General features: G+C 41.7%; 6 protein-coding genes across 6 annotated transcripts; 4 read left to right on the forward strand and 2 right to left on the reverse strand.

Moving 5' to 3' along the window:
* Positions 1-4,191: 4,191 nt before the first annotated feature.
* LOC118782273 (semaphorin-7A-like) lies at positions 4,192-12,733 on the reverse strand. The gene is made up of 12 exons (XM_036535582.1): positions 12,701-12,733; positions 12,301-12,384; positions 12,083-12,173; positions 11,759-11,866; positions 11,342-11,484; positions 10,863-11,041; positions 10,419-10,527; positions 9,801-9,996; positions 7,975-8,090; positions 7,296-7,441; positions 6,665-6,717; positions 4,192-4,752 (listed from the first exon to the last, which is right to left on the reverse strand). The coding sequence occupies exons 1-12, from the start codon at positions 12,731-12,733 to the stop codon at positions 4,367-4,369; spliced, it is 1,644 nt and encodes a 547-aa protein (XP_036391475.1). The 3' UTR covers positions 4,192-4,366.
* Positions 12,734-25,537: 12,804 nt separating this feature from the next.
* Positions 25,538-31,102, forward strand: LOC118782274 (synaptotagmin-5-like). The gene is made up of 5 exons (XM_036535583.1): positions 25,538-25,682; positions 27,151-28,196; positions 29,437-29,605; positions 30,585-30,751; positions 30,962-31,102. Exons 1-5 carry the CDS (start codon positions 25,538-25,540, stop codon positions 31,100-31,102), a joined length of 1,668 nt encoding a protein of 555 aa, XP_036391476.1.
* Positions 31,103-32,935: 1,833 nt separating this feature from the next.
* LOC118782276 (trichohyalin-like) lies at positions 32,936-48,352 on the reverse strand. Its single transcript, XM_036535585.1, has 24 exons — positions 48,182-48,352; positions 47,970-48,034; positions 47,300-47,588; positions 47,043-47,140; positions 46,469-46,622; positions 46,250-46,375; positions 44,724-44,849; positions 44,486-44,590; positions 43,856-44,044; positions 43,278-43,507; positions 42,701-42,965; positions 42,528-42,601; positions 42,267-42,330; positions 41,930-42,037; positions 37,609-37,728; positions 37,424-37,497; positions 36,876-36,960; positions 36,522-36,639; positions 36,170-36,243; positions 35,944-36,036; positions 35,530-35,646; positions 35,191-35,379; positions 33,891-33,951; positions 32,936-33,477 (listed from the first exon to the last, which is right to left on the reverse strand). The coding sequence occupies exons 1-24, from the start codon at positions 48,350-48,352 to the stop codon at positions 32,936-32,938; spliced, it is 3,537 nt and encodes a 1,178-aa protein (XP_036391478.1).
* A 4,628-nt stretch (positions 48,353-52,980) lies between these two features.
* On the forward strand, positions 52,981-66,774 carry LOC118782277 (collagen and calcium-binding EGF domain-containing protein 1-like). The gene is made up of 11 exons (XM_036535586.1): positions 52,981-52,994; positions 54,386-54,466; positions 62,863-62,915; positions 63,835-63,969; positions 64,575-64,712; positions 64,817-64,938; positions 65,278-65,398; positions 65,542-65,663; positions 66,153-66,188; positions 66,434-66,469; positions 66,565-66,774. Exons 1-11 carry the CDS (start codon positions 52,981-52,983, stop codon positions 66,772-66,774), a joined length of 1,068 nt encoding a protein of 355 aa, XP_036391479.1.
* A 22,297-nt stretch (positions 66,775-89,071) lies between these two features.
* Positions 89,072-92,799, forward strand: LOC118781722 (cytochrome P450 1A1-like). The gene is made up of 7 exons (XM_036534733.1): positions 89,072-89,208; positions 89,815-90,722; positions 90,836-90,962; positions 91,126-91,215; positions 91,452-91,575; positions 91,789-91,875; positions 92,126-92,799. The coding sequence occupies exons 2-7, from the start codon at positions 89,883-89,885 to the stop codon at positions 92,412-92,414; spliced, it is 1,557 nt and encodes a 518-aa protein (XP_036390626.1). The 5' UTR covers positions 89,072-89,208; positions 89,815-89,882; the 3' UTR covers positions 92,415-92,799.
* Positions 92,800-95,208: 2,409 nt separating this feature from the next.
* Positions 95,209-109,460, forward strand: edc3 (enhancer of mRNA decapping 3 homolog (S. cerevisiae)). The gene is made up of 7 exons (XM_036535395.1): positions 95,209-95,312; positions 96,369-96,543; positions 97,385-97,668; positions 102,714-103,061; positions 105,880-106,033; positions 107,375-107,592; positions 108,532-109,460. The coding sequence occupies exons 2-7, from the start codon at positions 96,380-96,382 to the stop codon at positions 108,864-108,866; spliced, it is 1,503 nt and encodes a 500-aa protein (XP_036391288.1). The 5' UTR covers positions 95,209-95,312; positions 96,369-96,379; the 3' UTR covers positions 108,867-109,460.
* The last annotated feature ends 3,100 nt before the right edge of the window (positions 109,461-112,560 follow it).

The raw sequence follows: 112,560 nt of genomic DNA on the forward strand, positions 1-112,560 counted from the left end.
ATGGAGAACAACGCTACATACCTCATGTATACACCTGGCAAGACTTCACCTCAACAATTGAAACTGTCCTTGTCAGCCATCTGCAGAGTGGTGCGGAATCAGGAATTGTGGACTGCAGACTGGATTTGACTTCAAAGGACTCACTGCTGGATTGCTAACAAATACCATGTTGACCTGGGAATGGCATGCTCCCCTTCCCAGCATATGTTTTTATCTTGAGATATGTGAAGTGTCCTGCTTGGGTACAATCAGGTGGCCAGTATTTAACACTCTAATTCTGACCGTTTGCCTCACATTACTGCATAGCTGAATACCAAAGACCAGCCCCAGTGTCTCCCAGTCCTTACATCCACTTTCACTCTTGTGTGGGCATGGTAGGTCATTCAGGATGGAGCTGATGCACTGTCATTAAAGGGTGATGTGAAGCAGAAGATAAGTCAGTCGCCCTGCATCATGTTTCTTTTTCAGTGCCATTATCCTGTTGTCTGTTTCTTTGTGCTATGTTTGCTGTGTGTTGGCTCATGGTGGTTTGCCTCTTGGGTTTTGTCAGGCAACTCTTTTCATATCCAGCGTTATTATATTTGTATCTTCAGAGCTAGGCTCAGGTGGGTAGGCCTTGGGCTCAGTTGCCCAGCCCTTCCGAACACACTCTTCCAAGACATTGTGTTTTCCACATTGACAGTGATTCTCTGATCTTTTTAGCTAGCAAGGCCAAGCAGTTCATGCTGCAACACTTATGCCATTTCTCTGGTTTCTTGTATTTTCAGCTGTAGACATGAACTAGTTTTTCTGCTTTTAATACAGTATGAATTTAAAATGAACTGAAAATGTTCCTGATGCAGTCACAAGTGTATACTTCTCTATTTCCAGTTTATTAATAATTGAAGGTGTAGTTTAAAACCAGGTACATTTAAAACTAGAAATCGCCAGTTTCATCAGTTTCAAAAGCAAGTTTGAATATTTATTCATGTTGTCGATTAGAGCATCCCCAGTACACAATACATGAGAGGATGTTGAAGGAACTCCACCTTTTGGTACCCATTTTACACAATCTGAGAAGGTAAGCAATGACAGACATCACAGTCTGCTCTAGGTCATTGGCTGCCATTGCTTTTAACCTGTAGTTTCTTTGTATGTATGAGAGACAGACCTTAAGGAACAGAGGCGGAACTCCTGTAATGAGTGTAAAGCTATCAGTTGACTGTACGTGGCTATGTTTTTCAGTACGTTTTGGCATGCTTGCTTGAGTAGCAAATGTCAGTGTTTCAGTTATGCTGTGTTCCATTGGTCATGCTTGGAGCGTGTGTGTGTGAGCGTGGGATATTTTATTTCACTTCGGCTTTTCATTTTTCATATATGGTATGTCAACATCACTATGAAGCCAAACAACAGTTTGTGCAGCTGAGAGATTGAATCACATTGCATGACATTGCTGTTGTCAGTGATAGATTTCTGAAAGCCTGAGAGGTTGTGTGTGATGCACAGATGAACAGTACAAGCAAATTCACAGTATCAAGATAACACTGCATAGGTAGCCAATGCATAGTTTGTATGCGTGTGTGAGTGAGAGAGAGACAGAGAGAGAGAGAGAGAGATGCATGGCGAGAGCAGGGGAGAATGGATAAATTCTTGAGGCATGTTTTCCAAATGAAGCCTGGTGCTGTGTCTGCCTGTGAACTGGGTGGATATGCCTCTGGTACATTGTACAGGACACATGCGCATACCTCAGAAATCTATAATTGCTCTTCATGTCAATGCTGGTGGACTGTTATTTTTTTAAGATAGCGGTGCAGTGGAGATATAGCATGCCCTTGCTCACAGCAGAGGGAAAATGGATGCTAGGCTTTAGGCTTTAGTTGTAGACAGTTTGGGGAGTTTGTTTTGATTTAGTTGCTTTGCTTTTTGTTGTCTTAGTTCTCAGGAAACTTGGAGATGGATGTTCTGCAGAACGTTCTCTTTGTGATGGCTTGGATTTGTTTTAAAGTGAAATATAACCTGATCTTTCTATCCCAGGTTCAGATGCAAGTGGTTATTGATTACCTCATTTATTAACTTTTTTTTTTTTGCTTTTAAAGTTGTACAGTGCTCCATTATAAATTCAATCTGTGGGGTGTGTGCATATTTTTGTATTAATATTGTTATTGTTATTGATATTATAATATCCTCTTTAATTAAAACAAAACATGTGAATGCTTGTAAAACTGGTTTGTGCTGATTGTAAGGTGTATTTAAAAGTGGAGCACTTTTCCCAAAGGTCATTTTGACACATTCAGTTTTGCTCAGATAAGTAATATAAGGATGTGGTTCTCAGGGCTTTAAACCTGTCATGATAAAGTTTCACTTTATATCTTCCTCTTCTGTGGTGTGTTGTTTTGGCCTCCAAACCAGTTTCACAGACGCATATCGAACCAGATAGTTTTCTCATTCCTCCTCAGGTCATTGGTGCTTTGTTCAAGTCTGTATTTGAATGAGAAGTAAAATCCTCCGTTTCATGTGAGACATGTCATTTGCTATTTGGAGTGAATCCAGTCAACCCTGCCAGACCGCCGGTGGCCCCTCTAGGATGTGAGTTTGCTGGTTACACCAGGCCCTCAGCGTTTACAAGAAGACTGAGAAACATAAGTGGGAACACTGTATCAAAGAATACTGACTGAACCTGTAACACTCCCCCTTTCTATTTTTACCTTTTGTAAACCATGATGTCATCCTCGTGATCCAGATCAAATACCACTGTTAAAACAGGAAAATAACAATTGCTAGTTCCACAGAACCACAAGCTGTGTAGTTTTCTTTCATTTATATAACCTGTATGTGGCTGAGGGTGCAAGTATTTTCTATAGTAATACATGCACCACTTTGTTGAGTTTAGCCCCCACATTTTGCTTCATTGCAATAGGCTGCCCTTCTTTCTGTTATCACTTCTGTTTTCTTTAGCATCCCATGTAGGTCCCTTGATCGTCTTTTCTTTTTTTATTTAATGACTTAATATAGCAGAACATAAAACCAGAAAAACACACACACTGCTCCTTATTTACATCCTGTTATTGTGATAAGAATACAGGGCCCACAGTGAGCTTGGTAGGTAGAAGTCCCAGTCATAATGTGCTATGAGTCTTGGGCACTGTCCAGCACTTCTCTCTAAAACATGCCAATATGGTGCATGAATTTCTTTTTCGTACAACCATTTTAGAGGAACAACAAGTTGTACATAGCTCTGAAGTGCTTACAAAGCCTGGGTGGAAGAACCACGTTTCACGCTTCCAGTCCAGTGTCATATCTCAACCCCTCTGAGAACCTGAAAAGATATCTAGAGTAATACTGAAAATAAATCAAGTGCTATACCAATCAATGCAATCAATGTTATGATACCCTGAAACTGTTACACAAACCAAGGTTTAAATGCTACAACAATTAGGAGGAGCCAAGACAAAGGCCAGTCTTCAGTCTACAGAATCCACCAGCTCTGCTGTCCTGGCCACTGTGGGAAGCCTGTTCCGTCTCATGGGAGTCAGGAAGACATGGAACATGCCCACGATGTGTAATGCCAGGGCCTTCTGAAGTTGCTGAACAAAGAGGTCTGGCAAGTGTGTACCCTCTGCTGGTAAGCACAAAAGATCATACCTCTGGTCATTCCTCTTGTGCTCACCAGTACAGCTCCCTTTGAGTATTACAAGTGAAAGTAATCCAGGTAAGCCTTTGAGAGTACACCTAGTACACCAGCTTGGGCACACCCAAGTAAAACCCCAAAAATTACATACAGTAATTATTTAATTTAAGCCTGTCAGGGTCTAGAGAACAATTCATTAACCACCATGATTAGCTCCTGATTGCAGGAGAAATTCAGCTACCACTTTATTCTTGCTTCCTCCACGTGTATGTGTGTGTGTATGTGTGTTTATGCTCAGACTTGGCAGTACTTCTGAGTAAATATTTTTAAAGTGCTAGTGTTCATAGAAGAGTGGCAGGACTGATTATCACAGTAATAATGACAACTTGCATTTATACAGTGTATTTTATGAATCCCACAAGCACTTGCCTCACCGCATCCTGTGTGTTTCACCTGTCTAGGAGATGAGTGCTAGCCATTTTGAATCAGCATGCTTACCACAGAGGAAAGGGTTGAATAGAAGGATGATTTGGTGGCCAATTAATGCAGCCATCCTGTCATTGCAAAAGGAAACACCCGTATTCTTCAAGCTTCTCTCCATAGTAAGCAAGGAGCTCAGCTAGATGCACTTTCTTTATCCTCAGCCCAGAGACACCACCACTTCCACCAGGAAGCTGGTTTTCCAAAGTGCTTTCCTGTCCTAGTGCTAGTGTATTATTTGGGGATAGTATGCTAGAGTACAATATAGCTACTCACTGACTAGTTGATCAGGGTTAAGAGTACTAGAAAAAGTAGGGCTATGGAAAATGAGGCCAGCTGTCCACTCTTACTCTCTGTCTTCAGCTCATACTGGGATGAAGGACCTAGCTGCCCAGTGTCCATCTCTGTCTGCAGCTCATATTGGATTAATGTCCACACATAGCCCCTCTCTGAGGCCACACAGCTGTAATTGCCTTCCAGTTCTGGTGACATTTCCTCTATAAGCAGCAGGCATTGGCCCTCGGCAGGGAGGCATTCCCTCTGGTGTTCTTGATGGTGCCACCTGTACTGGGCGTGGCTGGACAGCATGGGGCACTGCAGGAAGAATCTGGCTGACAATGGCACTCTGTGGACCTCATGGGATACCACAATTTTGGCAGTTTTACCTGAAGAACAAAAAAAGCAAAGGGAATGACATATATGACACAACGTATTTATGTCAGCGCTTCCATTTTAAAGTGAAAAAATAGAAGAAGAATGGAACGACAGGGAGAAATCTGATCTTTGAGGGACATGGAGAATTCAGACAGCTAAATTAGTAAAATACATAAATACATATGTTAGTAAATGTCCCGAACACCAAAACGTGTTTCGTTCCAACAAAGAAGCAGATTTGATGTTTGTAGAAAAAGACAGAAAGGTTTATTTGCACAGCTGGCTGTGGGAACATCAGCACTGAGCAGAAGTTCAACAAGTATAGCATTTCGTTCTTTTTTTATACAGTTACATTTACATGTGAGTTATGATGACCAGCGGGGGTGCTGTTTCTGATTGGTCTTGCGGAGCTGTGCATAGCTAAACAGCTCCCTCTCTAATTGGGTATTTCCTGAGCCCTGTAACCTAATTGGCTCCATAGGGTTCACAAGAGGTGCCGTTTGGCTCCGGTCGGATGTAGCGACATCGCTTTGTATTCGAATACACATCGCTTTTCTCCAGCATTTGTATTCGAATACACATCGCGTGTCTCCGGATCAAATGCCATGCCGTTCCACAAAACTGTCTCCTAACACATAATATATAATGTAAAATATAATTTTATATATAACATAATATTATATTTTAAAACCATTCACCTTTGTTCTGAGTTGTGGTTCATGCATGTGATGAAAATGTAATGTTATGGCAGTTTTTTGTATTTCTTCTCTGCACCCATTTATTATTTTGTCACTTTTGGTATTTGTTATGTAGCTTTTTTCTGCTACCATGGTAGTTTTTCTGTTTTGTCTTGCCTGCTTGGAAGATTATTCTTGCCATCCTGTTTTATTAGCACTGATGTTTGCATACTTTTGAATGCAATCAGCACAGTTACCAAGAATGGCCATCAGTCCATGACAGGGCAGATTGTTCCCAGAATCATGATGTATAAAGCATTCAATATAATTTTAATGCAAATAATATTTCACACACAAATGTATCTCTCTCACTGAAATGAACACTGTGGTTTTCATTTGATTATTGAGCTTGCTATATCCTACTACTCTGGCTTGCTCCACCTGAATGTGAGTGAACTTCAGTATTGCAATTTCATAAGTTGTTTTGTTATATTGTGCACATGTACATTTTTTATGTGACACAATATAGACTAATACAACACTGCAACAACACTGTAAGTTGCACTCGATGAGAGGATCTGATAAAATAACGGATTCATTCATCAATGCCTTAAATAATTGACTAACTCCAAATTGTATGATGAATAGTCATCAATACCTCAGGGAGAAAACACCATGACATAATCACGTTATTGTTTCCCCAACATACCAATAACTGGGATTCATTTCTCCAGCTTATGTGGACAATCCTCAACAGAATATGAACTCGGCATTCAATTAAACTGGTCATCACCTGATGCACAAGTGGCACATCAAACTGACTGTGACCATGGAAGCCCTGAGCACTTAATAACTTGCCTTCAGCAGATGTTTGATACTGACATCAGGGAGTTATATTGCTCTCTTCATGGACTTTGAAATTAAAACTGGCAGCAGCTGCTCTCATAGCCAGTCAAAACCACACTATCAGAACAAAATGTGCAATGAGATGTAGATGACAAGTAAGCTAAGAAATTCTACCTTCCATTACATTCATTTAGTAGAGTATCCAGAGTAACTTACATTTTTATTAATTTAAATAGCTGTATATTTACTGAGGCAATTATGTGTTAAGTATCTTGTCCAAGTGTACCACAGCAGTGCCCAGAGAGGAATCAAACCAGTAACCTTTTGGTTATGAGATCTGCTTCTTACCACTACTCCACATCCCTGCCTAATGTCTTAACCTTCCTGATTAATGTCTTACCTGCTTCTTGACACGCCAGATAATTCCCGTGTTCCACATCTTGAATTGTATGCCTGTTTGGAGAGATCATAAAGAATAAACAGGGCATTTGTGGATCTTGTGACATTTATGAGGATTTCCACCCTATTAACAAGCAGAGACAGCTGCCAGTGAAAACACTGGAACATGAAAAGCTGGCCTTGTACTTAAAGGACAACAGGAATAATTGCCTTTCCCACTAATGTGCACAGCACTGTTTCTTGTCTGATTGGATTTCAGTTTTGTTTGCACTGTTTCTGTCATGAAGGAGAGACAACCTGTTTACTTGAATAGGGCTGGGAGCTGTCATGACAAGTTTGTTTGACTTTGCTCCATTGATATTTGCCTATCTGAGGTCATACTGTAGCTGAGCAGTGGTTACCAGCAGCACTTTTACATTTAAAATACAGTATTTGCATGTTACAATGAGTACATGAACATACAACATAAAAGCTGTCTTTTTCTCTATTCAGTGTTGTCCATAAACTGCTACCACCAAAAGAGCTCATTTTTTTCCAACAACTTGACCTTTCATGAAAGAACAATGTATATTTACATTACACAAAGAGTGGCAAACATGTGGGTACAGACCAGGTGATTCACTGAGTCTTACCCGGAGGCTGCAGTGCATTGGCTCCCGTCCCAGCCACAGTAGGGGTCTCTGGCCAGGACACAGTCCTCACACTGTTGGCCGTATCCCTGGCAGCTTTGCAGGTCCAGCTCCACCACCTCACTGTTGGTGCTCACATACAGCCTCTTCTGATTGGCCATGAGGAGGACATGAAATCATTACTGATAATGACAGTAAGAGCCTCTGCCACTGCAACTACTACTCAGCCATTACCTAGTATACATTTCAAGCATAAAATATAGCTATAAGTAAAATATAACTATAAGTTTCTCCACACCCTTTGTTAGCTCTATTAAACTCTGACAGCTCTGTGTTATCTGTGTAACATAGTTGTGTCAGAAAGCCCTGCACTGAATATACACAAACGCTGCAGGAGAGCATCATTTATGGTTTGACTGCTAGGGGTCATCATATTTTCCAGCTCTTTTAAGAAACTATCAGCCTCAGGATTGCTGAATTATTGTAGCTGAAGTGTTGAATCTTCAGCAGTCAAATCAAGCAGCCAGCTGGGAGCTGGAAAGGAATTGGAACGGAATGAACTGGGGACGTCTGGAAACTTCAGGCGTAGTAACGGGCATGCCTGGTAAATACACCGCACATACGTTGACAGTTTCCATGGCCGGTGTTGCATAGCTGTGCCCAGCGGCATTCTGGGACGCACCGTGGATGGCTGCAGCAGCATGTTCTGGATGTGGGTCCTGTGGCTGAATGGATGCAGCTCAGCAATGATGAAAGCCTGGCCATTCTGTTCCATCACCTTGTGTACTGCACCACTTTCTGAGCGGAGATACACACATACATGCACGCTACCACTGTATCCATTTATTTATCCAACACATATACCCAAAAAGGTGTATTTTTTGTTTACTGTTCCCTATATTATTTTAACCCATGTATATGCCACCCAAGACTTGGATCTGCAATATTCTAGTTACAAGACCTTTTCCCATAAATAATACTAAATACTGCAGCAGGAGAGACAAATGATTTCTATGGAACAGGTCTTATCACACGAAGGTTATAATACATAGGAAAATGTGGCACATATGCTGATGTGAGGTTGTAATTATTAGGGCAGGGCAGGGCAGGACACACACCCATATGGAGCCAAAAAAACTCAAAAGCAGTTCCACACCCTTCCCACTGCTGGCTTGAGAAAGCCAAGTCATGTAATTCTCACATGATCAATAACAGGTTGTGGATTCACACCGTAAAGGGTATAACATCACATAAGTTCAATGGAAGACAATTTACATAACTGCAAATAATGACAAAATTCTGATGACAAACTGATGAAAACACATTTAAAACGGCCAGTCTCACACAAGTCATTACTTCTTGATGCACTGAAATATTTTATTTCAGATGTGAGAAGCTAATGAAATGTCCTTAATGTGTCTGATATTTGCTTTGAAATGAATGGTGAGGGAAAAGACTGGATACTCCCTCCTCAGTATGTAGCTGCTAAAAACCACTAAATCAGACCAAATGATCTTGACCCTACAGCCTGTATTTATGGACTGTATTTATAAAAATATGATAGTACACACCTTCCAGAGGGAATGCTGACAACTAATTGGCTGTTTTTTTTTAATACCATGTTCTACAAGTACCTGTTCTACAAGTATAACTGCTTTAATCAAATATCCAATACAAATACATGGCTTTAAATGTACATATTGAATCTTTTCCATAAAACAATATTATAAAACCATACTACATAATTATAACATGCTGGGCCAGCATAGCCAGCTGTTGGCACCCTGGTTAGGCACTTTGGCTGTCATCTCTCCATTGCCCTATCTCCCTAAAGGTACAGTGTACAAATTGCCATGAGTCATCAATAATTCAAACTGACAAAAACATGACTACCCAGCAAGCTTCACAGATGTCGGATAAAATGATGAACAGAACTGGTTTGTCATCACATCTAAATAGCTTACGAAGCTTACAAAGACGCAAGCTACTTTAGCGGAGGAGAACATGCACCTTTGTGATCTTTCCGCACTGTAACAATGCCAAAGAACACACTAGACTCTAAGTTTCATTTGTATTTGCAAATTAATAAGATTAGCTGCCTGTCCAATAGAAACAATGCAAACTGCAGAAATGATAGGAATATGACTGCACAATGTAAACAACTGAGGTAAACTCTCACTAAAATAAACTAGATAACACAGCCCAGTCAAGCAAGTACAGACAATGTAGACAAATGAGGATTGCCTTTTGAAATTTCCAAATATGCTAGTGTAACTAACCTGAAAAAATATCTTGATGACTCTACTGATAAAACGAGAGAAAAGAAATCATCTGAATGAATCAACTGAATGAATCAACTAAATTAATCAACTTTTAGACTAATTGACAGTTCAAATATATACATGTACAAGCACAGAATATAAACAAGGGAGAAAAAAAGGAAGGCTGTCTATCTGACTGCAGTGAACATCGAATAATTGTTGAATAGCCTTCTTAACAGTGACTCACCCAGAGATAACAGCAGGACAGTGTGTTGTCTGAGGCCCTTGCCGCTCACTCTGTCAGCTCGGATGTGTCTGTAGTGGTGGTGACTGACCATGAAGGGGTCACTGCCATTCACTGGTCTGACCCAATCCTTGGTCTCCTGGTAGTCCTTCCTCTGCCTCAGCACTTCCGGTGGCAGCTTCCTGCTGTCTTCAACACACTGTGAGAGCCATGGTGAATGAACACAGATTCAGTCCAGAGAAAAGGCCTACTGATCTGAAAAAGGAGATACTTACCCTGTCCTACTCACTTACTGTCTATACTGTATCTATGAGGAATATTAAATGGCACAAAGCCATTGTGCACAGCAACTGGTTTCAACCAATCAGGTCATATTCAAGCATCATGTAGCTGACCTGTAGATCTGTACATTTCTGTCTGCTTTGTGACAACAACCAACAGAAATGAGTGATCATTCATCAAGTTTGCTTACCTCTTTGTTTGCTGTTTATGAAACATTTCAATCTACACAAATACCGTATAGCACATAACACCATGCCACAGTCATCATGGCAAAACTCACACACTCTATTAATCTAAACAAAAGATGGCCTTTGAAAATAGCCAGTTATGTTTCTGTACCTTTATAGGGTGTGAGTTACGAACAGGCTTTGTATTTCCTTTGATGCTGGACTTGGTGAAGACGTCATCAATGTCACCCATGGTGTAGATACACACTGCACTCATGCCCCTGCAGGTACACACACAGCTCTGAGCTCACTGCTCAGGCTACAAGATGGTACCCACCAGTTATTTCATACTGTTTCAGTCCCTGGAGATGGTACATTTGCAATGCTTGAGTAAATCCAGAAGAAGTAAATTCAGCTGTTTGATGACCACACTTCCACAGTTTCAGCTACAGAGGTGGATGACCTTGTAATACTATCACTGCTCTTAGCAGCAAAATACCATAATTATTATCCACTAACACTGAGATTGTCACACCCTTTATGATTAAAGTATCACTACTAAAACCATGATATGGAATAAATTTCACTTTGTAAAAATGGTTCAGTGATGTCATACCAGCCATTGGTGAAGAGTGCATACACTCTGCTGTCTCTCCAGCTGTCTGCCTGCAAGATGGACACATCCAACAGATGTTTAAAGCCAAGTTTTCTTTCAGGGAATCCACAGGACAGCTGGGCACTCAGCAGCGAGGTCCACTGATTCTGCAGAATCGCTTTGGGTCCACCGCGGTCCACCTGGAGCAGAGAACCAGACACGGGTCAGTCCAGCATGGTGGTCATGACTCTCTGATCCATTTCCACCAATTGCTACACTTAGAACAAACTGCAGAGGCATCAAACTGCCCAAAAGCGCCCCTCATTTAGCAATGCACACACCCTCAAGGTCCATCTTACACTCCTCAGCCTTTGAACAGAATATTTTACTGTATGCTTGATGTAGTTCCTGCACACATGGCCTTTGTCTGATATTTGGGATTTTCAGGTCTGGTTAGGCTTTGTCTTGTCCATGTCTTGAGACATACATACAGTATTTACCTTGCAAACCTGGGTGACCCGGGACACCCAAAGGTCAGCGTCTGGATACTGATCCAAATTCCTCTCCACCAAGAAGGTGTAGATTCTGTCCTGCAACCGGTCAGCCCTGGGTCCACTCAATGTCATGCCCACATATATCTGCTCTGAGGGATAGAATGAGAGGAGACCTTTACTCTTAAAATAAGTGTTTTTTTCAGTTGTGTAGAATGTATTAATGTGTGGCTCCCACGCTGATAATTGGAATCCATGCCAAAAACCCATAAAGCAAAAGCACAGAAAGCTACTCATATAAGATGAATGGCTGCGCAGCTGCCTCCACATTTTACAACTACCATTTGATCGGCTATACAATCTATATAATACAACTATATTTGTGATCCATGAAACGGCAGATGCAGTCAAGTTCCTCTTGCTGACCTGTCTTGTTGGCATCTGACCAAATTGGGCCTCTTGCACTATAGTGCCTACGGATGCCTACCCCATCACCATGGGCATAAAGATTTGCAGTGGAGTACAGCTCCCTCTCTGATGGGAGAAAGTGCAGGTGTTAAATCACAAGACACAGCCAGACACACAAACTCACCTATCCTCATTGGGGAAAGAAGAATCACCATCAATGCATTTACCCAAAAGTATAATGTTTAGAAAGCTAAGCATTTCACTGAACAGAGGAAAAGATAGTTGATAGCATGTGTATGTGTGTGTGTGTTTCGGGGGGTGGTGGCTTGAGGGGTAACTCACCAATGTACAGTGATGGTGCTCTCTCATTCAGAGAGAAAGGGGCAATTCCTTCAGCTGGTGATGTTTCACAGGAGCATAATGTCTCTCTGGGCTATGAAAAAACACTGTCCTTAAGGACTATTAGTCCTTGACATTATTGGTCAGGGCAGCAAAACCCTAAAATTCATTAATAATTGATATGATAAAAGTTTGCAACATCATACCATACGACAGCATACTGGACAAATGCCATCAGTTCCACACACAAACAGCTTTCCCTCTTCGTCTTCATGAAGGATGGTAATGTCATATTCACAAACTCCCTAAACGTAAAAGAACACACACATGCACACAAATAGCCAAGGGCATAATGATACTATCACCAAAAAAATGTCCTGGGCAACCTTCACATATGCTTCTATTTTAGTGTTCTTCTAAATCAACTGAAGTCAAATTTTGAGTTCAGTGGGAAAATCAAGATTTAGTTAACGATGCACTGGAAAACTTCATAAAGGTACATATTCCCTTAGGTAAGATATGAGTTTTGTTTGCTAAATATTTACCAACATCAGTAAGGAGGAAGGCAAATCTGAAATCATTTCCTGTACCCATTTTCTATATATAGTGGTTGAACCTTACAGTCACTGGATCAATATTCCAACCATACCTCATGACATGACTCTCTGTATGGGTTATAACATTCGATGTGTCACTTCAATTAAAACATGTGTAGACAAGTATTTGAAGCTCTCACCCAAGTTTCGCATACCGATTACCTTCAGATGCCTAGGTGGATGGAAACAGGCACAAAATCATTACATTGGCCTACCTCTGTAGACTGACTGGGTGTCTGGAAGTCAATCAGAAACATCTTTCTGTGGCCCCCAACATAAATGCTGTAGTCTTTTGGCCCCTGAAGAAGCTCTGTGCGGTTGTGTTTGCCACTCAGACTGTGCCTCCTAAAGGAGACATCTGAGAGCACACAGAGCAGAGGATATTAATGCCAAATCTATTAACAGTACAGAAATCCACAATGGCAGTTTTGCAAACAAAAAATCAGAAATTAAAAACAAGAATTAGAGCATTATTTTCTTTGGGTTTGTTCTTAACAGAACTGTTTTTTGTTGCTGTTCCTTGTGTTCCAGGCACCTTCCGCAGTTTGTAACAGATTAAAACAAAATGAAATTATGGTTAATACTGTTTTTATGTATGTTTCCATGTATATTTTTCTGTAAACACTGGTTATCTCACACCTGCATGGAACATCCACAAAACATGGAGTGGAATACAATCCACGTTATTTACATTGTTACAACTTCTAAACTTCTAAACTATCTGTATCAGTGTATCTGGCCAAGAATGGGGACTGAAAAAATATAACTGTACCTCAGACAATGTAAAGGTAGCAACTTTGTCATCTGAACAATTGTCTCCTAAAGCGGGACCTATCTCCCCCCTCTCCTCTTCCATCTCTCCACAGTCTGCAGCAGAAAGAGCTCAGTACCCAGTACAGAAAACCACAACAGCAGAGTTTTGCAGGCAAAATGCGGCATTTCAAACTTTTCAAAAATAAGAATTACAGAATTATTTTTATTAGAGAATTATTTTTCTCTAATTCTGAACAGATTCTGAACAGAATCACTTATTTTTTGTTCCTGTTCTTTATGTGCCAGACACCAATTGCAGTTTGTAACAGATTAGAACAAAATGAAATAATGGTTAATACTGTTTATATGTATCTTTCCATGTATATTTTTCTGTAAACACTGCTTATCTCACATCTACATGGAATCTACTTGGAATATCCACAAAAGAAGGACCTAGAGCGGAACCTATCTCCCCCCTCCCCTCTTCCATCTCTCCACTATCTGCAGCAGGAGAAGGAGCACCTCTGTACTCTGCTGTGGGTGCCCCTCCTGGTCCAGACTGTACTCTTCCACCAGCTCGACCATATATCAGAGTTTCTGTGTTTTCTCTTGTTTTTTGCTCATGGTTAAATTTCAATTCTACTGTCAACTGTTCAATTCCACTATTCAATTCTTCTTTACCTTTGAGAGAAGGTTTAAATCATCTCTAATATTTCTAATTATAATTAATATAAGCAAAGAAAGGATATTAAGGATTACTATTATGTTGTGTTTCAGACTAACTTAAAACATAAGTCAAACATAGATCTAAATCAGTATCTAACAGCCTCCTCATAATGTTGTAATGCTGTCAATTGTTGTAATGCTGTCAATTTTTTTGTTGGCTTCCTACAGTAGGGTATGTTGCTATCACCAACTAGATAGGAGAACTGAAGGGCAAAAGGCTACTGATTCTCTAGTTAAGTACTTGAAAAGGTGTCCAAATTAAAGGATGCCCATTATGTTGGCCATGACCTATGGCTATTTATTATTCACTTTGTTACAGTGAACCTTCCATGGAACTAAAAAATAATAAAAACAGAATTATCTTGAAAGCAAAGTTTTAAACAGTGTTTTTGTTCCAGCTTTCAGTAATGCATTCACCACTGGTTTCAACAAATGTTGATAAAAATAATGATGAATAATAGGCATAGTGCAATTCTGAAGAGCTACCAGCTTTCAACTCACTTTCTCACAATAGTGCAAGTGATAGATGTCCATGTACGGGCAAACGTGCTGACAAAATATTCTTATTATGAACAATAACACATTGTGTGGGCATTGAAATGTGAATGAGTTGGCGGAAAAGTGTTGAAATATGCTCTGAAGTAAAACAACGGAGGTCTGTTGGAAATGGAAGAAACGCACCCTTTCAGAGTAGAGTTCCCAATCATTTCATTGTTCTGTACATGGTGTTGACAGCAGAATTCAGCCATTTAAGCAACAATCAGGCAATGAGAGGATAAAATGAAGCAACTGAGAAAGCTACAGAAATGGATTTCTGTGCTGAGAATTAAGTTTAGTAATGACAACATTGGACAACAGACAGATGGATTGCACTGCATTTCATCCAAATGATGGGCCAATAAAACCCCAATGTAGATAACTTATGATACCAGTGAGCAGAATTTTGTTTGTGGAGACTGTTTGAGGAACATTGCATTACACTATATCGCTACAGTAACAATATTATGTTTGAAGTAAAATACATTTTTAAAGCAGGCATATTTTCCCTATGCATAACTGAAACCTTACAATCTTTCAAAATGAAAAAAAAGTATGTTTTCAGGTCAGGCTTACGAAGTATTCCTCATGTCTCAATCTGTAGTGTAGTGATAAAGATGGTCAGAGTAAATGTTCATGACATGGCAAAGGACAAAATGACCAGTCACTCGACGTAATTAGACCTTTGCAGTCCACCTTACCATCCGAAACTCACTAGCTACGTGTTAAGCGCCTTATAGTGTACAATGTTGCTAGTATATCCCAGTATTGCGTTAAAAACCCATACTGGAATATAGGAGACTGGGAAACAGGGTTGCGAGTCCAGTTAGTTCAGACATCAGTGATTTACACTATTATTCACACGAGGAAGAGTGTTGGTCTCAGCATATTTAAGTAGAAATATTACTTCAGATATTGATATCATCTTTTGAAATTGGCTACATCAGGATCTTTTTCCAGAAATATGCTACATGTAAAACAATAATAAAAAAAATGTGACGGTGATCATTCAGGCTGCATCCCAAATCTAAACTGCAAATGTTGTTGGTTTCTGCGTCAAAGTATACAGTAGCCTGCTTCTTATTTTCTCATAAATTTCTGATTAATGTGTACATTTTTACGAAGTAGACAGAAAACAAGAAACTTCTCATCCAAACTGCGTAATTCCAGTCAATGAAGAATCAACTACAAAATTCATGCTTATTCTGCCAATGAATTTGTTGGTGTGATGGAAATTGTAGTAAACTTTCAAATTCGTCAGACAAACCCAATATCTAGTATATTGTCATTCATGATATAATGTAATATAAACGGATTACTTACCCTTTTCAGTCAGCGTTACCCTTGGATTATGGTGATAGCTCGTCGCTTTTGCAGCGTTCAAAAGACTATATATTGAGAGCACAGTCCATATAAGTTGCATTATCTGTCCGTCCTTCTGTTAGCTCGTAGAAAAGTGAAGAACTGTTAACTGGAGTGTTATAAGGGAGGGAATGTTAAATGGAAGTAATGTTTTTAAATCTTTCAGTCTTTGAAAACGTTCACCGCTGAAACTTCTGTCATCAGAACGCAAAGGCAGAGATCAGCTGTACGAAAGCACACAACTGCTTTCTCTTTACTACGCGGGCGTGCAGAATTCACGTCGTGTCAAGTGCTTCATGCAAATCATTATGTAAATTGAGTCTGTTACATTATCTCTTCATTGTTGTATATTTTTACGAACACCCCAAAGCGAAGGCTCTTACTTTTCTGTCATTTCATCCCATTCAAAACCCATTCCATGTCATTTTTAATAATCAGAGATCTATAACATAAGGAAATAAGTCATTGAATTTCTGGACTGAAGAATACCAGTCTGATTTGAAACCTCTCAGAAAGCTGGAGGGGATGCAATACCTTTTGAGTCAGTTACTCTCCTGGAGAGTAATAGCCAATGCAGTTCGTAACACGATCAATTTAAGTATAGTGTGTGGGAAAATGCAACATGAGCCAATGGCACCTTCATCCCAGGATATTCCAATAAATATGCCTGCCACGATTCAGCACGTGGAATTCAGAAACATTTGTCTGAATAACTGTATATAAATCTACATATCTCATACCATTCCAAACTTTTTTTCTTCGTAGTAAGATCTACAAGTACTTACAGTTCAAACATGTTTCTCTCCCTACTCCATGACTATTTGTTACTTTCGAAGCATTAGCACATATAACAGGATCAATATTGATGTGGTTGTTTCACTAGATTGCCTTGGCTATTTTGGAATTCTGGAATTCTTTTATTTGTCTCTCTTTGGTTGCCTATCCTCTCGTACATCGGTTTGTCTTGATAAATTCCCTGTAATATGACATTTTGTGACTGGATTGTCCATGGCAGGTTGTTTGGAGAAGGGGTGTGTCCGGTCGCTATCGCTCGCCTCCAAAGGTAATATATAGCAGATACACTCCTCTCGCCATTAACTTTGATGGGAAGCGATCGTTGGGTCCTGTGTTCTCTGTTCCATTTAAGTTTGTAGTAATGATGCATAAGTGACATAATTTCCTGTAGAAACTGTGGTTCCCATAATATCTTTGTGTTGACTTTTGTTAAAATATTTTGCTCGTTGTTACTTATATGTTTAGTTTATGTAGTTGTTTTTATTTATATTTCGTTAAAACAATCATGTTTTCAGATAAACCATAGCCTGGAAAATCTATTTGAATCAAAACTACGTTAACACAGAGAGGCACGTTAACAGGCAGACTCGGTAACAACCAGAAACAGAGCAGGTTTACAAACAAACCGCGGGAACAACACAGCTAAAATACTGAGACAATCTGGCAAAGAACAAAGGAAAAGGCAGGGTATAAGTAGGCAGGGAGATTATAAGGGGACGAGGCACAGGTGTGTGGAACAGGCTTCAGGTGATGGGCTTGGCCGAGTAACAGGAGGGCGGGGGGCAGGTGGGACAAGGAAACACAAGGACCTGTAAACAAGAACAAAAGACACATCACACAGACTGGGAGCGACCGTGCAGCTCAGGCTGAAGTGCTGACACAGGGTAGTAATAGTTCAACACATGTATGACAACATTCCAAGATGGACTGAAGATGTACAGAAGGCAATTGACAGCCCAGTTCATTAATAGTTCATAAATATTAAAGTGTTGTTTAGTATTTCCATTATTTTCCCATTGAGGTATTCTGTGCTTTCTGCATTTTGTATTTGTCTTCTTTGAGCTGCAAATGGGTGTATGTAACCTGGCATATAAATAAAGTTTGATTTGATACTCTTGTGTGAACTCTGCATGTGAAAGTTGTGTCTATTTACTGGCCTCGATTAATTCTTGTTATGCGATCCATTAGTACAGTAACCTTGGCCCTACTTTATATTTCATCTTGTGCTGTCATGGTTTCTGGACGCACAATGGGGGGGAATGTTCCCAAACTATCATTCAGCGGAGCACCACTTTTCTACAGGGTTGCGCTCCTGAAAGAAGCATATGTGGAGCCTTCTATAATCGCCAACTACCATGGATTAATACATAGGCATATGCGTATAAGATTATAACAAGCATCAGGAATTGTGGGAACCAATAGCATCCTGTTAATCAAGATGATGGATATTGAAAACATCATAAGGCACCTGGAAGAGCCATTTTGCTAGTTGCTACAAATTTACAAGGTTTGTGGTGATAAATGCCGCTGCGTTATCTTTGTAGCAAATAATAGCGGTTAGTACTCCCTCTTCTGTTTAGCGCTCCCTCTAGTGGAGTAAGAAAAGAAATGCAACATATAGCTCAGAGGAAACGCGAGCGAGTGGAGGTTATGATTAGTCTTGCAGCAGTACATTGCCGACAAATTTCATAGAACTTTTTATTTTTTCAGATATTTTTTTTTTTTTTTTAAGATGTGGAGTTATTTTGGGTCCAGCTTCCCATTGTGGGGAGGCTGGGTTCCTTCCTTTTTTGTCTTCTTTTATTTGTGCTGACTGATTATTGAATATGTTCAATTTGTACAATCCCTATTTGAGCCTTGGAATCATATGTTAAATCATCTAGTAGCACCCTATCCTTCATTTTTGAACCCCACCCATATTCTTTTTTCCCCTTTCTTCTTCTTTTATGAAATTTTGAATCTCTTATTGAAAACCATTACTAGGTTTTATTATTATTGTGTAATTTGTACATGTGTTTTGTTTAGTTTCTCTCACGTCATGTTTTGTTTTCATGTTTGTGTTTTTATATTGATTTGTTTTGATTTTTGTTTTTTTTTTTTTTTGCTTAACTCAGTTTTGCTTAGCTCAGAAAGTCATATCAATGGCTGTTGTATATCTTTGCTCTATATTGTACACAAACACAAAAGCTCAAAAAAAAAAAAAAAAAAAACCTGAACTAAAAGGCATGGTGGGCTAAAAGGCAACTAAAAACATGTCTAGGCTGTAAAAGCTCTTTGCTCTTCTCTAATGCAGATGGACCATAAATGCCAGAATTTTAAAATGATGAGAGCATTGTTTTTGTATTTCACTTGCTCTCCCTTTCATCTTGAGCCCTTTTTGAGGCTTCAGTTGGATGTTTTTGCACGTTCACATTCCTTACAGTAACATTCTTCTACTGTCCCTGAAGATGTTCCCGGTGAGTCGTGACATTTACCATGTTTTCCACATGTTTGCAGTGATGGTGTCTGCACAGATGTCTGCATGGTCATTTAGATGGCCATGCTGAACTTGATGGAAGTGACACACGTTGTCCCTAAGCATGTGACAATGAGTAAGGGCAAGACGTGGTCCCAGTGTGAGGGTCTCACATGCAATGTACGAGACTTGAGAGCTATGTGTGTTCCACTGCGACCAAATGCAGGGAGTGAATGAAACATGCCAATGGCCAGGCTAAGTGTACACAACTATTCCAACGATGATCAAGATGAGATGAGCACTTGAAGTATATTGTGTATATCATCCAATATATCCAAACAGGTAAAGTTTATTTGGCAAACACAAGTGAGATGTATTACCATTGGTAGTGGTATTTGGGTGCTATACTGTACATTTAGTACATATGCAAATAAATGCAAAGGAAAGGAAACCGGGGAAAGCACGTATTGTAAATAAATCTGCTTGCAGGCAAAATTACCCTGAGGCATTCAGTCACAGCAACAGCCACCCTCTACTTTTATCATTTGGCAAAACAATTACAGCTTTTTATAGCACACTATTCTTTGTAACAAACCCTTTTTGGCAAAAACAAAACAGGCCTTTATCACTCAGTTTTTCATCAGTATCCCCCCTCCCCTGTGTCAGCACAGCTGATATTTTATTTTCAGTGTCATTTCTCTCTTGCTGCTCTGTTTCCCTAAACATTTTTCTGCAGTTTGTGTTCGGGCCATCCTGCATTGTCTCCCATTACGTCCTTGCTGGTTGACAGCCCTGTTAATTGTCACATCAGTTGTTCATGGGATTTGTTTTTCAATTTTTGTGAATGTGCTCCAAAACATCCAAAGTGACCAGGAAGGAAATGTGTAACAGATGGGGGGGAAAAAAACAATAGTCCAATACTTGTGAGGGGGATGAATAGAAATTGCAGAAAAGATGGGAGGGAAGGAAACTGGGAACTGGTGAATTGGGGGAAATTTCCAATGTGCAGTATCTACAAGTATTTTTAGCATTAAGTTGAACAGTGTGCTGTAACTACTGGGTACATAGAGCATTTACTCCTACTGTGTCAAATTGCTGAAGTATAGATGGTTGCTCTTGTTTTTAGCTCAGCTATGTCCTGGGGTAGTCCCAAATAAACCTCATCCATTTTGTAGTATTCCTGTAAGAAAATCATCCTATAAACTTGCATACTTGTCTTTTGTGTTCAAAATTTCAGTCTTGCATTTTTTACCAATACCAGAATGACACTCACTCGAAAAGACACTTGGACAGGGAAGGAAAGCACAGCAAAACAGGTAGGTTTAGGTTTAGAAAAAGACAATTTATACGGAGGGGGAACATTTTGTGGAAGTTTCATATCTGTAAAAGGCATGTTATGTAATGTAAGGCATGTAACAAACAGCATGGAGCTGACTGATGCTGACAGTCTTCAGATCAAGCACCATTACTTGTAAAGTTTAATGATCAGGGTTTAAAGTCAATTCTACAAAATTCAGTTTAATTCTATTCCCTCTCCCTGTAAATTTCATCAATTCAATTCCACTTCCAGACCAGTTCTGTTAATTCAGAGTCAGTTCAATTCCTCTCATTTCCAATTTAATTCAATTCAAAAATGCCATTCCCAATTCAATGTGCTTCCACAAAAATTCCTTGAATTCAGTTCCCCCTCTAGAGCAATTCGGTTCTTCAGTTTAAATTCCTCTGCATCCCTTAACTCAAGCCGATAGTGATATCCCACAAACATTTACTTCACCTTTTACAATTGGAGTCATAATAAAATGGACCAAATTAGCTCATATATAAATGCATATTAGTACTTTGTCACATATCAGCTCTTCATTGCAAAACTTTAAAAAGTGACATACAATAATGTATACATTTAAATTATTTGATCAATGTAGAATTACCATTTTCAGATGTTATATTTGAGAGAAAAATGTAAACACAAAAAAATACATATGAAAAGAGATCAATTTATTTCCTCCTTTCACACCAAACTACAAAGGCACAATAATGATACTAGACAAGTTGCAATACAGACACAATGTTATTCTCCTAAATACTTTCATTTGATTAACATCAGTTCTTCAAACCTAGCATCAAACAAGTTGCGGGGGTCAGGTCTGACAACTTTGCATGCAACACTAAACAGTCCTGTGTAAACAGTACTGGTGTGACCAGATACTTCAGAGCTAGTTTGATCAAGTCTGGAAGCTGAATCCTCTAAAACACAAGGCTGACTTAAATGCTGAAAGTTCAAGAGAGGCATCTTTGGTGGCCACACCCCTGCATTTCCACTGGAGTGGTCAGCCATGTACTGAAATCATTTCACCAGCCTCTTGGGCCACATGTATCAACGGTGCGTATGCACTACTAAACTACTAAAAAACCATGGAAAAATATAAAATATACCTAAGGAACACTAAAGAAATATTAATAGGAAAATAACACTATGCACTATGCATACTGAAGTCATTGTGACATTAGATGGGGGGGGGGGGGGTATTGCTCTATAATGTGCCTCTTAAGCAGTATTCTGAAGCCTTTTTTAGTTGTTACTTTTGGCATTTCTGATGGAAGAGAGCTCCATGTTAGCATGCTCTGTACATGACGCATGTGTTGCATAAGGTTTTGTTCTGGGGACTGTGACGTCTTTTGGCTGCACCAAACCAAATAACAGGGCAGTAGTCTAGATGTGATAAAATTAGTGCTTGAATGTCTTGCACAGTTGACCTATGTGTTACATAGTGCATCTTTTTATAACACACATACCTCTCCCAGTCTTCACAACCATTTTGTTAATATGTTTTTGATGACAATTTATTATTATCTAAAATCACATCAAGAGGCTTAGTTTCATCCTTTTGCTTAATGGACACATCACCTAAACATAATTTCAACTGTGGTACACTTACCAAAATTGGCTTGAACCAAACAATGTTTTTAGTTTTAGATTGATAAGAGTTACCCATCAGATTCAATAACAAAGAGCTGGAAAATAAACTATGGGTGCCTGCAACAGCCTCAGTATTTCAAATTGGATTATCTGAATTGTATGGACCAGGTGTAGCATGGATCCCAGGCATCTCCATGTCCAGCTTGTACTAGATATTTTTTCCCATGCTCTCATGAAAATACAAGAATCTGCATTTCCAACACAGAGGTTGAAGAAGTATGCAGTATGGTAACTGCTGCCTTAAAATGTAATTTGTTAGTAACTATTTATTTTTAAGATCTTTTTTCTTCAAGATTAATAACTGAAGATGCATTGATCTGCTTCAAGTTATAGTGTATTTAAATTAGTTTTAAAACCAAACTTGAATATGTATACTGGTCTGGGGCACTGTGCAGTGCTTCTCTCTAAAGCATGCCAGTTAGGTGCTGCATGGACTACTTTCATGCACAACCACTTTAGAGGAACACAAAGTTATTGTCAGAAATTTAACTGCTGCTTTCCAAGATGATCACCAGATGACCCCATAACTTCCAGTGTTCTCTGTCTCATTCAGTTAATGTCCTCCACCTGTGTTTTCTGTTATTTAAGCTTTGCCTTTGGTCCACATATTCAAGTACACTACAATGCATCAGTCACTCGAACACAGAATCCAAAATACATCACAATACTACACGTAAAATATATATCAACCACTGGAGGTAGCAGGTGTTAGGGGCAGGGACTGAGGTGGAACCGAGATACAGTTGGAAGAGGTGGGCCTTCAGTCTGCATACATACTATAGTATTACTGTCAGTAGGTGGTGCTATTTTTGCATTTGTGAAGTTAGAAGCCTTAGGGCAACGACTGAGACACACAGCTTACTCTCAATGTTATTTATAATGGAGGCATTTAATCAACTTTATTACCCTTGCATTCATGAGACTGATGTTGATACCCAGGTACTGTATTATTGGGTTATTTGTAAGGACCGTTGTGCTGTTTAATATTTAACTGTAATTGTGGAATAATGGAGTCTAAGATCACTTCCCTCAGACCAGTGTTTCTTTAAACATTCTTTAAAGGACCCAGTCAAATCAAAACACTTAGCCCAGTAACTTAGCTACTGAACTTTGCCCTCATTGCTTTGCTTTGAAGACACTGAGTGCTTTGAGAAGACATTTTGAGGACATTTAGTGCTTCTCATTGGCTACCTCTCTTTTAGTGGCACCTGCTTGCATGTGATATAAATGATTCAAAATGAAACAGTCAATGTTTAATATTACTTTTACCTGTCAAGTCATAATTCATATTCATTTAAACTACTTTGCTAATATGCTACCCTACTTGGTGCATTCATATTTACTATATTGCAAAATCATTGTATCACATTACATTACATGCATTCAGCAGACACTCTTATCCAGAGCAACATCCAGCACAACAGAACATGAGTGTATCCATTCAAGTTAGATGAAAAACCATGTTGGACCAGGCTAAGAACACCCCCAGACCAATGAGTGTGAGCATAACACCATTTAAACCCTACCACAAGTTAAGTTGTGCAACCTGACTAGGCAACGGAAGCCAAGTACACTAGAACACAGAATCCAAAATACATCACAATACTACAGGTAAAGTAAACATCAATCCTAGAGGTAGCAGGTACTAGGAGGTGGGGACTGAGATGCAGTCTGAAGAGGGGGGTCTTCAGTCTGTAATGGAAGATGGCCAGGAATTCTCCTGTCCTGACCTCCATGGGGAGCTCATTCTACTACTGAGGGACCAGTCCAGACAGGGATCGTGTTTGAGAGGTACGCCCTGTTGGGACAGAACAGTCAGTTTCTCTACATATGCAGAGCATAGCAGTCTTGACGGAACACAGGGTTTGAACACTGGTCGTAGATATGAGAGACAGGTCGTAGGTGTGATGGTTGATACCATTACTCAGTTTTGAATCTTCACCCTGATTTTGAAAAAACCTGGGTCTGAGCAAAGCTGAGCTCATTTAGTTGTACTTGTTTTTGTCAAACTGGTCAGCAGTTAAATGACCAACTGCTTGTAGAACCAACTGTGAGAGAACAGGAGTTGTTTTCAGTGAGGGGCATAAGGGTCTCGTAACATTGCCATTTGTCACAGACCAAGCCCCTGCTAAGAGAAATGACAGCTTGCAGAAGGGGTGGGGAGGGAGGGGAAGGGGTTGGGAGGGAGGATTGTAATGATGGAGGGAGAGAGAAAGAGATGAGGGTGGGGAGTGTGGGAGTGGGTATTAAGCTGTTGAGTGAGACTGCAGCTATGAGAAATGCATGAAATGACCAGCAGCATGGGATGTGTGCATTGTTGCTCTACACGTATGTATATATATGTTATGCACATGCTGTTTCCACTGAAATAACCTGTGAAAGCTTCGTCCTCTCTGCAAAGAAGGATAGATTTCAATTTGGAAAAGAGATACAAAGGTCATTAGAAGGTTACGTGATGGATGAGTGCAAAGAGATTTGACAAAGGCACGAAAATCCTTTGTTTTGCAGATGCTGGGAGCAGAGGACACCGGAAACCTCACCATGGGAAAACATCTTCAGCAGCATGGTTAAGCAGCAAGCAGTGGCTGGATATAACCATTTTGAAAGCCAGGCTTTTTCTCACATTTTCTACAGGATGGATATCTAGCTGAAAAGCATTTGGATACCTCGTCATCACTGAATGGAATCATATGTTGTTGTCCTTCCTCTGTTCACTCATAAGTGTGGATTTACATTGAGATAAAGAGATACTGTCGTGCTTTGTGGATTGAATTGGAACAAGGAAGAGAAAGTTTGAAAAAAAAAGAAGTGTTCTTCCCACCCTCAATTTATTCTTTCCCTGGGTAAGAAAAAAATAAAGATTCTTGCTTACAAGGAGGAATCCTACCACAGACAAAATAGGGAGAGGAGTGCCAAAGAAGGGGTGTGTAAGGGTTGAAAGAGGAAGGAGATAGAGAAACACCATATGTAAATAAGAGGGGGGCGGGGAGGGATGAGCCCTGGCTGGGGTTCAGACTGTGTACCTAAGTTGTGGATCCATTAACAGCAGGATGAGGGCAATGGTGAGCCTGTGATTGTGGGCCACAGTGAGTAGCAGAGTAAATAGCCAGTAAATAGGCAAACAGAGTAAATAGCCAGCCAGTAATAAAGACCCAGTGAGGGAGCTCTGCAGCAGTGCAACAGGTATAGCTCTGATGCTGTGTGAGTGTTTGCCATAGACGTGCCCACACCGAAACTGTGTTTCCTCAGCTTCCACCATGGCTTACCAGGATGAGGAGTACCCCGAGCAGCCACTGTGGCAGTCCGTGCTGGTCTTCTGCTGTAAGGGGATGATCGAGGGCATCGTTGTCTTGCTCTTCGTCTGGCTGCTGGTGCAGGTCCTGTTCACCAAAGATCTGGAAGGTACTGATTCGTTCTGTTGTGATTCGCCGACACCACGTGCTTTCACCCGCTTTCTCACAATGTTATTGTCCTCGTACATTGTGCAGTGTCCCACATCTGTTTTTATTCTGTTGGTCTGTCCCTCATATACTCTGTCTTTCCATACAAACATTCTCTGCCCATCTTCTATTTTACATTTATGGACTCAATGAATCTTATTTGTATGTCCTTGACTGACTACTGATTTGGCATCTCTTGACACTTACAAACTTTAAGTACTTTCTGAAATAATAGTGTTGGGTGTGTTAGTGCTAAATAATAAAGTATTTCTTTTTAATATTACCATTTATTGAATGTGGATTAGTTTACAGCTGCAGTAAAATGTACTTATTTGCCTATTAAAATGTGCTTATTGAACTAGTAATTTAGAGCCTGGAAAAAAAATCATGCCTATTTAATTGAGACTGTCTCCCTACATGATTTAAAAGACACCAGGAAATAGGAAAAAACACATACACTGTATCATTTTATCACTTCTAAACATCCTATACAATATTTTTTGTTCACTGAAAGCCAAAAGGAGATAATGGGTTAGAGATGGAAAATCTAAATTTGTATTAAATCAACTGTCCAGCAAAGCATAATTATTTGCAATTTATTGAATAAAACCTAATGTACACAGTGGCTCCCAATACCCAGAACTGGAAAACACCATTTTACAGCACTTGTTCATGTGTACCTATCTAGGACCAGTGTATGAGGAAAGAGCCTGTGCCATTTTCTATGTCTACAACCTCCTTAAACGTAATCAAGTCACACCTCTCCTCAGCTCACTTCACTGGCTTCCTGTTATAGCCTCCATCAATCTGAAAACCTTGGTGCTGGCATACAGGACAGTGAATGGGACAGCCCCCTCATACCTACAATCGGTCTTCAAACCATGTGTTCCGCCAAGATCATTATGCTCTGCAATCACGGGGCAACTGACTGTCCCATTCCAGAAGGGTCACTCCTCTCAAACATGATGCCCATCTGTACTGGTTCTTCAGTCCCTTCAGACTGCATTTTGCTTCCACCTCAATCCCCACCCCCTAACACCTGCTACTTGTATTACTACTATTTATTTTATATGTAGTATTGTAATGTGTTTTGGATTCTGTGATCTAGTGGCTATGATTTATGGTAGTGTGTGTATTTGTCTTCCCTTAATTATTAGGCTATCCAGTCAGGTTGCACAAGTTAACTTGCGGTAGTGCTTGAATAGTGTTATGCTCACACTCACCAGTCTGGGAGTATTGTTAGCCTGGTCTGATACTTTTGCCCATTCAGCTTCAATGGATACACTTCTGGTGTTTTGTGGTGGAAGTCTGCTAAATGAATGCACTGTAATGTAATGAGTCTTTCTAATTCTTGATAACCGGTTTTGTTTCATGGTCACAGGTTTCTTGGCGGTGAGTAATTGTGCCCTTTTCTATGCCTTCCTGTGCAGTGCACCTGATTTTCCTGCTGGGGGTAGGCCTGGCTGTCTTCTGCCTCAGCCTGGTCCTGGGCTGCGTCCTGTGCTGGTGCTGCAGGAGGGTCCCACAACCCCAAGACAAAGAGTCTGTGATGTCATTTCCTCTTGAGCCTGGGGATCACGTGAGCCCCTCCCCCACAGCTGAGCCCCTCAGCTTGTCCCCCTCAGTTGATGCCACGTCCATCAAGCAGGAGTATGAGGAGCTGGATGGGGACACCCTGGAGCTCCCCTCCCCCTTCAGTTGCTCCACCCCCTCTGAGACTGACTCCGCCCACTTGCCTTTCATCCCGCGCCCTCGCGCGGCCTCCGAGATGAACGAGCACCCCAAGTCCTTCTTTCCACTGCGCCGCCTCGGCACCTCCACAGCTTCTTCCTCAAAGGTCATGGTCCACAGTCGGTCTTCACTGCCCTCCCTCCCCAGGCTGGGCTTGTTCTCTATGACACGGCGGGCGCTGGAGCGCCACTGCACGGTGACGAGCGACAGCTTTCTACACAGCGAGCGCACCAGACTGACCAGCCCCATCCTGAGTACTCCCTCCACCGACTCTGTGTTCCAGCCCCAGGTCCCACCTCAGGAGCTCTCTCTGCCCCACTACGGCTCCAACTCCAGCTGTCCAAAGGCAGCCTCTCAAATGTCCTTCACCCTCCTCTTCTCTCCAGCCAACGGCACTCTGACAGTCCATATCCTCAGCCTGTCGGGTGTTTCTCAAGGTGGAATGGGTAGGGTTTCAGTGCATGCCAGCCTGCCCCCTCTTTGCCCCGCCCCTCTACAGGTATTAATCCGGCAACCCAGCCTCAGCCCTGACTTCCAGAGCCAGAGCTTTGTTCTGCAGGTGGGTTCGGTGGAGGAGCTTCGCAGGTGCACACTGCATATGGCTGTCTTCATCCAGGACCTTTCAGGCCTGAGGGAAGTGCCGCAGGGGGAGCTGGAGCTGCTGTGTGGGGAAGTAGACTGGGAACTTGACCACACCATCACCTGTACCAAGGAGCTCAGCCCAGCCAAGTACAGACTTAAAAAGGTACCCACCACTGCTGTGTAACTAAGCATCATGTGGTTTCCAACAGTGGCCTTTTCTGTGCTCTTACCTGGATTAGGTTTTATGATCATATGCTAATCCAGGTGAATAAAATACTATTTAACAAATTTTATTTGAGAATGGAGTTTTAAAAGAAACTTGAAATTTAGTCATTTAGCAGGTAGTGGGAAAGCCAGTCATGTAGCTGAATGTGTAAATTGGCATTTTGCAGGATTTTCATTAGATGGGGCTCTTCCTCGTCCGTGGTCTTCTCCTTACCTCAGGATACTCAGGATAGGTGGCCAGCCTGTTGGACAGCCCATTCGTACAAGTTTTTTGGCTGTTGAACTGCAGCTTTGTTGGATTAGCTGCAGGATTAGATTGAAAGAGTTGTGTGACGGGGAGATGCTATGAGGAGAAGGAGAGAGTTGTGTGAATGGGGTAATGCTGAGGGTGTGTTTGAGAAAGGGGGAAGTCTTTAAGTAAAGGGAGAGGATGTAACTGTGCCATGAAAAGAGATGAGAGTAGCTATGGGGTAGAAGGTATAGCGATGTGTTGAAGAGGGGGTGAAACTGATTCAAACTAAGATTGTGTAACGATGTGTTGGAAAGACAGTGCTTTGTCAAAGGGCAATTCTTCAGTTGTGTGGAAGGGTGTAGTGTTTTATGAAAGGAGGTAACAATGTAATTAGCGACAATGTTGGGACTGGAACTTTGACAGCTTTCTTCCTGGCCGTGTCTCAAAGACAAAGTGAGATGTATCATAATCACATAATTAACCTGTGTGAACATTCAGCTGAACTGCTTTATAAAAACATTTTCCTGCTTATGACAAAAGAAGAATTACTGACCAATAATGTCAGTTCTATGGACAGTTTTTTTGCAACAAACTATGATGATCATTTATACAAATTGCACACCCTGTTAAACACACATTTGGTAGGTTCACAATATGTACTACAGATAAAACAAAAAGATGCATTCGCCTTCAAATCTTGTCCATATACCAACCAATTAGGCTTCATCATGATAAATCTTGTGTGTGATTGGCAGAGCCATCATCAACATTGAACAGCATCTGTCCAACAGATTTCTACTTTGGACCAGGCCTTGTGAAAAAGATTTTTAATGTAGTGGTCCAATGTAGGTTGAACAAATAGAATAAGATAAATTGTATGTGACATGGAGGAGAAAAAAATAACCTCAATTTCATGTGCAATGCAGAATTTTCTTTTTTTTTTCAGGCCTGGAGTTCTCTTGATGCAACAAGTCAAAGAGGTTTGGCCAGCACTCCCAGGGTTTCAGGTCAACTCTTTATCCTGTTGCAGTACCAGGCACTGGCGCATCGCATTAAGGTCATGGTCCACAAGGCTGAGAACCTGACCAAGCTGACCCGAATGCCGGGGGCACCAGGTGAACCAGCACATCACTTTCCTATTCATCCCTCAATTTCAGCTTTGTTCCGTTAATTTTTTACACAAATTCATTTAGTTTTCCACAACAGGCTTTAGCATTTGACTGCACCCAGACAGGAGCTCAGGAAAGCACAGAGAGGACCATTTTAGAAAGAAACATTTTATTAAACTATTATGCCATGCATAATTGTTATGGTAAGTTATGGGTTAGTATGGTACATGAAAGGTGTAATTTCAGTTTTTGGAACATCTGATATTCCTTGTATCCTTTTCTGAATTACTGCAGGGGCTTTGAGACTTGTTTCAAATACTTCACATATTTCAAATACTAAGCAATGGTTTACATACGGTATGTAATCCATCCTGAGGCATTTAAATTATACAAACATAGGCAAAAATATGCTAATAAATCTACAAAATATTATACAGATGTATACACTATATATACAAAAATATTATACATAGCATAACATAGACACATAGACAAAAGCAGATTTGTTCTCTGCTTTTTATTGGTAAAGTATGCTTTGATGTTCAATGGAGGGGATTAAACTATTGTTTTACAGGACATGGAGGAGCTATGGAGGATCATGCTGTTGTTGATGACATTGTGTAATCCCTCTCTTACTGTTCATAATCTTGCATCTGATTTCCTGATTTCCCCAGTCTGATCTCATGAGACTCATCCCAGGCAGGTCAGGTTTAAACACACAGTACAAGTCTGCACAGGCCCAGAGTTTTAGGAATTATGTAATAATCTTACAGTATGGGATGAAACATTGCTAGAGAAGGCTTTGTGGTTCATGACTGTCCATCATTTTGTGCGTGCACACACACTCACAAACACACCCGTGTATGCATGTGTTTGTGTCTGGATGTAAACTCTGAGAAAGCAGTAAGTGTAACAGCTTTGGATTGCAAATAATCAGTGGAAAAGCCTGGTGGAACTCATAGATGTTTTCTGTTTGTCTCCACAGATCACTACGTCATAATCAACCTCCGTCATGAGGGCACAGTGATTACCACAAATGAGACCAAAGGAGCTGGTGGATGCAATGCAGTGTGGAACACCCCCTTCCTGTTTGACCTACCACCTGGGGATGTCAGTCAGCTGTCTATTGTCCTGGAGTTCATTGTCATGCAGGTAGGGGATGTTAGTTACAGTTGCAAGATTGCATTAGGCCCTGTCTCATCTGAATGCTGAATCCTTACAATGCACATTTTCCAAAGGTCCTGTATTATTGCAGGTTACAGTCCTCAAGACAGAAACCCCAGTTCTCCAATTTTTCAGAACCCTGATTGGTGTGAGATGAGCATTAATGAAATCGCCTCCTTCCCTCTCCTTCTCTAACAGGGGAGGGTCTATTCAAAGAGAAGCATGTTAGGCCGTGTCCTCATTGGTAGGGAGGCCCCAGAGGTGGGTCAGGCCCACTGGAGGGACATGTGCAGCCAGGAGCAAGTAGAAACAGCACGCTGGCACACCATCCAGCCATAATCACTGCAGAAGACTCAGCCAATGGAGCTTCTCATTCTTCCCATCCCATCACTGGAGCACCAGGCCAAGTGGACAGCAGCAGGGCCAGTGGAGCAGGACATGGCTCGGTTCTGTCTAGCAAATGTGCTGATCTTATGAAGATTACACCATCTGAGTTTGTACAGTAGTTGGGTCCAACTGTGCTTTGAGAAATGCTGGAATGTGGCGTTCTGATGGTACACTGGGAAGAAGGACACTAAGACTGTTTCATTCCAACTCACAGTGAAGCTGACCTGTACCCACATTTACATAGAGGGAGGAAAATCACTGTTTTACTATTCAATCAACATAGCCGCCAACCCAATCCAATAGAGCACCTTTGGGATGTAGTGGAACAGGACATTCGAAGCATGAATGTGCAGCCAACAAATCTGCAGCAACTGCGTGATGCTATCATGTCAGCATGGAGCAGAATTTCTAAGGAATGTTTCCAGCACCTTGTTGAATCCATGCCATGAAGAATTCAGGCTGTTCTGGTGGCAAAGGAGGATCCTACCCAGTATTAGAGAGGTGTACCTAATAAAGTGGTCACTGAGTGTATATATCAGTTATTTAAAAGTGGAAATCCTTTTCCTCCAGCTCTCTGAGAGTGACACACTGCATCAAAATTTTATAAATAGTTATTTGGAACTTTGAAATAATTTACTTTATATAAGAATGAGCCAAAATTCAATTTATTTTGTCAGATTTATCTGTTTGTTCATTGATTGTAATTTTGTGCCACACCCTTGTGTAAATTAACTTCCTGATGTGTTATCTGACTTACCTATACCTTACTTCTTGAAAGCCTTCCTCTACTGTTTTCCTTTTCATCTTTTACCACTGTTTCTTTCTCTAACTGACAAATTGGTCCTCAGCCAAAATATCTTATTTGTTTGTTGAGGTGGCTAAGTATTTATATTTTGTCAAATTATACATGTGGCATACACTATTCAGCCTGAGCTATGTTAATGTATCCAGTGGGCAGATTGATATAATATTGGGAAAATATAGTTTGTGCATTTAATGAAGAACCATTCTTTAGCAAAGCAATAAATTATAACCCATTATCTCTGAGCAGTAAATGCATTTTGTGGATGTGAAATGTCCCATTTCATTAAAACTGGATCTATCCAATACATCTTTTCACTGCTATCAACCTGAGACAACTTGCAGTAGACATTTTTTAAACCATGGGCAATAATTTATCAGTAAATTAAATTGATATTATGCTCCAGTTATTTAAATTGTTAAAATAAATATAATCAAATCTGTCACATATATTGTTTTAAAATATAATTATTATTACAAATATTTCACAGACACACCACAGTATTGTTAAGTAAAATTAAAACATAGAAGAGCAGGAAAACTGATTGCTAAAAATAATCATGTAAACATTCTTGTAAACAAATCTGGTATTTCATCGTTTCTGGGAAGGTACAGGCTCCGGATTAATTCTCATTGTTCAGGGAAATGTATTTGTAGCAAGTTATTTTGTAGGAATAAAATCCCTGAAATGAATCTGTTGTTTGATGTAAAATCATGAAGTGCTTATGGCACACCTTTTGATATTCACAAAAAACCATAGAATTTAGAGTATGAAAGCAATATAATTCACCTCTCATATGCTATCTAAAGTCACCTCAGCAGGGTCCAATAGTTACAACAAAAATGAAAAATGGTAAATATGTCTTAATGGAAAATCACAGATCAGTATGGATATGTTGTAATATAAAAATCAAAAGGCACATGTTTGATGCTGGTGAACACACAATAAAAGGATCACCCACCACTGTGTCTGCACCATCTGCTCTATTTTAGCTCTAAAGAGGGTGTAGAAGCTGCTCTAGGGGAGTTTTCTGCAGAACGAAAGCTTCTGGTGGGCTGTGGTCGGTAGGGCCGTGGTGAAAGCAGGCATTCCTGGGATCCTGCACAGCTGAGGGGAGAGAGTGGATAGGGGTCAGGGCCTCGGCTGGGCAGAAAGAACGGGAGGCTGAGGGTTTCTGTGGAGTGGGACCGAAGGAGGCGTATGGATGGAACATTGGTGCAGGTAGGGGTGGAGGCACCATCCCAGTTCCAGGAGTCTTGCAGGTCATGCCCCCCAGCTTCCCCCAACACTGATACACTCTTCTTCTCTTCCTCCTCCTCTTCTTCCTCTTCATCCTCAGAGCCACGAACCTTTACTTGCCTGGCCAGGTATGTCCCATCTTCACAGTGGAAGAAGGACCCCACAGGGCTATTTCCCTCCACAGGGCTGTCAATCATATCGGGAATGCCTGGCCCTGATTTCCCTTCTCCTCCTGATGGGGCTATCCCTCTCAAATCCTGGATCTGTTGCTGGTCTCTCAGCTTGGCTAAAAAGTGTATAATATCATGTTACATACATAATTCCTTTATATGTATTCTATAAACGTGCACAAATATCAATAATTCAACATATTTTCCTTCATCAAACACAATTTGAAAGGAGCAGAGTTTTTACAAAAAGGAGAAGAACCAAAAGCACCAAAGAATATAAGAAAATTGGCTTGTTGCTTCTCTCTTCACTCACAAGGTGTACCCATACTCAAAGACTGGCCCAAACACATCAGGTGTAACTAATCCAGTCAAAGGGTAGAGCACATTAGAAGCAAGGAGAACCGACACGCCTCTATATTAAAAAGCTGGCACACGTGCAGACTGCAGTCTTAGATGATCATCTGTGATGAGAAGGGAAAGTCATTGTTTATTTTGATGATTTCACTGATTACATTTTTTATGCTTTCACCTTGGAGCAGATTGTCATTTTTCTCTCTCAGATTGTTGATTTCCACACTCATTGCTGACATCTGGGACAAGAGAAAAGATCTTTACATGTGAGGTGTGAGATACCTGATACCTTTACCTGTGAAACCTGGAGATCGTAATTGTAATTCAAAGCATGCACTAGTGTAATTGAACTCTATCTTAAGGTTTCATGGTTACATTGTTGGGCCATTTGACGTCAAAATTTGATTCATGACATCAAATTTGACTACTCTCTGAAAATCATCTGCCATCAGCTGAATTATAGAATATGACCACACCCTTTTGCTCACTTAGCACCAATTGTGGGTATGATGTGCAGAGAAGAAAAACCTAAAACTCATTTGTACAGCAATTTGCTATTATTCAGGGCAGGTTGTAAGGCTCTGTTAATAATGATGAGCTGCGCTGAGCCACCAGGTCACTTGAGAATATACGCTTCTGCCTGAGAGGGTAACCTGGCAAATGTTAGAGGGGCATTGAGAGTTATGGAGATTGTGTTTATCTTTGCCTGTTTCCCTGCATAGGAAAAAAAAGCATCTGATTTTCAGATGTAATTCATCTCTTCTTTCGAGAATGTGCCCTGTTTTTTTTCTCTTTGCTCAAAAGCCGATTTCTCACACAGCATAGTGAAATCTGTCACATCTGCTTACCATTTTCCTCCTTTGTTTTATGACCAGAACCCCGATGACCCATCCTGCAGTAAATGTGGGATTATGGCTGGGTTCAGGATTAACTGTGTATGTGTGAGTGTGTGTGTGTGTGTGTGTGTGTATGTGTGTGTGTGTGTGTGTGTGTGTATGTGTGTGTGTGTGTGTGTGTGTACGTGCATGCATGCATGTGCCACTGATGTGTGTCTGGATAACTCTGAGAGAGTTAAACTGGGTAAACTGATAAACTGGGTTTCTGTATATAATGACATCACTGAACATAACTAATATGTAATAAACTGTGAGGGAAGGGTTTAATCCTTCACTCTTCAAGTTTGAATAAGCAGGGGTCTTTGATTCTTGGTTGTGTCTCTGGGCACACATGAGAGTTAATTAATTGTGGTGTGTTGATATACAAGACTGAATTTTATATAGAGTTCATTATTGTTCCACAATAACTATGAGAGGTTTTAAAGTTGTTGTGGGAGCAGTTCATTATACCTATTATAATTCAGTCACCTGTGGAGTGAACATGGTAAATGACTCTTTTATATCAAAAGTACGTTAAAATGCTGCATATAGGACACAATAGGTATAGGTAGACAATGAAGACAGTTCAGTATATACCCTCACCTTAATAGTCTTGCTGTGAAGCTCCTCTTTAAGATGGACCATTTGCTTTTGTTCCTGAAGCTGTGAATTATCCGATGCGTCCTGCCGTCCTTCAGGTACAGCCCTGTCTGCTGCCCCATGCAGACGTTCCCCCTCCTGCAGGAGCTCCTGTTCTCTCTTCTTCTGGTTGTTCAGTGTGTCTAGAGCATTCTACAGGACAAGTGTGAGGACACAGTTATACTCACAGTGGACTCACAACAGAGCACTCCTGTCTGTCGCCATGTCAGTTCCTCTGTGACCTTATCCATTTCATTGAGTGACAGCAGGTATGTATGTTTGTATGTATAATGAGTGCCTCACCTTGATAACCTTTGATTGTGTGGCCCATTCCTGCGGTGAACGCCCCCGCCTATGGGCCCCTGGTGACTTGTCATATGCCCGTGCCAGCTGTTCCCTCTCCTTGAACAGACTCTTCAGCTGAAAGTACAGTGTTGATCAGGGACCGATAAGATGCAGGATGAAGCCATGTTCTCTCGCACTTGAACTGTGCATTCTGTTGTTGAACCACAGATAGGATAGTGTGGAGGTAATGTTGCTCAGTCATCCATTTACTCTGGATGACACTGCAATATTCACAACATAAATATTTATCACTGTGCGAGTTTGAATTTCTCGTTATAGGCATGTGACGCTGTAGCATCGCATTAGTTCTCGTGATTATTGTTATTACACTGCTGTGTCTTTCATTCAGCGTTAAATTCCTGTTGGCTGTACCTGCTCAGTTACCATCCTCCTCTGTTTGTCCTGGTCAGGGTTTTCTGAGCAAATTTCCTTTTTGCTTTCAGGAGGTGCTCTCTCTGCTTTGCCCTGTGGGGAGGGAAGAGCAGCAAGAATGATGTCTGGTTTAACTGAGGCCTCTCTATACTGCTGCTTGTGGTATGGATGCAGCACAGGATGAAATGACACTGGAGTGAAAGGGCACTGAACCCTAGGCAGTTACCTGTTGCAGCTCCTGCAGAGTCTGCACTGCCTGGTCTCTCTCCACCTGCAGCTGTGCAGTCCTCCTCCTGATCTCTGTGAATGATGACATAAATACTCTACTGTCACTGATGTCACTCCGTTAGAGAGATTAGGACACTCAGGTGCTGCTTCTTCATTATCCCAATGTTAATAAAGTTTGACCACTTTGTGAAGATTATTTAAATCTCTTCATTGAGCGCCGTAGACTTCATAGTGTTTGTACTTTGAATGTTTTAAATGTAACATATCTCAATTGCCATAGCATACACAAGATCTTGAATGAAGTATTTAGGATATACTTATCCTCTGCTCAAAAGCACAGGAACCCTTACCCTCTACCTGAGCCCGCAGTGCATCTGGACGCAGAGCTACAGGGTCAGAGCAGCTGACAGGCCCTGGACCTCCCCTCCTCTGAAGCTCCCCAGCCCTCTCTTCCCTCAGCTCAGCCAGCTGCAGCCAAGAGGAAGAGCTGTTCTCAGGCCAGGACTGAATTATTTGACACTGATCCTCAGATATTGGGTTGCTGACATGTGAAACAGTAAAATAATGGAACTCTGTGTTCCTTCGGGGGGGGGGGGGGGGGGGGGGGGGTGGGGACAGACTCCTTCCTCGGTCTCCCACAGTCTCCATCCCGGTTCTCTAACCTCAGGCAGTGAGTGGCCTTGACTTAGCAGGAGGAGCATTACCTTCATCTCCAGTGAGGAGACGGTGAGCTGCATCTCATTGCGCTCTGTCTCTCTCAGCCTCTGCAGATTGTTCAGCACTCGCTCCCTGTGTCACGGGAACAATCTCCGCGTCAGTGAGGCCGCCATTCGCTAGCTGAAGTCACTGCATCATGGCTATTTAATTATGGACTGTACTCACTACCCACTGCGAAATGTTTTACTCTACACGGTTGATTATGGGAGAAGGTTAATTTTCTGGGTTGGCGCCGAAGTTTGTGAAATCTGAGTATTATGGTGTTATTACAGAATAATTGTATCATTATTTATCACTTGACCACAGAAGAGGAGATCATGACATTTTTTGATTATTTGATTACATTTTTGATGATTACGTGTCTTTCGCACTAGTGAGTGTGCCTGAACATCATCAGACACAATAAGCTTATGCTAATTTTAGCATAGGGGCCTTGGTTTCCTGTAAATTTACAAAGAAAATTATTTTCTGAAACTGGCTGACATTTTTTATTCTTCTCATGGTCAAATGAGAAATGTAAGCTCTTCCTGCTTACTTCTGCTCCAGCTCCTGCTCCCTCATTGTGAGCTGCTCCTCCAGTCTCTGCACCTCACTGCTTTGCTGTGACACCTGACAGCCAGAGAGGAGGCAACATTAAGAGGCGATACAGACGCCTGACACTTCAACACTGGTCAGAGCAGTACCCAGTGAAGGCTCCCGTCCTGGTGAGGTATGGCTCACCTGTCCACGTGCAGACTGCAGCTCCTGCTGCTGCTCCTCCAGCTCACTGTCTCGCACCCGCAGCATGTCCCACACCTTCTGTAACTCTGCCCTCACCTGGCTCAGCTCCCCATCCACTTCCTGCAGAGATACCTTGGATACATGCACAGACACAGACACGCGCACGCACACGCACGCACACGCACAAACACATACACAGGTGTGCACGCATACATACACATATGCATGCATACACACACACACATACACACACAAACATACACATACACATAGACAGGCATGCAGTCATGCACACACATAAAACAGAAGAGGCCTGGCTAGGTGCTGGAAGTTGCAATAGGAGTCACAGTGATCGCTACACTATATTATGCTATAAGAACAATATTACAATTTAAATTCACATCTGCAGAGATTTTATGACATCTAAGAATGCAAAATGTTGGTATTGCTAGTGGATGGAGCAACACTGAGGTGGAGCTCAGGATGCTTGGGATAACCTTTCAACCAGTTAATCACCATTGCTGAAGATGAAACTCAGTGTACTCACATTAATTTCACCTGGCTTACTGAACTTCAGTTCCTGCAACTCCTGTAAAACACAGACATATATGCAGCTTCACATATAGCTTAATTCTCAGTACATCTACTGAACTGCAACAAAAAATATCATACATAATTTAATGTAATTTAATACATGTGGGAAACTATCATCACTTACATCAAAAAGTAGGTTTCACATCAAACATCTACACTAAATTGATTGTGATTTTGATGCTGGGGGCACATAGAATAACTAAATGAATGGGAAACATAGAATAAATAGATGAATAACTAATATATTCATTGGTACAAAAGTATGAACAAGTCTTGATAATTGCTTGAACTGTCCCAGCAGTACAGATCTGCACAATGTCAGCATGCAGACCCTGCATGTGCTGCCCGTCAGATGGGTATTATAATTACTATAATAATAACTGCTCCTTTTTAGTGTTACAAAATATGAATTGTAAAATTTCTTTTGATTTTGAAATAAACTACTGACCATTAATAATAAAAAAAAGAATAGGAAAGGAATCACTTTGTTATGTGCTGTAATGGCAGAGTAGTGATAACAATGATACCAATGACAAAGAATCTTGATTATTCAAGGTAATAAGAATAATAAAAATAAGAATAAGAAATACTTTATTAATCCCGAAAAAAAGAGAGTGTTAATTGTAGTGTTAAAAGTCCGGAAGATGGCACTCACTGCTCTGAGGGCCTGGATGATGCCCTGTTGACTGGAGCTCAGCTCCAGTGATTCAGGCTGCTCCTGTTCTGGAATAAGAACACTGGATAACAGACAGAAATATTGTGAGGAAATTAAAGTAGTCAAATGACTAATATGCATGACTAAACAAGCATATTTGTACCATATACCAAATAATACAAACTGCCATTTGGACAAATCAAAAGCTGGGACTCTTATTACATAGTTCCTCCCAAAAAAATCTAGGAAAAATAAATCTACAATAAATTCTTTGAGGAAAGTTCAGAGTAAGCTTCACCAAAAAGCACACCTAAACATACATTTATACCAAACTGTCCATTTAAGACCTGCAACCAATCAGACCAATCTCTCTGCTGCCTACCTTATTTCTTCACCCACAACGTCTTTCACAGAGCATGAAAACTGTAAGTCAGAGTCTCCATTCCGCTCCAAAACTGAACAGGTTTTAAGTAGAAAACACCCGCAAAACATACACACACTGCACTTACTCTGTCTCTGTGCCTCTGTCCTGAGTCTGAACAGCTACAACATCTAAGGACAGACACCAAACAGACAGGCAAAGTTGTTCATATAAAGTACATGACACTCTTGCAGATTTGAGGTATTAGTTGCAGTAGCATTAATTAAATTAGAAGTTAAGTTTCTATTTCCCTTTATTGCTGCATTGAGGGAAAGGCAACAGTAGGATGGAAAAAACACCAGTTCCTCCTTCTGCTTGCAAAATTTGACTTTGTATGTTATTTGTGACACAATTGGCTAAATGGTTCATAAATGATACTTCAACATGCTCTGATATAACAGTCCCTGGAACATGCTGCCACAGTGTACTTGAGCTTGAAGGATGGTTATTTTTGGCCTGCAGGACGATTTCCTTTCTTAAAGCCTTTCCTTTCAAAAATCACTTTTTGTTGCTTCATCCCGAGTGGCACTGCACTCAGATGCTCTTGTGTAAAGAATGGGTGCATCACATGGCATCACTATGTGGTGATCTCTAAAAAAAAATCTCAGAATGGGAGCTAAATTTAAAGAATACCAGATGAATACAAAACAAAACAACCAAACAAAAAACTGGAAGAGCTGGCATTCTGGATCTAAGATGTCCTGTCAGGAAAAATCAGGGATAAAAATCTAAACATTTTGATCAGCCTGCAATGCCACTCATCGTCATGGGAACCAGCCTACAGCATAGATTGGCTGGATGCTGCAGGGGAAGCCATGCCGTTGCCTAAATCACTCAGTTTGTATTATGTGGATTTACTGTCAACAGCATAAACTCACCTGATCATTACCTCATCAGAATCAGCGCCTTCGATTATTCACTGGTATCATTTCTTGAAGCAATTTCGTGAAGCTTCTGCACTCAGTAGATCCACATAAGCACACCCAGAAACCCAAGCCAGTCAAGATGGCGAATTAAGCAGGGATAGACGGATTTACCTGTGCTTCTCACTCCTCCATCTGCCTCCATTGAACCATAGTCCTTCTCTCTGTAAAAATGATCATACAGAACAAAATGGTGACTTGTGTGCTTTGTTACTGCCCCCCTTGTACCATTATCCACACAAAACATTATACAGTCTTGTGAAATTATATATATCCATAAATACTTGGATCAAAGTTGGATGGGCTACACTGTACCAGTTCTTGTAGGTCCAAATCACACAGCATGTTGGCAATATATTCAATATATCACTTGTAACAATGGGACTAAATCTTGGTTCATGTTCATGTTACAATGTCATGTAAATTTATGAAAGACAAATAGATAGATATATATAGAGAGAGAGAGAGAGAGAGAGACAGACAGACAGAAGGGCAGTGCTTGTTGTCCCCTCACTCACTTAGACTGAACCAGGCTTCCTCTCCTTCCCGCCCTCACCTAGAAAAGCAAAAGGGGCTATGAGTACACAGAGATGCACAGTAATACAAACTTTTGTTTTGTTGAACACTATAGTGTTGCTTGAATGTGAGGAACGTGTAGGCCTGAGAACGGCATATTCATAAGCAGTTGTTTCTAGGCCTGTTTCTCTGGGCGGTCCAGATTCTGCCAATAATGGGGGATGCCAGATCTGAACTGAGCATTCCATCATTTCCTGTTTACCTCCACAGGCCCATAGCCCAGAGCCACCGCACCTCCTCTCTATTCAGAGTTCATTAAAGTTTTCTCAAGTTTAGTCGCTTTTCCTTTCATTTTGGTACTGTGAGTCTGTTAATGGAAATTCCAGTTTTTCTTTTTTTCTCTTCCGTTCTTTCTCTGAAGCCTAATTAACACATCATAAAAAGTGACTAACTAAATTGTGGGCTGTGTGCAAACCATAACTGGAAAACAACAGTAAACAGGTGTTTAGCAGAGGCAAAGTCACTAAATCCGCAACCTATCAGACTGAATCTCTTTTCAATGTCACGTGTGACAGTTACATGTGGAAGTTGAGTTGATATGCCGATGTTTCCAGTAGAGTGGGATATCAGTTAGTTTTCCTGATTGTTGTGGTGTACACAGCCACCATTGTATGGCTATTACCCAAAATCCACTTCCTCTAATATTGAATGTGAGAGAAGGAGAGGGTACAGTTTATTGAAGGCTGGGGATTAAACCCACAACCTTCCAGAATCACTGTGGCCATGTTCCCCACAAGGAAATAGATCATTATAGTTTCCTATAAATATATAATACACCAGTGTTTTCATTCCTATAGCCTCCTACCCATTATTGTTCCTGGTACACCATGGTATGCCTGCACTCTAATCACTAAAATGTTGTTCATTTCCACTGTCAGAGGCACATAAACGTTCTGTAGAACCTTACAGCTGAAGTTGAAAGTAACCCGAATCATCAATCCCTGTAATTCTTTTTTTCCAAACAAGGGACGTGCAGCTACATACAACTTACACTGCATTAGTGGGATGTAGAAACGTACAGAATTATGCATATGGTACATCTGAAATATGTAGCAAGGACATAGAGGTATGCAGCTGCATGCACTGACATAAAGCTGTGAGTTCCATAGAATCGTGCACAGTGTATGGCAGGAGAGTGCAGTCAGGGCGTACAGGGCTGCTGCTGAGTCTTTGCAGTAGAGCCTGGCTCCTGCTCCTCTCCAGCTCCAGCTGCTGTCTGCAGGCATCCAGCTCCACCTTCGCCAGAGCTCCAGCCTCTCTCTGTGGACACACAAAAACATGAGATGTTTGCAGGAGCCATCAGCTCATTCTAGCTATAAATGATTTTTTTATATATATATTTGAAGGTTTCTGGTTTCTTTTCTCGCTACATTTACAACATTGATAGCTTCATTCACATATCTGTCACTGATGTGTAAGACCATCTGCCAAACGAATACAGGTGAAAAGTGATGCGAAGTGGGCAATGGAGAAGACGTCTCAGCCTTGCCTTGACTCTGTTGAGCTCTGCCTCCGTTTCAACCTTCTGCTGCAGCAGATTCTGGGCCTGGTCCCTGGAGGAGTTAGAATGCACGCAAAGAGTGCTTCATCCCAAGTTTATCCGCTGAAGACAACAACGACTTGCAGAAATATAGTCAACCCTGGCAAATGGTTTCAGGCTTGAAGGTACTTGACGTAAGTGTGAATCACATGATAATTGCTAATGCTTTGCTGTGGCAAGCTGTATGTGCCTCTCTCTGCAGGCACTTACTGGCTGCTCTGGAACTCTCTCTGGAGTCTCTCCACCTCCTGGGCCAGTCGTGCTGCCTCCTCTTTAAGCTGGGTCTGAATGGAACACAACCGAGTGCATTAACAACACATAATAGACAATCTAGACAAAAAAATAACCATCTGTACATCGCCCCTCCTCGAAGCGGACCATACAGTTTCTGCAGAATGCCGCCTCCGGATGTCCTCCAGCTCATCCTGAGCCAAGCGCGAAGCCAGCGCCACTTCCTGCCACCTCTCCTTCCAGTGTGACACCACCCTCCGCAACTCCTCCACCTCCTGTGCCATCTCAGCTTCCCTCCGTTCATTCTCCTCTCCTTTCCGCTGAAGCTCTGCCTCTCTCTCAAGAATCCCTGCTTCCAGCGTTTGGCAACGACTCTGCAGCTCCTGGTTCTCCTGAAGGAGGGCATTCTGGGATTCTCTGTTTACATTGAAATGAGAAGCATCAGGTCAAATGAGCTACCAGCTAATCAGATGGCCTTGTGACAATAGTAAAGCTAATTAATGACAAGTAAAGTCCTTTTCTTGTATTAAGATCAGGTTAATTCTAGATTGAATTCGCTGACATATAACATGTTCTCTGATAAATAATAATTTGTGCTGGATTATGTTGTCTGCTAAATTTGTAAAAATAATTGTTATTATTCATAGTCTGCAAATGTCTGTCATTTTACCCAGTAATGTCTCTTCCACCCTCTTGCCCCATTATAGCTCTCTCTGCCCACGTTCTCACCTGAGTTCATGGCAGTTCTCCCTCAGTACTGTCACTTCCTCCTGGTTGCTCTGCTGTGCAGCGCTGAGCAGCTCCTCCCTCTCCCCCAATAGCTGTGAACGTTCTGTCTCCAGTGCTGAAATCTGATTGGTGTGAATCACCTTCTCAGCCTCCAGCTCATGCAGCTGGCTCAAAACAGCCTCCAGCCTTCGTCTTGCCTCCTCTAACTCTGATGTCATCCTTTCGTTTGACTGGAGAGACACACAAACGATGAGAGCTTTGAGCATCTGGAATTGCACAGATCATCAGTGACAGCAGTATGGCATAGGGGTAAGGAGCAGGACTCATAACTGAAAGGTTGCCAGTTCAATTCCCCACTGGGGCACTGCTGCTGCTGTACCCTTGGGCAAGGTAGTTAATCCACAATTGCCACAGTAAATATCCAGCTGTGTGAATGGGTGACATGTAAAAATTACAACTGATTGCTCTGGATAAGAGCATCTGCTACATGCCAATAATGTAATGTCATCCTCTTTATGAACTTCTTGATCTGTTTTTGGTGAAGCCAGGTGTACATCTCTCCCACTTCCCCTGCTCACTTGTTTGATGGTGTGCAGCTCCTCCTTCATCTGGAGTTTCTCCTTGTCCTGCCGGTTGACCTGGGCTTTGGCCTCCACCAGCTCCCCATGCAGCTCACACACTTGGTCTGTGAAGCCCTCCTGGCCGCGCTGAGCTCTCTCCAGCTGAAGCTCCAGGCTCTGAACACGCTGGTGCAGCTCTGCCTTCTCCTGCATATCACAAGGAGACAGACAGACATACCATATGTACAGATAAAGACATTTTCGTATGGACAAACAGACAAAAGCAAATGTGTTTTGTCTGGGAATAAAATTCATATTAGGTGGATGTCTTATCATGACTGCTATATTCAAGACTGAATCTACCCCAGTGTGGTGATTTTTATTGTCAATAGGAAAATTCATACTGAGTTTTTATTCCTCCACTTTGGGGCCTAATGTTGTGTGTACCCTGTATTGACATTCACTGATTCCGTCACTAATCATTACCTTACATATTAAGACTTGCAGTAACTCTGGGTTCTGGGTTTTATTTGTAGACAGGTCTCATTTTTAATCTGGTATAAAATTATTTTGTTTCTCACACCACAGATGGTATCACCACTTTTAAGCCCCTTCACTAGATGACCCTGTTTTGCGAAAAACACGTACCTGCATGAGGCGGTCCTTGTCAGCCATCGCCCCAGTCAGCTTGACTTTCACATCCTCCAGGTTATCCTCCATCCTCAGCAATTTAGAGGACAGTAGATCTCTTTCCTGAGACATGGGCATAGGAACGAGGAGCGCAATCACTGAGATAGGAGGGGAAACCTATCTTTGCTAGTCAAGACTTTAGTGCATCTGTTGTTAAATGTAAAGGGCTCTTGTGTTTTTATGCCTCTTCACTCACCAGGCTCGCCTGCCCTAGCTGACTGCGGGCATCACTCAGCTTGTCCTGAAGCTCACTCTGGGCCTGCATGGAGCTGCTCAGCCTCTGATTGGTCTCCTCTACCTGACTGAGCACTGTCAGGTGACCCTGAGGTACACAGCAGGAAGTTATTCAAAGCTTTCCAGATTTATTACAAGTCTGTTCTGCATTTATCACCACCTGCAGATGAGTTTGAGCACCTGTTTGAGTGAGGGTTGAATGTTTTAAGGCCTAGTAATAAGAAGGACATTAACATCCTTTTATTTGCAATGGGTTAATGACAGGTGTGTGGTGGGAGACCTGGAGTCATTTTTTTTAACAGATTGGTTGTGGCTGTGCTCTGCCTGATTTCTGTTGTCTGAGTTGCATTTTTCTTTAAATGATTTTTTCATGCTTTTTTCTCTTTCTTTGTATTTTATGTGTGGTGCATTGGCCAACACTGTCACACTATCTTAAAAGGAACAGATTATGTTTATTACTTAGCTAAACATTTGGACTCAGTACTTTAATGCATTTAATAGACAAAAACATTTTTTAAAGAATGAGTAATGACAACATAATTTGCAATTGTCATTTGCAAACAATTTACTGCAATCCACAAAGTGAATGATTGGAGCACATGGCAAGCTTTTTGAGGATCAAATATCTTGGAGTTTGGTATAAAAAAATCCCTAAAGGATTTTAAATGATTTTGTAATCTTACTGAAAACATAAACCTTTTAGCTGGTCAGTGTCGGTACCTATTATATTGTAGCAAAGAGAGTGAGCAGCATGCTAAATTTTAAATTTTCGGTGAAATTATGTCCTGAGCATTATCAGATTGGACCAGCTGAATTCAAGGCCCCGCCAGAGATTTTTGTGAGCATATTTCCATGAGATTCTTCAGCAGGGTGGAAATTTGAAGTAATGGAATTACTGCTGTTCAAAAACTCTGACTTGTTTTCCCTCTCTTACCCTCAGCTCTAGGGGGCTGTGACTTCCAGAGAATGGTTTCGATTACCTTCAATTATTTTCAGCCATCTTAAATTATGTAATTTGGTCAGTTAGTAAGACAGGGTCTGGGCTGAGGACAGCCATACCCCTCATTCACTCTTAAAAGTATAAGTCTGAAGCGAAATATCCTTATTACATATGCCTGAATATGCTGAAGAGCTATAATCTACAAAGTATTACAGAAACAAAAACCAAGTGCCAAATAACTAGAAGAGACCTTGTCCCTCCTCTTGGTGCTCATTTATTTACAATACATTTATGTTTCTGCCATGCACATCTCACACAAAGCCTTGCACTCACAACGGGGTAACAGCCAAAATGTGTATTCATGAACAATCCTTTTTTAGAGTGCAGCTCTCTCTGCTTTCTTTACCTTATGCAGTGCAGGAAAAAAGACCAGATGAGCTGTGTGTGTGCATGAGGGGTCTGGTGTGTGTGTGTGTGTGGGGGGGGGGGGGGGGGGGTGCGATTATGACATTGTCACTGGGCTCCAAAGTGCCTAGCATGACACTGACCTCTTTGGCAGAGCGGAGCTGATGGAGGGCCTGCTCTCTCTCAGCCTCCAGAGACTCCAGCCTCTCCTGGCTCTCTCTCAAGGCCTCTCTTGCCTCCCGTAGCTCTCTCTCCACCTGCTGCTTCTCCTGCAGTGCGATGGATCACACAGTGGATGACGGGAAGTTAGCTATAGCTCTGAATTATACCGATCCACAGGTATGAGGTTGTGCCTCTGTCACCTGCTTGCCGAAGTCCTCCTGGGTGGTAGGTAAGGTTCTGCTGAGTGAGGGTTGGTAGGCAGTGCTACCGAGCAGAGGGTGGGCTGGTGGTACAGGGCTCCTTCTCTCCAGCATTGACCTCATCTTCAGCATGTCCAGCTCCAGCTGCAGGACCCTGTATTGAGACACACATTCAAAGACCTGACATAGAACAATCTGTATGACAAAATATGAGATATTACTTTATTAATCCAAAAAGGAAATTGCTTTGCCAACAGTCAAGCATGTGGGAAAGCAGAAGCACCCAGCATAAAACAATAGAAGAATAAAAAAAAATGCAGGTAGCATGTATGCATTCATGTACCATGTACCAGGTACCTAGGTACATAATACACTCAACAAGCACTCAGACATGTACACCTTAGCACTTCTACAAATGCTCATGCACAAACACAAGGTGGAACATGTAAATATATATACATGCTGCAGTGGAAAATCTGCATGAGACTTAACCGGTAATTCCGTTACCGTCGCTTGTGCATGGAAGGGGCTAACCCGGTGTTAATAGTAGTAAATGTTTGGATCTCACACTCACTTGTCCTGCAGCTCACTGCGGCGCCGACTCTCTTCAAACCGGCACAACTCAGCCGTCTCCTTCTCCTGCTCCAGGGCACTCACAGCATCTGCCAGCTGCTACAATGGGGAGGGGGGGGGGAGGGGGGGCAGGGTCAACATCATGGAGAGGGGACAGGACGCTAACCCTATGCTCACTGATGCTGTAGGGAGGCACCTGAGCGTTGCACTGGCACGTATATGTAAGACTACACTGCCACACCCTGGCCCCGCCCTCACCTTGTGCCTCAGCTCCAGCAGCTGTGCAGTCGTCTGGCTGTGGTGCAGCTGCGTGTCTCTGGCTTTCAGTAAGTCCGTCTGGCTGTCGAGCCTCTCCTGGGCCTCCCGGAGCCTTTGGACAAGCTCCGCTCTCCTCGCCCCACTCTCTGCCAGTGCCGCTCGGAGCTCTGCCCCCGGGGAAGGGGACAGGGACCGTGGGGCACCGTCGGGGGCCAGGCGAGATAATGACTGCCACCGTCTCATGCCTGATGAAGCCCTGAGACTCATCTCACAATCACTGCCAGGGGAGCTGGACCACACCAGAAAAGGAGGAGAGGGAACAGATCTGTGGTTATTATGGTGCAGCATAAAACATCAATCCAGAGTTTAATTTACTTTCTTTTTCTTTTTCTTGGCAAGATACGCACTGGCAACTGGTCCCATGTAGAGCAATGTAAAATAATGACTACTTGTACAATTGTGTTTGATCTGACTTGATTGTGTGCTAGTACCAACTGTTCTGACTGCACTGACCTGGCACAGTATTTACAGGGAGGCATTTCTGAACTTAATGGTGTCTGTATATGTGTGTGTGTGCATGTGTGTGTTTGTGCGTGTGTGTGTGTGTGTGTGTGTGTGTGTGTGTGTGTGTGTGTGCGTGTGCGGGTGTGTGTGTGGCTGTAGCACTCACCTGGAGCTATGTGAAGAAAAGAGTCCTGGCCCGGATACACCTCCCTCATTGCTCCATACCGAGGACTAAGGGGACAGATAACCACAAAATTCAACAGCAGAATAAGAACAACTTCAACCATTGTCAAACAGTCTATTGAAACTGACATTTTTTTTTTTTGCTGTGTATGTCCTATTTTGTATGCCCTATTCACAGCTCTCCTTTCCCCTTACGTGAGCTTTGAAGTGTGACCTCTTGTCCCACATATCCAGGTGAGATAGAGAGAGGGGACTAGAGGCTCTGAATGACTTTCTTTGGCTCCTGGAAGACCAGCCCAGCTCAGACCCCCATCCATCTTTGCTGTACTCCTTGGGAGACCGCCTGCCCTCTCCCCCTTTCCGCATCTGGGCTGTGTCCCCTTCTCAGATTTGGCTTTCTGTCACGGAGTTGGATGCTGTGGTTGCCTGGAACAGCATGTGTCATCATTTATGGGTACACTTCAAGGCACAATCTTCATAAATGGACATTAGTTATTATGTCTTTGCTAAAATATTCTTCACACTGCCCTGAGAATTTTCACACCATAGCAATCAAGTGAAGAGAGCAGGAAAATTTTCAATTGAATTGTTCGATGATATTCATAAATCTTCAATGCTCTAACACCTTTGTTATGAATTCTGCAATTATACATTTAGCATGTAGTATCTAGAAACCTTACTCAATGCACTCATCTCTACAGCTTCCTGAAAGCACAGGAATACACCCTTTCCATGACACAAAGGTACAAATCCTTTGTCCCTGGAGTGACTTGGTTCTTCCTTCCCAATTGCACAAGCACAGGACGTGGCCATGAACATGACATGGCCAAGCGTCGCTATACTGTGCAAGTACTAGAGCACAAACAATGTCTCGTGGCCTAGAAAGAAAGCATTTTAATGGCTTCTGCCACACATCGAAGCAGGCAGGCACTTCACAGAAGAAAGTGTTCATTAATGAATAACTCCAAAAATCTGCTGCAACTTCCTATTAATACAGAACATACTTGCAGGTATGGACTGATTAAAGACCAAAACAGGAAACATTTAAAAACAGACAGAACTGTCACTTACCTGACTGTCTATCCTAAGGGAACAATACTACAGTGCTTTCCCCCAGGCTCCACACAGCTGCTCTGATTATTGTGTAAGGCAGCAGTTGAGAACGCAGCCAGGCAGCAAGTGTCCATGGCAACCAGCATACACAGGACGCGCTGAGTGTGTGAAGTCCAGCCCACTGCAGATAATCTCTCGGTCACTTAACCGGAGCGCTCGAGGAAGGCACGGTCACCCTCAGTGGAATTCCTCACACAGCTGATGTTCCACACAGTCAGCACCCGAAGATAGCCTCGCTCTCAGACACACAACCGATTCATCAACATACTCATTCATCAAGCTCCGTCCCAGTCTCATTAAGGGATACCTGTTGCATTTTGTAACTGAAGATCAACAATAGCACAATGTTGTTATTTTTGATTGCTTTGCTTGATTGCAGACAGGTTCAGACTTTTGCATCACTGTAAAACAGATGGATATTGGAATGACTCATGCCTCAGAAATGTCTGAAAACTGTTGTTTCCAAAGTTAGTCAAAGTAGGGAGGAATATTTTCCACTGTGGGTCCTATTAGCAACATTACTTGAGGCCTTATTTGCAGTGCTATGACTATTGGGCTCACTCATTTTTTATTTGTTTGCTGTTATCTTACTGGTGCAGCATCCTATTATTATCAGAGCCAATCCACCTTGGCCACCCCACATACCAGCCAATGTGCTTCAGTTCCTGATTCAGTTGGAGCGCTGTCAAAACCCTTCAGCCTGTTACCTTTCCTCGCTACTGGCTGCTACAAGCTTCTGTGGGAGCCAGGGAATTCTCCCCTCTCATAGCTTATGACATCAAGTAAATCAAAGCAGAGTGCAGGAGGAGGCCAGGGCAGAAGAGGTTGGGGGTGTTGGAGAGTACAGTGGTGTGACCTGAGCAATAAATCGGACTGGACAATCTAAAAAACAAATGGAAATAACGGCTATTTTCAAGCATTCACATGCAAGGATTTATGGAAGAACAATCGCTGAGAGCTTCAGACGTGATAAGGGGTGGAGCATGTGCAAAGTCTTTCATTTCAAGACCTGCAAGGCTAAGCCCCTCCGAACTTGAATTTACAGTACATTATTTGGCAGAGCACCCATGCCCTCCCAGTTACACTCAATGTATTTGCTGATGAAAAATGTCAATGAATAACATTGTATTTCACAGAGGCCCAACTGAATGTTTTAGACTGAACAGCTACATAGCAAGCTAAAAGCCGTGCAAATCAAACATGAAAACCACTTTCACCCTCAGGACATTTTTAAGCCTCTGTACCTTCTGGAGTATATTACTATAACTCTCCTTTTTGAATGCCTGTAAATAACAGAAGAATGAGCCTTTTATTTTACAAGCCCTTCTGGCTTATGAGTCCTGTAGGAGGCCTAGATGCAAACGTATGTCTGATACAGAATTATAGACATTTGCTTCCTCTTCACCAGATTAAGCATGTTTAATGTTGACGATTTAGCAACAGAGAGAAAAGAATACGTTCCATGGGCTATCAGAAGAGGACCTTTTGAAAAGTAGAGTTTCCACTAGTTATTCCACAAGTTATTTTATACTGAACTTGCATTATTGTAAATCACAAACGAAGAGCACTGTTTTGCCACAAAACCTATTTAATGGAGAGAAACGTGCTTTATTTTCCTCTGTCAATTGTGACTATACCTTTACCTTAAAAACCACAGCTCTGGCTTCTGTCCAGGTGTAATGAGATACATACGTGTTTGCTATGGCTTCTTCTTTCTGTCCTGTTCAGTGTGTTTGAACAGTCATGTGATTTACCTCAATTCCACAGTTATGAGGAGGTAGGACTCTCCCCTGGTTACCAAGCAATATCACTACAATACAAATAGAGTAGGATTGTTGCATTTAACACAGGATGAAAAAAATTAAAAGATATTTGAGAGACCCATTTAAAATGTTATATACTAACATCATATTTCGCAGTAGCCATGCAGTTACTGCTCAGTGTGGGAAATTTGATCAAAGGGATTGTGGTTTTGGAGCCCATAAAGTCCTTTATGCAAACTCAGAGGTTCTCAGAGGGGTTGAAATATTGTGTCAGACTTCAATCATCACATGCCATAGCCTGTGGTAGCCTGTGATAATGCACAACACACAATGCAACACATACACAGACACGTGTGTGTGTGTGTGTGTGTGTGTGTGTGTGTGTGTGTGCGTGTGTGCATCATTCTCACACACACCACAGACATGGAGGACAGCACTTCTCCTTCAAAACACTCTGTGGGATTCCATCTGTCTGTGTTTGCAGTCACCCCCCAGAGTCTGACCGTGCCATCTCATCACGCTGCAACACTTCACACAAGATGCCTAAGAGAATTAAAATGAATATTGCTTGAAGTGAGCTGACAGAGCTCAGCAATAATGCTTGGAGGAAGTTTGTCACAAGTTGGAGATGGGTGCCATTTCCATCATAGAGGCATGTCCTCTGGATAACTGCTTGGTGTGTTAAGAATTGAGGAAAAACTATAACAATGTTCAATGTTTTCTCAACTGTTTGTAGAGAAAAAAAACTTTTATAATGAGGAAAGTTAATTTTCATCTTTTCAAGATTGCCAGGGTAAGAGAGGTTCCATTACTATCACATGGTTTTGGTTAGTTAAACTTTCACTCATGATTCAAATATATCACGCATCATTGCCTTTTTTTGTGAATTCTTCAAGGAATTGGCTCATTTGCATGAAAAGTTCATTGGACACATTCTGCCAAAGTTATATTGCTTCATACTTGTCTTTCCAGTATTATCTGAAAAATATATCTGTCATTGTGCTGCTCTTAACTATGGTAGTTGCATATGTGTAATCAAGTTCTGATGACCTGAATTTACTCCTTTTCCATTTTTTATCACTTATCTGGTGCAGATGAAGAGTTTTTTTTTTTTTTTTTAAATGTGGAAATCAGTGCTTGAAGACAGCATGGCGTAGCCAATGTAAAAATTAACCTCCTTGTCTCAATAGCTTTTGTGTATAGTTCATTGGGGGAACAGACTGTAGCCCTAACTGCATCCATCAGTTGCAACTAACATAATCAATATACTGTGGAATGATTTACTCCTTTGGTATACCTGTCAGAAAGAGCAGTACATTTCACGTATATATTTCGTTTAAAACTTCAATGGAGTTAAACATCAACCTATGAAGCTATACAGATGGATATTAAACACAACAGGAGTTTTCTAGTTGAATAATTGGAAAAGGAAAACAAATCATCAAACGGTTTAATAATGTCTACGAATTTTAAGTCAAACTTTAAATACCGAGCTATTAAATAGATCTTTTTGAGAGTTAAATGAAGTATGGGGCCACATTCGGATATACGAGGACGCGGAGCGTGTGGTGAAGTATACCAAAGGGAAAAAAGGAGGAGGCAGAAAAAAATGGCTGCAGATATTCGTCACTAGAGGGCGATAACGAGGTGCCTCTTGTCAAATGAAACTTTTTTTTTTTCTTACTCAAAAATCAGCTCTTGAAAGCTGGAATTCAAAATCGCCTGGGGCTGACTTACACTCCAGGTCTGTCAAAATGTATCTGACTCGATGCAATATAGTTGAAGCAGAGGCAGAGTCCCAGCGCGCGCCCGCTGCAGTCTTTACAGGTTGGAATTTAAAACCGTAATAAAGTATTTGGCCCTCACGTGTTTGAACGTAATATTATAATTAATACCATCGGTGTTTAAACAGTCATCATTAGTGAAAATAAAAATTATTATATTTTCCAAAAGTATTCCAGAGATTCGTTACTTTTGACGCAGATAGAAAAAGGTATTCCTCGGGAGAAAGCAGAGGATATGGATCGGCTTTTTTGTGCAACGTCTGTGCAGTATGCGGCGATGTGTTTTGTTTTCCTTTGGAATGTCACCGGGGGAGCTTCGAAAATAAGTTCTAAAATGGACCGTGTCGGGTAAGTTCAATGCATTAATTGCGTATGTGACTGCATGTGCGCGTGTGTATTAAGATTAAGATCTGTTAAGATAATAGGGATAAAGTTAATTAGGTTAGATTCGGTTCAATCAGTCATAGGGTATTTTTAGATAAAGACATAGCTATAGATATGCCTATATAGATATAGGTAGATAAAGCTGTCCAGGGTTCCTTAATTGGGATTGTAGGGAAGTTGGCTGGGTGCGGACTGTGGTGACCGCCTGGTGCTGTTTGAATACACAGAAGTATGGTAACTTCGACAAGTTGACAACTGCTTAATGACAACTGATTCTTCCGATGTTACAAAGTATCAGACGTTGTTGTATCTTCACGTTTCGGTGCATTATAGCCTACATCGCTATCTTATACATCTAGTGAAAGAAATGATTTTAAGATCAAGAAAATATCGGTGAAACTCTCGTGCAGCCAAAATCGCGAAAGATTTACGAGGTCAGTCCTCCCGAAAACTGCTTTCAGCTATCAAGCGATTTTCCATCTGGTCACGTTTTTGGTGATGCTGCATTGTTGTAAAAAATGACTATTGTAGACACACCGTGCAGTCGGCTTTAAGTGGCACTGCCGTGCGTGTGATGTTATTATCTGAAGAGGGGTGTGGGTGTGTGATGACAGAGAGATGAGGACAGAAAAGCAGAGGTGTCAGTAGGATGTGTCTGTGGTTCAGTGAAAATCCTTGCATGTGGTGAGGATAACAAAACTCAGACATGTGTAGCACAGGTGTCAGTCTTTAGCAGTTTGCTTACCGAACCACAGTGCCCACTTTTTCCCAGCTGTAAACTTTAAACTGTAAACCCAGCTGGCACTGACCTCAAGTAAGTAGTACGATTTTGTATGGTCTGTGCCGAAATCAGTCAGCAGGTTACTTAAGTTCTTCAATATATTAAATTCGTGGCGCAAGCTGAATAAATGTTGTTTTAGCATGTGTTATGAATAATTCAGTTATAGCATGTATACTAAATATATTAAGTAATAAAGCAGACATGCCTAAATAATGCTAAATTCTATATTAACTAAATTTGGAATTTTTGCATCTGACACGCTGCACAGAATGCACTTTTTATAATAATTCAGTTATAACACAATATGATTTTTTATCTTTAACAAGTGTACCTGTCACACTGTACACATCTGCTACATGGAGACCAATCTTACATCATATTGAAGAAGGGACTTAGCAACTTGAAGCACTGAGCCAAGGGTTCCACTATATGCTGTGGTATAACTGAGTGTGAATATTGAAATGTAAATTATTAGACTAATATTAGACTGTAGTGTCTGTTGCCGTGCTCTCTCCATCTGTGACCATTTTTTTCTGCTTCCTTTTGCCACCTTTTTTGTTGGCCAATGGAAAAGAGAGGAGTGTCCAGAGAACAAGATAGTGACAGTTGAGTACCTGTGCACCAAGGCAGGGGGCCAGGACACCACATGTCTCAGGTAAGAGTTTCTGATTTAGCTCCAGTTTCCTACAATAAATGCTTCTCTAAATACGGATGCCATTTCCACTGTTTCCCTCTCCATACCCTGTGTGTATGGAGGACAAAAGTAACTGGCAAAAGTAACTGTGTGACACATACTGGGATTAAGGCAAAAATATATGATCTGCTTACTGTTACGGTTAGCACAAGAATCAATATTCTGCTCTGTGTGATTCTGGAATTCAGACAAGATGCTGTCTGAAGGCCTGGGTCCTCATCATGTGCCAATCTGGGAGGTAGGGGTGGGGGGGTGGGGGGGGGGGGGGATTGCCTCAGTCTGGTGAATCTGATTGCAAGTGGTAATGATGGGCATAAATGAGTGTCATTAGTGATCACTAAACCACAAGATGACTGTATTAGTGGAGTTGTGACAGCGTGCAGACCTTCCCATGTTCCAAACTGGAGTACATCACGCAAGGGCTTTTGTGGAGGAGCGGGAAACCCACAGAGATTTTTCTTCCAGCAAATAAACAATAAACCATCCAATTCTTCCTCAGTGTTGGTTTTCATTCGAATTTTAGAAAATTAACTCAAGCCAGTGTGAGGGGCGCCAACCCAAACACATGGCTGTTTTGTCTCTAGTCTTCTTGTTGTGCTGTTTTGTCTCCTCACCACAGAGCAGCCCCTCCTATCTGAGAGAACACCATGTGATGATGAGAAGCATGAGTTTATTTGAGGGTCTTGAGGCCTCCCAAAGTAAGCGCTCTCAGCTGTGTGTCTGATGGTTCATGCAGTGTGAACGCACTGATAAACGCTCTTATGAGATTCTAGCCTCTTGGCCCCTTGTTAGGCAAGCAGCATGGCTCATTAGTCAGTAAAGAGAAATATTGATGAAACACGCACTGTCCTGTTTGTGTTACAGAGCTCTGCAAGGCCTCAGAGAGCCGCTTGGATTGTAAACTTAAGGGCGAGCTTAGCAATGAAGCAGAAACAAGTGAATGATAAAAGAGTGGTTTGGGGAAAAGATAAGTGGATATGGGAAGAGAGCTGTGCAATCTATCACTGTCATTTCGTATCTCAGGTCAGAGTCACATGATGAAATAGTGAAGCTCCATTGCCATCAGTGGAGTGTAATAGCTCGCCAGCAATAAAGAGGTGATTACCTATTCATTGGTTAATCAAGCTTTGCTTAATAGCGATCCCTTGGTTTGGTTTATATGAAGATATTTAAACTCATTTAGGAAGTAAGGTCCCCAAACACTATGCACTTAACCTGGACGTACATCGGAATCTCTAAGCCTGTCATGTCTTACATACTGTTTCTCTGGAAACTGTCTTTAAGCTCATGTCTTGTGGAAATAACAAGATATAGAGGGACAAAATTAGCAGGAAAAGTCTGTTACAACTTCAGGGATTGTCAAAATTATTTTTTACACGGTACAGTGTCAGGGGAGAATCTTTGGCAAGAGGGAAATATTTAGGATGTGAAAAAGTCACCCCTCCCTGTGTACATGGGCCCAAAAATGTGGTCAGAGTGATGGAGAGCTGAAATCTTGGTTGTTCTGTGATACACAACCAAATAAACTGGGTTTTTTTGTTTGTTTTTCTTTTTGCTTATAATGTTTTCAAGGTGATGTTTTCAATATTTGTTTTGAAGATACCAGGCTTTGCCTACTTTTCACAGAACACCTTTGCTTGCTTGCATTTTTTTCCCTGTAGATTTGTGGATTAAGTTGCAATAAGTTAATACACAGTTCCTAATATTAAGTCATAAAGGTGATTATTTTCATTTCAGATTATTTTCACACTTTTGTATTTATTGACATACGTTACTCTCCCAAAGGCTGGACACAATGTTAATCATAAAAGTAACCTCAAACTATGCTACATATTTCCTTCTAACCAAAAAATAGTCTCATACTATTATATTGCAAGTATGAGTGTCTGTGTGTGTGTGGAAGTGACATTTATGTGTGTATATGTGTGTGTGTGTATGCACATGTATCCATGAGTGGATGCATGCATGTGTGCGCACACACATGTGTGTGTGCATGTGTGTGTCTGTGTGTGTTCAGCTGTTAAATGCTAATATAGAATACAGGTGAATGACCCCATATCTCTCATACAGAGTATTCTCATGTTTGTGAAGCTGATTACTCAGCATTGCAGTCTGAGGGATTGGTGCAGTCTTCCTAGCTTCCCATACACACAATAAAGTTTGGCTGCTGCAGCACTGCAGCTGTCTGTATAGACCAGGCAGATGCCAGCTGAGCCTCCCTGCTCTGAGTCAAGCTCTGAAGCAGAATTTGGAGTGAGCTCCCGGGTCCTCTTTTCCATCTCTTTTGTTTTTTATTTGTGGCTTATTAAGTCATCTTTGGATTCCCCTTCTCCTCTGGACAGTATCTACCCCCCTTCCTTCTAGCCATCCGCGTGCTGACAGCCACTGACAAACAGCATGGTTGTAAACAAGCGAGTGACACGCAACAGAAAATAGGGGGAAGGGGCAGTCAGGGGGTTATTTTATATCCATGTTGAATAAAGTGGCGCTCTAGCTGACAGTGTGCTCATCTCTGCAAGAGGCCAGCTGGTGAACAGTAGAGAGCTCTGTAAAATACTGAGATGAAAAAGGTTTCGGAGGGATTGAATTATATCAGGCTCACCTTTGTGTACATGCATAGATCTCTGTTGAATGTGCCTTTTAAATTTTCTTTGTACAGCTATTGAGGGGTTGAGGTGGGATGCAGAGCTGTAGGCAGGAGTTTGAGGAGAGGGCACATATTCAGTACTACATGGCACTGTGAGGGTTTATCACATTGAGAGATCATCCCCTTTCTACAAGGGTGTCAGGGCTCAGGTAAGGACTCAAGCGCGGACACAAGAGCTTCAGGTTCCAAGAGCTTTAATAAAGATGTCAGGAGAAGTAGCAAAACCGGAATAGGCAGTGTTGGTAACAGGCAGGCAGTCCATGGGCAAAGCAAGGTCAAAACAGGAACAGGCAGGGTCGGTAACCAGGCAGGCAGAAAATCAGGCTAACAGAGCAAGACGGTGAGCAGAATCAAGGTCGAGGTACAGGCAGGATCAACAACAGCAAGACTTACAGGCAAAAACACAGCAGGAACAAAACAGGCAATAAACACTGCAACGATCTGGCGAACAAGACAGAGACAAGCAGGGTAGAAATAGGGCTGGGCTGATGAGATGATGGGAGGCAGGTGCACAGGCAGGCAGGTGGAGATGATCAGGTTGGCGGAGACAGGGCGGAGAGCGGGGCAGGGCCGGAACACAAGGAAAAACAAAAGCACATGGACACAATGACAGATGGGGAGAACAAAAACACAACAGCTAGGGGGCAGGATACTTTATCAGTAAATCATTACTTAAGTACCCTGGATCCTCCCACATTTACCTCTCTGACTCCCCCTCATCTCATATAGGGCCTCATGCAGTGATACTCCAGTGAGTTAAATTGAATGATCAATATGTCTTATTGACCTACCTTTTAACCCCGGTATGTAATCTTCATCCTTCCTGGATTGTGTTACTTGATTATTGCCAGATTCAGCACCAGCACAGCACCTCAGTTAACGTACTGTCCTATCTGTGCGCACTGCACAATATTTAAGACTGCACTCTGCTCCACAAGGAGACCCTCTGATCGGTTAGTCCAAAGCTCTAACACGAGGAACAAAGAGTGAGGTGGTGGAGGAGGGAGACAGGGGAGATGGAGAGGCCTAGAGATGAGTAGGATTCAGACAGAAAGACAGACAGATGGTGACAGAGGAGAAAGAGGGAAAGGTAGAGAAACATGCGGAGGGGAGAAATGGTGGGGGACAGACTTCAGAGTCAGGCAGAAAGAGAGAGGGGGAGAGAGAAGAGCTATAGCACTGAATACATCAACATTCCAGACTCTGCTGCTGGATGTTACCTTTAAAAGCAGTGGCATGTTCTACATGGTTTACTTGCATGCATGTGGTATGGGTTAACATGATATTTGGAATCATATAGACTTTAACTCATATGTACTGCTTTGCACTTACATGTCTATCTAGGCACACATCTGTGATCTCAGCACTGTATATTTGGCACTAACACTGGTTCATGTGTGGTTAGTGGTATCCTGTTTGTGAAACTTTTCATGCCACTTTATTTTGATGCATTGCGTTAGTTGAGCTGGAAAAGAGTGCCTGCTACATGACAGTAATGTAATGTAATACATGAGACATTATGAGGTGGAGGACATTAAGCCCATTAAGCCTAAGCCCATAATCAGTAAGGAATTACAGGCTACCCTCTGATCTTCAGGCCTCATCACCCAGGGTAAGCCATTCATAAAATGCTACAACTTGATCTAAGACCTGCAGCTCACATGGTACATCAGATGTTGATACTTCACAAAAAAGTGTGTCCACTTAGTTCATTGAAGAGATTGGCCCACCTAAAGCAATAAGCAAACTGAAATGAGGTGCTAAAACCACCAATGTCAGGGTCTGGGAAATGCAGGATTAAGAGTGGAAAGCAGAGATTTGATTTATCTGTATCTGCTACAGAACAGTAACAGGGACCAGATGTGCTTAATTCAGTTTTATGATTTAGTGCCTGACAGCGGCCAGGTAGCCACAAGACAGGAATAGAGCGGAATGCATTTTGAGTGGATACTGGCCTTCGCCCTCCACCCTGTTCCAGGGGAGGCTTCCTTTGTGTACTGCAGCCCAGATTACCTTGGATCCAATTACCCAAGACCACACATTAATGCTCAGAGATGCAGCCAGAAAGGCTACATTGATAAGCCTATGGGGTTGTCCTTGTTCTTCTGTTTGCATGAAGTCTTTGTATTTTTCCTGGACAGATAATAGCATGGAAGAAGTGGTGAGCAGCTGTGTAAACATGAGAGACATCATAAAAATGTAGGTTTTTTTTTTCATCTGCTTATGGTAGTTATGTTGTTATACAGGCTTTGAGTGGCTGGTTAGTGATTCACTTCGTTACCAAAGGTAGTGAAATCATACCATTCATGTCACAATTCTTCTGAACTAGCATGAACCTGTATACCTTCCTGCAGATCCTGAGTTGTTGAATTCCATTTCTCACTCCATTTATCAACATTAGTGCTCTTATGCTGTGTCCAATATGGTTCTGGTTTTATAGCCCTCCCATTTTCTCAGCCTGTTACCTTTATTCTCAATGAGAAAAGAGATGAGTGGGATTTAAATGCCAAAAAACGCCATAACACTTGCTCTTTGCCTGGTTTCCTGATCAGCATGAAAGGTGACTAATAGTGTGAGCCATTACAGGTCATCAGCATGAGATCACAGTGTTTTCTTTTTAACTGTCTGGTTATTTTACTTTGGGGTGTTTCCTACGGCTGTGGGCAGCCAGGGTGCAAAGCTTGGTACTCACCAGGGTAGGTCACATGACTGTCAATTAAATTAGGCACAGGCCTAATGAGATACAGAGAGATGGGCACAGGCGCGACAGGGGGGGTGGGGGGGTCGCATGATCTCAGCAGGGTGTCTTGTGCCCTCATTGTTTCCATCCCAGCCTGTCCAGTGTTCTGGGGAGACTATGGGGAGATGAAGACGGCTGTTGATGTTTAGACTACCATTAGGAGCCCAAGGGGATGGAGTGGAGACTGGTGCTGATAGCAGCAATGGGAGATGAAAGAGAGAAGGAGGAATGAGGAGAGCTGTATGAAGAGGAATATCGCTGACATTTTCAGCAGCTCAGCAGTGGGGAATTCCTCAGCTCTTAGTGAAAGCTCTCTCTGTTGGACTTGGGGTGTCCATGGCTTTAATGTGTAACTGGGGATCACAGAGTTGGAAGTGTGCTGACAGTAAATAAGCACCACCGGGCGCACACTCACTCACAATACAGACAGCATCTCCATGTCCTGACAGGGGATACACACTCACTCATAGTACAGATAGGGGTTCCATGCTCACAGTGGACAGGGGACCAATGTGCAGCATTTCAATGAAACTAATGTCTTAGTTCAGTAGAGTTATTTTCTGCCATGCATTACCTTTCTCTGTGCGTAGTTAGACAAACAACATTTTCATTGCCACAATAAAACATTCCTGACAAGACCCATGAAGCTTAAATTCTTATTTTTCCTTCAGGTAGATAACATTTTGGCTTTTATGTCTTTAGTTTTTATGGCTATTTTTGTATTTTGGCAGGTCTTCTTACCTGAGATTTTTCAGCCCTCACACAGCCAGTAATGTACACTCACAGCTTCATATCTAGGAGTCAGTAATGCCTTCTACAGTTTGGTTCTGCTTTAGGAGTCCATGTAATGGCCCCAGACAAGACTATACATTGCATTGTGACAGACCTCCTCCTCATTATCACCATTATACTCTTCATCATCATCATCATCATCCTCTCCCTCTGAAGGACCTCTGCTCTTCCTTTTCCTCTGCCGCCATGAGCTTTTCTGCCTTGCCACAACAGCTCAGTTTCAGTTTCTTTCAGAGATACTGAAGGGGATAAGAATTTAATTAGTCAATAATTAATGATCAATTATTGATTCATAATTGAAAACTTTTCCTTTACACCCTTATTCTTCCTTTGACTTTTTTAGTTATGATGGATATCCCCTTTTTTAGTGCATTCCTGTCTTTGGGGCATAGATAAATCACACTACTGTAAACAGAAATGATTAAGCACAGAGGCTAGGGCTCAATGAAATATAGTCAAATGTACCTCTGTTTATATCTCCCCGAGGCAGTACTGTGCTGATCTTGGAAATGGTACCCTCAGCCGGGCACCATGTGGGCCTCCGTCTTCCTACAGGTTACCTTCGTGTATAGAGATGCAATGGCTGGCTGCACACAGGCGTTCTGGTGCCAAAGAACACAGGCTGTTTGATCCAGGGCTGATTCATTTGTGCTCAGAGCTGGGCAACTCATTGCTCCAGTCAGAGTGCGGAATCATGTGAGACAGGCAAATGGATACTGAAAACTGCCTGCTCTCCTTTCTCATCACAAAAGGCAAATATGGGGGAATCACCCACACATGGAAGGAGCATGAAGAAAAAGAAGCCTCACTAGAACAAGAGCTAGCTTCACTACTTCAGTGGGCCGCTGTCTGTCGGGATCCCCCTCCATCATCTAAGATGGTTTAACAAGTTTGTGCATGTAATCCTCACTAAACACCCTGGATAACAATAAAGAGCAAGACCCAATTACATATAATGTTAGTTGATACAGCTTTTCCCCCTGTTGTGGTCTTTTGACTGTGTGGGAACTCATGCAGTACACCTGTGTCCTGAAGATGGGCTAGGATTAACATCAGCCATCCAATAATACATGCACCAGGTTGCGAAATGAACATGTAAAAGATTTGCCTGATCAGTGTCTGCTGTAACTTCACCTGGAGCCCAGGGAGGTCAGGTCCATCCATCAGTAGCTTCACCAGCAGGCCATCAGACAGAGGAATGTATAAAGCTCTGTGTCTGCTCGCCGACTGGGCTCTCCGCCAGCGCCTGCTCCTGGCTCAGCTCTGAGAACGGTGATCTGGATATCCGAGCCGAGAGGCACACTGCCTCTGTTTGTGCTCTGGATAGAGACTAACAGCAGGGGAACCAAAAGACCCCCCCCCATCTCATCTCCCCAGCAGGGATCAGACAGGACAGAGTCTGTGAAGACTGGGTGCTGGAGGGACTGGGACAGGGGAAACCAGGACCCTTTCACATCTGTTCTCCATTTGTCTGGCTCTGGTCCTTGCCATATAGTTGTGTGCCCCAAAAATCATCAACACACTCCTCCCCTCTCCCTCCATAACACAAGGCAGTGTCAGGCATATTGAATTGACAGGGGAAAGTACATTGTCTTTAATCACCTTTTCATGAAGCAACCTCTTGATTTCTTATTCAGAAAGGGTTCATTTGAGTCTAAAGGTCTTGAGCGAAAACTTTGAGATGAATCACCATGTGGGATTACCTATGACAAAAGGAAAGATTTTTTAAATGCTATTTTTGTTCACTGAGTCTTCCGCTTCCCATTGTGAAGTCCCCACAGTTTCAACTCTAATGCCAGAATAATGTTGTGCAATTTGAAAGCTTGAAATTTGAAAACAAAGAACACATAAGTCTGAAATAACGAAGGATTTTACTGTCGGCGGTGGTTTTCAAACTGTTGATACAGCAGAAATTTGCTGTTGTGCTCTGAAATCACACTCACAGTTGTGAGAAGCGTTGTACATCACTTTAGATGCATAGGAAATGGGGTAATGCGCTGTCATAAGGAGGAAGACAAATTGTCAAGATGGAGAAAACTGCATTTCAAATCAGATGAGCAATAAACTGTATTTTTTACACTGTGTGGTTTTGGATCTCATAGTGTGGGTATAATCAGGCACAGAAATTGGATTGGTTGTGTCTGAATGACCTGCTAATGTTCTTTTTCTTTGTTTCAGGAGAAGATGCTGTAAGGGTTATAGGTTTGTCATGGGCCGCTGCATACCAGAAAGTAGGTAAAAATAGCCCTTTATTTAATACACAAGAGTTCATTCTGATAAATACATGTGTTCTAGAATAGCCATAAAGGGTAGAGGGCCCTTTTCTAATCTGGGAAATTGTAATGGATGAGTGTCTTTTAAGATGCTTTTATTCCAATAATAAGTCATCAGTGATTTTTTTCAGATCTTGGTGATTAGTTGTATGACTGATTTCCAAAGAACTTGACCACAGGAAGTGTAAGATTATTTCAGGTGTAAACAAATGATTTTAACAAGGACATGATTTTGCTCAGATTTTATTCAGAAGTTCCATTCAGCAAGAGTTTTCACACCTGGATAGCAGGGGCTTCAAGTAGTGAAATAAAAACATATGTGAAAGCATAAACTTGAAGGAAAAGTATTAAGAATGAAAAATTAACAGGGTACAAATTAAATTAAGCAAAATCACATCATGGTAAAATAAACCTCAGGAGTTACAGTCTGCCAATGTCACAATGCCCTTTCAGTCAACCAATCAAATCACTTTTAGGCATTTCAAACCTTATGGTGGGCCTTCAAATTTTTGGAACCAAAACAATGCATTGTCTTAACATTCCTACTTGGGGATAGATAGCATTCAGCACTGTCTGACCTAAGGGAGTCAGATAGCCTTTGGGACTGTGTATGACAACAGGGAACACGCACACTGGTGATATGACCCCTAATTCATTCAGAGGGCAATATCACACAAAAACTTAGCAACTTTGTTGACATGTAGACATGAACTGAAGTTTCAGAGATCAAAACCATTGTGCATGCATTAACATGAAAAGAAAGAGCATTGCAAAATTTAAATAAATGCAAAGGCATGAGTTTTTATAACTGAATTAAAAGGTGCATTGACCCTTAGTTTTTCCCTGTTTTACCTCCTGTTAACCAATGGGCCCACAGGTGTGGATGTGTGTGCAGGCTCCCCCTGTGAACAACAGTGTACTGATCATTTTGGGCGAGTCATCTGCACCTGTTATCCTGGGTACCGCTACAACCGAGAGCGTCATCGCAGCCAGCAGCACCCCTACTGCATCGGTCAGTCCAGCATTTTCCCTGTGATGTGTCCATCAGAACTCGAGTGCCTTTGTCACAATTAGCACTGTCAATTGTCCCTCACCCAATCAGCACTGTCCATCTGCTCTCTCATCCAATCAGCACTGTCCATCTGCTCTCTCACTCAATCAGCACGGTGTCTCTCATCCAATCAGCACTGTCCATCTGCTCTCTCACCCAATCAGCACGGTGTCTCTCACCCAGTCAGCACTGTCCATCTGTTCATAATCAGAACCAATCAGAACTATCTGGTTGCTCCTGCTGTCTTTCTCATGACTATGACTTCCAGCACAAGGTCCTCATGAGTGTTATGATCTGGAATTTTTATTTAATTACCAACTTCTTCTATACCATAGCCTTTGTGACATGCATTTGTCAGGTGTATTTCTGAAATTATAATCATGTATTATATCTGTCAACCTGTCATTGTATCATGTATACCTGTATATATTTCATGTATTTACATGTACATGTAAAGCATTCAGTAATTAGTAGTGATTTTGTTCATACATGAAGAAGGCTTTGAAGAAGCCCGTGAAAAAACTGGAAGGCACTGAAAACTTTGTTATTTTGCCTTTTTGGTGCAGATGTGGATGAATGTGAGGAGTCCAATGGCACCGTGTGTGACCATGAGTGTGAGAACACATTGGGCAGCTTCCTGTGTCACTGTAAGAGCGGCTACAGCTTGGGTCCAGACCGGCGCTCCTGCGTGCCTCACCACAAGTGTGAGTCTCACGTGGTACTTCTGCGCTGTACACCTGGCTATAGTATCCTGTGTTTTTCTCTGTATTATCTCATCTATGTATGTGTGTGTGTGTGTGGGACTCAGTGAACTCCTCAGGGAAGTCGGACACACTGATGAGCACAGGGTCCTGCACCTTAACCTGTCAGGACATTGTTTCCATGAGGGACAGCATACTACAGCTCAAACAAAGGCTGGACATCACTCAGGTCAGGTACCAATCACCATACGTAGGTGTAATAAGGTGTAATATAGAGCCCACCTAATACCTATGGCAAACCTGTGTACTGCTAGGGGTTACCTAGGGTAGCCATTACCTATCTTGAATCGATATGATAAAGTTAATTGTGAAAATGTGTGTTATGGTCACTTGTGAACATGTGGTCAAGTATAGTACATAAACAGAGCGGAAGATGGCACAAGACAACTTAGTGTTGCATCACAAGAAATTTTCCATAGTTTGTTACTCTTGACAGAGACATGGAGAACTAGCCATATCATGAGGACCCAATAACTCAAAGTTGTGCCTGTGTGTTTGTGTGGTGTAGATGCTGTCTCCAGACCAGACTGACAGCAGTGACAATGTGCTGCATGGATGGGGGATGAGAGGGCCCGATGGCCCCAACATGTCTGGCCCGCCTGGCTCTCCCGGACCTCCCGGGCCTCCAGGTATATGTCTCTGGTTTTGTGATGCTCATTTACATCTCCAGTTTTTCTGTTTGAAACCTCAGGATGTCAGTTCATTCAGTCTCTACTTCATTTTTTGCTCCTCTTCCCGTGGCTGTGTCTCCTAGGACAGCGGGGAGCAGCAGGAGAGAAAGGGCAATCTGGAAGCAGGGGCCAGCCTGGACCTCAGGGACCAAGAGGGGACATGGGACCCATGGGTCCAGAGCCAGATCTGGAACACATTAAGAGGGGTCGTAGGGGCCCAGTGGTGAGATACTGCATCTGGATTATCACAGGCTGTTCTGTTAGGGTGCGTGTCAGTAGCGCATACATCAGAACAAACCCACTAATATGTACAGATGGCCCCACTTTTTCAGCACAATGCATTTCTGTAAGCATCGCTATAAAGAGACAGATCATCCTGAGCTGAGTCAAATTGTCACAAAGAAGTCATGTTTCTAAACAGAAATCAAATCAGGCTGGAATTTTTAATAAAAAGTAAAACATTCATAGCAAATTAACACTGTGCGAGTATGTGTAGGTTTAAATCTAGTTGCACATGTAAAATAGTAAAACACCATCATTCATTGAAAGAGAAAGGAAGACAGTGCATAAAACACAAATCATAAAATATGTCTTCTTCCAGCTGCCCTCAAGGGGGCACTGAATGAAAAACTGAAGTTCTAACAATAACAAGTCTTAAATGAACGCCTGGTTGGATTCGTTTTTTTGGTAGCAAGTCTTTCTGTTTCAACAGGGGCCCCCAGGTGCACCAGGTAGAGATGGACAGAAGGTAAATTCACTTTTAGACTGTGTCTGTTTGTGTGTGGGCATGAGTGTGAGGCTGAAGGGTTCAATACAGTATGTCCCGATGTCTAGACAGAGGTCTCTGCTATGTGGACACCTTACCACAGCCGATGTTTGAACAGTCTGAGGTTCTCCCATGGATATGAATCCATAGCTCTTAGAAGTATTTTATATCAAAGGACTTTGAGGAGGAGCTGAGTGTGTGTTTTCATCTGTGTTTGTACACCGCAGGGAGACAGGGGTTCTCCTGGTCCCAGAGGCCCAGCGGTGAGTCTTTATGATACATCCCCAATTCACAGTCTGCTGAAGTAAATAACAGCCGTCCTTCCTGCAGTCTGCTAATGTGTTCCATGCGTCCCCAGGGACCCCCCGGCTCCTTCGACTTCCTCCTGCTGATGGTGGCAGACATTCGCAATGACATCATCGAGCTGCAGGAGCAGGTGTTTGGAAGCAGACGTGGAATCTCCCCAGAGCCCCCGCCTCGTTCCAGCAGCGAAATGGGACTCGGTGAACGGGGATCGGGGCAAGAGGAGCTCGCACTCAACACCCAGCCGTGGGAGTCTCAAACATAGTACCCTCCAGAAGAGCACAACTGCCGGGGAGGAAAAAAGAGTCAGCACAAGCTCTGAGATGTCAAACGACAGTTTTCTGCTAATACATCATCTGTAGGATTGGAGTCAATGCCGGCTTTAAAAGACTGGTGCCCTGAAAGATGCACTACTGGCACAGAAATCCTTGATCTGTCTCCCTTTCTTTCTCAGATAACAGAGACAGTCTCTCAATCGGTGAATGCATAACAAATGCTTTCTGCACTGACTGCCACCTTCTGGAACATAAGTGTGTGTGTCCATAAGGAATAGGGGACCATTGTGTCAGCAGCAGTTTAGTGTAGTGGTATGGAGCAGGGCTCATAACCAAGAGGTTTCTGGTTCAGTTCCCCACTGGGGCACTGCAGCTGTACCCTTAGGCAAGGTACAGTAAATGTCCAGCTGTATAAATGGATAAAACTGTGTCCTATATGAGTCACTCTGGATACGAGCATCTGCTAAATGGCAATAATGTAATGTAATTAATGCCCGCTTCCCTACTCATAACTGTGACCACTGTGGTTTACTGGTTGCTGAACCAAAGACTGCAGTGCCTTTTATCCCACACTTTATCTCACACATTTGTTCGAAAAGCATCTTTCCGTCATGTGTTCATTGAAGAGGACGTTTTTTGCTGCCGCTTTGAAAGACACTGAGTGTAAAGACAATGACCCATTGACTTGTGGTCCTTACAGACCAACTGCACAGGACACACCAGGTTCCCATCTGGATACTGTACTGAGCCACACCAGTCCTGTTCACACTGCCTAGACCACCAGAGCATACAGGCACATTGGAGCAGCAGCTGTCTATGGTGTGGTGGAATGGTGTATAAGAGTGCTGGTGAATGTGCTGTCAGTATGATACATTATAACTGACTGCAGTCTTATCTAGAGCGGCAACTTACCTGCGTGTGAAGCATTAATCTGAACCATTTTAGAAAAAGATTTTTAAGACTGCGCCCCAAGATAGCATTTTATTATCAAATATAACGTGCACCATTAAATTTTTAATGCCCAGAATGTAATTAAATATGAATTTTACATGAAAAAGAAGAAATGAGAGAGCTAGCTGTTTGGCCCACTTTGAGAGTGTGACTTATTGTTCAGAAATGTCATGTCCATTCTTGTTTTAAAATGAGCCTGCCCTGTTAGTGATATTGGATGTGTGGAACAGCCTGCTGTTTGCCTTTTCATGTGTGTGTGCCTTCTGCCTAATCCAATACTTTTACCTGGGGTTTTCCCTTGAATCCAGCAGGGGGAGTTCTTTCATATGCAAAGCTCTTAAGGGAAAGAAACGGAAAGTTATATCGTTGTCAGCCTTTAAATGCTTTGGTAATATGTTTTCATCCAGGGTAAAAACAAAAAATTGTTTTGATTAACGTGTCCCATTTTCTTAACCTCAGTGCCTCAACCTGCCTCAGAGGCATAGACAGCAAGTGTTTGCACGTTTTGAAAATTGCTTAAACACATAGTTTGAGCCACTTTGTCATGAGAAAGTTTTATGATATTGGTTGATACAGGTGCCAAGGTTTGAGGCTGAAAGCTTTTTAGTACAAACAATTGTGACGGTGTGTGTTTGTGATCATATTTATGTAAGTAATACATTTAATTTTCATAAATAGCTTTAATAAAATCCCCCTCATTCATAATCTTAACAGCATATAGTGCCCTTATGCCTGTGGCAGTTTGTTAATACACTTACATTTACATTTATTCATTTGGAAGACGCTTTTATCCAAAGTGACTTATAAGTGAGGCAGAGTACAACACAAGGAAAACACCATAAGGAGTCAACAATATTACTTGAATATTGATAAAATTATTGTTTCAAGGGACCCCTGCATAGACCTTTTTGTGCACACTAAAATGTGTGGATGTAATTGTATGATACTAAGTCATTACAGTATTTGTATTTTATTTTATTTTTTAGCTGAAGAACAGACTACTAATCTTGTGTATGTTTATTTTTGGGCAATAAAATAAAGTATCATTATAGACATTAAGATATGCAATATTTTGCTATGCATATTGTGCTGTAACTTTTGCATTGTGATACATGTCCTAATGGAAGGAACATGTTGATATACAGCGCTAGTTTAATTGTGAGCAAAGTGATTGTGGAGCTGTAGTCTCTGCCATTCAAAAACTCTCCGCTTACAGTTACTTACCCTTGCAGGTGGAGGTTTGCGTTTGACAAGCCTGTCATCTGACAGCTCCACCTCCTTTCGTGCAGCCAGGGCTCATTGTTGAGATGTTACTAGGTAACAAGGAATCAGGACACACCCAAAAAGAATTTTAGAACTGTGTCAGCTAGAAAAAGAGAAGCGAAGAGATTAGATCATCTCCTTAGCTCATTCCAATTGGTGTAATTTCATCATTTGGTCTGTTGATGGCAGTGTAGAGGGTCAAGAGAGTTCACATGGGTCTAAGAAACGAGTTAAGGAAACTGTACAATAAAGAGCAAGCATACCAAAGGTATCTGTCAGTTTCCACATGCTGAGAATCTTTTACGTAACGTGAAGTGTGGCTTCTAGTAATATGGTAGTATATGTACTAATGTGTGATATGTAAATTGCAGGCAAATAGTTTAAATCGTGAAATTTATCATGTATTCCTGTTTCTTAAATGCCAGCACTAACATTAAGAAGAGAAACGATCATTGCTGCATCTGATTACAGATGTGTTCTGTGAACAGCAACTAGGAATATGCTAGAATATGCTGGACATTTAATAATGAGAGAATTGTGCTGTTTTTAAACCTCAGATATGGCAAATATTCCTAATCACTGACCCAAAAAGAACTGTCCACCAAGACACACTGCCACCTGCATTTCATGAATCTTCACAGGGTATATAGTCCCATTTTATGAGGCATGTCTTGTGGAGAGCAGAGAGAAGATCACAATGTGTGTGTTGTTCAGGGCAGTGGATCTCCACCAGACCACAGCATGCATGTACACAGAGCTCAGCAGAAGACTTTAGTGTCATGCATTCTGGCTAGCAGAAAGCAGCAGCTCTCCTGTGATGATGCCACTTGAGTCTGACCATTTCACCTGCCCTTCATGTGGCATGGGTGCCTGTAACCTTGTTCTGACCTTTGTCTTTCCCCCTTTGTTATAACCAGACAGAAACTAAATGCAGATTATCTTTGTATTAGATAACATTCCTTGAATGACACAATACAAAGGCCTTTCTTTGCTCTTTTGATGTCGGCAACGGCAGCTAGTGCCATTGTAATTTGTAGAATCAGGTTCCTTCCTGGTTCTCCCTGTGGGCCATATCCCAGGACGACATGGAAGCATTGAAGTGTCTCATCCAAATGAAGTGAAGCCACGACCACTTTTGTATCCTGCTGCTAGCCTACATCCTTTTGAAGTTGTTGAGATTACTGAATATAGCTGTTCTACTACTTCTATTCTACTTTGTTGTAATGTCCCTCGTGAACGGGACTTCCCTTTACACCGCTATAAACCCGGAGAAGCACACAGATACAGTGATTCCCAGTGCACCTGGCTGTCATGTTGACATTTCTGATTCTCAGCAGGAGAGTTTTTGGTATCATGCAGGTCTGCATGAAGTGACTTTCCATTTATTGTATGAGTGAGTGATTTAAGGTAAATGGAAGGAGCCTCCATCTTTGTACTGTTCTCCCTGTGGAACCTTGATTTCTGAAAAAGACCACTTGCCAAAAGGCAGAGAAGCATTTTAAGAAAGACAGATTTTCCATCCCTGCCATACAGATACAAAGTGTATGTGCTCAGATTACCTGTGGGGAGGTGATATTAAATCCTCCAGACTTCCTTCTGAAATGTTTATATAACCAGTCCCATAGCGTGTGTAGGTATGGATGGGAACTCTGATGAGAGGACGGGATGGTACGTGACAACACGATACTGCAAATATGTAGGAATGTCCTGGACTGCCTGGCCGCCATAAACCAATCACAGATGACAATCGATGCCAGGGTATGAGCCTGAACAAAAAGAGGTAAACGAACCAAGAGAGACAGGGAGCACTCACGTACAGAGATGTATACACTTGCACACACGCACACACACATACACATGCTCACACAGATATATTCTCACACATGAGTTCCTGCACAGAACCAACAAGCGTGCCATGGAACACCTGACAGGTGCAGGCGTGGTCTGAAGCTAGGACACCTTGACACGCTAACTCTCCTGGCCCCCGGCCAGCACTCCACTGCTCAGTTTCTGCACCTTACTGCCTCCTCCCACTGTGATGTCATCAGCATCATTGGTTTAGCACAACTGTTCCGATACCAAAGCCATAGATTCAGTAACTCAGGTTTATGGAAAGTCTCTGTTGTCTCTCCATCACCAAACTCAGGGTTGCGGTAGGAGTTGAAACACTTCATGTCACTCTGTGCCCCTGTTTCAGAGGTTTTACTAAAAACGAACGCACATCATCAAAGGGAAACAAACTGAATGTTTTAACAAAGCCAGTTAATTGCTGGAGTAATCAGTGTGTATGGTGCCAAGGCAGCAAAGTGGATGTGATGGTAGGCATGCATGAGCTTCAGAAAAAAAAAATACCATTCCCTGCCTCTGTGATTTAGGGTAAAGTCCCTGCTGTGGTGTCCTGTACAGACGGAGAACTACTGTTTCATTATGTCATAGAGATGAACCCTAGCCCCCTCAGATATTCAAGCTCAGGCAAAGATTTCCTCCACTGTTGTTCAACAGAGGAGAGCACTGTCAACTACATGTACTGTGGTGATGTACCATGGTTTTTTTTCCAGGACTGAAATTTACAGAAGAGTGCAACAGGCTCAGAAATATTGGTCACTGTGTGTTCACAGATACCAGAATCAAGTATGCTTTTATTTATGAATACCATTTAGGACACAAATTCAGGTGAAATACATGTAGCAATATTTAAGTATTTTCACTGACTTGTAAATACCTGAATATAAACACACACACACACACACACACACACCATGTATACACACCACTTTTGTACAGCTATGGTGATTATTTTATTTATTTTAATTATTTTAAATCAAATAAATCTTTTGCTTTACAGCAATAAATATACTGTGAATTTATTCACCATGTGGTTTTGAGCAAAAAAAAAAATCCATTCCATTTGACTGGGAAAAAAAGTTCTTATCGTTTTATTTACCAGATATATATAAGGAAGGCCGAGTCCTGTAAAAAACTTTAATATATTTGTCACTGGAATAGCTGCCGGTTTATTGCTATAATCACTATGTTCTAAAGGACAAACAAATATCTGACAGGAGGATGAACGCTGGAGAGTTGTGTAAACTCCCCTAGCCCCAGGCAGTTTGTCTCTACACCCCGGTTTCCTCTGTCATTTACAAGCTGCTCGCATGCACAGCACGGAACAGCGAATGGAGAACCGGCCAGACGGGCTTGGGGAGTAGTCGGGCTCATTCTTAAGGGAAAGAGTGTGACCTGCGGGCATGTGGCTGCCTGGTTTGCGTGAGGACGAGTCCCTTATCTTTTCATTTCTGTGACTTCTCCATCTGGCCTGTGGCGGGCGGCATTCTCGCCACTCTTTTTTTTTTTTTTCCTTTTCATGCCATTGATAAAATTGGCTCTGTAAATGCTTATTTTAATGAGACGCTGAAGGCACTGCATTAATTGTAAATTGGCATCATATCATTTTCATATGAATGTACGATCAATCACACGATCAATATTTTCATTAGTCATTCTGCATGAACCATTTTGTTGCTTTTTATTTTTTTTTCAAAGTGTGCACTAAATTTTTATCTACTATCATATTTAGACCATTACTAATCACTAGAATTAATAATAGTCATACTTACTGATACAATGACTACATACAGTACATTGATACAATATTAGCATAAAATTCAAGAGTAATGTCAAAGTAATGCACTGTGTAACAGACAGACAACAGAGGGTATCACTGAAGCATAATAAACACATTCTGATTTTTTGAAAATTACAAGCAAGAGCAGCGTGTGGTCACCTGAAACACCTGGAATCAGTGCAGTTGAGGCTCCCATTGTTTGCCATGATAGATGCCTGTGGATGGATCAGATAAACACTCAAATTCTCTCCACAGCTCAATAATCTTCCCATGTTCCATTTCTAGCCAGATGGAGATCTTGTGCTGGCATTTACACATTTTTTCCCCCCCATTGTGTCTTTCACACGCCACAGTTTTCTTGCTGCACTCTTCTTGCGTATGTAAAGGGGGCAGCCTACTGAAAACCAGCCATACTTAATTAGTGTATTATGATATTCCACGGTTGTTTTAAAGTTCAATAACCAATCCATTTTTCTGACGTGACATTCCGCATTGTACAAGCAAGTAGTAACGTGTTGTCAACAACATGCAAACACTTCTATCATGTTCACAATGTAGAAAAACAGCCAAGCCACAGGATGGGAGTGACATGACCCAGAAGCACGATCTAGCAAGTATTACAACCTGATACAGTAAACAAAGAGAGTAGCAGTTAGGGAAGGGTTTGCTACATGCAGGCTGTTATAATTTGGCAGTCTGCATTTCAATTGATCACACACATGCATTACAGAATAAATGTGCTTACTTCCATTTTACTTGCTTGGGCTGTTGTTAGAGCTGCTATTATATCTGAGACTAATTAGCATAATGTCAACCCAAAGCAAAATGTAGTGAAAACACCTCAGGTGTAGTGTATCTGTATGTCTGTATCTTCAATAAGACCTGTCTGGGTATTTAAGGTGAGCTGGTCATTTAATATCCCCTTGGCCCCTGCTGTTAGGTCAGTTTAGCTAATTGTATTATCACCAGTGCTGAATGTACTCAATGTACCCTGACACTTTGTACAAACAGTACAAGAGGTGGGGCAAAAGGGCAGGTCTCACACAGTACACATGCCAAATGGCATCAACCAAAGCGTTCATTTAAGATTCATTTAGGTTTGGGACAGAAGAGAGAGACATCCTTTTAGGGCTGATGCTAACCTGTGATTAGATAGATATTCAAAACGGCACCTGTATGGTACAATTCAGTTGCCTCTTTATCTAAATATGTTCACCATGATATGTTCAACATAAGAACTGCTGTGAAACTTAATTTCTATCCATTAAAGGGCCCTTTCCATCAGGTGGTAATTATTCAAATGTAAATAGCTCTCCTTATACTTCCGTTTGACTTTACCTTACAAAGCAAACTGAACATGAGAATCCCATTATATATAAGTCAGCAGAGTCCATAAGGACTGTAGGTAATGCTAAAAAAGTCACATGAGAGACAGTTTGATCTGGAGGAAAGAAAACAACCATCTCAGAGAACATTGCGTTGACTCAGGGTCATGTCTTTGTTTTTCTCTGGCCAACTGGTGCAGTTTCTTGCGATCACAGGTGTTACACTGGAGATGTGCTCACTGTGTATGAGATTTGTAGCATGAAAGAATATCAAGCACAAATTGAACGCACAAATCAACGCAGGTCTCAACACTCACATAAACCATGTCAGAGACAGGTGAAAGGTCACATGATTTAGGATCCACTACAGAACTATATCAAGACGATTCCTTTTCATGTCATCTTTGTGAAAGCAAAGCAGGGGACCAAGACAGTTCCACAGAATTTCAAATCAATTACTGATGCTATTCCAAAAAGCAGTAGACAATTATTAAAGTTATTTGTCGAGCACTGTCACAACCTGAAATTTTAAAAAAGTTTCACACTGTACATACCATGATATTGGTGTCATTTTGCCATGCAGATTGTTAAATATTGATAAATATATTGAGATTAATAAGAGTAGAAGCAGAGATGTAACAAGATATATAAGGAGGGGGGGAAGAGAGGACACACACACACCAGCCTTAAAACCACACCATCTACTAAAAAAATGTTATAACCATAATGATACCCTCTGTGATCATAAAAGTCAGCGACAGAACACAGAGGATGTAATTAAATGCAGCAATAGCAATCCACATTCTTTTGATCCTTCTCTCACAGCGAATTCAGGTGACATTCCTCATTGTGTACACATAGCTCAGTTACATAACAGGCACACCTGGGATTTAGCTGAATGGGGTTTTGAAAGCCCTGATTTGCTAGTTACACTGAGACAGTATTTTTTTTTTAACAATTAATCTGACAGTGCTGTACTGTTCAGATAGTCAGATATTTGGTAAAAATGGTAAAAATAAAATTACTGGCCTCCCTGATAATTTTGATTATATCATGAATAGTATATACTGTATAATTATGTGTATTAAATTCTTCATTATATAAAGATTACAGTAAGTCAGTAATAAGAGGTGTTCATCCAAAATCCTGATTGCAATGATGATTGTCTTCAGAAATAACCATAATCTTGAACCGTTCCTGAGAACACAGTGTCCTCACGAGGGAAGTAGGTTTGGGTTACATGAGGGCCAAGCATCAAGCAGTTGCATTTCCTGGAAAGTTTATCACTGGGGTGCCTCTGACACACGAGTGATTTGCAGAAACCTATGCACGCATACAGCTTCACGTACCCTCCGTCGCTCTCCTTCTCCCTCCCTCACACTCGCCTCGGTCGGCTGTGATTGACACGTAGCGGGGTGGCGTGAGAAGGAGCTTAAAGAGCCACAGTCACGACAGCCACTTCCTGTGCTGCAGACAGGCAGGAGCAGGCAGTGAGCAATAAGGGTGGGGGAGTTGTGGGTCTCAGGTAACATGAAGTACGATAGCAGCTCCTCTTCCCTTTTAAGAAAATGCATATAAATTCACATAATATACACTGCCACTGGCAAAAGCCCCGCTGACCATTGGCACTGCCCTCAACCTGCAATGCCGCAGCACTAGGCACTGGCAGAGAAAGTGACAGAAGACACAGATGCCTGTTGCCATTCTACCACTTTTTAACCTATGGGAGCCTCCGGAAGCCTTTTTAGCCAGTGTAGAACATATTTCACAAACATGACTAATGCATGTCACAAATGTACTGTGTTCAGGGTAATAACTGAATGTCTTTTCCTGTTTTTTTTTTTTTAATTAATATTACGATAATTGCAATGCCCTAAGTCATCTGTCATGTCATTGCCTCAAAGCATTTTAAAGCCTTTGAAATTGCACAAGAACAACGAGTCTCTGCCCAGGTTATGAGTAAAATTCCCCTTAGCCCCTACAGTTCCTTTTTATTTATCACCTTAAAGATTCTGTTTTGGGAGATCAATCAGATCGCAAGAACACCTGTCCCTACAGTTTGACATCTTGTGCCACTATGTGTTTCCTGAAAAAGTGCCATTATATCCGTAGCCCACTATGCGTGCATTGCTGTTTCATACATTAAAAAAGAAGGTGCTTTATGCAGAAAAAATAATTTATTAGATGTGCCTTTTTAAATGAGAGAGGGCTATTTTTAAGGAGAGGCTAGTAATATTTGTTTCCCTGTGCTGGCAATTTTGCCATACAGCATGTACATTTTGTACATGTAGATGTCTGTGACAAGGCTACACCTTGCAACCAGGGAATAGCCTGAAAACTTGTTCAGACAGGTGGTTTGACTCTTTAAAGCCTGTTGGTTCAGTGTGGTATTATGAAAATTAAGTCACAAGCCAGGCAGGATCTCTGAAATGCATCCATAGCAGGCATTTCAGTTTCATCCTCTTTTATATTTTTTCTAAGCCTTCTTTTCCTTCTCTCATCCTCTTGCCTTAGGTTAGGTTTCGGTGACACTTTTTTTTTTCACAATGATCCCTCCGCATCATGGTTAGCCTGGTCATGAATCACTGTTTCTAAACATTGTTCATGCAAAAGGAATCCACACACCATGTGGCATACCTATCTGGTTACTCACCTCACTCTGTAAGTGCAGGGCACAAAAGAATAATAATTTTATAAACACTACATAAACTTTCACAAGGGGACAAAAGATTTCAATACAAAGCAGCCACATGTCAACACTTGTTTTTTTCATGTGACCTTTAAACATTCTCTTCTCTCTCCTGCTCCTCCAAGGCTAGAGCTGACACACTAATCATAACACACATGTCAATAAACTGTAAAATATTCATTCTACAGTAGAAGGAAAGTGCATCTCTTTCAAAATATATTGCAGAATTATTATGCAGCAGACAATTTTCAATTTTTCTGCTTTTGTTAATGTAGCTTTATGCTTGCATGTTTAAACTGAAATTTTCTCTTGAGCAGGGGTGTCCAAACCTCTCCTGGAGGGCCACTTGTCCTGCATGTTTTAGATCTCTCCCTGTTCCAACACAGCTGATTTAAATGATCAGTTTGTTTATTAAGCAGCTTCAGGAGTTCATAGCGAGTTGATCACTTGAATGAGAGGTTTGGGAAACGCTGCTGTAGAGTTTGTCTTTGCAAGTGTTTTTGAAGAAACATGCAGGCCATGCATAAATTTAATGTAACTGTGTTGCCTGTGGAACTCACACTACACCTCACAATAAAGTAATGAGCTGCATTACTCTTCACTGTCAGATAACCATAGTGTTTTCCTATCATGGTTTGGGTTAGAATTACATTAAAACAAAGCTTATCTCAAATCAGTTGGTGAGAGGCAAAAAGCACTTTCAGTTCTGGTGCAGAAGCCCAGGGAACAGTGCAGGAAGGCCATTTCAAGAAAACAGAAAGGGCACAAAGCAAAAGTGTCCTGCAGCTGAACAGTAGCACACAGGCAATTTTTTTCATGCGTTATAATTACAGCTACTGTTAATTGTCGGTTGACAACTGGATGATAATCAAAGGAGCTTTTGCGTTTTGCACCTGCCAGACAAGGTAATAGGCAGGCTTCTAGATTGATTCGTCTCCTTGGTCGGTTTCCAAGAAAAGTGTTTAACTGGAAGTTGTGGTGAGGTGATGAGAGACCAAGGAACAGGCAGACAGAGAGGTGTTGATAGAGGACTTATACTCCTTTGCCGCAGGCATTCAGAAACTGGAGGCTTGAACAAGCTCCTATAACCAGCTGAGGTTTCCTTGCAGCCACTCATCCCTCTTCTGATAAATAAAATGCAACAGTAACTGCTGCTTTTTAAATTGCATTCTTCCGCAGCACACAAATCATGATTCCACTTTATTTATTTTAAAGTTTGGTAGAAGCTTGAAGGGAGAAGAGCGCATATATAAGGAAGAAAAGAGGAAAAAAAAAGATGCGGCACATGAAAACCAATCACTGCTTCTGACGGTGGTTGTACCTCAGATTTTTTTTTTTTTTTTCCCATCTGTTTTCAATATTGCAGCTGCCCCTGAGCCATGGCTGAAGTGGGCGGAGTGGGAATGCTGCTGCCTCAAGGGGACAGAAGTTTATTTAGGACAGGTACACCCAGGGCTCATGGAGGACGAGGCAGGACAGCAGCAGAGCCAGTGTTCTCACGAACACGCACTAAAGGACATAAGCTGAAACATGCACACGCGCGCACACACACACACACACACGCACGTGCCATGCTTTACAGGACGTTATGGCACTCTGCCCACTGCATCTCACACCTGCAACACTTCCACCTCTCAGCTGTGTTGCTAGGCAGCTCCTAGATCCATTGAAGCACAGAGCAAACCTTTCTTATCACAGAACACCAGCCTGTGAAGCCCTGCCGAAAAGAGCAAGAATGAATCAGAATGAGCTTAATTCTGGGGAAACAAAAGAGACACCTTTGTTTATGTCCTTTTTATCCACGTGTCATGGTTAAAACACTGTACCTTTGTGTCCTACAGTCCTCTAATTATTAACAAAGAGTGAACAGAACTGATGAAGAGATTATATTTGGCACATTCTGATACCAGCACTTCGGTGTACTTGAAAAACCCTGGCCCTTCTCCATGCTCTCCAGGACCTTTGAATGTTTTTTATTTTCTTTAACTTTTACCACATACTAATTCAAGCTCTGACAAATGAAGCCTGTCAGATTTTTATAAAGCATGTTCTGTGCTGGTCCTTGTGCTAGGAGATGATCAGACAGCTTTCAATGTAGCTATAGATGAGTGTATTTAAGTGTTATTTCATATTTGCATGTATGCCTGTGTCTGTGTATCAGCACTCACATAGCAGATACAATGGCAGACACATACTGGCATTGTTGTACTGTTTTAGTTAATGCATATAACCATGTTTTATGTCTGCTGTCTCCTTTTTGGTTTCTTTGACTTCTTTGTTTGCATGTATCTTAGGTGTGCCACAGAGATAAAACATCAACAATGTGTTCAAAAACATCATTGTGTAGTCAAGTGTTTTCTTTTTTTTATTTCAGTGGGAATTCAAAATAATTTAATGCTTCATTTAATACTTAGATTCTTGAACTTCTGCTGTCACACATTGTTTTAAATGGATTTAAAAGTAATGCAGTAAACTGCTCTGAAAAAATCTTGTACTAACCATCACAGTAATTAAAAATGTTGCCATTGTGTCACCACTGTAATCTTAGTTTGTTGCAAAAGTGCATTTCATTGTGCAATATCTTGCTACATAGTCCTCAGATTACTAAGTGATCTATGGTCTGGGTAACAAATGAACTATAATACACATTAACCCAGAAGGTCTTCTTGACAGCTAACCACTGCTCAGTAGGACTGCAAATAAAAATGCTTTGAAACTGCTGGCTTTCATAAGAAGAGAAAAAGACAAAGTTTGTGGATTTGGATTGCAGTATTTGAAAGTGTATACCATGTGTGTTTGCTCTTGAAAAAACTAATTGAAAGGCTCCAGTGTGTCCAAAATATGAAAACAACAAGATGAATGTATGTTTTTAATTAAGAAGATGAATCCCAAACAATACTTCCTACTGTTTGCTCAGACAGTTCTTGTCTACTTGTCTTCAACATGTCATTTCCACTATGCTGTTTTGACACAGAGAAACACTGAATCTCTACACAAAAGGTGTGAAGGATTCTGTTGAAACTGCTGAAGAGACTCAAAATACCACAGCCATTTTAATGAGCTTGGTGATGTCAATTCAGTGCAACAGCTGTATAGAAAACCATCTGCAAGGCCACGTATAGACTGCTACAATAACACACACTGACACATATGCATGCATGGGTGTGTGACCAGCAACACACACATACACACGCATGCACACGCACACACAAACACACACAGACATACTCAGTGGCCAGCCATGTCGGATGTCCTGTCTCACTGGGGTGAAGGAAGAGGTTTGTTATGCTTGAACTGGGATCAGTCAATTACTCAACAGTGCCTAAGGGACTGGACCTGTGTGCTGTCCAAAAAAAACATAGTGTGGTAGATAGATGCCTGACCATTCTCATAGCATGCACTCTCCTTCACCCGGGCCTGGCAATGACAGTCCAGAAGCAGTGCTGTATCTGTCTCCTTATGCTTCTGATTCTCACGCTCTTATTTTCTCTCTCTCTCTCTCTCTCTCTCTCTCTCTCTCTCTCTCTGCACTCACTCACTCACCAGGTTGACATATTTCCCCCCTTTTCTTTCTCTTTACATGCGCGAATGTTTTATTTTGGAAAAGATATTTTTGTCTCACTGTCACGCAAGTGCCCAGCGATGCACGTGTAGCACCGCTATGGGTGAGGGCAGGTGGCTCATATGCTCCCTTGAGCACTCACGCCGGGCCAGTCTGCAACATTTTGCCCAGCAGAAAGCGGGCCAAGCTTCTAAACCAGAAGTCTGAATTAACTGACAAAATAAACTGATGCGTATCTCATTCTAAAATTAAAACCACAAAACTACTACTTTTTCTTGGTTTTTCTTTGTTTGTCTCTGTTTCATATCTTCCCTGAGGCTTTGCTGATGAGAACCTGGCCAGGGCTGATTTTTTTGCTGTTAATTTATAACAGGCAATAATTATGTCATGTGTCATCTAAGTGTTACACTATCCTTTTTCATGTTATTTTTGTTTTGCAACTGAAAAAATGAACTATTGTTGATAGTTCTTCATTAATCATATGTAAAATATAAATATAAAATAGATAGTTCCGACCATGTAATCTGATTGGCCAATTTAGCATTCCAGCCAAATATTATGAATAACAGCTTGGTATTGTAGCAATGTGTTATTGACTGAAGTAATAATACACAAAAGGGTAACTATCATGTTTATTAGCATGGTGGTAATGTGGACATCAGATGCGAGGCAAAGCTGATTACTGCCAGCATTATTGAGGTCCAGTAATCACATTAACTCACACCCTCTCATGTATTATTGCTTCTATAAAACAGGACCGGTTTGATTGCTAATTAAGTGCTAATTTTAAATGGTCATCAAATATTTAAATCCCACATAAGAAGAGAGTTTGAACTTACTACAACCTTATTGATGAAGTAAATTCTCTTCAGTACACCAAAGAAATTGGTCCACTATATTATCAATATATATATATATATATATAAATATATATATATATATATATATATATAAACAGTTTATGTAAATTTACATCAACAACTGGCTACTTAAAATGAGGCCAAAAAATTACCATTGTACATTTAAATGTTGTTTCCAGCATTCTCCATTTTACTGTGACCAATTGGTTAAGACAGAAAAGGCTACCAAAGTAACTAGTCAGCTAACTTTAGCTAACAGTTAACTTGTCAACTCACTTGTGTCTCATTGCTAGGTCACCACAACAAAACTCCAAATTCTTCCATAGCAGCTTCCCAGTGGCACAGTTAATTCAGCTAGTTATTTTGCTTCTCATTTTTATACAAATTGATTAGGGCACTTACATGACTCATTCAGTTTTTTAAATATGATTCTGTGTCCTGGCCATGTTGGCCCAGGATTTTGTTATTGGGAGACAGCTTCCAGTAGCACTGAAGGGAACTCTCTGTCATGTGGCCACTCACTGGCATAATCACCCTGATTTGTAATCCAGCAACAGAGTACTTATGCAGGGTTGTGTAAGTTATATGTGTCCACTCTTCTTTATACACATAGTAGTCTCACCTTAACTGACATTTATAAAACCCTGAAGCAATAACTTACGTACTGTAGCTAGCTAATAGTGACACTGTTAGTAGACGTAGACAAGTAACCTTTAAACCTCTGAATGGGAAACTGGGTAGACTCAGAATCATAGTTGCACACCCACTTCCCTGACAATCCTCAGGTCACTCAAAGTGATTTATTGGTACACACAGGCCCCTGGAGCAAAAGCTAGCCTGAATTTTATTATAAGAATTACACAAAGCCTTTTAAGTTAGTTTCTTCCAAAATCCTGAGTATCAGCATCCCAGCTAAGAGAAACAGCAGTTGCAAACAAATAAAAATCACGGTAAGCCTCCTGACAAAATGCCATCTTCCCATCCAGACTGCATCCATCTAGTCCCAACTACTCCGTCATATTAAAACTTGCCGCTACAGGTTTGTATTTTCTCTCCCTCTATTCAGGTCAGTGGGTCACGTTTATAAGCTTATCTGGAAAGGGAGACTGCCTCTAGCTGCATAATGACATTGCAGCACGTGCCAAATAAAACTCACAACAAAAGTGTGTGTGTTTGTGAGGAGTGTGTGTGGCACCACAACAAGATGCTATGAAGCATGTGGGACTGGCACAACAGGACTGAACACCCTTCTAGCACTGGCCCTAGTAAAGAAGCCAATCTCCTGAAGACACCAGATGAGACCAATGCCACTGAAATGAAAGTGTCAATCTGTCCCGACCAAATTTTTCAAATAATTGTATTTTCCCAGCACATGTCTTGACCAAAATATTTGCTATTAAATAAAACAAAGAGTTAACATAAACCTAATCAATACAATATGTTTTAACATAAATAACTCATTTTATTTTCTCACTTTGGCAATGAAGAACGATGAAATTGGGTTTTGTCTTATTTTATGGTATTTATTGGCTTCCATAAGACAAGATACACAGGTCTCTGTGGCTACCAATCCTGCCTCCTTGCCTTGTGAAAGCATCTTTAATGCATTAAAACAGTGGTAATATTGGAAATACTGTAAGCACATTTTGCAGGGTGTTCATTGTCTGGTATGTGGCTGTGGCTCTCGTAGGACGTTGAAAGATAAGCAACGCCAGAATGCACTATTTCTGTTATCTTGCGAGACGGTTAATTAAGTTCGAGGTTGCTGAGTGTTCTTCAAGTAGGAAAACAGTCGGCTGGAGTTCGAAAAGCAAGAAAGCAATAAAAAGCTCAGTTCTAACCCATTTTCAGAGTTTCATATAACAAGTAAATTATAGAACAATTTCATTTAAAATGCGGATTTTTATCACGGAAGTCATCTACTGCCTAAGTCATCTACTGAAGTCGATTGCTGCCAACTCCTGTATTTACACAACAGTAGCGTGCTTCCAAAAACAGCCGGTGATTGTTATGATAAAGGGGTGACCCCGCGAGGCTGGCCGATGCCCCCCTCTGCTCTCTCTGTACACAACCTCGCGACCCCTGGCACGGCCCGAGTAAACATAGTCTGCACGCAATGCCGAGACTGTGGCACAAATCATTAACCCATAGTGCTTTCCACTCGCACTGGAAATGCTATGAGGGGTGGTCACTGGCGTTTTAATTATTTTTGTCAAGAGCGTTTGCAAGGAAAGGATAGCTCTCTCTCTCCAAGGGTTTTTTTTTTCATGAGTCAGCAACAATGATGCGCCCTGGCTCCGTCGTGTCTGAAAAGACGAGCGGTGACAAAGACGAATAGTCGATAGAGATATGCGCACGCAACCATTCAGGGCAGAGTGCATTTGGTTCGCAGACGTTCTCGAATCAGTGAATGCAAGGTGATGTCATTCCGTCCACCCAACAGGGTCTTTGTGAAATTTTTTTGCTGGCACGCCAATCGCTAATTTGCGTGTTTCATTTTTGTATAATACGGCAGGAGAGCCGTTAACCAAAGTTACTGTTATTATTTTTCTGATCTGATTCTCGTGCTCTCAGGTTTTCTCTCTGACTCTTTACCTTATGCATTAACTATGTTGCCTTGTGCGTATGTATCAATCAATCATCTACAGCTTCACCATTTCTGCCAGTAATTTGACTTCACTGTGGCAACTGAAGACTGGCAAAATTGTTTTACAGTCTCTTTTGTCTTGCTTCGTCTTATTCTCCCTTTGGTGCTTCTGTGCCTGAGAGAGATTCTCATTTTTGAAAAAAAAAAAATCTTCAATATTTCCCCCATCTCTTTAACATTGATACAGCAGATGAAAAGAATTGATTTTCATTCAGGGGACCCCTGCACTGTTTTTTTTTTATCTCTGGTGTCAGCATCTGCCTGGGGGTAGCCTCAGGTAGGGAATGTCAGTGCATATGAGGTGATCGTGGGTCATGGGCATTGTATCCTGACGTGGAGCCCCATATAATCCTATTAAGCCTGGTCTGATCAGAGCACACGCAAGGGTGATAGAATTCAGACAACAACCCTGTTGGTCTCAGTAGGTCCTCTCGCACCCTTTCATTCAGTTCCAGAATGAGAGCAAGGAATGCACCTCACCCCTTTTAAGTCCTGAAGGCCCTCTTCGGAAACTTCTGACATTCGGGGCAGAACACTGGACTACAACAGTTAGCATGTCAGGTGGAAAGCTGCAGTTGAGCTCTTGAAAAGGATGTTTCATTTTGCTACAATAACAATTTCAGGTGTGATGTGGATTCCTGATAGTGTAACAGGTAAAACTGCACAGAGTATTGTAAGCCATCACCACAGACATTACAATATAGCTGGATAGCAAATACATGACACTACTAAAATAAAAATGATATTTTTTTAAGGTAAAAATTATCTTATGAGTTCCTTATGCACATTATCATATCATTTGTGACATCCTTTTCCAGAATGACAAACAATGTAACATTTTCACTTCTGAGTGTGTACAGTGAGTTAAAATGTGGGGCTCACTCTCCTCTCTCCCACTGTATGTTTCTGATCAGATGCAGATGGTTTGTTTCACTAATGTTCAGACATCACTCTTCTGAACCTACTGAATACAGTCACAGGTATGTGTTTGAAAAAAAAAATGAAAACATGAATGATCTAAGTGGTGTAGCCACCCCCACAGTTTAGGAGAAAAAATAAACTCAAACTCTTTGTGTGTGCAAGGCCGACCCTCTAGCCCAACAGATAAACACACACACCTGGTGGGACGGTAAGTGATGTGCACACTAGGCCATTGCATGCTCAAACTTAAGCTGCCTTCACAGTCATTTGACTTCCATTCATCTTGTGCAGGCGACACAAAAGATTCCTTTGGAGACAAGTGCTAAAGGCAAAGCATTTTTTAAGTAGCACAGTTATTGTGTGTGTCCATGTGTGTCCTGTCTGTGGTCTAAGGAAATGCTGATGATAATATGAACCATTCCATATGTGTTTACACGCATAACTTAAATACAATGTTTAAAGTTGCAGCCTAAATTATAAACCCAATTCTTGCAAAAGTTGCAACAGGCATTAGTTAAAAGCAAACTACCCTAAAATCAGTATGAATTAAAAAATGACTATGGAGGGGCTGTCTACTCTACATACAAGACAGTTCAACCTCAAGCCACAAAAAAGACATAGCCTATAGCTCAGGCTTTTCAGACTTTGTTCATCAGCATAAGGAATATCTGCTTGGAATTGTCCCAGCTGTTTTTTTTTTTCCAGGTCCCACAACCGAATGTGGAAAAATACTTATAAAAGTACTCTTTACCAGAAAATGTGCAAGCATTTTACATTATAAAGACAAACATGCAGACGGGTACGCACAGAACAATTCTATAGGGGAGACATGAATGTGTTTTCTCCCTTAATTCTGCATTAGGTACCAGACATGGGTGTCGCTGCACCCAAACAGGGGAGAATCGCCTTGTTGTTAATTTAAACATTGTGCAGCCGCTAGCGAACTTTTGAAGTCTAGGCGACAGATCGCCTGACTCTAAAGCCCAAGAACATGAACATTTACAGTAGCTCCGTGCCCAAGAAAAATCCTCACGTCCCGCTTTGCTCTGCGAACCTAGGACCCTTTTACTCTTTCCAGGGACTGCAGTCGCCTTCGCGTGACTGACCAAGCAGATTTAGGATTGTCTTGAAGAGCTAGCCCACGCCCTCTGGGTAGCAAAAGCTCCGCTTTCTCACGCAATCGCCAAGACCAGAGACACACTGCACGGTGGGGCATGCCGGGTTAGCGATAGAGTAAGAGCTAAATTATGCTCTAATACGACATAGCCACAAGTATTCAGTAATCTAGTTAGGATAGTTTTGTTCGATTTAGAGCCGGAACAAAACGCTTTGGCGTATTTACTGTCTTTATGCGTGTGCAGTGAAACGCACAGAACTTTAAGGAGCGTCTGATACTGATCTTGAGCACAGCATGAAAGCGCACGAAATGATGGAGAAGGTATTTGTATCTCGGAATCAAATTCCTTTGTCCAAAGAGAAGAGAGGGATCCTTTCGGGGTACAATAATAAAAGTAGCAATGAGATACCATTACTATTTTTAAATCTTGCAGACGCCTGTTGCATCTGGCGTGACGTTAGCGTAACTCAACATTTGGTATATCCTTTGAAACAGGTGTGGATTTACTATGGCAATTCAGGTTAAATACCTGAGTGCAGCAGTATCATCTCACCTGCGATCTGAACCCAACACCTTACAGTTACACTTAAAACCCTCGAGCCTAAGGTACATCACATAACCATTCGGTACTTTCCTGCAAGCGATAACTGTATAAATGGAGAAGTACTGGTGTATATAGCCTACATTAGTGATTTATTTCTCTATTAGTGAATTAATTCCCTGACTTTGCTTCACTTGAATTGAATAAACCCCATGTTCCAATGTTAATACAACATCATAATAACCACATAAACAGCTTTCACGGAGAAGGTGGATGCAGGGGTGTGACATATGCACCACCTGTGGGGAGTGAAATTAATCGCCTGGTTATTAGTAGCCTAATGCCAAATACGATACTTTGCCCAGTGTGAGGCAACAGCAGTGGTTGGACCCCTGAATACGAACGCACCCCAAAATTCTAGTCTGCAGTGCTGCTGGGCAGATTTAACAGGAAGTCAAGCAAATCTACTCCATATAAGTTTCCTCTGCGACTTTTGTCAAATATTTCTCCATTTCAGGCAATATTTTATTTTCAGATGTAGACAGAAAGGGTGCAATGAACTTAGTTGTCCTTTCACCCCTTCATTGTTGACAGATAATTCCCCAGCATCCCTAACCGGAGGGAGGGCGGGAGGAAGATCTGCCGTGGCAAAAGCGCTCTCACGCAACTTGGCCAATCTTTAACCCGAGCGCTAACAGGTGCATGCACGCGATGGTGTTTGACTGCTTTATCATGACTCCACCACCTTGCGATAACTCTTGCTCATTTTGGGTGTTACCACAATCGTGGAAACTGTATCTGAACGTGTATTTTAAGAATTTATTTGATACTCTTAACCGAATGAAATCTTAGAGAGTGTAGCAGATGTTTTTTTTTTTCCACAGTAATTGGTTTTGTATATGTTTCATCCCAAAAACTAGGCTATACTACAATTTATACTTTTCGCAACATCAGTGTATAGATCGAATGAATTTAGGTAAAGCACAATATGTATTGCTATTCCACAATATGTATTATTGTAGCCTACATATGGCGTTTTTTTTTCTTTCCGCTGACACTGTGAGATATATCAAGCTGTCAAAGGCGAGTCCCATCATCAAAAAACACTTCGGGGCTTGAAGTTCTCCCTCCTCCAGCTTACACCTTTGCACGCGAGCGAAACACTTCTCGAACACGAAAGTAACTTGCCAACATTATATTTACATTCTAAATAAAACCTTGACAAACCTTTAAATCCGTTTTACTTAGTTCTAGTTTTGACTGACGAAATTTGATGAACATCTGTTTTTTTTTTTTTTTTGGAGGGGGGGGGGGGGGTTTCCCGGCGATTTCAGGAGTTTATTTTTATACCATAATTAACCAGATTCAATTTATATTTCCGTGCCGATTCAATAGACTATCAACACAGAACAATTTTCTTTCTTATTGCTGATTATGTATAGTTTAGGTAATACTTTAAATGCACACGTAAATGCAAATACATAAAGATTTAATTTATTGTTTGGTATATAACAGAAAAGAAAGCCTAAAACATTCCAATCGCACTGAGAGCATATTCACATCACTGACGCTTCAGAATTACTGAATTGTGTAATAGTGTTAGTAAACTTTGAACCAAAAGAATTATATTAAAAAATGTGGCGGAACAGTCATACTTGTAATAGATGATAACTGTGGATGTAATAATGTAGGTTTATTTAACATTGTTGCATTGATTATGCACTCTCCGACAGGAATGTTTTCTAGTTTTTAATGGATTAGTGAATCTTCAAGGTAAATACACATATAATATACATTGCAATCGATTCAGATTTGAGCCAATTTGCCTGAAAGCAACATTTCAGTTGCCAGTATTGTGCAGTTGGAATGCATATCAGAATATATACGCAATTAATAGTTGTATTATTCCTTTTGCACTTCCTTTGCTCCAATCCGGCCTGACATCTATATTTCGTTTAACATAAACATCATTTTCCTTAAATGAACGAAATACCATATGGGATATACATGTGAACATTTTTATTAATCGCCTTGGCACAGGTTGTATCAGTGTTATTATTATTATTATTATTATTATTATTATTATTACTACATCAAGCGGATTATATCGCGCATAATAAAGCAAATTAATAATAAAGCCTGGTGGATGAAAAACAGGATGGATTTGCTATTTAAGTTTCACAACTCTTTACATTTTTAATACTTCTCTACCCTTTAATTATCTCTTGACGTTATTTGCAGCTAGCTTGTGAATACAGTGAAGATTTTTTTTAAGTTGAATCTACTGAAATGAAAACAGGATTAGATAGCTATATAACCAACTTTAGTTTTTATCTGCATGCAAGATTTGTGATAATAACTGAAGTTATCGATTTACTGACTCAATAACTCTAATTTATTGAACTTTATTCAAATTGTTGATACAGTACTGTTGGTTAAACATCAAAATAAGTTAAATATACGTTAAACAGAAATTTTAGTAAAAAGGTATGTTACATGAACATAACATGCTTAAATCAATGTATTATAATCTTATTAACGATAATTGTATTCGATCAGTTAAATTACGTTACTCTGACAAGTTGTTGTTTGTATTGGGTGCGTATTTTTTTCTTTCATGATGCCTGTTCTGTTCCGTCTTGACCTCAGACAATCCCCTGCTGCACCGCTGAACTCCCAAATAGTGAAAACGAGAACTTCCTACGTCATTCTCCCGCTGGCCAATAGAGTGGGGGAGCGCTCTATAAAGCAAACGTCCAGCGCATCATTAGAGGACTCCAGGAGTTTGGAAGGAAAACACGCGAGTAAATCGTCTCCAAAACAGCTCGCTCCTTCGGGTAACTACAGCCCAGAATCAGAATTCTGATAATAATTTTGGACAACTCTTCGCATTCGGACCGCAAAGCTTATTTCATGTTTTAAGGTAATCCTACCACATTGTCGTTTATGAGTGTGTAACCAACAGTTTTTAAGGATAGCGGCGTAAAACTAAGCATATTGAAACTGATTATCTAGGTTTATTAAGCAAATGAAAGCGGCATATGTTGGGCATGGACTGAGAAACTTCATGTTATATCAGTCACAACACTCTTTTCATATTGAGGCTAGCACTGGAAAAAAATGGTCCGCATGTGTGCAAATATAAAGTTACCAAAATTTGTGTTTGCATTGTCGAGGGGTTGACGTTTATGTCTAGACATCAATGCGTTGTATGCTTGGAAAAACTGCCCGTTTCGCTTCACAAGATGCCAGCCAGTGTTAATTTCCAATACCTACACTAGGTGTTACAAGTGTGCGTTCAAGGATTGGTTCAGTCCACATGTTTTTTTTTTAATACATAATGTATTAAAGTAGTTCTGCAACTCAGGAACATCAGGTTTACATGAATGTAATTAACGTAATTTAATTCTTGCTGAAAGAATGTCCAGGCAAGGATTCAGACAGGAGATGGTGCTTTATTCAGATTTTAATCCAGAGTTTTTTTTATTATCATTAAAACATTTTAATCATTTTTTTTTCCTCTTAACAGTCATTCCCAAAGAGACACGACTCCTTCTTCTCTCAACTGAAACAGAAAGAAAAGTACATCATTTCAAAATGGCACTGATGAATCTGCCGATAGTAGGGCCCATCTCTGTGTCTGAGGGCTTAGTGGCCATAGTAACAGTGTGTGTGGCATACTTGCTACTGAGGCTTTGGCAGAATGAGATTCCAGAGGGGCTGCGGCGGCTTCCAGGACCAAAGCCGCTCCCTGTCATTGGAAACGTGCTGGAAGTGGGTACCAAGCCACACCTGAGCCTGAGCGCCATGAGCGAGCGGTACGGCCCCGTCTTCCAGATACAGATCGGCATGCGGCCCGTGGTGGTTCTGAGCGGGACTGATACCGTGCGACAGGCGCTTATTAAGCAAGGGGAGGAATTCGCTGGCCGGCCAGACCTCTACAGCTTCCGCTTCATCAATGATGGCAAGAGTCTAGCCTTCAGCACTGACCAGGCTGGGGTATGGCGTACACGCCGTAAGTTGGCTTTGAGTGCCCTGCGCTCCTTCTCGACCATCGCGGGCAGCAGCTCAGACTATTCTTGTGTGCTGGAGGAGCACGTCTCTAAGGAGGGCGAGTACCTGGTGAAACAACTCAGCACTGTCATGGATGCCGCCGGGAGCTTCGACCCCTTCCGCCACATCGTGGTCTCAGTTGCCAACGTTATCTGCGGCATGTGCTTCGGCCGGCGCTACAGCCATGATGACCAGGAGCTGGTGAGCCTGGTGAACATGAGCGACGAGTTCGGGCAGGTGGTGGGCAGCGGCAACCCCGCGGACTTCATCCCTTTCCTGCGCTTCCTGCCCAGCCGCACCATGAAAGCCTTCCTGGACATCAACACTCGCTTCAATGCCTTTGTGCAGAAGATTGTCAAAGAGCACTACAATTCCTATGACAAGGTCAGTCTGGAGATGGTACTTTATGCTTTATGCATTTTCTCTTTTTTCCCCTCCGCATTGTATTCCACTTTATACCCTGGTAGTCATGGTGTTATTTCTGACTTCCGATCCAGAACAACATCCGGGACATCACAGATTCCCTGATTGATCACTGTGAGGACAGGAAACTGGACGAGAACTCAAATACCCAAGTCTCCGATGAAAAAATCGTTGGCATTGTTAATGACCTCTTTGGAGCTGGTGCGTGAAAATACTCATTTTCATATTAATTGCTTTAGCCATAATGCTGCTTTTGTGATATGAAATTACTGGTTTGCGCATTTTATACAATTCACACATAAGAAGTGTCTGGCTGATTACTGCTAAGCACATTTTAAGTGCCACTTTAATTGTCTTTCTACAGGGTTTGACACCATCAGCACTGCTTTGTCATGGTCAGTCATGTATTTGGTTGCATACCCTGAGATTCAGGAGAAACTTCATCAAGAATTGAGTAAGTAAAAATGTTGGCTAATTCCAGTGAACATTACGATATTCAGATGAAATGCCATTCTATTGAGTGAACTTCTTCTCATGGCTAACATAACATATTACATCCTTGAATTTCATCATAGCCAAATTCAGGCAGTGGAGGAAACTGAAGTGACCACATTCCACATTATGTCTCTCATTGACTGAATTATGTTGTGTGTTCATGGGCACATTTTCCTACTTCTCCACTGTCCACAGGGGAAAATGTAGGAATGGATCGCACTCCACGTCTCTCTGACAAATCTAGTCTACCCCTCCTTGAGTCTTTCATCCTGGAGCTCCTTCGCCACTCCTCCTTTCTGCCCTTCACCATCCCCCACTGGTGAGACACCTGGACTCAAAATACACATCCTCACACTCATACAACTGAAGCTGCTCAATGTGTTGCTGCCTTTTTTGTTGACAGCAGCCTTCAAAGAGAATATATTATGGAAGTCAGTATCCCATCTCAGATAGAAATATAAATACAAGGATGAAGTGGCAGACAGGAAAATGTGACAAGATGAGTCAATTAATAATTTTTCTTTCTTTGTAGCACCACTAAAGACACATCATTAAATGGATTCTTCATTCCTAAAGACACTTGTGTCTTCATCAACCAATGGCAGGTCAACCATGACCCGTAAGTGTCATTTATTGATCTTAAATGAACATCAGGATCAGTCAACAAATACACACTTCATGGAATATGAGGGTATTTTTATTCTGCACAATTTTAAAAGCATTCATTTATATACATTACCAACGAATGGTCCTTTTAAACAACAGAAGCTTATAGGGTCCCTTTATAACTACATAAAATTGTTACTGGTGCTCCCTGTTTACCTGGCAGTTCTTCACTTAAATCATGCGTTTCTCTTGTTTTTCTGCAGTAAAATGTGGAAAGAGCCCTCTACTTTCAGCCCAGAGCGCTTCCTGAATGCTGATGGCAGGAGCGTCAACAAGCTGGAGGCAGAGAAAGTGCTAGTGTTCGGCCTGGGCAAGCGGCGCTGCATTGGGGAGGCCATCGGGCGTGCCGAGGTCTTCCTCTTCCTGGGCATCCTGCTCCAGAGGATGCGCTTCCATGACCTGCCTGGGCATCCGCTCGACATGACGCCCGAGTACGGGCTCACCATGAAGCACAAGCGGTGCCAGCTGCGTGCCAGCCTGCGGGTGCGATAGTGGGACAGAACACCCAGCTTCCCTGTTCCTGCCTCACAGTGCATTGACTCTTAGCTGTCCCCAAACATTGGTTAAACATTAGTGCAGAAAATTCTAATGGAGAACTGTCTCGTATCTAGAGTCAAGCACCATGTTTTGTTCTGTCCTCCATTCTCTTAATGAGGAATGAGTCCCAGTCTGCTTTAAGGAAGACTGGTAAAGTGGCATTGGCCATTAATTGCATATATAATGGAGAATTATATAAGTAATGCTAATTTAGCAACCCTCAGGGAATACTGGACATTTTCAAATTTGCAGAAATCAGTCTGCTGCTGTACATATTTTTGTGCTCCACAAAATCTTATTTCTGTACCCACACTAAACCATTCCTCGTTCTATGGTGCATATTCCATTTCTGAACACATAAATACTAATCCAGGACTGTTAAAGTAGGGCTATGGTAAGGGTATAATTGCAAGGAAATGGGAAGAAATGTATCAATAGTTTTTTTTAAGAAGTCAAACCGAATGTATCAATGGTACACCATAGGATTCCAAAGTTTAAACAACAATAATTCCTTTAAATGGCAGAATTTAACAAAGAAATTGAGCCCCTATATTTTATGTGCTTTTTTGCAGACTGATATCACATCAATGCATTCTGATATTACTGAAAGATTCACTCTATCTTTTAAATAAACAACTAATTCTGCTGAGTCGTGGGGATAACCACTGAAGCTATTTTACTATGGATGGCTTTAATCCCAAAATGTGACATGCTTTTATCAATATATTAATAGTGAAGAACTGTGAGTAGATTTATCTGTGTGTAGATTTAACCTATGTTATTGATATTTGTTCATAAAACTTTTAAAAGAGGGACTGTAAAATTCACCAGGATACCTTAAGATTTAGTGGCTGTAATAATTTGCGAGAATTAGAATTATTATTTTTTTCTGTTTGTCCAAGTCTTATTAATTTGTATTCAGTCAAATTTAGAACTGCAGTAATGAAGGACTTTTATAACATTAATGTGAAAAACAAACACAAGCTATTTTGTAAACAATATGTTAATAATGTTGATATAGCTATTTATCAATTTTGTATAATTTAATGTAATCCATGCTTTTTGGTTGTTAGCTAAAATGTATCTCTGTGAGATAATAAAACATTTTGTTACCAAACCCCTATGTTTGAATGAATATGCCTATTATATTCAGGTACTACAGTGAGCCCCAAACAGTACAGCATTCATATTAAACTCTTTTGCTGCAATACACTTTTTAAGAATAGGTCTGAGGACATAATTATGATCACTGATCTAGTCTGCTGACTGATTAAATATTAAAGTACGTTAACGTATTGTAATAGGTTGGAAACCTATAACAGGCATCTAGGTGCCGTGTACATACACTCAGTGAGCACTTTATTAGGAACACTATACTAATACTGGGTAGGGCCTACCTTTGCTCTCAAAACAGCCTCAGTTCTTCGTGGCATTGATTCCACAAGATGTTGGAAACATTCGCTTGAGATTCTGGTCCATGTTGACATGATTGCATTGCAAAATTTTTGCAGATTTGTCAGCTGCACATTCATGCTGCGAATCTTCTGTTCTACCACATCCTGAAGGTGCTCTATTGGATTCAGATCCGGCGACTGGGAAGGCCACTGAAGAACATTGAACTCACTGTCATATTCATGAAACCGGTTTGAGACAACTTTTGCTTTGTGCATTATCCTGCTGGAAGTAGCCATTAGAAGATGGGTAAACTGTGGCCATGAAGGGATGCACATGGTCAGCAACAATACTCAAATAGGCTGTGGCATTCAACTGATGATTGATTGGTATTAACAGGCCCAAAGTGTGCCAAGAAAACATTCCCCACATCATCAGAACAGGCCACATTTTTCCAGTCGTCAACTGTCCAGTTTTAGTGAGCCTGTGCCCACTGCAGCCTCAGCTTTCTGTTCTTGACTGACAGAAGTGGAACCCAACGTGGTCTTCTGCTGTTGTAGCCCATCCACCACAAGGTTCGACATTTTGTGCATTCTGAGATGCTTTTCTGCTCACCACAATTGTATAGAGTGGTTATCCGAGTTACTGTAGCCTTTCTGTCAGCTCGAACCAGTCTGGCCATTCTCCATTGACCTCTCTCATCAACAAGGCGTTTCCGTCCGCAGAACTGCCTTTCACTGGATGTTTTTTTTTTTTTTTTGTTTTTGGCACCATTCTGAGTAAACTCTAAAGACGGTTGTGCGTGAAAATCCCAGGAGATCAGCAGTTACAGAAATACTCAAACCAGCCCGTCCGGCACTAACAATCATGCTACAGTCGAGATCACATTTTCTCCCCATTCTGATGGTTGATGTGAACATTAACTGAAGCTCCTGACCCGTATCTGCATGATTTTATGCATTGCACTGCTGCCACACGATTGGCTGATTAGATAATTGCATGAATAAGAAGACGTAGGTGTTCCTAATAAAGCGCTCAGTGAGTGCATACTTCAATGTGTCACATACTCTCAAACGAAGTTATCTAGACGAGTGAAGAACTAACTTACTGGTATGTTTCCTTTTGGGAACACAGAACCGGTTACCTTTCTGGCAACAAAAGGTATACGTTGGTGTTACTTGTTAGGTAGGCTATAAATGTGTAAGCGTATAATAATTCACTAGCTGTACAGCAACGACTTCGTTAACACACACAACAACACCGTACCAAGCAAACATTGCTACCACTGCATGCGTGTGTTGCGCACAGGAAATGAGGCAACGTCACGGACTGCGCGGAGGAAGTAGTACGGCAGCTTGCGGAAGCTATAGACTTTAAAAGAGAATCTGAAATCTCAGACACAGAAAAGGGCGCTTAAAGTTAATACATGATAACTGTGTAATTACAGAGTTTTGGCAACAGGTATGTATTCTTCTTTGTTAGCGTTTTCGAAAAAAATGGGATATTACACTGGAGTAGTGGAAGGTAATTGGCTAAATATTAGACGCAGGTACTAAAAGTGCGCAGGCTAGAGCAAGCCAGCTAGTCGCTAACTGGCTTACTTCATTAGAATGCAGCACCAAGCTGGTTTGAAAGCAAATATGACAAGTTAAACTTGGGGATTCTGAGGGGTAATGTTAGCAATCAAGGTAGATTAGCGAGTAAGCAAACGTTGGCAAGGCTGTGCATCGTCGTGGATAATGGAAGTTCGCCATCTGAATCTAAAATAAACCATGGAATTTTGATCAGAATAACTTAACTAACGTGACACCAATGTATAGCTACATTCGTTAAAGTATAAAGTTAGTTGGTGGACAAGACAACTTACAAGATACTCATGCTTGTTTGAAGCGTGCGCATACCCATGTGCAAGGTAGCTGTAATTTAGCTAGGCCCCACTCCCGTCGTTGTAAATATCAAAAATATGAAGTGAAGCTAGCTGGCTAACCTAGCAAAGTTAGTTCCAGCAAACAGGCTGTCTAGAAATATATTTCAAATTTAATACCATACTTAAGTTGACCAGGTGGAATACTGCTTTGATGAGAAACTGGTTAGATAATTGTTTGATAGCTAGGCTACTTTGGCGAGCTACAGAACTAATCAGATACTACAGCGTAATCATGCTAGGTGGATCGCCGTTGTTAGCCAGGATATTTAGAAGGGCTTCTCCTTGGTACGTTGGAAGGAGAATGGTTAACGAGGCAATCTAGACCCAAGGTACTACCTAGATAGGTAACTGGCTAACTTGTAGATAATGTTAGTTTCCCATTCTGTAGTATTGCCACCTAGATACTTAATGTTAGCCGTTATGGGCAATGTAAATTGTTCCTCATAATACTTGGCGAAAGGCTATTCCTTTTTTTTCTGTAATATTGGCTAGTTATCATTAAGTTACTGTAATTTAATGTACAATAAGAAATCCCAAAAACTCAACAATTCGGTTCGAGCACCTTTTGTGTCTGTGTATGCTTATCCCAGGTACAGACAGTATGGCTGAAGAATGGCTTGGGAGTCTGGTGTCAATCAATTGTGGCGTCACACTGGGTGTGTATCAGGGAGAGGTGTCCTCGGTGGACCAGGCTAGCCAAACCATCTCTCTCAAACAGCCTTTCCACAATGGCATCAAGTGCCCTGTGCCTGAGGTGACTTTTAGGTAAGGGCTGTATTCTCCCCTCAGAGGTACACTATTTTTAGAAGGATACTTCGATACAACCACAGTGAATATAATCTCATTATTATGTTGCATTGTACACTCCATGCTTTCCTGTAGTAAATTGATACAATTCAGTTAACTATCTATTGTCCATTATACAATGCACACAATGGAAGATTGTCTTTGGCTCATCTCATGCTTTCTCCTTTTGTGGCTTGGGTTAAAACCACAAGAAATGACACAGCAATAAATGAGTTGTTTAATAGCAAACAGTCACAATACAGCAGTTCCAACTTTAAGTGTTAAGATTGTCTGTGTTAATGACCATATACTCAGTACACGAATGCGTCACACAGGTGCAGGTGTGGTTTGGATGTTTTATGCAGTTTTTTTTTCTTCTTTTTTTTGAATTGCTGATTATGCATTAGGCTCATTTCAATGACAGTCTCATGTGGGCGCACTGAAGCCAGGTGAATGCGCTTGCACTCATATGTAATTAATGGCTATTTTTCATTCTACAAATCAGTGTGCATCCCAGTGAAGTACGTGCTACTCTGCTTACATCATCCAAGCAACTTGCAGGCACCTGATGAATCATATGGTTCCCGAGAGCAGTGAGATGGGAAAACCCTACCCACACCTATCCCCAGTGGAATGACAAGAGTTTATTCTACTGCTGTAGGCTCCCAATCCTTGTTAGCAGATGATACAGCCAGTTTCAGAGCCAAGCCGTAGTACTCAGTTTGCACTGAAGTCAAGAGAGACTTGCTGACTGAGCCAGTATTTGGATGTTTTTACACAAAGCTAACGTTTCCCATTTGCTTGTATACCGCTTTTGCAGTGCCATGGACATCAAGGAGCTAAAGATTCTGGATATTCGAAATGGAAACAGCCAGGTTGGTGTGGCTGACTCGGGCTCCTCCTCCTCAGGCCGCTCAGGGGGTAACAGTCGGAGTGGTGGCACTGGGGGGCCGGTCAGTAGTGCCCCCATGGCTGTTCCGCGGAAAGGCGAGCCAAGATCACTAGAGGGGCTGACCTCGCCACAGCAGTATTCCAAAAGCTATGGGGAGCGCTACCTTGAAACCGCAGGTCAGACCAAGGGCTTTCGCCGGAGACACAACTCCTGTAAGTACCATGGCCTGTTTGCCTGGACTGTAGGTAGGCATCGTGGTGGTCAGTGTTACTACCTGTGTTATTATGTGTAGTTTTTAATTTTATTTATACTTGTGTTTGTGCTCATCTTTGTTACATTTTGTGTTATTTTATTGTGTTATGTTATTTTTTATTTAACTGAAAGCATTTAAAGACTCACTGAGGTTGAGTCTTTGAGGTAATGTAGATTCTGTTAATCTCCAAGACTCAGTCATCATCACTTACACAAATTAACCCATGAAGGATACTTTACTCATTACTGTCTTTACTAGACATGTTACTATACACACCAAAGCACAGCAGTTTTTTTGTTTTTAAAACGTGTGTCACTGGTTTATTCTAGTGGAAAGACAATTTTCACAGAATAAATCTAAAAATGTAGAATGAGTGAAAGATTTTCCTTTTCATTTGTCTCAGGACAGTAGTGTCACAATATATCCTAATAAAATATTAAATTCAGACTTTGAGTATTTGATTTTTATATTAGATATTTATCTTACAGAACTTTTGGACAAAATTTTATGGTTACAAAAAACCACAAATCACCATATTACCCACCCCCAATAGATATTATCACATTTTAACCATTGACTAATTTATAATTTATGTTCTACAGTGAGAGCAATTAAGTTTTGCTTGCAGCAGATGTATACACATCTAGGAGAATTGGCTCTGCCACATTCTGTGCTTTCATGTGAAAGCGATGTAGATAAGCCTCAAATTGTATTTATCTTCTTATTCTTCAGAATTGTTGTGATCCACCCAATATTATGTAAAAGCCAAGTTCTTTGTAACCTTTACTTTGATTGTGGCAGTTCACCAAATCACAGAGATTTGATTTATAATTTAAGCAGTCTGATTTTATATAAAATACCCTAAGCAACCATGCAAATCATGCACTTGCAGCACATGTATGCAGAGAGATAGGTGAGTACATCATTTGAAATGTCAGGACATGTTTGTTCATGGAAATTTATGGGTCAAAACAATTGATAATATTTATAAGAGCAGCGTTTCCTAAACCTCTCCTGGAGGACCCCTTGTCCTGCATCATGCAGGCTGCATGTTTTACATCTCTCTCTGCTCCAACACAGCTGATTCAAATGATCAACTCGTTATGAACTCCTGAAGCTGCTTAATAACAAACTAATCATTTAAATCAGCTGTGTTGGAGCAGGGAGAGATCTAAAACATGCAGGACAAGGTGTCCTCCAGAAGAGGTTTGGGAAACGCTGTATTAGAGAACTGCTTAAAGATCAGGAATCGCCTTGTATTAATCATAAATAAGGGCCTTATCCAAACAATAGAGTATGCTGGCATGTGCAGGATTAAAGAAAAAGATAAAACATGAAGTTTCTGAAACAAAATTTCTGCAGAAAATTTCAAAGTTTACAGGAAAATTCCACAACTTTGCAACCCTAGACCCTGTCATGCCCTGTGAAGGTACAGAAACAAATGCAACTGTGATTTGTTTTCATTGCTGTATAACTATTCAAGTTATGTGGTACTTCTGCAGTAATTTACAGGCCTCATTCCTATTCTCTGCATTGGGTATCCAGCCTCCCTCCAAGCACTGCCTCATACACAATGTTTACAGTCTAGCAGGGCCTTATATAATTCAGGTTGCATTTTGTAAAAATGATTAGTCTACAGCATGGTTGTTGGGTTGTTGCTATTTTGTTATGAAACCAAATGCCTGAGTGAGTAGTGTCTTTGCTACATAAGGGTTGATTTAAAGCACACACAGAAGGCCAACTTTTTCAGTGGTGATCAATCTAAATTGTCTTCATGTCCACCTACAGAGAAGGAGATCATGTTGGTTGAGTTTAAGTTGGCACCCTGGAGGTGTCTAACTTTTATGTTGGTTGGTCCAGTCGGAAGGCAGTGCAGAGGTATTGGATTTATTTTAAAATGTGAAATGTATGTATTTTTAAGATTCATTGATATAATCTCGGTTTTATTGATGCATTTGCAGTTTGCATTTCTAGTCCTGGAATACAGAGAGTTTTTAAAGTTTCTTTTATGAGACCAGAGAGGTTGATGTAACTGCATGATGGACGAATTGGCCTTTGGCAATAGTAGTGGTAACATCCTGTGGTTATCCTAGCTTGATTTAACTTGACCAAAAATTTCCCATTTGCCATAGAAACACAGTTGCTTATGTATTATTGTTTGATAATCTTTGTTTATATTTTGGTGAAGTATTTTGTAATTAAGTTACTGTTAACTACTGTTGACTGTGACTGGTAAGCACAGATTTAACTTACCTGTTTTTATTTCCCAAGTGGAGTACAGCATATATCACGTGTGCTGGTGTGTAAATTTACATCTCCCTTGACATCACCTGAATGCATGTTATTACATGGCATCTGTCATATGGAGAAATCTGCCCTTGCATAAAGGGAGTCTGAGTCTCCTAAGTGGAGACTGTTTACTGCAGAGTTTTAAATGTTTTCCCAGTGGAGATATGCTGTTCAGGGAACAGTGGAATTCCCTAGAGTCACCAGTCAAGGAGTAGAAACATGGCAAGGAGGATGAATTTTTTTCATACTGTATCTGTGATATCTTTGGACTCCTATAGCGTGCTAAAAACCTGGACAAGAGGTCTTCTTTATACCGTGTGTGTGACTAAAATCAATAAATATTCCCCACCCTGCCCTCCTGTCCACCCCTAAAGAGGAGGTTATGCAAGGCCTGGCTGACATGCCTCCATGCTTCTCTGCTCTCCCTTACTCTGGCACGCCACTTGTGGTTCGGCACAGGAAACCACCCTCCACCCCCCCCCCCTTACAGGAAACCATGTTGTCCCAGTGTGCTTGTAAGGGCAGGGGATATCGGCTCTGAAAGTTCTGTTTACCTTTGGCTTTCATTATTTTCATTTATTGCTCTCGGGCATGTGGCCAAATTGGCAAGATGCGGCTGCACAAGTTGCTTGGAATTGAAGTGCAGATTGGCAGGGGTTGAGCTGACCAAATCGCACGCTATGAAATGCTTGGACTCGGGCTCCTCTGGGAAAAGAGAGGGAAGATGGAGAATATGGTTATGCAAGATCTTTTTGTGTGTGTGTGTGTGTGTGTGCGTGCTGTCTTTTGGGGCAGTAGGACAATAATGCAGGTGAGTACTGCCAGCATAGTGATCCATGAGTCCTAGGAAATCGGTCTTGAACTCAAAACGGTTATTACTAAGTATGGAGAAATATGCTGTTCATGTTATTTACCTAAATTACTCATGTCCCTAAAACCAATTATAAGTTGAAACCCTGAATACCCGATTGAACTTGAAATCCAACTTGCTGGAGTTATTAGTCTGTGTTGCCCTTCCTCTCAGATAGGGTTTGTGCTGTGATAGTGTGTTTTCCAGTACACAGGCCTGTTCATGAACTCCACTGGAAGTTACGGATACAAGCGCCTTGAGTGGTTGACACTGCATGCTGTCACTACGGCGCTACTTTTTACTCACCTGTAACAACACAGCAGTTTAGCTGGTGTCGTCTTTCTTGTAGCAGTAGCAGCTTCAGCGTGGGTCAGACTCAGCTTTATCAAACTCATTTTTATTTTCACTTGTTGCAGGCAAATATGTAATCTCGGGACGGGACAGGCTAGCCCCACTCATATTTTCATTTTGCTACTGATGCTGTCCTTTGTATTTGTTTCTCCTCTATGCGTTTTTTCTCTATGGACGGCATGGACTCAAGTATGTCAATTTTGAACATGAGTTGATGGCCTGTGCGCCCTCTGTTTTTGAGCTGTGGCATTTCTAAATGACTCAGTGGGCTGATGGTAGAATCTAATTGGTTTAATAATAGAGAGGAATACAAATCTGGTTAGTAGACATGGTGATTTCTGGTCTTTGTACAAAAAAAAAAAAAAAAAAACACGCACAGAGTGTCATAGGCTGTTTGTGCAGTAGAGATACAGCGCAGCACAGTGACCTACCTCAAAGCAGTTCTGTGTGGTGGCTTGAAGAATGTGTGTGTAACAGGTATATGTGATGCGCACACACACACATGCATGCACGATAGGGTATACATGATGTGTGTGTATATGTATGTTTATGTGCGCATGTGCCAGGGTATACTTGATCTTTCTGTGCGGCAGGGTTTAACCTAATCTGAGTATATGTGGCAGGGTATGTCGTGATTTGCGTGGGTGTGACAGGGTATATCGTGATATGCTTGCATGTGCCAGGGCACAGGTGACGTGCATGTCACTCTGCACATCTCGCGTGCGAGGCCATCACTGCTACACTAGCGTGAGATTGCTGCTCTCACTCTGGGCTTGCGTGAGAGCTCAGCACTGCCAGCTTGTACACCAGGTTTTTCCAGTTTTTCTGCCCCTTCATACTACCCCATTTTGCGGCTTTGCGCGTCCGTACATATATAACTGTGTCCAGGAATTTTGCTGTTCAGGAACTGTGCTATTCCAGTCATATAGTCCATTTTGCCTCAGGCAACGTGCGAGGCCAGTGTTTACACCTGAGTGGCTTTACAGTGCATTGCATGCCACGTTCTGTTCAGAGTGGACAATTGCAGTGTGTTGTAAGTGTTCCAAAACCAGTTTTTGCCAGATCATGGACATTGCACAGGCCACTCAAACAGAACCATTCTTCTGTTCAATGGCAAACAAAGATCATCACTCTTGTAGTGATTGAAATGCTGTCTAATCAGTGTATTCAGTTGCTGTCTTTATTGTTCCTGTGTGTTCATGAGTTTAGAATGGTCAGTACAGTCTCCTGGTTTTACCAGCTGCTATAATGTATGAAATGTCCAGAAGAACTTTCAGCTCAACTACAAACATCTCACCAAGTTCATGCTGGGAAAATCCTTTGCAAACAGACTGCAATCCTAAGAAATTTTTGGCCCTGAGAAAGATTTATGTACTTTAATGGATGCTTGTATGCATGTTTGTATAATATCTTGTTCTTATGAAATACTCCAGTGTTTGCTGTGTACGTATTTTCAGATATATTAGGAAGACCCAGTTCTCATTTTGTCATCCCTTTATCTTCCCTCTCTTCAGGGTCATCTAGCAGCAGAGGACCAAGCCAGGCCACACCCAAGAAGAATGGCCAGAAGAATGGAGGTGGGCCAATGAAGAATAAGGATGATGAGTGTTTCGGGGATGGCATGGAAGAAGGCCTGGACACAGATTTTGACTTTGAGGGGAACCTGGCATTATTCGACAAAGCAGCGGTGTTTTCTGAGATTGACACATCAGAGCGCCGTGGCAATGGGGCAAGGTCCCGTGGTACGCCTGGGGAGCGGACGCCTTCCAGCTACCGGCATGACGAGAACATCCTGGAGGCTAAACCCATAGTATACCGACAGATCACCGTACCCCAGCATGGAGGCAAAGAGTACTGCACTGGTAAGACTTTGCACTTCCCACCGCGCCCAGCCTCAGAGAATACGGCCTCATACTATATCAGAGAGAGTATTGCACTGGTAAGATGTGGCTCTTTGCACCCTGCAAGATTTCTGATTGTGTGGATCTTAGCGTTCATAGTGTAGCTGTGTGGCTGAGCATGTCTCGGGGTGCTACTCAGATGCTCAGGGGTCAGGGTGGCGAGGAAACAACTGTGCCTAACAACACCTGATTTAACCTTTTCATATCCATTTTCTATACTTCACAATGTTCTCCCCTTCCATGTAATGAGAAATTAAATCATTGATAGTCAGGAGGACAGAGTTTTATTCATGCAGTGAATGATGGTCTCAGGTTTGCAACAGACTGAGTAGCAGTGCATGAGCTTAAGTGACGCTTACAGGTGTTCTCATTTGAAGCTGCCTGTAAACTTTAAAATCCACTTAATTGAGAGTTGGAAAGCCCTGCCACAAAGACAACAGTAGCGATGACTATAAATCATAACAATAACAGTGTGTCAATTGAAAGCTGTTGCACCAGTTTTATTTCATCACACCTGTCAGTGAGTTCCTGTTGTGATCAGTCATCTCTGTTGTGATTGCTGTATCATTTTTTTGACACGCTATCAATGGTCTGTAATGTGTCAGTAAAATGGTATGGTGAGATTTATAGTATTAGATAAGTTAAACATGTCCATAGACTGTGTTTATCACTTAAACTTTGTAAAAACAGGGAGTGATTGCTCGCTGAGTATATTTGCTGTCTTGTATTGACTGAAACACAGAAGCAAGGTAAACTAAAAAAAGAATGGAGAAGAGGGCTGGGGCATTGGTTTTCAGGTTTGTGCCACTTGAAACAGGTGTGACATGGCAACAGAGACACTGTCAGCAAGAGCTAGCCTGCTGTTGTAGAAGCTTGTCCTATTGGTCAAAAAGGGACCACCTCTGAGAGCTGGCCTGCTGCCAGCAGGGCGATGGTACACTTTCTCTGGTTATTGGTTCACCACAGAGGTGAATCGGTGTGTGAGAACTTCGTTCAAACAGAGAAGCTTTAGAGCGTCAGCCCGACGCACTGCAACACACACACATCTGAAGCGGGAAGTCAGGGAAAGGATCATGCGGTGTTAAAGATGTGTCTAGGATGCGTTTTGGCAGGAGAAGCCTTTATAACTAAGATGAAGACAGTCAGTGAAGCATGAAGTTCAAGTTACAGGAGTCTTTTGTCCCAGACCACAACATTAAAAAGCATTGCTTGGCAGTGAAGGTGCCAGTCTAGTGTTGATAGTGTGAGGCAAGTGAGTGCAGGCTTGCCTCCACTGTTGCTGTCCATTGGATGCACTTCTCTGGAAGGCCAGCTTCCTGCAGGAGACAGGAGTGTGTGTCTGAATGTGTCACCTTAATCCCCATCCTTCCTTCTGCCGTGGCTGAACCTCCGGTCCGCCCAGGTCTTTACATAAACAGCACCTCTCAAACTGGAAGAACCGGAGAGCAGTGACCTGGAAACTTAATGACTGTAAACTATTAAAGCAACTATTTGATTCATAAAATGAATGCGAGCGGTTCTTCACTGGATACATTAAAGGAGAATTTGTACTGATTTTTTTTTTTTTTTTTTTTGCTGTTTGCTTTGTAAAAAGATGCTGAGCTTGGCATGATTTAATTTCATGTGCAATGCATATGGCTCAACCATTCAGGATTTTCTTGAGTTGCACCCAGGCATTGAGTCCTCTTCTTAGAATCCTGTGATTTGCACCTGTAATGTATAGGTGTTCATTTTGAATCCTTCAGTTTGAAAGCATGTTCAAATGTTTGAGTCAGCTGACCCAGATTGACCCTGGCTGATATAGAGTAGGTCTCAGCATTGTGATAATAACAATCACAATCATTGTGCCAAGTGTAAGGTCCATGGCGTGAATTGCAGCATGCGTTTAAGCACAACCTTTAATAGAGGCTTGTGAAATCACTTTCACACTCTGTGTGCCAGGCATAATTAGATATGGCCTCTGTCCAGCACCCCCCCCCCCCCCCCACCCCACCCTCCCGATGTATTAGTTTCAGTGCGGCTTTCTTCTTCTTATCATGCTTGAAAGATTGCTTCCAGCTCAGTTTATTTTACTGCCCCTGCACGCTCCCTGGTTACCCAGTTGAGCAGGTTGAACCTTGCGTGAGTATCCACACCACTGTAGAGTGGGTGTGTGCAGAGTGTGTGAGCACTCGCAAAGGAGGGGATGTCTGTGGTGGAGGAATTCTTTACAAACACACCCGCGGGGAAGGTCCAAAAGCAATTAGCACAAAGTGCAACTTTTTTCCTCTCTTCTCATTCTTTTCTTCTTTATCAGAGGTAGGTTGCATGACAGAGAGCAGTTTACTTAATACTGCTTATCGCTAGCTTGTGTGCATGTGTTTAGACCAGAGTCAGAGATGACTCTGGGTCTCCCTCATACATTGCTGCACAGAGAAACCAGATATGTGGGGCAGAGGTTTGAGGTCCAGATGAGGCCTGGTTGTGTGGGTTTGGATAGTTTGTATGCGAGTAGACATTGGTCCATTGGGGTGTGTATACCAATTTCAAGTAGAGAACTAAACACAAATGCTCACATAGACCTAGACCCTGTGCTTTATGGCTGTGTACAATCACTTTTTCTCTAAGCCTTGTGTGCTGTATTTGACATCCATTGGCTACAGGGTGTAATGTAATGTAATTTTTTTTAAATCATCATAGAATTAAAAATAAAGTAAAAATCAGTTTGGCTTTTCTGGGTCACCGTCCTTGTGGTTCAGGTGTCCCTTACTGAAGGAGCTCCCCTGTCTCTCTGTTGCAGACTCGGGGCTGGTGGTGCCCAGCGTGCCCTATGAGCTCCACAAGCGGCTGCTGTTGGTGGCTGAGCGGTATGGCCTCACGCCCGCGCGCCGGCTGGAGATGACGGGCGTGTGCGCCAGTCAGATGGCCCTGACACTGCTGGGAGGGCCCAACAGGTGAGTGGCACTGGAATTGTTCCAGACTAGGTGAAAAGGATTCTGAGGCTCACTGAACCGCTATGCTTTGTATGTGTTGCTTGGTGAGCCTTCTTTTCATCCTTGCATGGCTCCACCAAGCATACTTCAGGGCCCTAACATTATCGTTGCCTCTGTTTTTTTTTTTTTTTTTTATTGAGGTAGCAGTGTGAAGCTAGTTATGGGGGCGCAGTGAAGCTTGAGCCTGTAACATTGAAACTCTCAAACTTGCGTGTTCCTTTCAAGGTCGTTCATCAATTTGTGTCCTGTTGACAGACCGTTTGTCTGCTCTTTGAGTTTACACAGTGCTCAGCACTTTGATCCTCTTACTGCAATCGAAGAACAACATTCGACAAGGAAGTTGGGTGGTGAAAAAAGCTGTACCATCAGGTTTCAGCCAGTAGAATAATGGGGGATTTTTGCGGGAATTTCATGTAGGAGGTGATCTGTGTGTGCAACCCTCCTCTCTCCCTTTCTCACTATTCCTTTGTTAATATTGTCCACGGGAATTGAGCATTGCTGAAGCCTCAGTCTGACTGCAGGGAAAAAGACATGAGGAGAAATGAAAAGGTTGTATATTGCTGTGTGAAGCATATCTGTATCTGGCGCACTCTGTCATGGGTCACCCTTGATGGTGCTCCCGGACAGGGGGGTGTCGCAGCACTGAGCAGCGTTTTACAGAACATGTTAAATATTGCCCTCTCCGGTCCCATCAAACGCCGGATGTCCGCTCTTATCTTTGCTTTGACTGCGTGTGTAGTCACTCCCAAGAAGTGGAGATCTGTTGAGTCTACAGCCCATAACTGAGAACCCCTGCTGCAACCACCAAAAGCTGGAAAACTCTGGATGCCGTTGATAAACAGCTCCTTTGCCTCTGTTGCGCGTTTGCTTGCTGTTTTGAGAAGGTTATTTGTGGAGTATCCCTAAGGCCTCCAGGATGATTTTGATTGGCACCTACTGCTTTGCTGCCGTCCCCTGTGCATCGTTGCTACAGTCAGTGGGTAATTTTGGCGGCACCACCTGCGTGATTTCCTGCTTTACGGTTGTCAGTCTGGCGTTTCAGTAAAATCTGGATATGAAACTGGAGTGTAAGTTGTCCCAGTGTTATTTGAAAAGGTGAAAGTTGCCAAACTTGGTTGTTGCTGGCACCGGAACCATGCCATTTGCTAACGGCAAGCTATAGAGAGAGACTCCGCGGCCCCTAGTACTAGTTAGCCCAAACTTTATTTTCAGGAGCATGTTGGTTAAATTTCTTGCATGCAGTCATAGGCTTTTCACACTTGTTAAAACGCTGTTGTTAATGGAGTGTGGCCCCTCATGTAGGCTGACCCCGAAGAATGTGCACCAGCGGCCCACCGTGGTTCTGCTCTGCGGCCCGCACGTGCAGGGTGCGCAGGGCATGAGCTGCGCCCGGCACCTGGCCAACCACGAGGTGGAGGTCATCCTCTTCCTGCCCAACTTCGTCAAGATGCTGGAGGCCATCACCAATGAGCTCACGCTGTTCAACAAGACGGGAAACAAGCAGGTGTCTAGTGTCAAAGGTACACTGGAAATTTACGCATCGCTTGCCTATAACCAGATAGCTCAGCAGAGCCTGGCAATGATTGTAGAGTGCTTAACCTCAGTATAGCCTCCGCATGGAATGGCCTACAAAACTAAATAAACTGGTTTCTCTCGGAGTTCAAGGTGTTGTTAGGGCTTTGTAAGATGAGACTACTGGAAACTGTCAATGCTTTGAATAAATTGTCTGCACCATCTCGCTCTCTCTCTCTCTCTCTCTCTCTCTCTCTCTCTCTCTCTCTCTCCTGCCTCTCTCTACCTCTTACTGTCGATTTGTGCATTCTCTCCTCTGTCCATTTTTTTTCTTTTCTTTCACTATGTCTTGTGTGCTCAACCTCTTTCTCTGTGTGCTCTGTCTCTTGAACTATTTTTATTGGTATATTATAATTGCCTTTTAAAGTTTTTTTATATTGAATGAATTGAACTGCTGCTTTTTTGGCCGTGTCTCCCTTGGAAAAGATTTTTATCTCAAAGGGATTTACTTGGTTAAGTAAAAGTTAAATAAAATACTGTAAATTCCAAGGTTAGTCTAGACCAGGTTTTTTAGGGAGTGTGTATGTGCCTACTGCTCTGCTCTCCATCCATGGTTGAGATGTATGTGTCATTCACAAATTTTGTAATATGTTTCCTCTGTATCTTTTCAATGTACCCGCTGCTCTGTTGGCCTTCTGGAATTAGTTGTTTAAGTTGGCTAACCTGTACTGGCTGGAACAATTTATGGGTAAATGAAAGCTTTGGAAATTTATAAACACTGGCTAGTGTCATTAAGTGCAGGCATGGTGTGGTCCAGGTTTAGCAGAGCAAGGTCAGTGGAACAGCAGTAGCCTGTTGTGTAACATCGCCCTCTACTGGTTGTTCAAATGCCTTTAAGTTACTGACGGCAAGAGGATTTATTTGGAACTCTGCTGATGTCTTTACAGATCTGCCTGACACCCCAGTGGACCTGGTCATCAACTGCCTGGACTCTCATGAAAATGCTTTCCTGAGGGACCAGCCCTGGTACCGAGCGGCAGCCGACTGGGCCAACCAGAACAGGGCTCCAGTGCTCAGCATTGACCCGCCAGTGAGCGGACAGGAGCAGGCAGTAGAGGCAAAATGGTCCTTGTCTCTGGGTCTGCCCCTGCCTTTGGGGGAGAGCGCAGGCCGAATGTACCTGTGTGACATTGGTGTGCCCAACCAGGTGTTCCGGGAGGTGGGAATCAGCTACCACTCACCTTTCGGATGCAAGTTTGTCATCCCCCTGCACTCGGCGTAATGGAGGCACCTGCAATCCTCAGTCTGGGCCCTTAACTCAAGCCTTCTTCCCTGTTCTCTCTTGTCTCTACGCAGTCATGCTTGATGGCTATGAACACAGAATCAGCCTTAAATTCCACAGAGCTTGAATGACTGAATATGTCTGGCTGTGTTTGGATATGGATAAAGATACGTTTTTCACAGATGGAGGCTCCAATGACAAGGTCATACCAGCTCATGTCTTGAACTTTACTTTGTGACTGTTTTCGTTGAGCATTGTTTAAGGTACCACCAGGGACTGCTGTGAGAGGAGAACTTGTTGTGCTTGTTTGTGCTTGCACACGTGTATGCGCGTGCATGTTTGTGGACCTCTTCCCCCCCCTTACCTGAGAGTGTTTACAGCATGCATGGGGGCCATGCTGGGCGCTCTGGCTGAGAATGCTGGACGTGATTACAGACTTCCTGTTTTGTTTCCTGCTGGAGCCTGAGCCAGGCCCAGTGAACTGGCCTCTGAGCGTGTGTGTCCATGTGGAGGGGTCAGGCTCATGTTCATGTTTTGTCTTGAAGTTAAGAGTTTGAGAAGAGAAGTGCTTAAAGACAATATGGTATATTTTGCGAACAGAGCCAGGTTGAATATCGGTTTCAAACAAAAAAAAAAAAATCTCCAAGGATTTCAAGAGGATTTCCAGGATTTCATGATATTTCATGAAGGGGTTTATTAAACTTTTGATCAGAGGTCTGAAGTTGCCTGTCTAACTGAGCTTAGTGAAATATCTCACTGACCTTAGGTCACAGTTTTTTGCAGTTCTTTTTAAGATTACTATCAAAATGGATTTCATTTGATTGTCCTTGTTTCAATAAGGACATTACTGGAATTACTACTGCATGATTCAAATGGTTCTCTTTTATATTAGTTTGTCATATCTGCTAATATGTTGGGAGATCTGAGGTTTTCATTAACAGTCTTAATATGCGGACTTAACTTTTTTTCTCTTTCAGAAAGTGATCAGGCAGATAATGCAGATAGTTGTCTGCTTTTGATGTGAAACTTAGGCGTGACGTTGTGCCATGCTGTGACCTTGTGCCAAAACCGTTTACTTCATGTGTCTAAACAGCTGAATTTATCCTCTTAATGGTGAATGACAGGAATTTTCCTCTGCACAGAGCTTCAATCAAAGTCAGGTCTTGTTTAGAGAGAGCACTGTCTGGAAAGTCATTATGGATGATCACTAATGATGCAGGAACATTCCAGTCCTCTTCCATGCAGGTTTAAGGAATTGGGGGTCATTTTTGATCTTTACGAGCACAAACCCTTGTGCAGAAACAAGCATTAAAACAGGATGTATGTTCCAGTCACAATACTTGCAGAGGTTCTTTGTGCTTTTTTAAGACATCTGTGTGAGGGCTTTTATTTGCAGTTGAAATGCTTTTTTTCTACTTAACCCATGCTGAGGAGGGATGTTTGTAGTTGAAACATTAATGCCAAAAACTTACCTCACATCTTTCAAGAACAATATGAACTGTTGTCTCTGTAGCTGGTTATCCCTATGTTATATTGAACCCTATCTATTCTCTAATTGAATTTGATTACAATATATTAGAGATGTACTTTCTGGATTGCTGTAGACAAGCATGGACTAATTTTCTGTCTAAAAATGGCTGGTTAATTACATTGTACTGTATGGTGAGATGTCTTGAGCATTGGTTCCAAGGTGCACAGCTTTTTCCGAACTGATTATCTGAATAACTGCTGTTGGTCTCAGAATGGACTATATTATTTCCAGTAGTATGCAGTTATTTTCTTTTTCGGATTTCGTTTGTTTACTTGTCTGTATAATTTTTCATTTGAGGGACATTTGTTGTTGTCCACTGATGTAGTTCCCCTTTTGTGGGTTTATTGTCTTAGTGAATGGAAACGTGAACAGACAAGTGTTTGTCTGTCTGTAGATTTTTCATTTATATGAATATGAATAGGTGAAGTTAAATTTGTCTGTCGGGAATTGACCCCAACTTTTTTTTCTGAGACACTTGAGTTTGTCTGACAGCCTTTGCATATGGTAATCTGTTTTCAGTGAAGAGGATTATCCTCAGTTTTGGTTGAATGAGTGATGTTTTGACTTGAAGTGAAGGTGTAAATAAATGTCCAGCACCTTCCTCTACTTACCTGATGCTCTTATCATTGCTCAGACCTGACCTCCTCTTTAAATATGCAGACTACTGTTCTACTGAGTGAATCGTTGTCTGTTTGGTCTTCTGAAGGGCAGAACCAGCATTTTTGCCTGCCCAGCCTTCCAAGCTTCAATCTGTTGACCAGGCAAGGTCTGACATTGGAAAGAAAGACTACATTTATCTGCATCTGAAAGAACTGAGGCTGTCATACCTCTGAGTTCCCATGGCTTGAAGACTGAATTTTGACACTCAAGGCTGCAAAGGGCAACAAAATATAATTGGGGAAAAAAAACTTGTACTCATTACTTTCCTCGCATCCAGTAAAATAACTGCTAAAGCAGACTGAAGCTGCAGCCAGTGGTTCTAGTTAGCGGTGGCCATTTATTGGTGTTTGAAATCTGTCTGCAACTGAAAAAAAAGGCAAAATAGCATAAAGACATTGCATATTCACATCCCAATGTTGTATACAAGATTTGATTGGCAGCTTTGAAATTTCAGATCTATAGGAGACTTTGGTTGAATACTTACATTTTGAAACTGTTTACTGCAGAGACCTTTACTATTCTAATTTTAAAAAAAGACAACCAAAAAAGGAGTCACTGACACTGTGGTCCAGAATCAGGTGACCGACAAATTCAAGGTGGACTCTTGAGAGAACTGAACTGCTCAGTATTTTGAGTCTGTTAATTAGGGACCATTGAGAACACTTGTGATGGGCATTGGGAAGAGCCAGTTTGTGTCCTTGTGAGGAACAGAGAACTTGTGACACATGTTCTGACTTCTCTGCTTTCTCTTTTGGCTGCAGGCAGCCCTAGTTCCATGCCACTCTAGATAACTCCCCACCCATAACCCCAGGGCTTCAAAGTCTTCAACAGCAGGGAATTATGGATGGATTACAGATGTGATAGGTACAACAGAATCTCTTGCCTGCCTTTTCAGCACCCATGTGTGGGAGTACTTTTAGGATTTTTTTTTTTTTGTTTTGTTTTTTTATCCAGGAAAATTCAGTTTTATCTGTATGGGTTCAGTTTTAGTTAATGACTGAATCCATCTGGTTCTTCCTGTTCTTCTTAGTTGATATTTAGCTGTCTAATCAATGCACTAAAGCATCAGAGTGATGCAATTATTTGTTGTTCTGGTCTGTGCTTGTATTTCAGACTTGTTTCAAACATTCCTCTTGGCTGGGTGTTAAGGGCCAGCCGACTGGAATGACAGACAGCCAGCCAGCTGTGTACTATTCATGTGTAAACTTTATTAAGTCCAAGGATTGTTGCTGAATGTTACGGACCCAACGCTGTACTGGTCTGGGTTTGATATAAAGAAACAATGTTTGTGGGAAGTGTTCCTTGAATGCATCAGTAGAGCTTTCTACGTACAGGTGGGCCTTATCATGGGATCAAGGGAAGCTTTTCTGCAGAGCTGGTACCTCAGTAACTGAGTAAATTCCCCTTTTTTCCAGGGGCTGTACTGATGGTCCTAGCTCCTGATGTTATAGTTTTACTTACTTAACAGCAATGCAGTATGAGTCAGAATGTGATGCACTCACT

The sequence above is a fragment of the Megalops cyprinoides genome, chromosome 8 (assembly GCF_013368585.1).
Source record: "Megalops cyprinoides isolate fMegCyp1 chromosome 8, fMegCyp1.pri, whole genome shotgun sequence".
Classification (NCBI taxonomy): domain Eukaryota; kingdom Metazoa; phylum Chordata; class Actinopteri; order Elopiformes; family Megalopidae; genus Megalops; species Megalops cyprinoides.

What these genes read in the sequence shown, in the direction of transcription:
- LOC118782276 (XM_036535585.1), bottom strand. Translation starts at nt 48,352, where the DNA reads ATGCGGAAAGGGGGAGAGGGCAGGCGGTCTCCCAAGGAGTACAGCAAA. An exon ending in TTTTCTTCACATAGCTCCAG is followed by an intron (nt 47,589 to 47,969) that starts GTGAGTGCTACA and finishes GGTGTGGTCCAG; the next exon opens with CTCCCCTGGCAGTGATTGTG. An exon ending in TCTCCTCACTGGAGATGAAG is followed by an intron (nt 36,640 to 36,875) that starts GTAATGCTCCTC and finishes TCTTGGCTGCAG; the next exon opens with CTGGCTGAGCTGAGGGAAGA.
- LOC118782274 (XM_036535583.1), top strand. Translation starts at nt 25,538, where the DNA reads ATGGCTTACCAGGATGAGGAGTACCCCGAGCAGCCACTGTGGCAGTCC. An exon ending in GTTCACCAAAGATCTGGAAG is followed by an intron (nt 25,683 to 27,150) that starts GTACTGATTCGT and finishes CTTCCTGTGCAG; the next exon opens with TGCACCTGATTTTCCTGCTG. An exon ending in CCGAATGCCGGGGGCACCAG is followed by an intron (nt 29,606 to 30,584) that starts GTGAACCAGCAC and finishes TTGTCTCCACAG; the next exon opens with ATCACTACGTCATAATCAAC.
- LOC118782277 (XM_036535586.1), top strand. An exon ending in GCAGCACCCCTACTGCATCG is followed by an intron (nt 63,970 to 64,574) that starts GTCAGTCCAGCA and finishes TTTTTGGTGCAG; the next exon opens with ATGTGGATGAATGTGAGGAG. An exon ending in AAAGGCTGGACATCACTCAG is followed by an intron (nt 64,939 to 65,277) that starts GTCAGGTACCAA and finishes TGTGTGGTGTAG; the next exon opens with ATGCTGTCTCCAGACCAGAC.
- LOC118782273 (XM_036535582.1), bottom strand. Translation starts at nt 12,733, where the DNA reads ATGAGGTATGGTTGGAATATTGATCCAGTGACT. An exon ending in GCACTCTTCACCAATGGCTG is followed by an intron (nt 10,528 to 10,862) that starts GTATGACATCAC and finishes GTGTACCTGCAG; the next exon opens with GGGCATGAGTGCAGTGTGTA. An exon ending in TGTCCTGCTGTTATCTCTGG is followed by an intron (nt 8,091 to 9,800) that starts GTGAGTCACTGT and finishes ATCTCCGCTCAG; the next exon opens with AAAGTGGTGCAGTACACAAG.
- LOC118781722 (XM_036534733.1), top strand. Translation starts at nt 89,883, where the DNA reads ATGGCACTGATGAATCTGCCGATAGTAGGGCCCATCTCTGTGTCTGAG. An exon ending in ACTACAATTCCTATGACAAG is followed by an intron (nt 90,723 to 90,835) that starts GTCAGTCTGGAG and finishes CTTCCGATCCAG; the next exon opens with AACAACATCCGGGACATCAC. An exon ending in CCCTTCACCATCCCCCACTG is followed by an intron (nt 91,576 to 91,788) that starts GTGAGACACCTG and finishes CTTTCTTTGTAG; the next exon opens with CACCACTAAAGACACATCAT.
- edc3 (XM_036535395.1), top strand. Translation starts at nt 96,380, where the DNA reads ATGGCTGAAGAATGGCTTGGGAGTCTGGTGTCAATCAATTGTGGCGTC. An exon ending in AGGCAAAGAGTACTGCACTG is followed by an intron (nt 103,062 to 105,879) that starts GTAAGACTTTGC and finishes TCTCTGTTGCAG; the next exon opens with ACTCGGGGCTGGTGGTGCCC. An exon ending in CTGCTGGGAGGGCCCAACAG is followed by an intron (nt 106,034 to 107,374) that starts GTGAGTGGCACT and finishes CCCCTCATGTAG; the next exon opens with GCTGACCCCGAAGAATGTGC.